The sequence below is a fragment of the Zalophus californianus genome, chromosome 5 (assembly GCF_009762305.2).
Source record: "Zalophus californianus isolate mZalCal1 chromosome 5, mZalCal1.pri.v2, whole genome shotgun sequence".
Taxonomy (NCBI): Eukaryota; Metazoa; Chordata; class Mammalia; order Carnivora; family Otariidae; genus Zalophus; species Zalophus californianus.
Window position 1 is genome coordinate 140030267 of NC_045599.1, and position 119691 is coordinate 140149957.

General features: G+C 37.0%; 1 long non-coding RNA gene across 1 annotated transcript; it reads right to left on the reverse strand.

Annotated features, from left to right (window-relative positions):
* Positions 1-21020: 21020 nt before the first annotated feature.
* On the reverse strand, positions 21021-95207 carry LOC113929432. The gene is made up of 3 exons (XR_003522195.2): positions 94987-95207; positions 41425-41579; positions 21021-23028 (listed from the first exon to the last, which is right to left on the reverse strand). It is a non-coding gene; the product is annotated as an uncharacterized LOC113929432 (long non-coding RNA).
* Positions 95208-119691: the final 24484 nt, after the last annotated feature.

A 119691-nucleotide genomic window follows, 5' to 3' on the forward strand; every position in this document is an offset into this window, starting at 1 on the left:
CCCCACACTGACCCTTCCCATCTAATTTTCAGGGATCTATTTCTATGGCGTACCTCCTAGGCCTACATCTTTATATCTGGTCTCCACTTTGAGGCTTTTTTTCAGTTTCTGAAGAGATTATATGTGTTTCCTCATATTCAAAATTAGCATCATACTCTTAATCCCACTACACCATCTCCTAGAGGAATCAGCATCCTTCTTTTATGTGCAAGCACTTATTCTTCCTCTTTTTGGAGACATTCCTCCAACTTGTAAATATGGTGCTGGTCTCTCAGACCTAAAGCAAAGCAAAAACAGAAGCAAAAGGACTCATAAACTCTTGGATCTGAGTTGGCCTTTAGCTACTCTCCTTTCTCCTCCCCTCTTCATTTGAAATCTTCAAGGAAAAGTCTCTGGTTTCTCACTTCTCAATTCCTTTCCAGACGGAAAACAAGGTTGGCTCCTCAAAACTACTCTTGCTAAGACAACCAAGGACTTTCTAATTGCCACATCATACACTATGTTTCAATCCTCTGTGCTGTGTTTGACTTTATTCTATATGATTGTCCAACTTACTCTATGACACTCTCCATGTCTCCCTGATTCATCCTTCTCAGGCCTCCTCAGGTCCTACTTCAACATTATTCACCAGGTAAGCATTGCCCTTGCCCCATGAGTCTGTTCTCAGCCCATTTTTCTTCTCTTCCATGTCACTCTTCATCTTAAGGAAAACTTCCACCCAAGACCCTTACTTCTTATTTCCCACACACTGATTACTATGTACTATATGTACATGCTGATTACTATGTACTATGTACTATGTACTATTTATGTCAGTGTTATCCAGAGAAACAAAATCAACAGATCAACAGGATTGTGTGTATGTATGTATGTATATATAGATATAGATATAGATATATATAGAGAGAGGAAGATTGGTTTTAAGGGATTGCTTCACACAACTGTGGATGTGAGGTTCAAAATCTGCAGGGTTAGGACTGCAGCCTGGGGACCCAGGAAGAGCTACGTCCAAGTCTAAGGGTGATCTGCTGGGAGAATTCCCTCTTGTTCCAGGAAGGTAAGTTTTTGTTCTATTCAGGCCTTTACTGACTAATGAGGCCCACCTACACAATGGAGAATAAATTGCTTTACTCAAAGTCCTCCAATTTAAATATTAATCTCATCCCAAATGTACTTTTACAGAAATATCCAGAATAATATTTGACCAAATATCTTGGCCCAGCCAAGATGACACATAAAATTAACCATCACACTATGGAATCTGAATCTTGCACCTGTACCTTACTAATGAGTTCCAGAAATATATAATAATGAACATATTCATGGGAATGTAACCCAAGTATCTCAAACTCAAGGTATCTGAAATTGACCTCTCTAACCCTGGCCAACCTGCTTCTTGTCCTGCATTTCTTGTCTCTGCCAATGGTACTACGAGTTACCTAATTGCCCAAGGCAGAAAAACTCATGTCTTTCTGTCTGTCCCTTATAATTGATTGCAAGATCCTCTCAAATATCTCTTGACTCCATCACTCTTCTTGCCTCTTACCACACTGCCCTAATTTCGCTTTATAAAAAAAAGGTTTGGCTGAGCACCATAGAAGCTTTGTACTCAGGTGAGCCAAGAATGTTAAACCAAATACTCCCTAAGAACACAGCTAATGGACTGCAACTGCCATAAGCCTCTCAAGCCTCAGGCTTCTAAAGCACATAAGATAGTTAGAACCTTATACTCCCTCCCCTCACTGTGCCCATTTCCACCACACCAACCACAGATGCCAGCAGGAGCAACAAAAGGAACATCTGAAGGACCATGGCTAGAAGAAAAACCATCAACCACCAAGCTGTGGGTGACTCTGTGTGTCCCAAGGATCTGTGGAAATCCAAAAAACTGGCAGAACTCAGATTGTTTAAGTTTCTTGTCTTTGTTTAACAGTTAATGTCCAAAGTACTAGCACCCGTGTATGTAAACACACACACACACACACACACACACACACACACACACACACACACACACATCCTCTGAGGCTGCACTTCTCATATTTGCCTCATCATAAAAATCCCTCACACCACTTATTACAAATTTAAATGCCTAGTCTGAGGTTTAGATCTGAGGGGAAGGCGAAGTTTGTGTTTTTGCCAGGGTGCAGTTGAGTTGTACCATTAGGAGACTCTATTGTACCAATCTCATCCCCATCACTCACTGTGCTCTCTTGACCTAAATCAGATTCACCTCTGTGCTCTCATTCTCTCTTCAGCACTTTCTCCTCACCTACTAAACATTGTGTTCACTAAAGTTTCTCTTGAGAGATAATAAAATCCCCATTAAATTATCAACCTCTTTCCTGAATGGCAACCCCATGTTTTGACTGAACTGAAACCTGGCTTTCTGCTGAGGACTCTTCTTCCCTTGATATGTTCTCAAGTAAAGTTGCTCATTTCCTCATACCTCATGTACCTTTGGGCTGAAAGGTTGGATCTATACATCTTTCTTATTCTTCTTTCAAATATTTGCATCTCTTGCCTCTTATAAAAACCCCTTTCTATACTTGCAGATGTGAAAAAGAGAGAAAAGGAAGATATAGCACCACCTTAGGAAAAGATTGATCTACTACTGATCTACTGAATTCCTGTTTCGAGTCCGGATAAACTTGTGTTACTCCATAACTAACACCAATCACTCCTGTGAAACCTGGGTGTTTTCCACTTATCACTGCCCATCATCTATGCAAATGACTGCAGGTCGTATGGGGCAGACCACGGATATTCTTGTCATGTTATAGGGCCCTTCTCTAAGGAAACCCAATTGTTTTCTTTCTTCAAACATTCTGTGTCTCTGAACACACTGAGGCCTTATCTGATATCAGGAAAGGGGATATATAATCTAGGTCATGTTTGCTCAAACCAGTCTCTATTCATGAGCTTTGCAATTCTTGTATTAAAACAACTGAACAAAGAGAGTTATGAGTTGACCATCATCATCACTCCTGGATAACTTACCATCAGTTAGCCAATCAATGTATTCCAGAGCTCAGCAGATGCTACAAATCTCAGAGATCTGATTATAATGCAGCCCTACTTTCTGTTGTGAAAATCACATCCACTTCGCTTTTGACAGAGAATATGCAGCTACTCATCTCTGCCACACTGTGAATGCTCCATCTCCTTGGACCACAGGGTGCCTGTATCAAATTCTCCACTTCAGCTGTCTCCAAGAATATTGACCACAACCACCTCCACCAGGCCACAACAGAAGTGACCCAGTCTCATGGGCTTTAACTAACTTCATGTAAGTATAAGCAAACAGTGTGTTACCTCATGCCAACATCACCACATGTGACTCACACCCTGCCCCAGGAATTTCAGTTGCGGAATGTGAAACCAAGCACACAGTCTTGGGGACTTCAAATGCAAAATGAAGGACTGCAAAGGAGACAACGGCCAATGGATAAATTATTCTTCCCTCAGCCTCCTTGATGGACTGTCCTGAGAAGGTGGTTCATAAGACACTCCCACAAGATCCAGTTGTGAGCTTCACCTGATAACCCAACAGTGGCCAGTTTGTTTTCATACCCTGATATTTGTTCTCCCTCTTTCTCAGCCTCACCTCTGCTTTCCTGATTTTGCATCCCCTAATAGCAGCTTTTGTCATGGGCTCTTCTCTCTGTGAGAAATCAAGCTAATAGCCCATTTCATTTGCAAAGTATTCTATCAGCATTTCTAGCTGAGAGAAAACAATGAGTAAAGCACTATTCCAAATAGACCATGTGCTTTCCTCAATGCTATATTTCTCAAATCCTTGATGAAGTATGTCTCCTCTGGATTTTTCTCAGGAGATATGAATGAAATGCCATACATGGTAGGGATTTAATCTAGACTTTCAACATTTTTTTCCCTGTATTTTCCAAGGTCTTTCTGAACTTTCAATGTCTTTAGAATGGGTCAGAGTTGGTTTTCATTGTAAATGACTGTCACTCAACACTTAAGACACTAAATGACATGTCATTCTTTACTTAACCTGTACTTTCAAGGGCTGCCAAATTGTCTTTGAGTTGAAATCCAAGCACTTTAGCCTAAAGATAGGAACCTCCTCATGTGGCACCTGTGCATCTCTCTAGCCTTATCTCCTGCTACTTCCAACCCTATACTTTACAAATTATTTTCAGTTTTCCACACACGTCACCCACACATCTCTTTCTGTAATTTTGTTCATGCTGTTCCCTATTCTGGGAACTCTGGCCCTAAACTTATCCTTCTCATAAACTTTTCATTCATAAAGATTAAACAAATCTTCACTTTCCTCCAAAACACATTTTCTGACTTTTTCCCCTCAATCCATGTGACCCTAAGAGATTATGTTACATGAAATGATATTATTATGGTAACATTTTGTTTACCATTTTGTTTCTTTTCTTGATGTATTTAAAAATAGATCAACTTCTTTGAGAGCAGAGACCAAATTTTATTTACATAATAAAGTTGCTTGTACAGAAAGTGTCAAATAAATGTTTGTTAAATTATTGTTAAAATATCCAATAGGGAAAGTTCAGTGGAATTCCACTAAATAAAAGCACAACTGACCAGAGGAGAGAATTCAAGGAAAAATGTTTAAGTTTAGCTACAGAAAAAAGACACAGGAGTGGGGCAGAAGGTAGACAATAGAGATCTCGAAGAAACACAGAGACTGAAGAAGATGCCGGACACCCAACTTCAAATTGTGGGCACCTTTCTAGCAAACTTTGTCTATCTCAACATTTTTCTATGATAAATGCCTTAATTTCATTGTAAACACTGACTCCCAAAGTGATTCCATTTCAGTTGACCCTCAGTGTTTGTATGAAACAATCTTTATTTATTACTCAATGGCTCTAATTTCCACTGTGATTATAACTAGGTTATTGTCAAATATCTCTGTCTCTAACAATTTTGGACACTCAAACTTTAAAACTCTGTATAGAAGCATTTACCACAAAGGTGTTAGAAATAAGGAATACCTGAAAGATTAAAACACATTATTATTATTATTATTATCATTATTATACTAGTATTAGATATCATCATCATTGTTGCCATGTGTTGGGTGCCTACCATGTAGGAAAAGTCCAGTATCAAATACTTTATGTTTAATTCTCAGAAATAATTTTTTTCCACTTTAAGTCTAAGAAAAAAGAAAATATCCCAGAGAAATTAAAGAATTTCATTTGATTTCAGGTCTATTTGAGGCCAAACATGTTATTAAGAGAACAGTGGACATAATATAATAGAACAAATTTTAATATCAGTGGTTAGCTTCAGGATTATAAAACTTCTAAAATAAGAATAAGAATTCAACTTTCAAACGTCAGTCCCAAGAGACAGGATTTCTGAAGAACACATGAACTGTATTTCTTCTTGCCATTTACTGCTGGCATCCTACTTCTGTTTCATTTGCTTTATGTGTTGTATTTCATTTCAAATTGCTTCCACTGTTACTAAAAATGAATTTAGAGCATAAAGAAAAAAAAATACTGACAAGTTGTTTCCAGTTTCTTAGATGAGATTTCCAGGGCTTCTGTCATTTTTAAAACAGAAATCTTTTCTTTTTCTACCCCTAGACAATTGCATAACTAATGATTAAAGTGGTTGTGGCTTTTCTGGTGTGTCAGGAAATTGCCCCTCATGAACTTCTACTCCTCTCACCCCCCCTGGTCTCTCAAAATCTTCTTAATGGAATCCAGCAGATAAAAATAGTCGAGTGATAGTTTTTCTCAATGCTTAAAAAATTAGATTTATAAATGGAAAATTTGGTTTTTGTAAAGAGCTGAGGGTTTTGTTATTGCTGTTGAACAAGGACCAAGATTTAATACCACATCCATTGAAAACGTAAACCCCCTTCTGTAGACTGAGATGGCCCCAACCACAGTGGCAGAAAAAGACATCAAGCGTCCCCAAAGGGAACTTCAGTGTGAAGGAGGGCAGGTCGGGGCTGGTGATGCAAGTCTCTGTGCTGGGGCTGGGGCTGGGAAAATGAACAGGTGTGGCTGGAAGCCCAGGCTGGACAGGCCATCCTGGCTAAGAAAGCATGCTTTAGGGAAAATGTCTGAACATGTGAGTATTAACCAATGAGACTGACCTGAGAAGTCCAAGCAAGAGGCCCTTCACCACCCAGGCAAGCAGGGTCTGTACCAGCTTCTGCATGCTGCCCCCACACAGGTCCACATGGGAACAGCTTGTAGGAGAGATGGGTAACGGAAGCAGTACAAGGTAAAAAAGCAAGCACCTGGTCTCCCTTGTGCATGGAAGGAATTCTCTAGTTTGTCTTTAAATACAATGGGGAAGCTGGAATCGTATTGAATTAGTCTCTGTGGAGCTTCAACAACTCAGGCAGTGGGGAAATTTCTCTAGAAAGATGCCAGATTTTCTCCTAATTTGGAAAATGAGGCCTCTACCAGTTTTAATTTTGGAATCAGAGGTATGTTCATATAAGCACTCTCTACGCTGGTAATGTGTATGCAAATGGCATATATATTTTTGATAATCAAGTAAGTTGAATACAATGTCTCTGGCATTTTATGTAAGCAATTTGAACCTATCATGCTCCTAGATTGCTTTATTTTTTCTTAAAGATTTATCTGTTTTAGAGAGAGATGGGTGGGGGGGAGAGGGAGAGGCAGAGAATCTCAGGCAGACTCCCCACTGTGTGCAGAGCCCCATGTGGGGCGTGATCCCAGGACCCTGATATCATGGCCTGAACCGAAATCAAGAGTCAGACGCTTAACCGACTGAACCACCCAGGCGACCCTTCTGGGATGCTTTAGAATTGGTAGAACCTCCCTAACCATTAAACTCAAGATTGCAGTGTCGAGAATGAGCAAAATCAAGCACCAGTGCCCTTTCAGAATGCTGCTTTAGCACTGCTCATTTTTGTCTGATTGAATTACTGGTTACAAAACCACAATTTTCATGCCACTGAGAAGCTCTTATTTCAAACTGACCACATGACAATGACTTAAACAAAATAGTCTTTCCCTGCATTAACTATGATGAAATGCTCACATCAATACCATCATATTATTGTAAGCTGAATGATTCTGATGCATACCATATTCCAGATTCATAATGCAACTGTTTTTAAGAACATGGGTTCATGATCTTGCATTTTGTTAACTGTAATATTCTTTTATAATGCCTAACTCTGGTTTTCATTTAGGAATGTGTAATAGTGTAACTGTATTTCAAAGGTAATAATTATAATTAGGGCTTTACATTTAAATTTTCTATCTAGACTTTATTGAGGATTGTATGGCCTCCTTAATTATACTTAATATTTATGTACCACATCCCATATTTTCAACCACTGTTCTCATTAATGAACTTGTTCAATCTCTTCATTGGTTAATAAGAGGGAAAATGCTCTCCTTTACAAAAGAAAATGTTCGGAGATGACAAAACATAAAAGTTCTCCAGAGTCATAGATCTGAACCCATATCTTTAATGCTTTGGGAAGCTATTGCTGAGCTGGAAGGACTAATCTTTATAATTATTCTGGCTTGATATTCAGCCTTATATAGAACTCCAAAAATTCAGAGACCGATCATCATCATGATGATGAGTCTCCAGTCCACCATCCACAAAGTCTTTCTAGAATTTATACTTTGGCAGAGGCACTTCCCAACCCTGTTGCTACTAGAAAAAGAGCACCGGGTGTGTTGTCATGTGTAATCCCTCCTCCTGATAGAATCAGAATACTGTATCAGTTATTGATTGCTTACTAGAATAGCAAACACTTGTTCGATGGAGTCAAAAATCTACTTATGCAGGTGCCTGGGTGGCTCAGTTGGTTAAGCACCAGCCTTCAGCTCAAGTATGATCCAGGAGTCCTGGGATTGAGTCCCACATTGGGCTCCCTGTTCAGCGGGGAGTCTGCTTCTCCCTCTGCCGCTCTCCCCTGCTCGTGCGTGCACTCTCTCTCTCTCTCAAAAATAAATAAATAAAATCTTCCCAAAAAATCTACTTGTGTGCCCAAACAACATGTTTCTAACATTGAGGAAGATTGAGACCCTTTGCTCAACTTCCCAGACAAATTTGAATCAAGGAACAGATCCTAAGTTTTTGTTCCTCTATAAAGTATTAATTCAAAAAAAATAAAACAAAATGAAGTATTAATTCTGAATGTCCATATAGATCCCTATCAGTAAACAAAGTTAGGCATCCATAAAAATTCTTAAGAATCTCTAAGGCAAAAGCACCAATGTGAGCAGTTCTCCTGCCAGCTCTTTTTACCAATCACAAACACTTTTCTAAACTCCACCAACTGCTATGTGAAGGCTATCAGCTATATATATGAAGTTCCAACTTCCGTCCTATAATGTTGATCTGATACAAGGCATGAGGCATGGCTGCTAATGATCCGAAGACTTCTGCCTAGAGGGGGAAATAATCACAGAAGCCTTAACAGTGGACTGACTTAACCTGAAGTCGATTTCAGGTGCTACAAGAGCTAGGAAAGTATGACTTTGTACCTGATAATCATATTTTTAATGGACCATACTTTTGTAATTTAGTATTTGTTGATTTGACATGAATAATATTCTTCCCCTCATTCCTCCTTTAGGGTACATAGATACATAGGTACAAAGTCATCATATTAGCATTTTCCAAAGCTGTGAGCATACTTCTAAATTTATCTCTATTTCTGTAAAATCAAATGTCTCACTAACACTTCCCCAACATGAAAAAGTAATCAGAGTTAAGTGTTTCAATCAAGAAAAAAAATGCTTTAATTCCTTAATTGCAAAACACCTTTACCTCAAATGCCATGCTAAACAGTTATTTCTAGTTAGTAAAGCATATGAGAATCGCTGTCTTGGAGGATAATTGGGGAAATAATACAATTTTGTTTTGTAATTCACAAATACAAAGAAAAATGTAAAAGACAAAACAGGAGGAAAGTTTCTACAAAGGAGCCATAGGTGAGAAAAAGAGTATTGGGAGATGGTTCTCCAAGGATCTGCCATTTCTGCACATCTTTTGAGCAAAATGCACCAACAACTTTATTCAAGGATATTTGCAAAGCTGTTCCAGAGCAGCGGACAGATTTGCTTAAATTCCAGGATTCTAATGCTGGAGACATTCCTGGGTGAGGATGGTAATGTCTCTGAAGGTAGAGACAGGCAGATTTGTTAGGGATCTCCTTTCTTTGAAGATCGGGGCTTTCTTGAGCTCAGTGTTCTTCAGGTATAACAAGAATGCACTGTATATGCAGCGTTCAGCTGGGCCCACCCCATATCACCATTCTTGGGACTCAAGGACAATGGAAGTGACACAAACATTAAGTCCATGTTATTCTCGGTGTTGTGAATAACAAACTGTCTGAATCCATTTGGGCTAACTGTCTCCTTACATAGTCATATGGCAGGCTAGCTGCTTCAGCAGTGACTGTTACTGAGGAACTGCTTGACTGCTAAACAGGTAACCATAGAAAAGTAACTTTGGTCTTAGAATTACCTTCTTTGTTTTGCTAAAAAGAGGAACAGGGGCGCCTGGGTGGCTCAGTCGGTTGGGCAGCTGCCTTCAGCTGAGGTCATGATCCCAGGACCTGGGATCAAACCCCACATTGGGCTCCCTGCTAAGCAGGGAGAGGGCTTCTCCCTCTGCCCCCCCCATTTGTGCGTGTGCACATGTGCGCGCTCTCTCTCTCTCTCTCTCAAATAAATAAATAAAAATCTGAGAAAATATAAAATAATAAAATAAAATAAAAAGGAAGAAGGCAGAAAATGTGATAAAAAGCCTGATGATATAAGTTCTGGAATGAAGTTTCCATAGGAAAGTGATCTGTTAGCACAGGTTTAAAAAACACCCCATCTTTGCTAAGGTTAAATAAAGGCCATCCAACGTGTGTGTGTGTGTGTGTGTGTGTGTGTGTGTGTGTGTGCATGTTTTCATCTCAAGCATCCAAGTTATTCCGTGAATGGGTTCTTGACTGGATGAAATGGTAATTGGGAGCCAACAAAGAGGAAATGTCCCATATGTAAATATAAGGGAAAATAAACTTTTACTGTGAACACCATCAAAAACAAACACATACACATTTGTATACTCTAGGGAAGAAAGATTCTGAAACCTCTTTTGATCAAAAAACATAATTAAAATTTGTAGAATGCCTCTTATTAATATCTTACAGTATATAAAATAGTATTAAAATTCACTTAAATTTGTTACCCATATATTATTTTATTTCAATGAAAATCAAAATATTTCTTGTGCCTTTATAGAATTAGTCATTTGATTGACCTTCCAGCCTATTTTTTCTAGCACAGTTTAAGATCCTTAATTGGACTTCTCCTATAAGATAGAACCATGACTTCCGTATTGGGAAGGAATTATTATATTTCATACTAGAGGAAAGATTGCCAGGTAGAATTCACCATTGAAACTTGGTTTCACTGGAGTTTCATTTGCATGTGTGTGTGTGTGTGTGTGTGTGTGTGTGTTCAAATCTGCATAATCTAAAGTGTTCAATATATCATACTAAATTATTGTTTGGTAAATTAAAATATTGGAGGGTTACAAATGACGTACAAATAATACTTCTTTGAGCCTGTTTATCCTGATTTTTCAATTCAAATATTCCTTCCCTGTTTTGGAGTTTGGGGACAATGTAAAAATGTCCTATGTTGATTAACTTTCAAATGTCAGTTGTTATTTAGATATCTTTAAAGACAAAAACAATAATATCCTATAGAAAAGGCTTACATAAATCACAAGCCTTTGTTCTTCTAGTCAGATTTTCAAGAAAAATTTAAATAATTTCTTCAGTTAATTAGGAACAAAATTTGATTTAATAAAAATGAAGTGTTTATTTTAATTTAAATTCATACTAATGAAAGAAAGCAAGTAAAAAAGTTGTAATCTATGCTATACAAAAGAGTTGCTGACATTTCTGCTAATTAATTTCTACTTGAACCTGAATTCTAAATCATTATCTCCAGCTCACGAATGGATCATGCTTCAAAAATGCCTTGAAGCTAATTGAACTTCAGAGCACATTTTCCAATGGAAATCATAATTTATACTCTGGTTTCTAGACTGGTGCACAAATCTTATTTCCCCTTATTTATAGATGTCACTGCAGGAATGGTGATGTCAATCATTTTGTCTTCTAAATGCACTCGATTTCTCTGAAGAATACCTTCTAAATGAGTCATGCATTCCCTGGAGTTGGAAGCAAGTGCCCAGCAATCAGCAATCTTTTTTTTTTCTTTTTTCAAGATTTTATTTATTTGACAGAGAGAGACACAGCAAGAGAGGGAACACAAGCAGGGGGAGTGGGAGAGGGAGAAGCAGGCTTCCCGCGGAGCAGGGAGCCCGATGCGGGACTCGATCCCAGAACCCTGGGATCATGACCTGAGCCGAAGGCAGACGCCCAATGACTGAGCCACCCAGGCACCCCCAGCAATCTTTAAAGTAGTAACACAGGTGAGATCTCTATGAGAGTGAGAGAGAGACAAATAGCAAAAGACGAGACGGTAAAGCAGCCCAGGTTGCAGAGGTGAGGGTGATCATCTACACTCAACTGCTTTGCCACCCTGTAAATAGCGAGGACACTTGCCCCTAGCCCAGCTTCCAGCCTTCTTCCCTCACACCACCAGGCACATCCTTCTCGCTTCTTTTTGCTTCAGAATCCAAAGCTCTAATATGAAATAAAATCTGTGCTGAGGTTCCAATTATTAGCTGTGAGACCAGTTGGGAAGTATTTTGAAACCAGCAAGTCACTGGTCTACATTATTTTATGTTTTTTCATTCACTCATGTTTACGATTGTCTGATAAATATGTACTGAACATATACTATCCATGGCAGACACTGCAAGCTTTATTCCTTAGCCAAGCATTTTAAGTCATGTCTATGTCCCAGTTTGTGTCCAAGTCCATCCAATTTGTTGCTGTCAAAGATGTCTTATCAGGCTAAGGTCTTTACCTGCAGTAGAGGCCAGTTAACTGCTCCCCAACTTTTCTTAGCCATCTGCATGGTCACATAAAAAAGGAGCAAAAGAGTGGAAATACAACATATCCAGAATATTCCATCAACACTTCATAAGCAATTCAAAATTCGTTACCTTCATTCCACCTGTAATGGTAAGAACACTGCTTAAAAAGAAAGGAAAGAAAGAAAGAGGAAAGAAAGAAAAAGAAATCCACTAGACTGCTATCAACAACTTACTACTGGTGTGGAAGTTTTGATTTCTGTAAAATCCAACTATGTCTACAAGGAACAAAACTGGTAATGATAAGTCAATTTCGGATTATTTGGTATAGTTCTTTGGCAGAAAAAGAAAAAAAGCAGCACCAGCAAGGGGAAATATTACAATAGGCACTGAAATTGTTCATGACCAACTAAAATTCCAAATGGACGAATTGAAATGAAAGGTCATTTGTCAAAAAGATTGCTTGAGATAGAGGCATATCTGATAGAAGCTGTACCAAAAAGGTTATTTTCTAACTAAATAAATTTGACTGAAGACTTTTAAGAGCCAAAGCTTTCAAACTAATGAAATACTAGTGTTTGCTTTCTGAATAATGGCCCTCCTCTTCCCCTTTATATATTTCCTTTGTCCATTTCAATATTCACTTCCCATTTCTCTTTTATTTTTTTTTTCATTTTTATCTAATCAAATCTACTCTTGAGAGTAAGGGCAAACCAGCTTCCCCAGATCAATTACTCACACTGAGCAAAGCACTCAAAAACGAAACAGAATGGACTGAGCAAGTATTGGACAAAGAAAGTGGATTCTGTGAATTAGAATCAAACATACAAAATGGATATATGTATTTTTGTGCTCTTAAAATATCACTATTTGTATTTCTTATTGATTCTAAAAGAGTCAAACTTGCCTACTATTTTTATTGAGGGAATACAGATTTCATTTTGAGTTCAGATGATTGTACACTATCAATTCAGTCATCAGGAGATGACATTTTTTTATACATCTTAATGCTAATCATGTGATTTATAGACATTTTTTCAGTGTGATCTACTATTCTAAGCTTTCATCTAAAAAGGAAAGCTTATCAAAAATTCCTCTCTATATTTCTCCTTTAATGTAAACTTAATAGTACATTTTGATAACTGTATGCATGACATGAAAATGTGATCGCTAACAATATTTCTTGTTTAGTATCTATAAGGAACATTTTTTATATAAAAGAATTCAGTTTTACATTCTTCTCAATGGAGGAAAAAAATAATCATTTCAGGATATTAGTAAGTTCTGGAACATTGACAAATTGCTGGCATAAAATTGAGGGATAAATATTTGAAGGAAATAAATGAAAGAAATTTACCCTATTACAAATCAAATTCTAGCATGCGGATATAAAAATTCCCAATGTTCATCTATTATTGGAGAGAGTTATGTTTTATTTATACTTTGCAAAGTTGAATAACTTCAAATGATTGAAACCTTAGAATATACTAATGTTCATCTAGTGGCACGATTGTTCTATTCCTGCTGTTCTTAATTCTAGCACATTTTTCTCCGGTTTTATATGAATAATTCGCTGCTGCTGATTTATCTAAATTCTGATGTATTTTTTTTATTATTGTAGACAAACAGTGTCAGTAATAAGCTCTGTAGCTAAACAAAATTCCCCTGCCCAAGTAGCTAACACGCGTGCTTGGTGGCAACTCATCCTTACAGTATCAATTCTGTAACCGACCAAGGTTGGCTGACTGGGTTCTCACTTAAAAAGAGGGAAAAGGACTCCCCAGTAATCTAGCCCAGGTCCAGAAAGTTAGGTTCTTTCATGCATCCCGCATACATGAAAGTTTGAAGTGATGAAGATTCAGGACAATTTCTGGGAGCCCTCCCTAAGAGAAGAACTGACCTACAGCAGAGGCAAAGGACAGATCCCAAAGCATTTCTTTAGGTTAAGTCTGCTCACCAGAGGGCACCAGGGCAATCTGACTCAGCCCCAAGTATTATCATAACTGTGACTACCTGCTGTTTTAATTCTCACATAAAGCTGCTTTCTTAGGTGCAAATCATTCCCAGCAGGGCTTCATTTGGAACACTGCTCCCTTTCTTCACTGCTCCTGATCTCCCTGCATAAACCAACCCACTGGATGCCTCTCTCTGTCTGATACCATGACAATTTTATTTCAGGGCCTCCGTTCATGTCCTTGACTCTCAACTTTGGTTAAGTCTACTCAAATCCATTCCAAAAGTGGTTTCAAACTCTACATCCTGGAGACAGATGTTTGGAGACTATTGATCCCTTCCTCCCAATAAATGATAGGCACTTAGACAAAATGACCCAACTTGCTGTGGCCTTAGGAAAAGCCCAAATAGAAGCCAGTTAGAAGGTTCTAAATGCAAACAATATCTTTCTTCCTACCTATGACCTGCCAAACAAAGCCCCTGACTGACAACATTCCAGAAAGTTTACTCCAAATTACTTTCTAGCTTTGTTCCTGAATTGAAGAAGGAAAAAAATTAGTAGGCAAAGAAAAAAAATGCTTTTGTGGTGCTCCGTTCTATCTTACAAATCCATTACCAACACCTAACAAGAGTCCCCAAGGAACACCAAAGACACTTTGTCACACTTTGAAAATCATTAATTTGTCATAATTGGGCACAGTGGTTTTTATGGCCTCTTCTAAATGATATTGTATAATTAATAGTTTCAGTATAAAAACTATAGAAAAGTTCAATTTTATTTAGCAACACTCAGGCCTTTCCATGAAACCCATGGCTGGTTCTGATTTTTCAACTTAAACAGGTCAAGGTTAATTGGAAGGTAATTCAGAGAACAACCTGATTTTTTGTTTGCATGCTGTCTTTGTTTGCATGCCGTCTTTCTTTTGATGGCCAATGCCACTAATTCTCATCTCGTTATCTCATCAATAATTCTCATCTATTATTCTCCAGCCCTACAATGACAGGGATAGCGGCCTTGGGAAGGAAGACATTTCACTTTATGTGCCACTTTTCTCTGGGACTTTCGCATCTTAAACCGATGCTTAAAATTTGTTAAATGTTTCCTTAATAAATGTGCATCTTTCTAGTGTCAACCTTTTAAAATTTAAGGATAGCATTTCTTTTTGTTTTTTAACATTTCTGACACAATGTTTTATTTTTGTCATGCTGGCTTTTAATATATGTAAGAGAAAATACCTAGTAATACTAAAGAGTGTGGAAGTTTTACTTTTTAGAGACTTCCCGTTTTGAAGCATCTCCTACTAAATACTTAATCTAACATGTATAAATAAAGAAAAGTGAACTTCATGGTTAATTTCATGTGTACTGAAGATATGCATAATTATGTAAGTTTTTATGAGGTTCAAGAAAAACTTTGAGTTTTTAAATTTCTTTTAATTTATTCTTTGAGAATTGGAAATTATTTTAATTTCCAAAACCTGAAATCCCTAAAAGATTGTTTTGTAAACTCAAAAATTTTAGATAAACTTGGCACAATTAGCTTCCAAAGCATCATGATTTGATTCAACGACTTTATGAGAATTGCTCTGTGTGTGTGTGTGTGTACTTACTAGAACTACTTTCTCACTTTTTTCTAAATGCATAAAACTGAATTTACATGCATTCCCCTATATTTGAAATCTTATATTAATGAAATATTAAAGTATGATATTATAGAAGTTACTTAAATATATTTTTCCCTAGTGAGGTCATGATTGCATACATATGATGGATGATGGGTGAAAATTCGCACTTAATTAACACAAAAATATGATGAAGGCATGTGTGAACTATATTCATAAATAAAATATTCTGTTTCAAAATATGATAATATAGATATATTTAAAAAATATTTTGTAATCAAATTTATTTTATCTATCTAATGTTAGTGACACCAAACACTAAAATGACATATGTTCCTCTGGAAGGAACTTTGATTTGGCTTACTCCTTATGCTAATCCATATGCTCTAATTTATAGAAATTATTCTCTGGCCAAAACTGTATTGTAGTATGATTTAAATATCATGTTTATATAAGATTAGAAATAGCTAACAAAGAGCATCTTTAAAATAGACTCAACACAATCACCTAAAATAAAAACTAGAAAAAAATGGGACAGACTTTCACTTGTAAAATGACAATGTGAACTAATAATGCAGAGTAGGTGAATGAGAGACTTGAAATATTGTTTTATGTGAAGGCATTACGTATAAAAATAGAAAATAATGGGTTATCATATAACTAGGTTTTTTTTTATTAGCGCATGGTTTTATTCCATATTTATCCCTTAGCTCTATTTTTTTTTAATTCCCAGACTTACTGTCAAAATCAGATCTCCTTAAATTAAGCATTAAAATACAGCATGTCACCCAGATACCACACAGTTCCCCATATGGCGCTGTCATCACATTCCACACACTACTCTCTCAGGCTTTTGCACATATTCTGTTGCTATGGCTAAAAAAATGAGTAAATTTAGCCTATGTGAAAACAAAGGACCCCTATCATCACAGATACATGCATCCCACGCAACTAGGAGTCTTCCTTCCTTTACCCATCTCAAGGACAAATTTGCAAAAGAAATCCTGCATCCCCTTGAATTTGCAAACAGAAAATCTGACAGATAAATTGCATGTAAATTTCTCTTCATCATTATAGGAGTAAATTTTTTGAGAAGAGGATTTTTATTCAATTAATCATTTTTTGTTGAGCATCTATGATATGCCATGCCCTATGGTTGACACAAGGAATACAACTGTAAATAAAATAGACACAGCCCCTGCTCTCAGAAAACTTTGTTCATATGTGCAGAAGATATTAATTAAAGAAAAAAATTATTAAAATTAAATTAGTTTGCTTGCTGCCATAAAAAGTAGTTACCACAAGTTGGGTGACTTAAAGGACAGAAAAGTATGGTCTCATAGTTTTAGAGGCCAGAAGTCTGAGGTCAAGGTATCAGCAGGATTGGTTCCTGCCTTTGGCTGTGAGGGAAAATCTGTTCCATGTTTCTCCAAGATTCTTGAGGTTTTCTGGAAAGCTTATTCCCAGGCTTGTAGACACATTATCTTGATCTCTGCCCTCATGTTCTCATGGTGATCCGTGTGTGCACACGGATGTGCAAAGTTCCCCATTTTATGAGGGCACTAGTCATTTGGTTTAGGGACTCATTGTCTCCAGTGTGATCTCATCTTAACTAATTACATCTTCAATGACCCTATTTCCAAGTATGACTGAGGTACTGAGGTACTGAGGGTCACATTCTGAGATACTGAGGGTGAGGACTTCAACATATGAATTCAACCAGAATCAAATGTTATACATGCTTATAAAAAGGAAGGACCCTTATTTCTTGAGAGTATAAACTAAGGTGTGAGGGCTGAAAATTGGCTAAGGATAGTTTGTCTAGAAGAGTGAAAAATTAAGAAAATAGAAAAAAAGGAATTGAAGATGGATGTAGAAAAAAAAGAAGGTCATTATAGACACTCCCTAGTTTCCAGGTGATTTTGTTCAATCGCACACAATACCATAGGAAGACAACTCAGTGAAACATTGAATGGGCTATCCTACTCAGCAACTAAAGGATTACTGGTGACTTTTACAACTGGAATTGGGATGAATACCCATGAATGTTTATGGTATGGACAACATTTACAAATAGGAAAACTAGTAAAAACCTACAAGTAGGAAACATAGTTACGAATTTTATCCAGAGTGTATAGAGAAAATAAAAGCCAAAGTACATGAGGAAACATTCAATGATAAGAAGAAAATGAGTAGAACTTCAATATGTCCAATTAAATTTCACAACAAGCGTTAAGAAAGACAAACAGAGAAAACCAGGTGAATTTTTACAAGATAAATATCAGCTAAATGATTGTATGATGAATATTCTACTTTAAGTAGATATGGGAAGAGGAAGATGGAGTAATCTTGCAAAGATATGATAAAATGAAATTTGGGGCAAGGGCAGTGAGTGAAAACAGAGAAGAGATCATTTTTAGAAAGATAACCATATAGCAACAATTTCTGATAAAGTCTAAAGTGTATTCACCTTAGATTTTGGCATATACAGATTTTATAAGGCAGTTTGAGTTAACTGGGAAAATCTGGTAAATGTTTAACAATTGGCTCTCTGAAAAAAAGTGTGCACACACACATAGAGAGAGATATAAATATGTAAATATGCAAACCTAAGTCTATTATAAATTTAACCGATATGGAGGATATATAACACATAATTTGCAAATAATAAAATTATATATTACTTTTTACTGCAAAATTCTTATAGCCAATTGATTCTCACAAAACACTTTAATTTTTGCAAATTTTTGTATATACAATCCAGGTTTACAATTCTAACTTGAATATTGGTTGATATAAATGATGGCTGGTTTATTTATAAGTAAGATGGGATTAAAATAATATAGCCATATGTTGGAATTCCACTAATTATCAGGGACCTGAGTGACTTCTCTGATTGACTGGATAATAGTGTTTTGATACCATAAGAATATTTTCTCCATATTTTTGCTATTTACAATGTAACAGCCACAGACACAAGGCACTTTTAAGTTTATTTAACATCATTAACATTTTCTCCACCACTTTCTTCAGTCTAGAGACCAAAAAACAAATTAGAGTTTCTGGACTGGTAAACTCACTGAGATGTTGGGAAGGTGCTGTGCCCAGAGAGGGCCTGGAAGCTCCTCACATCTGCTCCCTGCCATAGCTTGCCATATACATCTCTTCCATTTGGCTGTTCCTGAGTTGTATCCTTTATAATAAACCAGCAATGGGAAAGAAAAAGAAAGAAAGAAGGAAGGAAAGAAGGAAAGAAAGAAAGAAAGAAAGAAAGAAAGAAAGAAAGAAAGAAAGAAAGAAAGAAAGAAAGAAAGAAAGAAAGAAAGAAAGAAAGAAAGAAAGGAAGGAAGGAAGGAAGGAAGGAAGGAAGGAAGGAAGGAAGAAAGAAAGAAAGAAAGAAAGAAAGAGAAAGAAAAGAAAGAAGAAAAAGAAAGAAAAAGAAAGAAAGAGAGAGAAAGAAAGAAAGAAAGAAAGAAAGAAAGAAAGAAAGAGAAAGAAAGAAAGAAAGAAAGAAAGAAAGAAAGAAAGAAAGAAAGAAAGAAAGAAAGAAAGGAAAATAAATAATCAGGCTATGATCTGTAGTGTTTGCCAATATCATAATGTAAATACTTCCACTGTAGTTGATTTCAAGCTACCAACTCGACATCACTGAATGCAAAGTTGAGACGAGACGAACAGGAGCACTGCATTATATAGTATTTCCACCATATAAATACCACAGACATCACCTCAAGGATATAGAATAATAAAATAATTAGAAAGCCACAAATGCTGAATATTTATTACTTTTGTTTTTAAATTATATAAGCATGAAGTCTTATCATTTAATTTTTAGTAACTGCCATGTTTAACAACAGGCTCAAAAATTCCTGAAAACCTAATAATAAGTATGTATCAGCAGCTGGTGAGAACAAGCTCCAGCACAGAAAGAATTCACCCTGCAAGTAGAGAGTGTTAAGTTATCTAAATTTGGTTCAAGAATAAGAAGGAAAAAGAAGATTCTGGCAAAAGTTAATGTCTGCCACTCCAATTAGCCCCAGGATACAAACTCTGGATATTTCAGAATGAAGTGACTACAATTAAAGGGTAAAAACTGAGAGTTGTTGCTTTAAAAATAAGAATGGGCTTTGGTTATTGGAGGTTTGATCTGAAAATAGGGTCAGGAGGGAGAAATGTGGAAAGGTTTCAGTATTTCTCCAAGAAAAGTACCCAGATAGTATGGGTGAAAAGATGTAACAGAACTGTCAGTAAAACCTTTAAGAAAAGCTATGAGATACCCATCACTCAAAAACTAATAGTTTATCAGAGTTTTTAGAAAAACTGGTTCCAAGTGGCACCTAAATCTGACATCCAAAAAAAAAGAACACTACTCCTGTTTGTGTTACCAGTGACCTTGAAATTGCCAAATATACTTGACAATTTTAATCTTTAACTGAGTTGCCCTTTCATCAGTATTTGACATCGATGTCTCTTCCCTTCCTGCCACATCCTACTCTCTGTCTTCAATGGTATAATTTTTTATTTGTTTGTTTTTGTTCTACTTCTAGTTGCCTGGCACTTTCCCTATGCTCCCTCATTGATGTATTTTAATGTCAGTGTTCCCCAAAGATCCTCCATTAGCTTTCTTCCCTTCTCAATTCACATGGTCCAGTGGCTTTCAACTGGGGAAAGTTATTTTACTCCCAAGGTACATTGGCAATATCTGGAGATATTTTTGTTGTCACCACCTGGGGTATGCTACTGATTTCTAGTTGGGAGATGCCAGGGATATTCCTAATCATCCTACAAGGCATAAGACAATCCCCCACAACAGAGAGTTGTCCAGGCTGAAAGATCCCCTTCCACCTCTCCATCGATAACTTTCAAATCTGTGTCCACAAGCCATTCTTCCCCCGCTGCCTTCCCATTGTATGGCTAACATCCACTCATCCATCACAGCAATACTGAAATATCACCTGTTTTCTGATAGAATGGCAATATTTTTAACATAATAATATCCCATCTGGCTAAGAGTATGAATAAAGAAGCATTCTTAATATGCTATTGGTAGATTTAAGATTCCAACAACTATTTAAAGAACAATTTGACATTTAAAATGTTAATATCCTTAAAAATGAAATTTAAAAAATTAGATGTTAACATCCTTACTTTTGGAAATTTTAGACATTCCTTTTATACATAGGGTTTGTATAAATGTACAAGGATATATTTGAAAAAGATATCCTTTGCAGCATTATTTGTCAAGGCAAAGTCAACAGAATGACATTAAACTATGTAAATTAACATTTTGGGATTACTTGAGTAATTTTTAAACTGAGGTAAATTTGAGTGTATTGACCTGAAAATCTACCCTATGCTGTTGGAGGTAAGGGGAGCAGTATATTAATATGATCCTACTATCAATAAAAGAAAAAAGTCTTTTTTCACTTTAAAAAAATAACCTTTTTATTTTGGAACAATTTTATGTTTACAGAAGTTACAAAGGTAATACAAAGAGTTTCTGGATACCTCCACCCAGTTTTCCCCATAATTAATATCTTACATTTCCACCCTACATTTCTCAAAACGAAAAATACCAACTTTACTACATTACTGCAAAGTAAGGTTCAAACTTCAGATAGATTTAATCTGTTTTTCCATTAATATTCTTTTTCTGCTCCAAGATCCAATCCAGGGAATCACATTACATTTAGTTCTTTCATTTTTTACTTTACGGGCTTCTATGTTATTTGCTTTTTTTTTTTTTTTTTCAAACAGCACATACAACTTCCAGGGTGTTAATAAAGGTTCGAGTGTTACCTCATCTGAAATTCACCCTGTCTGAGTTCGATGGCCCTCTCCAGTTCCCAAGGAATCTTGAGTAGTCCTCCAAGATCACACACATTATATCCTGTTGTACTCATTAATTTTCTTTTCTGTTTGCAAAAGTGGTTCTAATTAGGCAACTCTGAAATAAGAGAGTTCTTAGAATTATTAGCCTATTTTGTTTCTTCACATCATGATACCCCTGGAGCCAGTATGCAAGCACATTAATAAAAAAACACAATAAACTAAATAAATAATAAATACTGAACATTGCAATAACAGAACCAAGGGAAAAAAATTACATAAAATATTTATGCATACATCTTTATACATGGTAATGAAATTACTGAGTGCTGAGAGGAAAGGTAAAAATTTCACCAGCAGAGGCTCACAACCAAACAAAATCTCTATTCAGGATTAATTAGGTCATTAAATGATTTCATGAATGCATTTCAATGTCATAGAAGGTACCCATGAAACCTGGTTACAGGATGTGATAACTAGAGATAGCATCGCAAAACAAACAATTCCTATCATTTTTCAGTGAATGGCAAACATTAACGCTGTGCGTTGAGAGGTCTTAGTCAAGAATCCTAATTGATTAGGGACTTTAGAACATCTTTCCAGAACAGTATGCGTCTGACCATTGAACTTCTCTGCACTCATCCATGACTGAGGAAAGGAAGGCTCACAGAGGAGCAAACTTGCTCAGGACTCCATGGCTAGTCAGTGGTGGAACAGCATCTAACTGAAACTGGTCTATGCCCTCTCCCCCTTCTTACTATTGAGGAAACCCAGACTCAGTTTAATTTCACTACATGAGAGATCATGGAATAAATAAAATCAATATGAGGGAAGCTTCTAAAGCAAAAGGCTTATATAGATATGGGTTTTGTTTGTGCTTAGCACAGAGAGGAACAGCTAAATGTTCAAATATTTATTTTATTTATTTTTATAGGTTTTATAATTGTTTCAAAAGACACAGAAGCCCAACCTGTTTCTAAATTGTAGTGACATCTAACTGGTTAGGTGCTTCCTGTTGGCGGATTTGAAGTGGGTCTGCTGAACTAAGCTGGAACTCTGTTCTCCAGGATTCCTTTCTCCGTACAATCCCGCGGGCGTGTAAACCGAGCTGTATTTTGCATGAGATTTGAGAGGCTGAAGAAAAGCACCATCGTGTTCCTGCACTCCGAGATCCCGGCGGCTTGCAAGGCTGCTGAGGCTCACCCAGCTCACCTAGTTCATGCCAGGCACCTTCCGGCCGCCGCCCCCCCGCCGCTCCTTCCAGATCTACCGAGTCAGCACCTCCCCTGCTTGGCCAGGTTGCTGAGGACCCTGAGGACAACACAAACTTCTCCTGCAGGCTGCGCATCATTGAAGTGGGAGGTTTGGAAGCAGCGGAGGGTCAATGCAGATTCCAACCCATTCTCGGGGTTCCAGTTCTGCCGGTTCCAGGTGCTTTGTTCATGAGTTCCCCGATTTGCGTCCATTTTTTTCTTCTACGCCGCCTGCCTGTGGACTTCAACCACCAACTTCAGATAGAGAAACATCAGCCTCCCAAAGCTTGTGTAGACCCCACACTTGTGTAAGGGCAAATCCGGGTAATAATGTCCTTCCTATAATGTATCCTTTGGGTCCTTTTTGCCTGATCAAATCCTGCATGATCCATAAAAAGTTGAGGCATCTACAAAAAGGAGAAAAACAGATTTAAAAAAAAAAAAATTCTACCTGGCAAGATTGGATTCTGCCTGGCTCACGAATAGCTGAAGGAAAAGCCTATAAAAACAAACAAAACAATCTTGATATTCCTAATTGAAAAGAAAACTTGACCAAATCTCGTCCACAGTAATAGCAAGAGCCAGTGATGATATATTAGTTTCGAAGATTCTAAAACAACTAAAAGCAATCTTAAATCACCCGAAGAGTGAAGCACATTTAAACACCTACAAAAAGGAAGAATGTCAGCCCTGGTATTCAGGGGTCAATTTAATTTTTAAGCGTTTTACACTGGGTTTTCCTGTTATCTGATTTAAGATAAGAATATGAATATAATTTTTAAATTACTCTTCCTTAATTATAACACAATTTTAATTTTTTAGAGTACGCTTAAAGTCCTTTTAAATGCAGCTTAAGAGGAAAACATATCGAGCTATTCCTTGTGTAGATATCAGAGGAACTAGACAAGTTGTATGCCCATTTCTCAGTTTTCTACCTGTTTCTCAGAATGACCAACCAGAAAAGATCTCTCTGGGTTGGGTGACCTGTTTACAGTGGGGCTTGAGTCTGTCAATACATTTTAACAAATGTGTCTACTGAAAACAAAAATTGCCATTGAAAACCAGTTGTCCAGTGTTTGTTGTTTCTAAACTTGAGAAACATAACAAATCCACTAACTATAAAACAAATTCCCTTCAAGTATATTAATTCCACTGATGGAGTCTGGTTATTTGGAAGCTTTCTGTGATATGTCAAATAGGGAGTGACCTTTAGTCACACGTTGGCACTTAAAAATTACATCTCAGAGAGCCGCTTTCTTTGATATGTCAAGATGATAAGTTATCTTTAACATATCAAAAGCACTGCTGGTTACCATACAAAGATAAATAATTGATATAGTTTATATTTGCCTCTCCATTTAAAAAGAGGGCTGATATGGGGCACCTGGGTGGCTCCGTTGTTAAGTGTCTGCCTTCGTTCGGCTCAGGTCATGATCCCAGGGTCCCGGGATCGAGCCCCACATCGGGCTCCCTGCTCTGCAAGAAGCTTGCTTCTCCCTCTACCACTCCCCTTGCTTGTGTTCCCTCTCTCGCTGTGTCTCTCTGTCATATAAATAAATAAAATCTTTAAAAAAGAGAGAGAATTGATAATAATATTATGGGCAAGGTGTTTACTGAACAAAAGCCATGTCTACTTCTATTAAGTATCATACACGTTTGACCTTCTATCTACTGGCAAGAGCTATACACCCGGGAGTGGACCCCACCTTAAGAAAGCTTTCTGAACCTTTACAAAAGCACTCTCTTTTTTTTACCTGCCTTGTTCTTCTCTAAACTAGTTTTTCCTGACCATTTAGAAAAGCAAGAAATAGAAAAATAAGTGAGTTAAGTGTTTAATTATAAAGAAAATGACTAAGGAGACTTTAGTATAAGCCCCTTAAACCTCCTTTTCCCTGGCAAAATGAAATGTTAAGTGCCTTGTTTATAACAAATGTGTCAAGAATTGTGAAGGGCCTGAGAACTCACTCTTTTTGCATGATTACAAGTTAGCCTGCCACAGATTCATAGAGCTGACAGGAGACATGAGACTCCTGGCACAGAAACAAAGGACTTGATTACTCATAGTGCAGCAGGAAACATGAGTCCCATGGTCATGCTAGTTCTTCTTGCTCTCCAAATCCCAGGGGGTGACACAGAAGAACCTAAGTGGATACTGTACATGCCGTGGGTTTGCATCATAGCTGATGGACCTCATGCTTAGGAAACTCCAGTCTTTGAAATAATGGGCTCCTGATCTTTGCTCAGGAGATGAAATTATCTCTATCATACAGGATTGTTTGCTATGCAAATATATTTGAAAATACAGTTCAGAAAAAAAGACTGTCAGTGCTTCTTTTCATATGCTGTACAGAAATATGAAAAACCCATGAGAAATTACCTCCCAACAAAGATTATACTGTATTTAGTTCAACATCTTCATAATAATGAGGACTAGGCATCTGCCTAATCTTAACCTCAAAAAACCTAAAATGATAAAGGGAAGAAGTATTCTCTCTAGCAAGACTGAATTAAATCAAAGTCAATTTACTGAGTTTCCAATTACACATGACATTTTATCAGGACTATGTCAAGCAAATTACCTGTTTAAAAAAATGGCTTGTTCCTTAACTACTTTACCTTATATCCATCAAAAGTAATGTTCTAAGAACGTGTTTATTCACGTTGCTATGAGACTAAAATTCTGTCTTTAAAACCAAGGCCACTAGACAGATTTAAAGTCAGAACAAAGAAATAAAGATAGATAGGTGATGGATGGATGGATAGATAGATAGTTTTTTGGTTTTTGCTTTCAAATCACACATTAATACAAAGCATTCATTGAGAATTGATTGATGTCTTGTCATTGTGCTATATTCTTGGGGTGGAAGAGAGAGGAGAGATACTGAGTTGGGAGATATGATTGCTATCAGCAAAGATTCACTTTCCCTATGTCAGCAGACAAAATTGTATTTACTCCTTAGGCTGTGCTCACAGATACAAATCGCAGTGTCTGAACACACCCATAAGAGAAGGATAAAAATGAATTTAACTAAAGATAGTTTGGATAGTTTTGTTTAAATTATGCAAAATTAAACAATTTGACTTTTCAGTGAGATATTTATGGATTATGGGAGTTCAGTCCTGCCTGTGGTTTTCATATTGGTTCTAATTTTTTCAAATACTAGGTTTCTGGACTTTTTTGTATCATCCAGTTTATCTATAGTTAAAATAATGGTTAAAAATCCATTAATTGTGGACTTCTTATAGATTAGAGTTGTAATCCATTTGGAAATCTCGTGGAATCCAATATTGACATTGCTTTGGATTAAGTAGCAGCAGCAAAACTGAGAGCCAGACAGCCTCTGAGGGTGCCAGAATTCAAGGTCACAGTGGGGGAAGCCTTCCACCTAAATGTGGCACATCTAAGTCAAAATGAATGCGAATACTGTAAGGAGAAAGAGTCGCACTCGTTTGCATATCAATGGATGAACAAGACAAAGGAAAAGAAGGTGGAATTTTTCTCTCCACTCAATGGAAAGTCATTTGTCCTGGATCTCCCCTCTGAGCAAAGAGAACAGCCCATCAATGAATGGATTCAGAGGCATCTCATTCTATTTTACTTCTAATGGTATGTCCTTATTTGGCAGTTCAATCAGTTTTTTAGCCCCTCAAGTTAACATCTAAATATTTTCTGTAAATAGGACAGTTACTCAGAATTTGGCTGTCACAAACAGTTCTCTGTATTTGATCATTTCACTGATGACTCTCCCAAAAGTCTATGTGTGAATTAAGAAAGCAATTATACCCTGTACCTACTAAGCTGACAAGAAAGGAAGACTATGAAATTTTATCTCATAACTGATTATAAAGTTGAGTAAAAAACTGAAATTTTAGGGGCGCCTGGGTGGCTCAGTCCATTAAGCGTCTGCCCTTGGCTCAGGTCATGATCCCAGGGCCCTGGGATCGAGCCCCACAACGGGCTCCCTGCTCAGCCTGGAGCCTGCTTTGCCCTCCACCCCTCCCCCTGCTCATTCTTTCTCTTTCTCTCTCTCTCTCTCAAATAAATAAATAAAATCTTTTTAAAGAAATACTTAAATTTTAAAGCTTCTTACATTTCTTTATAGTTGAAATATTCTTTCTTTAAGAAATATATAAGTTATAAACGATTTCCCATGAACAAAACTCACATTATGCGTGTGTGTGGGGGGTCTAAAAGTAATGACCTAAAGTCATTGAATGCAAAGTCAGGACCTAAATTAAAATTTAACAATAATTTTTATTTCTACTGGGTTCCTAAAAGGTAAAAGATCACCCTACCTCAAAGTCTCATACACATATATATACCCATTCCTAAGTAAAAAGTACATGAAAACCAAATAATATACTGGAAAGAATTTGACCATTAGAAAAGGAGAAAATATTTGGTTGTGAAATCTTCTAGCAAGCTTGTTATATTTCAATCACTTCAACAATACTTTTGTGGAGCTTCATGCTGCTAAGGAAAAAAAAAATGCCTCTAGCTCAGAATATGCAAGGTTCCTTGAGCTGGCAGGGTCTAGGCATCCTAGTGATTGACAGCTGGGAGAATCTTCATGATTGGCAGGAGACAGTGATGCCCTCCAGGGGGAATGTTTACATGTTGACACTAAAAATCATGCCAACCTCTCTCTCCTACTTCTTTTTCCAAAATCTTTTATTAGTAAACTTCTCCTGCTGTTCTACCCAAGCCATTAAATACATTAAACACTCCTTGCTTTCCCAGAAAGGAGAAAATCATATTTTAGGTAAAATATAGGTCTCAACATCAGAACTGCAAAACCTGAGCCACAGTGACATGTCAGAAGGCCAGGTCAAATTCCTCAGGTAAAGACAGTTGAAAAGATTTTCTTTTATTCCTTATTTCTGAAAAGGGACAAAATATTCTATATCTCACCCAATAATTGGGATTTCCCAATAAAGGATGGATCTTGGATAAGGTTGGTGATCAAGAGAAGAAAGAGCTAAAATATTCTTCTAACCCCAATTCTTTTTCCAAATAAAAGTACAAAGTTTCAATATGAGACATATTCACCTTCTCCATTCTTTGTTTTCTAAAATAAAAATATTGTGAAAATATTTATGATCAACACTAGACTCCAGCTATGCTGGCCTCTTTTCCTTCTTCAAACATTATATTGAAGTTATTCTTTTGTACAGTAGCTGCATTTTTTTGTCAGGAATGCTCTTAACCCAAATCTTTACATGGCAAACAGTCATTTAATATATTCTAAACTCATGAATAAATGAATAAAATAAGGAATAAACATGCATTTAGCAAAGAGAATTAGAGGTTTCTCAGGTATACTGTTTTGTGGAAAATTAAACCTATCTTCCCCTTTCTCCCAGACAAGGAATGGTTATGTGTCTTGGATATTTAATTGAATTAATTTCTAGGTTTCCCTCAGTCTTTTCAACATAGCTCAAGAGAATGGCCATTTGCAAGTTAAATCTATTCTCATTCTAAATAGACCTGAAGGGGCAAAATAGGTAAGGGATGGAGGAAAAGGGTGCACTCAGTAAGCTAACACTGCTTGCAAAATAGAGCGAAGGAGCATCTCCAACCTAAAAGTAGTTAAGAACGTCTTTTTTGCTCAATGCCAGGAGTTAGTTTATATAATCTCTGTCAGTTGACATTTGACCTTGGGCAATAGAGATGGAGGGAAAAGAGATTCCACAATCTGAAGAACAAAGCCTCTGCAATGTATACTGGTGAATAAAGGCAAAGGGCATTAGACAGCCCCTCCCCTCTGCACCACCTACAACACTTTGCAGGTAAATGCTACCGCGAATCACCCTGCTGATGTCGCCAAGTCATTACTCTTTTTTTTTTTTAAGATTTTATTTATTTATTTAACAGAGAGAGACACAGTGAGAGCGGGAACACAAGCAGGGGGAGTGGAAGAGGGAGAAGCAGGCTTCCCACAGAGCAGGGAGCTGGATCCCTGGCCCCGGGGATCATGACCTGAGCCGAACACAGATGCTAATGACTGAGCCACCCAGGCGCCCCTACCAAGTCATTACTCTTGAATAAATAAATACTCTTGACTTTGGGAAATGTGAAGCAGGAAGTTGGATCCTGGGGTTGAATCTATGGGTAGTGGGTAAAAGCCTTACTCTGGTAATAAAGCTTTGGTAATAAAGATTAGAAAAAGGGGAAAATCAGGGCACCTGGGTGGCTCAGTGGGTTAAGCATCTGCCTTCGGCTCAGGTTATGATCCCAGGGTCCTGGGATCAAGCCCCATGTCGTGTTGGGCTCCCTGCTCAGTGGGGAGCCTGCTTCTCCCTCTCCCTCTGCCGCTCTCCTGCGCTCTCTCTCTTATTTATAAAATAAATAAATTAATAAAATTAAATAAAATTTTTAAAAAGGGGGAAATCTTTCTCAAAGAGAGACACAGAAACAAGATCAGTGTGGGCATTTCAGAACCCTCTGAACATAAAAAATGACTTTCTGTGATGAGGTCGCCGAAGGCAAGCTGAGGACAAAGCACAAGCTGACACCCTGCAACCCCACCCCCCTCCCCCCAGGTGGGATATGTGTGACATTCCTCAAGCACTCCTGGCTCCCCTAAAATGAAGGGAAAGAATAAAACGAATGGTTAACTAATAGAGATCACAATCCAGCAGGACATGAGTCTCCCTCTAAATATCTCAATGATTTCAAAGAAAAAAAGCATTCTTATCAATAACCCGACTTCCAGAAGGAAACTCCCAACTATCTTAATGTTAGTACTTTGCTAGAGGGAAAAACAACCTTAACTTGACAATGGCAAGGCCTCCAATATCTTGTAGGTCCTCTTTAGCATACAAAAGTTCTTTTAAAAACCTCCCTTTTCCCTTACCTCCCCCAACTCCCAAGTATGTAATTAGTCACCCCTCACAACCCCAGGGCTTCTCTTTTGGCCCCCGGGTCCCGTCCCCATGCTTTAACAAAACCACCTTTTTTGCACCAAAGACATCTCAAGAATTCTTTCTTGGTCCTCGGATCTGGACCTCATGTATATTCCAAAACTACATCGTTCTGAACACTAGTAATCAAATATTTGGTGTGCAGCTTAAAATGTTTCCCTCTTGGTTTAAATTTTTCTTCTGGTACCATTTGGTAAAGTCCGGTATTTTCAAGAGCTTTCTGGATTGGGAATAAAAGTACCAGGAAATGAAGGGGTGGCTATACAGACACCAAATGCAGGAAATGGCCAGATTAGAGAATTCTTTGTGCTTTGTTTGGGGGTAAGCAGCAGTGCAGTGAGTGATCCTCTATGGTAAGTCAGGGAACAAAGAAAGGCAGATGGTGCTTGGGAATAGCCACATGCCAAATATAAAGGCAGCTATGATTCTTTGCCTAATGCAATAGAGAGAGGCAATCCTTGATTTGAGAGATGAGAACACACATGTGCTACCAAATCACACACTTCACAGTTGAGGTTTCTATTGGGCATTATATCAAAGACTCACCACTCTGATATAATAGATGAGCTAATGCTGTCAGACTAAAGTCTTCTATGTTGTAAATGTCCTAAATGCCAAATGTATACTAAAACTTGCTGCTTTAAATCATTTTTAGAAAAAAATTTAAGTTCATTAATTTCATATCATGTGAAGCTAATAAAATCTCTTGGTTTTCACACAATAGCAGCACTAAGTGAAGATTTAAAAATAATAAACAAAGTGACTAACCGATAAGGTCATCAGACCTATTAACGAAAACCCACATTTATGAAACAGATTTATAAGGTAAATATATTTTCCATGACTCAATAGTATATTAATTAAAAGGCCAAGATCATCAGAATATGAGCAAATTCTCCAAAACCCACTTTTGCCAAGGAGAAATGTTTCTGAAAATAGCAAAATCCCAGCCTTGCCAAAGACTGTTCATTTGGTGCCCGGAACATTCTGAGATCATTTCTCCACTTCCAGGCACTCCTGCCGTCAGGTGATTCTGCATATTGCCATTTGCCTGAACTTTTTAAAACAGCACATCTTTCCTGTCATTCTTCTGCCCAATGAAATCTTGTGGTCCTTCGGTGCTTATTCAACTTGGTCCAATTCCTCCTCCTGGTATTTATGCTCTACCATATTTTTCTATGAAATCTATTGCTGCACAACAAATAGTCCCAAAACTATGTGACTTCACACAATACTCATTTTATTATCTCTCCTGGTTTCTGGAGGTCAGGAACTCAGGAGGTGGTTCTGGCATGGAATGCCCTGTGAGGTTACAGTCAGAGGGAGGCTGGGACTGGAATGCTGGGAAGGAAGCTCCTGGAGCAAATGAGGCATCACTTTGTTTCATGCAGTGGCAGAGCTTCTCCATGTGGTCCTTCTACAGGTGCTACTTTGAGCTTCCTCACAGCCTGGTAGCCAGAAGGCAGTCAGATTGCTGGCATGGCAGTCAAAACCTGGTGTGATTCCTCCAAAGAAGTAGGAGGAAGGTGCATAGCCTTTTATAACCTGGGCTTGAAAGTAACACTGCATCACATTCACTGTATGCTTTTAGTCAACGAGTCACTGAGGCTGGCCCACAAACAAAGGAGGTGGTCTAGACCTCGCCACTTATGTGAGGCATCTCAGTGTCACATTTTATCTCTATTAGAGTGTGTGGAACCAGAGCCATCTTGGAAAATGCCGTATGCTACACATGCTCTGATTTCAACTTAATTATTCAGCCTAATGATGTTTTCATTTGGTTTCTATCTATGTCCCCATTTCTCCCTACTCCACAAATTTACTCTGATATTTTGGGTTATTGTTCGTAAAACACGCACTCTCTCATGGTGAGTGAAGTATGCATCCCTGCTTCTTTGATAATTGTGTTCGGCCGTGTGACTACAGCCAATGGAAAATTAGCATATATGATGCAAGCAGAGACTTTAAGTGTGATTGTGTGGGTCTTAAACTACAGTTGTCTGTCCTAAGAAGAGCTTTTCCTGGCACTGGATGCTTCTTTAGCCAGGCTCCCAGGATGAACAAGAATGGAGCTGATCTAAACCAATCTGCAACTTGGAGCCAATCTCCACCGATAGCAATTTCAATCCGAATGACCCAGCAAATGAGGTTTTGGTAGTTTGCATGTGGCATTATTTTGGCAGTAGTGACTAATAAGTTTCTGTTGGTTCAATTAAGTTAGTTTCTTTATACATCTTCTAACTTTCCATGTATAGTCTGATCTTTGTTCATAGAACTGCTGTGTCTATCTTGGAATGTTATTCCCCACCCTCTTTTATCCAACTGAGATCAGCAGCAAAAGCTACTCACCCACAGCTGACTACAGATGAATGAATGGGTCCAGCCTTCCTTTAACTTAGGAGCAACAATATATGATTTTTGTTTGTTTGAAACCACTGTGTTTTGGAGTAGTTTGTTACCCAGCAACAACTAACTGATACATGTGTCTTTATTAATACTGCTCAAATATATTAAAACACCAGTTCATATTAACTTCTGTGGGACATATATTTGAATTCATAAAAACAAAATGCAGAGACATTTAAGTAAAAATATATCATGTTTGCATAGATTGCAATAAAACCACGCTGGATAAAAGGATATTAAGCCTTGAACACTCTTTAAAAGCTACCTGGTATTCCAGTGAGAAAATTGATGATTGTGTTTTTTGCCCATAATTCAACTGATTACATACTGAGCACTTTGGACTAAAGGCCAGATCACACCCTCAAGATACTTAACAGGGAAACCTGAGTGTAGGAAACATCTTTAGCATCACTTTGTCGTTCCCTCTCCCTTACACACCCTTCTCTCCAGCAATACCCATTTACCTGTATGTTCTTTTTTTTTTTTAAAGATTTTATTTATTTATTTGACAGAGAGAGACACAGCGAGAGAGGGAACACAAGCAGGGGGAGCAGGAGAGGGAGAAGTGGGTCTCCCGCAGAGCAGGGAGCCCGACGCGGGGCTCGATCCCAGGACCCTGGGATCATGACCTGAGCCGAAGGCAGACGCTTAACAACTGAGCCACCCAGGCGCCCCTACCTGTATGTTCTTGAAAAGAAATCATGCTATTTGAAACTTCAGCACATTTCTCCATGTTTTTCCTTTGCCCCAAACTTGTTTCTGCTTTTTCCTGCCTATAGAATGCTTAGCTAACCTTAACATCTCAGCTCATATATCACCTTCTCCAGAAAGCATTTTCTGACTCAGATTTGCTTTGTAATTCTGACTTTTGGTATCCCCAATCCACCCTGTATATATTTCTATCACAATGTGACTTTAGATGCAAGAGTAGCATGTCCTAATCACTGACTGAGAGACAAATCACATCCTGTAGACAGGCGCTGCAATTTGTGGAATAATTCTGTATGCCCCTAGGGAGTATTGGATATGAACACGGCAACCTAATGAGTCTGTGAGATCAAAGGCAAAGGTGTGGGTGAGAGATGAACAGAGTGTAACTGGTTCAGTTCCTTCAATAATGGAACCCCAAAGATATCATTTGGTGTGTCTGATTCACCGCACACCATCAGTTGTGGATACTGAAGGTCCACATGCCATCATGGTAGCTGACCATCCTGGAAATTGTCAGCTGCCCTTGAATTTTCAAAGATACAAATAATCAGGTTGTGAGCCTACCTCTAAAAGCAGTTGTTCTATAGTCTTTCAGGTCATCATTTTGGGAAATGAGTCATAACTGGGGTAAAAATGCTTCCTGATTTGACCAAGAAAGTCCTGATTTATTAATTTTAACCTAGCAAAATTATCTATCCCTTTTCACTTCCAAAAGCACCCCAGTTTAGACCCTAAATTGTATTGTCACCATGGTCATACCTTAGATGCAAAATAGATCTTTCCATGTAACTAACACCAGCAGTTATTTTAAATTCAACATGAGCCAACACTTCATATAATAAAAGACAGCAATGTTTTTTATGCTTTCACTTTTTTATTACTGTTTTATTTAATTTAACTTATATATAATAATATAAACCAATTTTAAGTGAACAGTATGCTGAATTTTGGCAAATGTATTCACACATGTATACACCATTCTAATTAAGATACAGAACAAAAAGTATTCTATTTTTTTTCACTTTCTTTTTTTATTGGGAAACAGACACAGGGCACACCACAAGATAAGAAGCAGCATGGTGCCCTCTGGTAAGCCCCAATTTCTTCATGTACGTTTTTGGTCTGTTCTCTGATTCCTCCAGGAAAGAACAGTTTTGATTTCTACCATCATTAATTGATCTGTGCTCCAAGTTTCTATAAGTGGAAATATATGGCATGTGTTGTTTTTCATTTGTTTGCTTCCTTTGCTTACAGTAATTCTTTGACATTCATAAATGGTGTGGTGTGTATCCATAGTTCACTCCTTTTTATTACTGAGTGGTACTCTAGGTATGCATAAAATATCATTTGTTAATCCATTCATCTGAAGATGAGGTGTCCAGTTTGGGCTACTATAGGTGAAAGCTGATATGTATATTAAAGTACATGACTTAAAAAAATTAAATAAAAAATAAAAAAATAGGGGCGCCTAGGTGGCTCAGTCGTTAAGCATCTGCCTTCGGCTCAGGTCATGATCAGCCCCACATCGGGCTCCTGCTCAGTGAAGAGCATGCTTCTCCCTCTCTCACTCCCCCTGTTTGTGTTCCCTCTACTTCTGTCTCTCTCAGTCTGTCAAATAAATAAATTAAAAAAAAAAATAAAAAATAAAAAATAAAGCACATGTCTTTTTGTAGCCAAAAAATTTTATTGGATAAAATTTTCTTGGATAAGTACCCAGTAATGAAATTGCTATGTCATAGAGTAGGAAAATAAAAACATTTATTAAAACACTATCAAACTCCATTAACTGATACCATTCTTTACTTCTAGCATCAATGAGAGTCCCAATTGCTCCACATCTTCATTAATACTTGGTATTTACAGTCTATTTAATTTTAGCCATGATGGCAAGTGAAAGTAGTGACAATAATCTTTGAATATTAATCATAACCAAAAATGTTTTTCAAAAATACTTTCCACAAATACAATCTACCATGAACACTGAAAATAGAGATATTTTCATGAAGCCAACTAAACACAAAATAAAGGTAATTGATTTTAGATCTTCTAATTCATCTTTATTTAAATACTTTTGAATATATCTTAAAAAGGATTATATACCAACGTTTTGAGAAAAAAAAGGAGAGCTTGGCAAAACACATATATTTTGACTATAGTTTTCTTTTATAAAAGTGACTGTCATACTCTGACTTTAGAAATTATTTTCAGTTATGCTGCCTAGTGCCTCAATAATCATTTCAAAGGAGGTTTGGGGGATTCTTCTTTATGGCAAGCTATAAAATATGGTAATAATCTTAAAATCCTAAAGTTTGATGTATTTTCTTACCAGGTCAGGAAAATTATGTCCTTCTTAGTTCAGTTAGCTCACTTTAGAGTAACATGATTCATAAAACTGTGTTCAGAGAAAAATAAGGAATGTGAAAATTTGAGGCCCAAATTCATGATGTTAATTTTATTAAATGGTTATGTGATCCCAAAAGATCATATAAAACCTTACTTAAAAATGAATATTGGTAGTTAAAGCAGCTGAGGAGCAGTCTCACCTTGAATGCATTTATTTTAATTTTTAAACATCTTGTTATAGTCTTAAGGAATTCTGTTAATAAAGAATATTTTTAAAAGCTTAATACAGTGTTAGAATAAGGAAGAATAATCTAAATTCAAGATAGAATTTGATGTTTATACCCACCCACAAAGTCAAGGAAGCAAATGACAAAAAGGTAATTTACCTGTAATCAGTTCAATATCTCAGTCTGCTCAGTGGAGCAACACAAATTATAAAATAAAAATCTATTATAGCAATGGCTGATTATTATCCAAAGATGAATCTCTACAGTGTAACTTTGAGGAAAGACATGCAATGACTAGAATCAATCCTCAATCACCATATTAGCAGAAATTCATTATTCTATCAGCCTAGGAGCTTTGGATAAAATGCATTTGATAAATCTTAATGAAAGATAACCTCTTTACTAAGAAAGCAATTATAAACACAATTTTATATCAAATAAAAAGATAAACAACATTTACTTATTAAAGCTACTTTACAGCAATTGCTTTTCCAATTTGTTAAATTACTATTAACACAACAGTAACTTTGTTTTACTATCTGAGATACTCTTGACAAATCTCTTACCTACTAGAAAAAAATGTAAATACATAAATATATGCAAAATTCTTATTTTAACATTACCAAAGCAGAAATTAGAATACATTAAACTATGGGTAGCCACACAAGAGCACATAGGGTGATTGGCCATACTTCACTAGGCTCTCTATATAAATGAAATTCCTGAAAGTTCAGATATAGCAAGAAACTAAAAGCATCCAAGATTAAGAAAAAAGAAAAAATAGCCATAAGAAAGTCTTAAAGTACTTTGATAACAAAAGACATAAAATTAATAAAGCAAGGTACATATGCTTTTATTCCCATGGAGTGTCAACTAAACTCAAAATATGCTTCTGCTATTACAGCCATCCATGGAAAAATCTAGCACTCTATGAGATTCCCACTCACCCCATGTCCTTGCCTGGACCCAATTGAACCATGAGCTCTGTTTTAGAAGGCTTTTGGTGTGGGTTCCCTTGATATTTATGTATTTTACCTTTTTCCCTATAACCTGGCAATCTCAAACTTTCCATCAAGCCAATGCCATACTTAATTAGTTTTGTTTGACTCTAATATGTATTGAAGTAGTTATTTATTCATTAGGTAATTAATGTCTAATTAGCTATACTAGTTTTTTATTAGGAGCATTTTTTACTAGGTTAGTTACAAAGTTGCATAAGGTTCTAGTCATCAACATTTGACTGTTTTGGCATAGGCCCCTTTAATTTTAATCCAACAATTCTGCAGAGCAAGAGGGTTTGGGGGGTTCTTTTAAGGAATATACATATCATGTGGTAGCAGATATGCTTACAAGGCACACATACATAATCATAATAGGTGTTTCTAGCATTCCCAATGTAAGATAGAAAAGGAACCTATATCTAAATGTTCCTGTCCTTACTCCAGCCCTGCTAAGTGTTTGCACACACACACACACACACGCACACACACACACACACACACACACCACTAGTTCTATTCACTCTGCCAACGAGCATGATGATGACATAAAACCCCTGAATGCCATAAGGCATATTAAAATAATTTAGTCATAAATTTAGCACCATAGTAGGTACTTAACGTAAGTATGGGAGGACATATTCACAGGCCCCTGGGTGTTCGCTTTCTCGGGACAGATACATATAATATGCACACAACAGTTCTGTGTAATTGTATCAAGCAGCGGGAATTTTTGTCAAGACAGGATAGGAAATATCACAAGAGTTCAGAAAAAGGAAGATTGTTGTACAATGTCAAACAAAATGCAGTACAATCTAGAGTGACTAGAGAAACTGGAGACAACAGAAACATACCCATCTTCCTGAGCATCAATTTTGCCTAATGGTAATTTAAAACTTTAATCATATCATTGTGAAACATCGTTATGTGTGCAAGTCAGTTTTCAAATATGCACAGATGACATAGAAGAGCTTTCTACCGTGGGACACTTCAGACTTACTCCACCATTCTTTCCATATCCTTATTTTTTTTTTTAATTAGAAAAATTGTCAAACTGAGAATTAAGAAAGTATTATTCTAAATATCCATCTGTGCATCATCCATATTGAATATTTTGCTATATCTGCTTTAAATCACTTTAGAGAACCAGGGGCGCCTGGGTGTCTCAGTCGTTAAGTGTCTGCCTTCAGTTCAGGTCAAGATCCCGGGGTCCTGGGATGGAGCCTCACATCAGGCTCCTTGTTCGGCGGGAGGCCTGCTTCTCCCTCTCCCACTCCCCCTGCTTGTGTTCCCTCTCTCGCTGTGTCTCTCTCTGTCAGATAAATAAATAAAATCTTTAAAAAAAATAGAGAACCATTAAGGAGTCAACGCCTCATTTGTACCCCACTGTGATATCAAACCCATCCGTCTCTCTGCAGAAAGCACTCATCTTCCAAAGATAGCATACATACTTTCTGTCTGAATGTTCATGCTTTTAACATAGACAGATATCCTGAAACAATGTATAGTATTTGCTCTCAGTATTTTCCCAGTTCTCATACAAGAGATCATTTTATATTACATTGTGCAGCTAGCTTTTTTCCCCCACTCACTGTGTATTTTTAAGAATTATTCAGGGTAGGGGGGCCTGCGTGGCTCAGATGGTTAGGCGTCTGCCTTCGGCTCAGGTTGCGATCCCAGCAACCTGGGATCAAGTCCCACGTCAGTCTCCCTGCTAGGCAGGGAGCCTGCTTCTCCCTCTGCCTCTCTCTCTCTCTCTCTCTGACTCTCAAGAATAAATAAACAACACATTTTTTAAAAAAAGAATTATTCAGGGTGATATCTTTAGATCACTCATTTCAATAGCTATGAAACATTCTATGAATACGCCAAAATAATTTTCTCTTTATTGCCTTTGATAGACATTTTTCTCTATTGCAAGGAATGCTTCTAAGAACTTTTCTTGACGCGTCTCCTTTTGCACATGGGCAAAAGTATCTCCAGTTGATTGTTAGAAGTGGAAATGCCCAGTCATAGGCTATACACGGCTTCAATGGACTTTACCAAATTGTAATGCGTGGTGTTGACAGCAGAAGGGACAGCCATTTGTGCCATTCACCAAATACATCTGTCGTCTGCTTTATAGGCATTTCTGACCCACTTAGGTTTAGGGGGGACCATGTGCCTGGTTCTGGCCAATGAGAAGTGAACAGAAGAGTGGTTGTTTTTGCTTTTTTTAAGGGTATGAAGTTATTTTGCATTGTATTTCACTTTGATTTTCTTTGATTGCCTATAAAGAGGTTATGCATTTCTTAATTTGTTTATTGACCATTAGGGTTATTAAGCACGAGAATTTCAGCTTCAATAAATTCATATCATTGCCAATTTTTCTATTGCATTAGTTAGTTATATTTTCTCAATTATTTGTCTCAATTAATGTCATTTGTCATTTATTTTACATTCTGGGTACATACCAATTAACAAGCCATAAATTTCCACTGTTTTCTTTTTTATTATTATTATTATGTTATGTTAATCACCATACATTGCATTAGTTTTTGATGTAGGGTTCCATGATTCATTGTTTGGGTATAACACCCAATGCTCCATTCAATACGTGCCCTCTTTAATACCCATCACCAGGCTAACCCATGCCCCCACCCCCTCCCCTCTAGAACCCTCAGTTTGTTTCTCAGAGTCCATTGTTTCTCATGGTTCAACTCCCCCTCCGATTTCCCCCCTTCATTCTTCCCCTCCTGCTATCTTCTTCTTTTTTTTTTAACATATAATGTATTACTTCCACTGTTTTCTCCTAGTCTGCATCTTATCTTTCTCTGTTACATAGCATATCTTCCATCATGCAGAATATTTTTAAATTTAATGTATTTAAACATGTAAACTTATCCTTTTATGATTTATAACTATTTGCATATTTAAAAAAGATTTTCTTACCTCATAAATGTAGCCTTATAATTTTGCTTTTATTCTTATTTTGAGTGCTTCAGTAAAGGGAAAAATTATAATTTGGGATATGCAATAGCATACTTCTTTCAAAATTAATTAAACCCACAGTCAGAGACATATATAAAATTTGTTTTATATTTATATTTATTTCTTTTTTAAGTTTATTATTTATTTTTAATAATCTCTACACCCAATGTGTGAACTCATAACCCAGAGTTCAAGAGTCACGTGCTCTTCCAACTGGGCTGGCCAGGCACCCTGGGTAGATTTATTTCTGAAAAATTATCCAACACTAGTAAATCACAATGTATTTTAAATATCTGATGATACTCTATCATTTATGCAGTGCTAAAGTATTTTTAATAGTGTGGAACCAACTTTCAATTGCCTCTAAAAGAAAGGATCTTAATTTCAGGTTTCCTAAAGTCAAAAGAAATAGTTCAGAACAGAATAGAGTGAACAAAATAATACTTTATTGACCTTCGTGACACTGTCCAGCTAGAAGCACGTGCAATCAAGGTTATTTTGTGCAATGCTAAAATTAATACTTAAGTTATTTAAAGTATCCACAAAATGGGACTTCTGTGAACATTAAGGCCAACTGACTAATTCAGACAAGCCCTTCAAACAGTATTTTTAAAAAGTATGATTTTTTTTTAAATCTTCCTAAAAGTAGTAACCATTAAGTAAATAGTTACCAGGCCAAATAGAAGAAGAAGAAAAGAATAAAAAAAGACAAGGCCAAACCTCAAACTTTTCTTTTTTTGCCCCGAGGAATTTCTTTACTTTCTTTCTTTTTTTTTTTTTTTATGAGAGAAAAACCCCGAGATATAAATGAACTCTGGTGATCATGTAAGACCAAGGTGAAGACAACAAAATTCAGAGTTCACCTAGGATTTGAAATGTTTGGGTTGGAATTTTAATTAATCTCCTTCCTTGATACACAGATTCAAAAGATTAGGTTTCAGGGTAAGTGCAAATTGGGATTGAACTAGCTCTCTCCTAAAGTTGAAATACAGCTTTAATTCATCTGGATGGTCAGGAATTCTCAAGGATTGAACTTGGGTTGAAGTGGGTTGCGGAGGGAAGGAGATGCACCTTCATAGACAACTATACATTGCCTACGGCAGGCTCTGGCAAACCACAGCCCTCTCGCCAAATCCAGCCTACCATCTACTTCTCTTCATAAAGTTTTTTCCAAACACGGCCACACCCACTTGTGTATACATATCTGTGGCTACTTTAGCTCTATGATGATTGACGTGAGTTCTCACAACACAGACAGTATTGCCCACAAAGTTTCAAATATTCACTATCTAGCTCTTCACAGAAGGTTTGCCCACGTCTGGTCTAGCGAACACCCTTCTGGGTTATCTTATTTGGATTCTTTGGGAGTTATCATGCCATACTCTGAGTTGCAGATAATTGATATAAATACACAGTAATCCTCATCTGTAGATATGCCAAGTACAGGCTCAAGCAATTTCTCTCCACCGCTGGGGTGGCAGCTAGTTTTATCTCCAGTTGCAATATTCCTGATCTATAAATATGTCCTTTGGATTTCCCTCTGAGCTAATTTAACATCTTCCCACCTTCCTAATTGATGAGTTAAACAAAATCCCTAACACATGTTCATTGTTATATGTGCATAAAAGTCACAGTTTTAATTTTTTTGAAAATTATTCTTTGACAGTGCTCTCAGATTGAATTTTCAATATTTAAGGTTGAGCTACATAACTGTGCAGTCACGTCTGTCTTAGGGAACACACAATAACTTATTGATGAAAGAGGTAGAAATACTTGGTTTCTTTAGACCACTTTGCCATGTTGGTGGCAATTTACATGCAGTTTCATATTGGACGTTAGCCTTCAGCAGGACAAAATGCATCAGATCCACTTAGATCCGATAGGTTGAGATACATGAAACACAGGGTTCCACACAGGGATAGTTTTGCTGTTTGCAGAACGCCACAGATTTGTGTCCTAAAATTAGGGGAATTCTGTTAAATGTATTTCATATGAGTTCCATCGAAAAGAAAAGTTGGTGTGTTTACAATCGTATATACTGCATTGTTCAAGTCCATTTTTGCAGGAAACTGATTCAGTGAGAACTAAGTCTTACATTTAAGTTTTATGCATCTGATAATTAAACACATTTTTCAATGATTTGTTCTGGCTCTGTGTATTTTGTCTCAGTCTGGGCTGCCGTAACAAAATACCATAGACGGGGTGGTTTAAGCAAGACATTTACCTCTCACAGTTCTGGAGGCTGAGAAATCCAAGATCAAGGTGCCAGCCAGGTTGGGTTCTTGGTAGGGGCCCTCTTCCCGGCTTGCCCATACCTGTTGTCCTGCTATGTCTTCAGGCAGTGGCCAGAGAAAAAGAAAGCTCTGGTCTCTCTTCCTCCTGTTATAAAGGCAATAATAGTATCATGAGGGTCCCTCATGAGTCTTCTAAATTTAATTATCACCCAAAGGCTCCATATCCACATACCATCACCTGGGGGACTAAAGCTTCATTTTATGAATTTGGGGAATTTCAGTCCATGACACATTTCAAAATGTGTTTCTCCTGTGCAACCCAGATGTTTCCAGTGCTGTATTCTAAAGGAAATGATATGCTGATAGAGGTGACAGCAACAGAACTGTATATGAATGTGACTATAACCCACTCAGACGGATCCCACTGAACACAGACCAAAGGCATCCCCATCTCTACCTCCCCTTAGGTGAATCCCAAAAGGAGATCCCATCCCAAATCCCCAAAGGAACCATCCAACAAGAGGGGAAGTGTGACTGAGAGGAAAGCAGAATGGAAGAAACAGCGGGCTTACTTAAGCAAATGGCAATTAAAACATGTTACTTTTTTAAGGTCCCGCCAGGGCCCCTCACAAGGTATGCCATAAAATGTCTCCCTCTACACTCTGAAGGCATTCATTTTGTGTCTTTGCTAGCTTAAGGCTTCTACACTGTGGAAACACATTTAAATAATGACCAGTGGTTGGAGAAAGATGATGTTTCAAATGTCGTTACATTTTTTTTAAGATTTTTATTTATTTGACAAAGATAGAGACAGCAAGAGAGGGAACACAAGCAGGAGGAGTGAGAGAGGGAGACAAGCAGGGGGAGTGGGAGAGGGAGATGAGCAGGGGGAGTGGGAGAGGGAGAAGCAGGCTTCCCGCGGAGCAGGGAGCCCCATGCAGGGCTGGATCCCAGGACCCCGGGATCATGATCTGAGCCAAAGGCAGACGCTTAATGACCAAGCCACCCAGGTGCCCCATCAAATGTCATTACATTTTAATGTGATTACAGGGTGAAGGAGCACAGGAAATGACCAAGCCCGAGATTTATTTGGTCTTGCCGTACTTGATTCCAAAATGTAAAACAATGTTTTCAGGGGAAAATCTTCATCTTGCAGCAGCAGAAAGTTTAGCCCCAAATAAAATACTCCGTCTGTTTCCTAAGAGGAGGAAAAAAAACCTAACCTCAGTCAAGAATAGAGCCTGTTATGGATAATACATGGCAAATCAAATTTTAAAGCCTTTTATGCGGTTGAAGCACATAGTGGTTTCAACTACCCAATTTCAGGTTTAATCAAAGGGCTCTAAAGAATAAAAATTGACCTGATTCCTATACATAGGCTTAAATGTTCTTGTGAATCCTTCCAGGTACACGGTTTCCATAAGACTGTGTTGGTGGCACCCTTTTGCAGATCTGGGAAACCATTGCTGCATCATGTAGCCTCTGTGCCTGGGAATGGGTATATAATAAATATTTCACGAGTCTTTTCTCATCACCAAAGCCACATCATTAAAAGTGGTTTTGTTTGTTTGTTTGGTAGGTTTTTCGTTTTGTTTCGTTTTGTTTTTTTTTTTACTGCAAAGAGCATCTAACTATTTGACATCTTGAATTGCTCAATTTTCTCATGATTTACACGGGCAGATGTCCCACTGTTCTGGTGCTCATCCACTAAATTTAGATAACTTCTCCACATAAAAGGATTTTGTGTCTGCTTTTTAAATATGTAGGAATTAATGCTTCAAATGAAGATGTTGTGCTTAGTAGGAAAACTGCAAACTCTGCTAACTCTCTGAGACTATTTTCAATCAACACGTATTTATTAAATTAGAAAGAGCACTCTGGCCAGTGTGAGTATTGATCTCTAAAATAAGTCCTGAGCAACCTATCTTTAAAATATATGTGCTTTCAAGTATATCATTATACATCAGAAATATTAATAAACTTAATCCTACAAAATAAGCTTCATCATGCAAAAACCTTCCAGGTAATCATATTTAACATACACATTACTTTAACTTTCCCCCCCCCAAGCCCCAACAAATAACAGTAAAAATATAATTTTAAAGCCTTAGAATATAATTTTATATATTTTATAAAAGGAGATTATAAAAGGTACAAAATTCAAGTTATAAAAGAAAACAATAGACAATAAAATAAACAAATCACAGGGATGAAAAGTACAGCATAAAGAATATGGTAATTAATACTGGGATAATGTTGTATGGTGACAGGTGGTAACTACATTTATTGTGTTGAGCATTGTGTAAAGAACTGTAGAATCCCACTATGTTGTACAATTGAAACTAATATAGCATTGTATGTCAACTATACTTCAATTGAAGAATCAAATACATATTATATATTCATATTTCTATTTTTTCTAAGTTATCTGATTTGTTAGTATATAATTATTTATAGTAACCTGACACTATGTGTTTCTGTGGTTATCTGTTGTATTGTTTTCCATTTCCCATTTTGTTTTTTGAGCCTCTCTGTTTTTTTTTGTTTTTTGTTTTTTGTTTTTTGTTTTTAGTTATTGTCATTAAAGCATTGCTGATTTATTTTTTTGGAAAAACTGATCATTACTTTCAATGTTATGTTATTATTTATTCTACTCTCTATTTTATTTATTTCTGATTTTTCTTTGTTATTTCCTTCCTCTACTAAGTTTCAGCAAAGTTTTTTTTTTCTAGTTCCTTGTGGTATAATGTTAAATTGTTTATTTGAAATATTTTCTTTTTTTGAACTTTTTTTTCTTAAAACAAACATTTGGTACCACCTCAATCATGACTCCTTTTCAACCTCTGAGGAGGGTAAATGCATAAATTTCACTTTAACATCTTCTTTTGCTGCATCCCATAGGTTTTGGAATATTGTGTTTTCTTTTTCTTTGGGTTTGAGACATATTTTGATTTGCATTTGATTTCTTATTCGGCCCATTGATTAATATTTGCATTTAAGTATTTAATATTTACATTGTAAAAAAGAATAAAATATATATTATATATTAACATATTAATTATATTTAATATATATGTATGTAATATATTCATAATTATATAATTAATTAATTATGTTATTAATATTCTATATAATTTTAAAAGCCACAAAGACAATTGGAGAGAAAACTACAGCAATAAAATGTTGAAAGTTGAAAAGTACAAGGACTAGGGTAACATGACTTAGCAACCTAAGAGAAATTAAATTTGAGCTTGCAGTGTAAGAAGTCAATAAAAAAAAAATCTTGATTTATACTGTAAAGTTCCAAAATGACTAAGAAATTTGAGGCACAAGGAACTTACAGAAAAAGAAAAAACAGGGACTAACACTCTAAGGGTGATTTAAAAATATTTTTTAAGGAACAGCTAGATTCAAATAACGCAGAAAATCGGGGGGGAAGGGAGGGAAAACGGAATGCGAAGAAATCAGAGAGGGAGAAAAACCATGAGAGACTCCTGACTCTGGGAAACAAACTGAGGGTTGCAGAAGGGAAAGTGGGTGGGGGGATGGGGTAACTGGGTGATGGGAATTAAGGAGGGCATGTGATGTGATAAGCATTGGTTGTTATATGCAACAGATGAATCATTGAACACAACATCAGAAACTAATGATGTACTATATGTTGGTTAATTGAATTAAAAAACCAATAAGAAATTATAATGGAAAAAGGAACAGCTAGATTCTTAAGTGTTCTTTTTTTCTATTCTGGCAAAAAGTTGATCAATAGCAAATAGAAAACTAAAAAGATAAAAATAATGCCTGATGAGGCATTAAAAATGTGGATGAAATTTGTGAACCTTGTAAATCTACATGTTATGTATAAAACTGATAAAAACAAAAGTTTTAAATGTAAAATATAAAAATAGCTGTAGTGAGACTCTCATCCAAGGTCAAGAATAGGTACTAAGACCTCACTGCTGCAAGGCCTTGGGTGCATTTCACCCTCCTCAGAGGTTGAAATGGAGTCATGGTTGAGGTGGCACCAGATTCCATAGACGTGCTCGGGTCAATCAAGAGACTAAGTACACACCCAGGTGAGATTGTGTCTTCACTAACTGGGCTCAAGAGTAATACCAAGTGTATTGCCTTCAACTTCCATCAGCACAGGTCAAGAGAGGGACCCATGAACCACCCCTTCTTATTCCTGACCACCATCAGCTTCACCACTATTACCTGCCTTGAATCTGCTTGGATGCATCTCAGTAACTGGACATTTATCTTTGTGATAGTTGTTCCAAGTTCACAGACTTCCAGGCCTACATTTCCTTCCTGGACTCTAAGGTTCCACACAATGTTCCACACATCACTTGTGCATAGGACTTCTCCCATCTTTCCCCAACTCCTAAAGCCCCTCCACTATGCCCTCTGGAATTGGTGGTCCATTGTCAACAGAACATCTTGTATCCTTAATCTATTCTCTAGACATTCTCTTTGCTTTATGCAAATCCTTGATCTTTGTTCTAAATACACTGCTTCCTCTGTTGTCCTCTTAAGTGGGGACTATTTTCTTTCTCCTAAGGCTCATTGGCAGTCTCAGATCATTCTCTGTTCCTCCTCCATAGGAATCTGTCAGCTTTGATGCTGACATCTGATCTTACCATCCACTGTCCCCATTGTTACTGCTTTCTACTGACTACCCATTGCTCTTCTTCATTCCCCAATGCTATTAGCTTCTGAATCCTTGTTATTCTTTCCAATCAGAAATCTGTAAACAGAAATATACATTGTCCTTCCAAAAGTTTCCCTTTATTTCTTGAGTTTTTCTCCTCTGATGATGCAATGATTTTATCTGGCAGCTACCTCAACAACTCAATTATTTTTAAGATTTTATTTATTTACCGATTTGAAGGGGGGGAGGAGAAGAGAGAGAATCTCAAGCAGACTCCACACTGAGCTCAAACACCGATGCGGGCTTGATCTCATAACCCCAAGACCATGACCTGAGTGGAAACGAGGAGTTGGGTGTTCAACCAACTGAGCCACCCAGGTGCTCCTCAACAACTCACTTTGAGGATCTTAGTCTAGATTTTGTCAGTAGGAAAAGCTACGGTCCCTCCCTAGTCTCCATGTTAAGCATCCCAATTCACTCACCACAACTTTTCCTATCTTCATTCCCTCCTCCCACCATACCACCAGCACCCATTTTTGGCTCTCACAGAACCTCCAATTCTTTGAGTATCTATCACTCATCTGCTGTCCCTCATTCTGTTAATATCTTCATTCCCCCACCTAGCCATCTTAAACTCCCTGGTTAATCATCATAATCAGGCCACCGTCACTACCTTCTATTTCCTTTTCCTTTTCTCACTGTGATTTCTCACTTGGCAAAACCATGCATCTTGGTAGACACAACTTTACACACATTTCCTGCCAGAACCCATGTAGCTGTGTGCCTGAAAACAAAAACAAAGACAAAAAATAAAAAACACAAGTACATTAACTAGTTTCCTTTTAAACCCATGAGCACAAAACTCAGTGAGTCCTGAATGCTATAATCACACTGTACACCTCTCATCACTTCATTCTCCCACTCTCCTAGAATAACAGATATTTTTCTCCTCTCTCTTTAAGCCCATGTCATCCCCCTCAATCTCAATTTCAGCTGATAATTTTATTAGTCAGCTCAGGCTGCCATAACAACAGTCCATAGACTGAATGGCTTAAACAGCAGAAATTTCTTTCCCACAGTTTTGGAGGCTGGGCAGTGTAAGATCAAGGTGGCAGTGAGGTAGATTTCATTGTGAGTTGTCTTAGCTTGTAGGAAGACACCATCTCACTGTGTGCTCTCGAGACCTCTTCTTGGCCTGTGTGAGGAGAGAGGCCATGATCCTACCATATCAGGACCAGCCCTTATGACCTTATTTAACTTTAATGGTCTCCTAAATGCCTTATCTCCAAATACCATCACACTGGGGGTTAGGGCTTCAACATATGAATTTTAAGGGACATAAACTTTGAGTCGATAAATACAACTTTGATTCCAACTTTAATAAGGAAACAAACATTCACAAACTTTCATCATCTCTTCTACCCACTGACCAGCATCTTTAGCTCTCACTCTCCCTTCTAGTCTGTTACCACAGAAAAACTATCCATATTCTGATCTAATGCCAGTTTCTAAACTTGTGCACTGAACCCCATATTTTCTTATATATTCAAGGATATGGTATCAGATCAGCAATTCTGTGTTCTCAATCCTATCTAATCAAATATTTTCCCTCTGTACGGGTTCATCCCCATCAGCGTACGAACATCTTGCATGTTTTCTCATTTCAATAAAAATTTATCTTGACCACACACCCCAGCATTTACATTTCTTTTCTCTTTTGCAGCAAACTTTTCCGTAATGACCTACATTTACTGTCTCCAATCCCTCTCTTTCTTTTCTCCTGTACCTCCAATCAGGTTTTCACCCACATCATTTCACTGAAATTGTTCTCATAAAGGTTGCCAAGATCCTCCATAAGTCTAAATCCAATAGTCAGTTAGTCCTCATTTTGTTTGTTTGTATCTCATTAGACTATTAGCACCATTTGGCCCAGATGATCATTTCTTTTTCCTGAATATACTTCCTTTAATTGGCTTCTAGGATACCAAAATATTTCAGTTTTCATCCTACATCACTGGTGGCTTGTACAGGGCATCTTTTGTTTATCTACCCTTCCCTGGTGACTCTATGTTGAGTTTCTCCATGTATCTGTCTTTTACCCTTTTAATTTCTACTTGAAGCATATAATCTCATGGATTAAAATACCATTCATAACTCTCCCCAATCTATAGCTCCAGTCTGGATCTCCAAACATCTCTCCTGAACTGAAACATATATTTGGCTGTTGACTTGGCATCTTCACTTGTATGTCTTATAGGTAGCTCATATTGAACATATGCTAAATTGTACTCTAGCTACTCCTGATCCTACTTAATGGCAATTCCTCCTCCATTTCCTCAAGCCAAAACTGTTTGGTGCCATCTTGATTCCCCTTCACTTACATCTCACATTCAGTCTAAAAGGAAATTCTGTTGACTTATCTTGAAAACATATCCAGAATTCCCAGCACATCCACTGCTTCCAGTCTGCCCTTTGCCATCATTCTTTCTTAACTGGATCATTGCCATAGGTTTCTAACAAGTCTCCCTGCTGTTACCTTGTCAACCATTCGCATTCTATTTTCAATCTCTTCAGAAGCCACAGGGATTCCTATACAACCTAAGTCAGGTCGTGTCATTGCTCTGGTCAAAACCCAGCAATGGTTCCCAATGTCCTAGGACACAAAAACATGGCACTTACAATCACATACAAGGGTGTGTTAGCTCTCTGACCTCATCTCTCCCCTGATATCTTGCTGGCCACTCATAAGCATTATTGTCCATCAAAGATAACTGGCATACCTTATCTGTACCTACTGCCTGGGCCGCTCTTCCCTAATATTTGCTTACCTGACTCCTTCATTTCCTTTATACCCTTCTTCAATATCACCAGCTAAGAAGACCCTGCCTGACCATCTTATATAATTTCCCATCCTGTAAACTCCCTCTCTATAGCACTCACACTCTTTTATCCTGCTCTGTGTTTTCTTTATCTGTTAACATTTATCTATTCTTAAGATACCAAGTAATAAATTTATATGTGCCTATTGTACCTTCTACTTACTTGATAGCCTTGTCATTTAGTGTACCCTCCTTCTCCTGGTGTGTATGTTGTAAAAGCAGAAATTTATGTCTTGTTCAACAATATCTCCAAACGACTAGAGCAGTGCCTGGCACATAGTAGACACTCAAAAAAAAAAAATTTCTGAAATTAATTCATAAATTAATATTGCAATGTTGTAAGATAATTGAAGAAACCTAACTGGGGATTTCAGCAGATTAGAGGTTTGGGAGTATGTGAGTTGAATGTAGAAGAGACAGGATAAAAGAGTGCCCCATTTACAGAGAAACTATGAAATAAAAGGGGTTCAGCAAGGCAGATAGAAACATGGATAAAATCTACAACCCCAAAGCCTCACATTTTGTTCAAATATCTGGTTGCCATGCAGCCCAGACCAACTGAGCCACCAAGCCAAAATAATTAAGCTTGGAAACTGATTCTAAAGTTCTCCTAAAATGGTATGATCGATTCCCTAGTGGTTAATCAGTTTTAACTTTTAAGTTTTTAAAATTAAGCATTAAATGACAAGTTTAGTCAAATCCGTAATAGTTATAATGTTGTATTAGATGATAATCCTCACAAATTTTATGTTTTAAGCTTAAGTAATTTTTTAAAAGAATTTTGCCTTTTGCAGTAGCAGATTAGTTTTTAATTTCAATTTAAAACATCTAAATGAGTAATAGTTTTACACCGATATTTTAACTTGAAATCCCACTAGGTTAACAAAAAAAAAATAAGATCTTAAAAAAATACTAAAAAACTTAGACTCATCTAAGGCTTAAGATTTCCAAGAATTATTTTCATACATGGGAATTTTATTTTTATTTTGGGTGAGGAAATTGAGGGCCTTAAAATAAGAATCAAATATATTACAATTACAAATTATTTTTATAAATTAAAATATGTTGAATTATTTTGTAAAATTGCTTTTAATGTGGTCATTAAAATGTATCAGGTTTATCAGGAGGAAAATGAGATATGTAGTTGAACGTAAAAGCTTAATGATGAATCAGAGCTTTAGGGCTTCTCATTGATATTTAATAAACAGGTCATTAATTTTAAAAGTTAAGTGGCTCTGAACTAATCTTTTCTGTTCACAAAAACACCCACCCTTTATGAAACATTTCACACTAACATAAATGAGTTAAGCAAAAAGTTGTTGGAGTGATGTTATTTTTAAAAAGTAAGGCAGAGGAAGAATGAACATGAGGAATTGATGTTGGGGGAAGAAAGTGAGCTTTCTCGGTAAAGAACTAGGACCAACATTACTTGTCCCACATGTACTCAGCCCAGCAATATCAACTGCAATGGACAAGTGCCCTGTAGACTTTTAGCAGCCCCTCTCACATACCTGCCACATCTCTCCACTTTGCTGCCCAAGAATTTTTTGCAAAGACGTAGGAGCTCACCATGAAACTCAAAAAATGTACAGACTATAATATGGCTGGGGGCTAATATCAAGTAGTTTGAGGTTGTGAATTAATAAGTGCCCCACCAAGCTTCTGTTTATTCCTAACATAAGGTCTCAGAGGCTCTAGCATGCATGGTGGTAACCGGTGTAACAGGGCAATCTATACCAGCATTTCCTTCTATAATATCTTACTTTCTCCTGCCTCCTAGCATCATATCCCAAGTAAACAATTTTTACCTAAGTCCTTTCTCAAGCTGAACTTGTAAGGAAAGGCAAAGATACAACATCAACATACTCTCCAAAAGACTTCTACTTCCAACCAAGCTGAAGTGACAGTGACTGGATCTACACACCTACCTAACACAACCAAAAACTAAACAAGAAACAAGGCATTTCTTGAACATCAGATAATGAAAGACAGTGATCGCTAACAGATAAGAAATAAACAAAGTGAGTTATACAATCCCCCTAGTTTACTGCCTGAAGATACTGTCCAGACCAGAACACACACGGAGAGACAACTCAAATGGAGCCTTGGTGATGTCCCTGCATTGAGAAGATGGAGCTGGGATTTCAGTGTGTGTGTGTGTGTGTGTGTGTGTGTGTGTTTTGAGGGAGGCATGGCAGGTGGAGTTTGCAGGGATGAATATCATAAAGAAGACAGCTGCACAAAGAGGGAATCAGAGGTGTCTACAGAGCATCCCTCTCAAATATTCAGTTGAGTACTGATCAGCACTCTTGGAAAACTACCCAAGAAGCAGAAAAGAAGTACTCATAAAAATAAAAATAAATGATCCTCAGGGATCAAGAAAGGCTGGGAATAGCTCCTGTTCCCCATCACCATGATGGAAAATCTCATACTTCATGAGACATTGGATGGATCAGACATTAGTGAGGAAAATTAGCAACAGTCTAACTGCTGCTCTGGTCTATTCAGCCTAACAAAGCTTAAAAACAAAACCTGAAATGATTGACTATTTCCAGATAACTGAAAGACTTCCTGGAGCAAAGCTTGGGACTATTGATGGGACTACAAAGCATATCTGGTGCTCAAGAAGGAAAAGCAAAATGACATCCAATCATAAGTGGCCATATATACAAGGTCAGGAAAATAAGAGCCAAAATGAGGAAGAAAATTAATCAATTGAAATGGACAGAAAAATGACACAGTTGATAGAGTTAGTAGACAAAAGCATTAAAAGAGTTCTTATAATTGTGTTCAATATGTTTTGGAAAATGCAGGAAAGATTGAGCATGTTAAGTAGAGACATGGAAAATATAAAAAAAGACCCAGATAGAATTTCTAAAGTAAAAACCACAGAGTCTGAAATATATGTATACACACACACACACACACACACACACACACACACACACACACACACACACAGTGGAGCTTAAATGGATTAGACACTGCCTAAGAAAAGATTAGTGCACTTCAAGATACAGCAATAGATAACTACCCAAAATGAAACAAAAAGACTGAAAGCAAAGATAAACAGACACTAGTAAGCTCTGGCCTAAAAGATGTGTAACTGAAGTCCTCAAAAGAGAAGAGAAGAGAAAGGCATACAGATACAAATTAGCACAGAAAAGGATATCAATGTCAATAGACATGAAGGAAATGCAAAGTCAAGCTGCAGTAAGATCCTGCTACACACCTATTCGAATGGCTAAGATTAAAATGACTGGCTCTTGGGATGCGCGGGTGGCTCAGTCTCTTAAGCATCTGCCTTCAGCTCAGGTCATGATCCCAGAGTCTGGGATCAAGCCTGCTTCTCCCTCTCCCTCTCCCTGCCACTCTCCCTGCTTGTGCTTGCTCTCTCTCTCTCTCGCTCTCTGACAAATAATAAATAAAATCTTTAAAAAAAATTTTTTTTATTTTAAAATAATAAATAAATAAATAAAATGACTGGCTCTTTTCCAAGTGCTGGCAAAGATATGGAGCAACTGAAACTCTCAGACACTGCTGTTGACCTGGCCAAACCACTTTTAGGTATTTACCTAGGAGGAATGAAGGTATAGATGTCCATACAAAGACATACATAAATGTTTATAAGAGTTTATAAGAGTTTTATTTGTCATCACCAAAAATTGAAACAACCCAAATGAATGATCATCCTCAGGTGAGTGTATTTCCACACTGTGGTGTAATCCATACAATCGAATCCTATTCAGAAGTAAAAATGAATGAATTATTGACACATGAAACATGGATCAATCACAAAATAGTGTGTTGAGTGAAAGAACCACCCCCAACCACCACCACACATTAAAAAAAAAGGCACATAATTTGGGTGCCTCAGTGGCTCAGTTGTTTAAGTGTTGGACTCTTGGTTTTGTCTCAGGTCATGATCTCAAGGTTGTGGCATTGAGCCCCGCATCAGGCTCTGGGCTCAGTGTGGAGTCTGCTTGAGATTCTGGCTCTCCTTCTCCCTTTGCCTCTCCCCTGCTCTCTCTAAAATAAATAAATAAACCTTTTTTTAAAGAAAGGTACATAATACATGATTCCATACATATATGAAATCTAGAAAATTCAAGCCAATATATAGCAGCATAAAAATATCAGTGATTGTCTGGAAATGAAGGGTTGAGGAACAGGGAGAGGTGGGAAAAAGTATCATGGGTCATGAAGGCACCTTTGTATGACAGATGTCTTCAATATTTTAATGGTGGTAACGATTTAACATGGGTAAACATATGTCAAAACTTTTTGAAATTGTACACTGTAATAAAATATGAATACTTTATTATATGTTAATTACACTTCAAAAGGCTATTTAATTGATAAGGAATTAATATATAGAATATGGAAAGAACTTCTACAACTCAATAATACAAACAACCTGATTTTAAAATGAGTAAAGGACTTGAATAGACATAAAGACATAAAAAGATGTTCAGCATCACTAATCATTAGGCAAATGCAAGTCAAAACTACAAGATACCACTTCACACCTACTATTAAAAAAAAACAGAATAATAAATGTTAGCAAGGATATGGAGAAATTGGAACACATGCATTGCAGGTGGGAATGTAAAATGTTGCAACATGGCAGTTCCTTAAAACATGAAACAAAATTTCCATAAGATCCAGCAATTACACTTCTGGGTACATACTCAAAACAATTGAAAACAGGGATGTGAAGAGACATTATTACATGCACGTTTGTGGCAACATTATTTGCACTCGCTAAAATGTGGAAGCAACCCAAGTGTCCGCTGATGACTGAATGAACAAACTAAATGTGGTGCATACATATAATGAGGTATTAGTCAGCCTTAAAGAGGAATGAAATGCTGCCATGCTACAGCATGGATGAGCCTTGAAAATATTCAGCTAAATGAAATAAGCCAGTTAAGAAAGAAAAAAATAAGCCAGTTAAGAAAAAAAAAAAAAAAGCTTGAGTCCACTTCTATGAGTAGTTAAATTCACAAAGACAGAAAGTAGAATGGTGGTTGCCAGAGGCTAGAGGGAGCAGGGAATGGAGCATTATGGCGACAGAATTTCAGTTTTGCGAGATGAAAAGAGTTCTGGAGGTGGAATTGGTTATGGTTGTACAAGGACAGGAATGCACTTAATGTCCTGAACTGTTCAGTTAAAAATGGTTGCAATGGTAAATTTGATGTTATGTATATTTTACCACACTTTTTTTAAAAAAGCTGTTTAAAAATAAGGAAGGAAAATACAGTTAGGGCCATTGTTGAATGGTTATCCATGTCACTGATATTGTTAAGAATGGGAGAATGTAGGGACGCCTGGGTGGTTCAGTCAGTTAAGCGTCTGCCTTTGGCTCAGGTCATGATCCTAGGGTCCTGGGATCGAGCCCCACGTTGGGCTCTCTGCTCAGCAGGAGCCTATTTCTCTCTCTTCCTGATGCTCCCCCTACTTGTACTCTCTCTTTCACTGTCAAATAAGTAAATAAAATCTTAAAAAAAAAAGAATGGGAGAACGTAAAGGGTGGTCTACATAGGCACTGAATGAGGGATGTAAGCCAAAGTTCAGAAGATGACTGCATTAGACAGGGGTAAGGAATTCTGTACTGTGCTTTCTCATAATTGCATGTGTTTCTAGAAGCAAAGTCATGGCCACCCACAGCCCAGGAGCAGGGCTGGGGGGAAATGTAAAACAAACACCTCCATCTTTTTCTCTAATCCCAACAAATCCTAAGATTCCGTTGGTCCTCCACTGTAGGAAATGCTGACATAAATGGGAAGCAAGAGCAAGATTTATCATAGGTCTATTAGTATCTGGGTTCCCACACTCTATCCAGCTGCATAATGCACATCAAAATAATTTCCTAATCAACCTCAATCATTTTTGTCTCTCTACTCTTGAGAGTTTTCCACATCCTTCGTCTGGGGCTTCTAGGAAGATAGATTAGTCAAAAATTAAAATTCTGGGTATGCAATCAGTCTTAATTCATCTGTGCTTTTCTGGCAGACTTCTATTTTATTCTGTAAGTTTCTTTGTACTAAAAATTTTGAAACTAATCAATTTTGTATCTATCAAAATTGTCTATTTTTCAAAGTCACCATGTTTATTTCTACCTTCTATGAAAATTGTATTCCTCCTTAAGGCATCTTTCTTTGAACAATCTCACATCCAATAGAACTCAGTCTATGTGTCCCACTTGCTGCATCTCAGCTTTCCTCAGAGCCAGAACCCCTCAAAATTCTCCAGATTTGTCCCCTAAGATCATGGAATATTCTTTTTTCACTATATCATTTATGTCACCTTGGAAATTACCAATTCAATGTCTGAAGTGTCCTATGGTAATTTTCTTGATGTCTCTTCCTATAGCTGCCCAGCTATATGATTGTTTAGAGACTAGAATGAGATTCCCCAACTGTCATTTTGACTTCCTTACCTGCAGCTTTTGGAAGGGGGTTTTCAATAATTATGATGATAACCAACCAATAACATTCACTGAGTACTTATCATCTGCCAGGCCCTGTTCCAAACACTTGGTCCATATTAATTCCATCAGTGTACTCAACAACCCCCTGTAGAAATAGACACAACTTTTAGCCTTATTTTCTAGGAGAGAATACCAAGAAACAGAGAAGTTAAGCTAAAAGGGATTCAAAACCAGGAGTCTGGATCCAGAGCACACATCCCAGACTACTACGTGGCTTGATTCTCATAATCCCTTTGAAACCATAGTCCTAATAACCAGTATAAGTCATATGCCCTCTCCCGCCTTACCCCAGATCTCCTTCCTTAAACCCCTCTTTTAAATCAAGATAAAGGATACATTCTTTTTTTGTTCCTAGCGGTCTCCAAGGAATATCTTTTGTTCCTTTATGTCTTGGTAATCCTGCAGTTGCTCTCTGACATTTTTAAAGGATTTTTTTTTAATTTGTGTTTATTTGAAACATTTTGTAATCTTTCTTTCAATAGATATCCTTTCACTATGGCTCAGACAATGTAATTCCTGAAGGAAAAAAACTCTGGTTATAACATGTCTTTAGGGATTTGGGAGAAGAGGCACTCTGAATTGTAATTATTTCTTTCAGAATTTTTCTCTCTCTCTGTCTAGGTGGTGACCTCAACATCTCCAAGTTCTTTATGCTTTAACATAATAAATAAAATGACTCAGGTCCAATCATAAGTGTTGATCGGGGCTTAAGTTTCTCCTAATTATCTATAGCTCCGAATTTTTAGCCCTGCCTCTCCTGATTTTCCCAGCTCGTTTTGATCTTCCCTCCAGTAACTGTACCTTCTCTCCACCCTGTGATGACCCAAAGTCATACAGTCTCTTTTAATCTTGGTTTCCGGCAACCACCACTCTCACAGGAAGTTTTAAGGAAATAAGCTTTCATTGAAGAGTCAAGAAATAACACCAGAGTTTATATAGAAACCTAGCAGAACCCGAAAACATAAAATTGAATCTTACTTAATCTCTTTAACAACCTCTCAACCATTCCCACTGCAGGGGATTTTTCACTTCCAGAACCTCTACACCTCTAGACCCCTCACTCATTCCCTTTCTCAATAACTGCCAAAGTAAGCTCAAATTTTGCTTCAGTGTGTTAGGCAAGGCAACACATTTTTATCAAACTTTTTGCAAAATTAACCATGATAATTCTCTGTTTAAACTAAAAATTAATGATTATATGTGTGTGTTGAGAGGGGGATTTTTGCTCAGATAAGGTTGAAAATTGCTTAAAATTACAAAGATTCCTCCCCTGCAAATGTCGTCTAGCCTTCAATGTGTCAGTGTGAGTTGTGTTGGGTAGGGAGATCTTGTAGCAACAACACCACTCAGCACACAATTGGGATACTCTCTTCTGAAGTTTCTTTACCTAGAAGCTTCTGCCAGGTGGTCACTGTGTTTAGATCTTTAGAATTTCTAGGACAATGCCTGATACATGGTGGGTCCTCAATAAATCTTGGGTAAATCTAAAAAAATATATAATGAATGAATAAATAAAAGACTGAGGAAAGAATCTGAGTTTCCTGTAATGCACTCCTGTTTTGGATTTATTGATTCCCTTTGAGAATTATGATTTTTATGTATGAGAATTAAGATTATTGTCTGGTAAGATACCTGGGCCATCTCTCTCTACTTTGAAAAAGAGAGAAACTCTAAAGAAAGTTATTGCACCAGTGAAAGCATCATGCTTCCAACTGACATTCTGTGATCTCCACTTAATGTAAATCTAAGTTGAAATAGAGGATATTTAGTTATGGGAGGGAAAAAAATGTAAGATATTTGAGTATGGAAAGGAAAGAAACAAATTCCTCAAACTGAGACATGGAAAACAAAACAAACCATCTGCCTACACACTCTGTCTCTCACATCCTCTGTTGGATTGGGAGCGGGGACAGTTAGTGTAAATACACGACTCTCAAGCCCAAAAGGAGATCCCTTCTGGTAATGAAGTTAATTGGTAACATCTACTCACCATTGCCAGGATACTTAACTGAGGTATTTGTCACAGAACTATGAGGTCCTTTCCAGACCTGCTTGTTTTCTCCTCATGGGAGAAATGTATAGATACGTTACCAATTATTATTGTTACTACATTCAGCTAACATGAGGGCTTACCCCTGTTTGCATTAACGTTTGTTAACAATACAGATAGATCTCAGGCCCTTACAAGCTCTTCTACATCAGAGAGGAAAAAAAGAATCAAAGTTTTGGCATTATCTTCTCTATTCTAAACCACAATAAACACTCACTAGGACATTCATCTTTTCTGCCAACTGTATATGCTAAAATATTAATTTTCTAACAGAAAAGGGACTATGGCATATCTTGAGCACATGATGTCTATTTAAGTATCTGTTGTAGTGATGTACTACATGTGATCAAATTGTATTCAAGCCTGAAAGAAATGCACACAACTTCAATTCCTGTTGCTTCCATTTGATGGTGTACCAGTAGAAGCCAGGCGAGAATGATAACTAGACCCTAGTGCTGATGACTCCTAAATCTCAGCAGATTTCATTCAGTGCATACCACATATATTATATCACATTGTAAAAACAGCTATAAAAGAAATGCAAATTCTAATAGATGTTTAGACAAGATTGAGGAAATGCAAAGTACTAACAGATTCCTAAGAAATCAATTTTCCATAAAGCTTCAATTTTTCTATGAACGTATTCCAAAAGATTGATGAGGAATAGAGGTCATGCAAGCATGGATGTTCTTCACATCTTACAGGGGTTGAGAGCCCCATAAACCTGCTTTATTGCTAATTACCGCTGAATCCTGTAGGAAATGAAGCTACGGATTCCTTTCAGAAGTTGAAAAAACTAAATGTGCATAAAAAAGGTGAATTGATCACATTTCTCTTGATAGTCACAATAATCCAGGTGGACAATACATAGATGTAATGTTCAATAGATTTGGTTGATTAGATGATTGATAGATGATGATAGATAGATAATGATAGTTGATAGATAAATGATAGATAAATAGATAGATAATAGATGATAGATGATCGATAGATAGATGATAGATAGATAGATAGATAGATAGATAGATAGATAGATAGATAGATGATAGATAGATAGATAGATGATAGATAGATAGAGAGAGAGAGAGAGAGAGAGAGATGATAGAAAAATCTCAATGAGAAAATCCCTAAAAAGTGGAAGGTGGATGTTGATCAACCTATAGAATAAGATACAGTAGTCAAGTAGATTCTTAGAAATTTAATTCATAAAAGCAGTTAATCATTTTTCAAGACTTATTTAGAGTGTACAATCTTGCAATTGTGATACTGTACCCCTGACTAAATCCATGTTAAATTTCTTAGCATCCATATTTAACTCCACAGAAAGACCTCTATGGGCATCCAGACCAACATGTATTGATATCATTAAAGGTTAAGCAGTTTCTCCCAAACATATTTTCTTTTTTAAATTAAAGTCATTAAGAATTAGTTTGGGAAAATAATTTGGGGAATTCTTATCTTCTATTCAGGTATACATTATAATTATTAAACTAAACAAAATGCTTTAGCTGCCTATTTTTTGGAGACTATTTTGTTTGGAACCATGATACAAAGTGAGCCATATTTCCCAAAGCATTAAAAAGCAAATGGAAGAAGTAATCATGATGTGTTAGGCAACTTGATGAAGTCTACATTTTAAGATTTATTGGGTCATAGTCAATATGAATTGGAAAAGTTAGAGCCTGAGGGTAGGAAAAGCAATTGAAAGCCACATGCACTGGTCCAAGATGAATCGAATAAAAGCCTCAGCTAGGATAGTGAGAAGAAAGAAAAAATAAACGACTAAATTTAATTCAAAGCTTGAAAAGGCAGTGCTAATTAGGCAGATAACTTATTAGTAATATGTGAAGAGCAAAGGCTAACATGCATCTGATTTTTCTAGTCTAAGATATTGATAGATTCTGTTTTTAATAAGAATAGAAAAAACTTCTGTAATAACTCATTAGCACCTCCATGAGAGCCAGGAATTGAGAGTTGGGCTCTATCACCTCCTGGGAAAAATTGGGTTTTTTTGTAGTGAAAAATTGGTAAAGGGGATTTACAAACAGACTCAATTTTTTTCTTTCAAAATAGTTGTGCAAAAGTTAAACTCTGAAAAAAATTGTACTCAGATTTTTCCAGGTATAATTTACATTTAATAAAGTTCACCTTTTTCCAAATGTGCAGTTCAAAGAGATTTGAAGCACCTAAGTTGTCATATAGTCTCTGACAAAAACAGATCATTTCTCTTTCTCCAAAAAGTTCCTTTTCGTCGCTTTTTAATTAATCCCTTCCCCCATCTTGGCCCCTGGTAACTGATAATATGATTCTCTCCTTACAGTTTTGGTCTTTTCCAAAATGTCATATAAATGGAATAATAAAGCATGTAGCTTTTGTGCCTTTTTCCTTTAGCATGGTGCTTTTGACCTGCTTCCTGTTGCTGCATGCACCATAATTTATCCATTCACCAGTTGAAAAAAAAACTGCTATAAACATTCAAGTATAGGACTTTTTACACACAGATGTTTTCATTTCTTTTGAGTAAACACCTAGGAATGAAATTGCTAGATCATATGGTAAAGATATGGTTGCCTTTTCAGAAACTGCAAAATTGTTTTCTAAAGTGATTGAAATATTTCATAAACCTAACTCTAAAACTATAAAACCTCTAAAAAAGAATGTGGGATAAAGTCTATATGACTTTAAGTTAAGGAAAGATTTCTTTTAGATAGGAGAGGAGAGGCACTAACCTTTTAGAAAACATGTAAATTGGAGTCAGTCAAAATAAAATTTCCACTCTTTGAAAGACATTGTTAAGAAAATGAAAAGACCAGCCGCAGACTGGGAGAATATTTGCAAAGCACATATCTGATAAGAGATGTGTATCCAAATTATATAAAAAAATCTCACAACTCAAGAATAAGAAGACAACCTAATAAAACTTAGGCAAAAGATTTGAATAAACACTCATCAGAGAAAAGATACAGATGGCAAATAAGCACATGAAAAGATGTTCAACATCATTAATCATTAGGGAAATGCAAATTAAAACCATAATTAAGTACTTCCATACACCTTTTAGAATGCCTAAAATTTTTTAAAAAGTGAAGATGGAGATAAAAAGCAACTGGGACATTCATAAGGCTTCTTGACCTCTTTATATTTTGTTTCTGATGGCAGATTGATACTCATGAGAGAAGAGTTTTCACCTGAGAGATAGAATATTTTCCTCTACAATATTGCTCAGGGATTTTTTAGAAACAAGCAGACAAAATTCTCCCATTTTTAGGAAACTTGTTTTGCGTAAGACACTTCTCTGAAGACCCATTGATTATAATCAGTCTATGTTGGAAATCAAGGTTCTCCTAACTACTGTCTATATTAGATATGTTCAGTTTGAAAGAGGGACAGACAGAGACAGAAAGAGAAAGAAGAAGGGAGAAAGAAGGAAGGAGTAAGGTACAGACAGAGGGAGAGAGAAGAAACAGATCTTAATCTAACCTTTAGCAGAAAGAGATTTTAATAGCCTGGAGCTACATGTGTCCATTGGGATTTTAAATCTATGGTCCAGAACTACCCCAATACTACAGGGAAATTTTTAAATTTTAAAACTACTTCAGTGTTACAGATTGTCTTATGTGAGAATGATACCATTTGAGATTTCTCTTTTTTCTTTTTAGTTATTTTTTTATACAATAGATCTTTGGGTTACACATTACATTTTAATTGTCTCTACTCGGTGCATTGGCCAATAACTGCATGCTCAAAAAGACAAAACTAAGGCCCCTTTATTATATGGAATATCAAACCCTAAAAGTACCAAAGTAAGAGTTCTGATTTTTTTTAATCATTTCTATATACCTAACCCACGTCAAAATGGGCATTTCTGCCTGAATGGAATTTGGCAAGAGTTGTTTGGGCAGTTATGTAACCCTCCATTTGCTTTGCCTACATATGTCCCCACTGATACCTACTGCCGGGCTAAGCAGAATTTAGATCAGGAATTTGCAGAGTCAGTACTAAAAAACAGCAAGTGAGCAGCAGGTTCAGTTTCTGGTAAACACCCAGGTCACAGGGGTGGGTGGGGGCAGCCAGGGGTCAAGGAAATTCAGAGCCAAGTGGGGCAGATGCCAAATCCCATGGTCAAGAACTGGAGCCAAGGAGTCATCAGGAGCCCAGGAAGTATCCACAATGACATAAGATATGCAACAGTTTCTAGAAAGATCAAATTCTGCAGGATGCTCCAGGAAACTTGTATAGATTACCCTGCCTGAGCTGACACCTCTAACATCATAAAGATACTATCTTGAGTATAAAACCCTAAGCTTACTGTATATTTTTCTAATATTGTTTATGGATGATTATAATGTTTATTATCTCTATCAAGAGCACAGTGGTACAGCTAGTTTTATAGCTTCATCTCTTCTTGCTTCAACCCAATTCTTGTAAACTCTTCAGATTCACGTCATATTTCCTTTTGCATGTCTCTTCTGGCCGTGTGGCCATGTGACAAGAGTAGATACTTGATGAAATATTTGTTGACTAAACTTTTGTCACTCCTAGCTAGAAAGGTAATCCTAGGTAGAAGAAACACAGCAATATTCGAAAGATAGAGTTTGGATTCTAGCGTTTTTCACTAAACATCTTGGGAATTGCCTACATTTTAGGAGCCTCAGTTGTCATATCGGCAAAATACTAGCTAAATAATACTTGACCGGCCTGAACATAGAAAATGAGACCCAAACATTAGCTGATAGTCACAGAAACAGACTTCTGGAATAGTAGAAGAGATCTACATTAGTGTTTGGAAGAATTGGATTCTAGGTCTTGAATCTTCCCCTGTGGAGCTGTGTCACTGTAGAAGATATAGCATGCGTTTCTATAGAATTCCACTGCCAGAGACTGGGGGGAAAAATAAAAGCCTTCAGAAAAAACAGTACCATTAATCCCACCCCCATTTTAGTGAGATGCCTAACAAACTGTTCTCCATTACTGTGGACCCGTCGATCTTGGACCTACTTTACCTCAGTTCTATAACTTATGTGAAAATTGGCAAAGTGCATGGCTGAGATATGAGAGTTTATAATGGCTCAGAAAGAAGTCACTGGAAGAAGGAGCACATATAGAAAAATCAAATTAATTGGTAAAAGAACCCAACTTCACAGTTCAGTTTCATGATGACATGTTGATCTCAATACATTTCTTCTCTCCTAAATGCTATTTCAACCACCAACAAAAAAGCATATGCCAAAATGTGAGGAGAATAACATAAGGACATTATACGGGGACATGTACCATGATTAGATGGAAAGTGAAGAATTTCTTTCTTTCTTTTTTTTTTTTAAAGATTTATTTATTTATTATTTGACAGAGAGAGACACAGCGAGAGAGGGAACACAAGCAGGGGGAGTGGGAGAGGGAGAAATAGGCTTCCTGCCGAGCAGGGAGCCTGATGTCGGGCTCGATCCCAGGACCCGGGGATCATGACCTGAGCCGAAGGCAGACGCTTAACGACTGAGCCACCCAGGCACCCTTGAAAATGAAGAATTTCTTCATGATACCAAGTGGATATCACCCATTACTAAACTCAAGGAAAACAAAGTTACCCTAAAGATGAAGTGTAATATAATTTTAGTAAAATAGCCCAAAACTCAGGGTTGAAAGAAGAGGTGACAGGGCGGTCATGTGGAAGAGTGCAGAGTAACTTCAAGAATTGCCCCATTCCTAGACACACCTGACTGTAGCATTTACACCATGTCTGGACATGGCTTGGCCTGACCACTAAGAACAGTGGGAATTTCACCAAAGCAGACTTCGATTATTGGTGTTTGAAGAGAAAGAAAAGATAAATCGTTCTCCAGCTAACTTCCAGACAAACACACATGCGGGATAAGATGACTCAACACAGCAATAAAAATCCCAGAAGCTTTCATTTCCACAGTAAATCCTTCCTTATACTCTTACTCCTGGAAACTAAAATTCAGGCCAGAAACAAACACCCCTGATATCCTATCATCAGAAGATGGAAGTTTGTTTGGTTTAGAAAATAGACACCAAGAGAAAACTGAAGAATTTTGACCACTCTACCATAGCCAGGAAAAGAAAAACAACTTCTGAAAGCATTAAGTCTGGTTTCCCCATAGTAATAATAATAATAATTAATAATAATAAATTTTAAATAAAACCAAGACAGACAAAAAAATCAATGTGTTGGTCGGTATGAATAATTTAAAAAATTATTCCTTTTTTAAAAATGCATGATAGGTATTGTGAAATAAGTTGAATCAATTGACCCTCTTAAAATAGTTGTGAGTGCTTGGTCCTTCCCAAATTCAACTGGGTATAATATATTTTTATATTTATCAACCTGATGCCTGAAAAATATCTCCTTGTTCTTATCTGCATTTATTTGATTACTGCTTAAGGGTCAGCATCTTATTATTTGTTTATTGGCCAATCTGTGAATTATTTTTGCCTGTCTTTTCATGTTTATTAGAAAGTCTATGCATTGTTTCTTCCAGTTCTTTTCCATTTTTAAAACAAGACTATTAATATATTTTTGTATTAATTTGTAATCATTTTTAATATTTTGTATTGTAACTTACTGTCTGTAAACTGCATTGCAAAAATTTCTTCCTCTGCATTTCAATTTTCCTTATGGTGTTTTTCAGGTTGCTTTATGGGGGTATTTGCTGTTAGAGATTGAAATTATTAGGTTCTCAAATGTATCAATTTTTTCTCTTAATGGTTTCTGTGTTTCATGTCATTATTAAAAAGGGCTTTTTATTCTATTTTTTTTAAGATTTTATTTATTTATTCATGAGAGAGAGAGAGAGAGAGGCAGAGGGAGAAGCAGGCTCCCAAGGTGCCAGGAGTCCGATGCGGGACCCGATCCCAGGACTCTGGGATCATGACCTGAACTGAAGGCAGACGCTTAACCATCTGAGCCACCCAGGCACCCAAGGCCTTTTTATTCTAAAGTTATAAAAATATTCGTTTGTTTTTTACATTTAAATCTTAAAAATATCCAGAGCATAGCATTGTGTAATACATTACAAAAAATAGTTACTCTTATTACTGTACACGATGTATTAGCTCATCCACTTTTTCACTCATGGATTTAAAGTAAAATCTCTATCGTATCCTGGAATTTCATAAATCTGTGCTCCTGTCTCTGAGTTCTTGTCTGTTGATTTCTATATATTTTGGTGTGCCACCATCATATGATTTTATTATTGTGTCTTCATCGTATGGCCATTTACACAGTTCTTTATATGATATCTTAAGCACCGTGTGAAGACCTGAGAATATAGCATGAAGCAAGACAGATAAGGCCCTTGCTTGGAACTTAGTGAAGAAGAGCGATCATAACAAGCAAAGATGAAATGTAATTACAAATTGTGCTAAGTTCTAGAAAGAAAATAAGATGGAGTGTCTCCAGGCTGATTGAGACAGGATGCTTTTGGAAGAAGTCAGCTGATTAACAACCTAAATTCCAACGGCAGTCTTAATTCCCCTTTGTCATATAATCAAACATATTCACAGGTTCCAGGGAGGAGGACATGAACATATTTGGAGGCTCATTATTCTGCCTCCAATAGGAGCTCATGTCACAGGTTCTGTGAGTGCATAGTACCAGGATGAAAGTACAGGGAAGGGATGGGAAAATACAGTCTTGTTTACCTGGGTTAAGCATTTGGATTTAAACAAGAACCGGCCATGAGAGTGTTTCAAGGGGGACATGCCATGGTTCGATATGAGTTTTCAAATGACTTCTTAAAATCAGTGTTCTTTTGCTTATGCCTATCACTTATTATTGGAGGTGAACTTTAGAACAAAAGATAAAAATATTTCCAGAAAATATAGCAGCAATTTTGATTGAACGTTTATAGAATATATATAAATATTTGGCAAATTCAATCTTTATAACATTAAGTCTTTACACTTTACAGAATCTATCCTTTTGTTTATTCAACCTGCTTTTGTATTTTATCTTATTTTTTTTAACCTTTTAACTGAGTATTTCATGTTAGGTCTAACCTTACATATTATATAGAATTTAAAAATATTTTTAATATGATATAATTGATCATTATTTAAGTGCTATTGATTTTTGCACATATATTTTTTTAAATCTGGCAACCTTGGGGCCCCTGGGTGGCTCAATTAAGCAACCGACTCTTGATTTTAGCTCAGGTCATGATCTCAGGGTTGTGAGATTGAGTGCAGAGTCTGCTTGAGATTGTCTCCCTCTCCCTTTTCCCCTCCCCCTGCTCACATGCATGTTCGTACTCTCTCTCTCAGATAAATAAATAAAATAAACTCTTAAAAAAAAAGTCTAGCAACCTTGTAAAACCTTATTATTCAAATATTTTCCACTTAATATTTTTTGGTTTTCCAGGTAGTTTTCATATAACATCTCTTCTTTCATTTCAATATTTATATATCTAACCTATTTTTTAACAAACTGCATTGACAAGGGCTTACAGAACATTAATTAATAATAGAAATGATTAGTGTGAGGTATTGATTAACAATGAATGCTTAATTTCATTAAATGCTTTATTTTAGCATTTTCTACTAATGAGTAATGCAATGAGTTACATCACTATATTTCTCAATATTGAACCATTCTTACATTCTTCAATAAATGAACAACTTTTTTCTTGATACAGTATTTTTCTACTTCTGCTGGAATTTATGAGCTAATAATTTTAGGATATTAATAAATCATCTATATGTATGTGATATTGATCTGTCTTAGTTTTTATGCCATCTTCGTTTATTATATATTAGAGTTATAGCAACTTTATAAAAAATACTTGAAGAGTCTTATGTTTTTCTATGCTATGGAATAAGAACAAAAAACTGCACCTTCTGCTAAAACCTACTTGTAAAGTCTTATGGGTCTGATGCCTTTGTTTTTGATCTATTTGGGCTTCCTAAAACTTTTGTTAGGTAAGGTCGGTCATTTGTATTTTCCAACAAAATATTTGTATTTACAAATTTGCTGATATATTGTAACAATTTATTCCCATACATCATTTTACCCTCTTTGTCACTATGGTTATTTTCCCTCCCCTCATTCCTTTTTCTTGGAATGTTTGCAAGAAAATTTCAATTTTATTAGAATTTTTTTAAAGCTTGCTTTTATCTATTTGTTCAAAATATTAATTTACATATTGTTTATTGTTGCTGTCATCCAACTCTTCTTGGGAGGAGATTGGCTACAGAGCACATGTGGTTAGATAGATTTTTTAATAGAATGAGAGACTCATTCTCTATTGGAGAAGAAAGAAAAAAAGTCTGCATCCACCATGTATTTCATGGCTAAGATTGAATGTTTTAAAATGTCAGCAGTTACATTTAAAAAATTCCTTTGGTTCTTTTTGATTCATTTGTCATAGTATCTTGCTCTTGATTTATGGATGCAATATGGTTTCAATTTCCACCGAGAATACTAGCATTCTTTCTACTTTCCTGTAAATTAACCTTGTTTCATTACAGAAAGGCAATTTTTGTCTTTGTTTGAGCTTCTTTTCAGGATATTGAGTGTCCTTCAATGTCACATTACCTGACAATAGTGTCAATTCTTGGAATTGATGGTGTGAACCCATGTTTTGTAGCTGACATAGACTTCCCCAATAGAGTACTGAGCTTAGTCCTTGTTGCTGTGTCAAGAGGTAAATATGCTTACCTTCTCTTTACTACAAAATCAGTTTGCATTTGTATAGGCATATTTTTTAGTCATACCAACACTTTGATGTTTTTGTCTGTGTTGTTTTTATTTAAAATTTTATTGTTGTTGTTGTTATTATTATTGTTGTTGTTGTTATTATTATCATTATTATTATTACTATGGGGAAACCAGACTTAATGCTTTCAGAAGTTGTTTTTCTTTTCCTGGCTATGGTAGAGTGGTCAAAATTCTTCAGTTTTCTCTTGGTGTCTATTTTCTAAACCAAACAAACTTCCATCTTCTGATGATAGGATATCAGGGGTGTTTGTTTCTGGCCTGAATTTTAGTTTCCAGGAGTAAGAGTATAAGGAAGGATTTACTGTAGGGCGCCTGGGTGGCTCAGTCGTTAAGTGTCTGCCTTCGGCTCAGGTCATGATCCCAGGGTCCTGGGATCGAGTCCCACATCGGGCTCCCTGCTCAGCGGGAAGCCTGCTTCTCCCTCTTCCACTCCACCTGCTTGTGTTCCTGCTCTCGCTGTCTCTCTCTGTCAAATAAATAAAATCTTTAAAAAAAAAAAAAAAAAAAGGAAGGATTTACTGTGGAAATGAAAGCTTCTGGGATTTTTATTGCTGTGTTGAGTCATCTTATCCCGCATGTGTGTTTGTCTGGAAGTTAGCTGGAGAACGATTTATCTTTTCTTTCTCTTCAAACACCAATAATCGAAGTCTGCTTTGGTGAAATTCCCACTGTTCTTAGTGGTCAGGCCAAGCCATGTCCAGACATGGTGTAAATGCTACAGTCAGGTGTGTCTAGGAATGGGGCAATTCTTGAAGTTACTCTGCACTCTTCCACATGACCGCCCTGTCACCTCTTCTTTCAACCCTGAGTTTTGGGCTATTTTACTAAAATTATATTACACTTCATCTTTAGGGTAACTTTGCTTTCCTTGAGTTTAGTAATGGGTGATATCCACTTGGTATCATGAAGAAATTCTTCACTTTCCATCTAATGATAGTACATGTCCCCGTATAATGTCCTTATGTTATTCTCCTCACATTTTGGCATATGCTTTTTTGTTGGTGGTTAAAAAACATTTAGGAGAGAAGAAATGTATTGAGATCAACATGTCATCATGAAACTGAACTGTGAAGTTGGGTTCTTTTACCAATTAATTTGATTTTTCTATATGTGCTCCTTCTTCCAGCGACTTCTTTCTGAGCCATTATAAACTCTCATATCTCAGCCATGCACTTTGCCAATTTTCACATAAGTTATAGAACTGAGGTAAAGTAAGTCCAAGATCGATGGGTCCACAGTAATGGAGAACAGTTTGTTAGGCATCTCACTAAAATGGGGGTGGGATTAATGGTACTGTTTTTTCTGAAGGCTTTTATTTTTCCCCCCAGTCTCTGGCAGTGGAATTCTATAGAAACGCATGCTATATCTTCTACAGTGACACAGCTCCACAGGGGAAGATTCAAGACCTAGAATCCAATTCTTCCAAACACTAATGTAGATCTCTTCTACTATTCCAGAAGTCTGTTTCTGTGACTATCAGCTAATGTTTGGGTCTAATTTTCTATGTTCAGGCCGGTCAAGTATTATTTAGCTAGTATTTTGCCGATATGACAACTGAGGCTCCTAAAATGTAGGCAATTCCCAAGATGTTTAGTGAAAAACGCTAGAATCCAAACTCTATCTTTCGAATATTGCTGTGTTTCTTCTACCTAGGATTACCTTTCTAGCTAGGAGTGACAAAAGTTTAGTCAACAAATATTTCATCAAGTATCTATTCTTGTCACATGGCCACACGGCCAGAAGAGACACGCAAAAGGAAATATGACGTGAATCTGAAGAGTTTACAAGAATTGGGTTGAAGCAAGAAGAGATGAAGCTATAAAACTAGTACCACTGTGCTCTTGATAGAGATAATAATCATTATAATCGTCCAAAACAATAACGTAAAGATAAACGGTAAGCTTAGGGTTTTATAGTCAAGATAGTATATGATGTTAGAGGAGTTGGCTCAGGCAGGGTAATGTACACAGCTCTCCTCTGGGTATAGCTTATAGGGTTAGTTTGTGAAGATTCTTAAAGAATGTGTAATATTTAGCTGAAAGACCATGTTAGAGAGGGCATTCTTTTTTTTATTAACATATAATGTATTATTTTTTTCAGGGGTACTGGTCTGTGATTCATCAATCTTACACAATTCACAGTGCTCACCATAGTACTTAGCCTTCCCAATGTCTATCACCCAGCCACCCCATCCCTCCCACCCCCCACTCCACTCCAGCAACCCTCAGCTTGTTTCCTGAGATTAAGAGTCTCTTATGGTTTGTCTCCCTCTCTGGTTTTGTCTCGTTTCATTTTTCCCTCCCTTCCCCTACGATCCTCTGTCTTGTTTCTCAAATACCTCATATCAGTGAGATCATATGATACTTGTCTTTCTCTGATTGACTTATTTCACTTAGCATACTACCCTCTAAGTTCCATCCACGTCATTGCAAATGGCAAGCTTTCATTTTTTGGTGGCTACATAATATTTCATTGTGCATATACACCACATCTTATTTATCCAATCATCTGTTGATGAACATCTAGGCTCTTTCATAGTTTGGCTATTGTGGGCATTGCTGCTATAAGCATTAGGGTGCAGGTGCCCCTTTGGATCACTATATTTGTGACTTTGGGATAAATACCCAGTAGTGCAATTGTTGGGTCATAGGATAGCTCTATTTTCAACTTTTTGAGGAACCTCCATACTGTTTTCCAGACTGGCTGCACCAGCTTGCATTCCCACCAACAGTGTAGGAGAGTTCCCCTTTCTCCACATTCTCGCCAACATAGAGAGGGTATTCCTGGCTAAGAGAATATGTGGGGGAAAGCCCCCAAAGAAATCTGTTTGTAAAATATGTAACAGATTGTGGAAGCAAAAACTCAGAGAGCCAGAAATGAGTAATGAAGAGACAAAAGTGGACAAGGCTGGTTTGCACCGTTGATATTGGGCTCTGCCTCTTGAAAGTGACCGGGGGGCATTAGAATTCCAAGTAAAAGAATGACATGGTTGCATTAACCGTTGTCGAACATTCTTTCTAACTCAAATTCTATCATTTTATAACCCTATATAATTGTGCATTTCTTAACAATAGAGAGGTCAAATTTGGCAATTGGTTGAAGTTCTATAGATCCTATAGTAGTGTGTTAATAACAGTGTATTTAATAAAAATGTTAATCATTTGATAATGTTAAGATTAATTCCATTTTATTTGGGGGCAATATAGTTTAGGACAAATGTTCATCTGACAGCATTCACAAAGCATCCAATATAATGAAGTATTTAGAAAACTATGTCTGGGGAAGAAAAGTACTTTCTGTCTTCAAATTTTAAATAGCTGTCATATGAAAGAAAAACAGATATAAGCAATATAGCTTTGAAGCTTATAGATTTAAGATATACTTATAATCTTGGCAACTTATAAGAAGCACAATTCCAGTTTAGTATACAAAAACAGAATGTGGCAAAATTTACATTTTCCAAGAGGGAACAAATAACCTTACGACATACAACCTTAGGCAGAGGTTACAAACAGTCTCTTCTTCCATACCTGGAGCTGCCTTCTAGACAGGGCATAAAGGAATAACCTGTCTTCTACCATAAAAACAAAACAAAGCAACCTTGTCCTCTTGCCATAGAAAAATGGAGAACACATATGAAAAAGTCAAGTTGAGACATATATATTTATTTTTGCCTATATATGAAAACTTCTTAGAAGAATGGAAATACTAGATTTTTCCAAGCATGGACTCTTCCATGGTAGTTTTAGAATAAATGCAATAAATGTGTTGCTGTCAAATTAATTCTCTCTTAAAAATATTTTGTTTGGAAAACTATTCATGTGAAGAGACATAAAACCACAAATGCTTTGTATTACCAAGAAAGGGGCGGGGGGAAGCAAGAAAACTACAACCAACGTATTGTGTGATTAACAATGGAGGACACGATACTGGTGAGCATTAAATAAGTTGGCACTACAAGCCTCCAAAAGACGTTAACAATGATAAATGAGCGACATCAAAAGGTTTTAGAAATTCTACCTAAGTGAGCCTTTGGAATCTTATATTTCTTTACTATGCTTCCTGAGGTTTTCTTTGCACTTAGAATTTTCACTCACTTCTCAGTTAATTTTTTGGTCATGATTCTCTAATGAACCACCTTTTAAGAACCTCATTTCAAAAACAGTGTAGCAAGAGAAAAAAGTACAATTAAATTTATTACACACAGTCAGTTAAAAGTATCGTAAACCACTTTACATGGCTAATAGTACCAAGCTAAACTCTGTTAATGCTGGTTAAAAATATTCACAAAATATTCCCATCCCCTTTATATTTCTAGAATAGCATCAAACATGGATTTTATGCTCTAAGGAGAGAAAGGATTAATAAATATTGAGCACATGGGTTCGAGATATGTCATATATTTTGATATGGTTTATCTATAAATCGAGAAAATGTGTTCAGGCATGCTTTACCTATATTTATGTAATCGATTTGAAAAGTTCTTGTAATATCCTCATGGAAAAGATGGAGAAATGTGCTATGAATGATAATATAATTGGGCAAACATGTAATTGAATTAATGACTCTGTCCAAAGGTAATGATTAATTTAATGTAAAGAGAGATTCCTTACGGCTTCTTCTCAGTCATGGTTGTGCATTTTGAATGATAGCTTTGATTTAAACATTGTTGTCATGCTTATGGAATTCCAACGTGGTGGGAGGTACAAAGAATAGCTAATATGATGGATGGCAAGATGACCTGAATTTATCAAATAAAATGAACTTGGAACAGATATAAATACCTATGCCTAGATTGTTAATTGTCTGTATAGGACAGGGGTACAGGAATTTTATATTAAAAAGTGAATGTGCAAGAGTCTTAGTGAATTCCAACTCCCAAAGGGCTTGAATTGGATAGCTAAAGTACCCTTGAATTTTATTTAACTGAATCCAAAGTCTTCATTTGATTTTCTACAAGCTCATTATGCATCAATAGAGTGATATGGCTGCCCAAAATGTTTATGTCATCCTGAAATGCATTTATAAAAATATTGCGCTCAGAATAATGCAGCTCTAGTCTGCATTGTTCAGACAGTCCTGGGAGGTTTGTTCCACAGGGTGTCTCTCTTAGAGGAACGTTGAGAAACTGTAATGCATCTAGAAGACAAAGATCTGCAAAGCACTACATATGTATTAAAGAGACTGATGAACTGAGATTATTGATCCTGAAAAGGAAAACACTTGACATGTTAACTTAAATCCCCCAAGAAGCAGATGTCAAGATGGAATTGGATATACAAGACATTTATTGGAAACTCTCTCTATGAAGGATAAAGAGGGAGAGACCAGGAGTAGGTAGGAATAGTCTTAAGACCATGACTCAGCACTGACATCTGGGAAGGATGGAAGAAAGGAAGGAATGTATAGCAAGAGCTGCAAAACAGGGTACCGTTCTAAAAAAAAGTCTTGGCCAGACCTACGGAGAGTCCCCAAACCAAACTTGGCTCTTAACAAATCCTCTATAGGACTGGAATGGCTTCAATCTTGTATGGCAGCTGTGTTCTCACTGGGCAGGAGCAGCCTGGGGGAAGGATGCCTTCTCATCCGTGCTCCAGTGAATGCCAAGGTGCCGCCATTAGAGAGTGTCAACTCGGTCAGCTCTTCCAGCAGGTCTTTCAAAGGCACACTTCCATGGCCACTAACTTGGGGAGGCATAATAGTTATTTTTGGTTTTATCAACAAGCTGAAATATGGACAAAGATCTAGATTTCTTCTACATGACTTCAAGGCACAGAAGAGGAACAAAGAGGGGTGCTTGGGTGGCTCAGTGGGTTAAGTGTCTGCCTTTTCTCAGGTCATGATCCCAGGGTCTGCCCAGCATCGGGCTCCTTGCTCAGTGGGGAGACTGCTTCTCCCTTTCCCTCTGCCGGCTGGTCCCCCAGCTTGTGCTCTCTCTCTATCTCTCTCTGTCAAATATATAAGATCTTTAAAAAAAAGAGGAACAAAGAGATAAATATGACAGACTTCATCAAAATATATACATTACATAGGACACCTGGGTGGCTCAGTAAGTTAAGCATCTGCTTTCAGCTCATGTTATGATCCCAGGGTCCTGGGATTGAGTCCCACATGAGGCTGCTTGCTCAGTAGGGAGCCTGTTTCTCCCTCTGCCTGCCATGCCCCCGCCTTGTGCTCGCTCTCTGACAAATAAATAAATAAAATCTTTAAAATATATATATGTTACATATATAATATATATATATATATATAATTTCTACTAATAAGAGCTCAAAAATGGAATGAGCAGTTTCATGAGATAATAAATAGTAGAGTCAGAAGTTAGACCAGAAAATGTGTTAAACCCCTTCTCAGTCTTGAAGTCTAGTAATTAGGAATAAAGGCAGTAAGGATAGGAGAAACTCAAACAATTAAGGAATATGGTTTGCTCAAATGAACCTGGCCTCAGAAGCATTGATTTTTTTTTTCTTTTATAATAATGGCACATCTTGCATTTCGATAGAAAACAGTAAGAAATATACTAAAAATCCACTGCCTCTTATTAGTGTGAACCGATTTTCCCCCTGCGTGGGATTAGAATCAGAGAAGTGTAAACTGGACTTAAATCATAACCGTTCTGATCCCCAATGTTCTGAAAAACAATAATGTTTGTCTTCCTTTTAATTATTTCCTTTGAAACAATCTTCTTTACTTTCCTTGTCGATACAGCTTTTGTCCCTGCAGTGGAGTTCTGTAGATTTCAGTCACGTGATAGTTTCTGCTTCCTTTGCGGGATAAAAAATTAAAAAGCTTTTGCACTGTATATTTTCTCAGGCCAATCACAGAGTTAAGTAAGCTACAGTAGAGTCCTGAACTTGAGAATTGAAATCTGGCAACCAGCCCAGAGTTTGTTTCCAAAAAGAAGCAGCTATCCTAGGCCTGCACAAAGGAGGTGGTTGCCCTAGCAACAGTTCCTGATAAAAGAAAATATGGCGGCAGGTACACATACAGATTGCTCCAGGAAGAGGAAAATGGCTCAGCCTCAGGTGCACAAACGAGTCAGGAGTCCTTGAGAAATCTTGTGTCTTAAAGCTGAATCCCCTCATTTCCAAGAGCAGGCATTATCCTTGTGATCTTTATCTAGGTCATGATCAATGTGTTTCATAATTCGTCATTTTGTGGTGATTACTGACAAAGAATGTGCCTCCCAACCTAAACACAACCACCATAAATGAGTGCCAAGATACATCAGCTAACTCAAAAGGCCACTTTCAAAAAAGACTTGCTCAAAATAAGCATTGATTTTTTTTTATCCAGTCTCTGATTATGTCCCAGTTTCTTTTTTTTTTTTTTTTACTATTGTACAGAACTATGACTTTCATATGAAGACTTCGACCTGCTCAGGGCCTTTGTTATTTCATTTTACATAATTATTTGTAATGTATGCTGTCGTATTTTTTATAAAAAACTACACATTTCTCAGCATCCTGCTCTTTTAACTGAATATTTCCTAATATGTTATTTTGCGGAAATAACCTTAGAGATCTTTGTAAGAGGCTTTAAAACACCTGTGGTCAGTAACACTGTTTCCTTGATTTTAAAGGATAGATGCATTTTTCCTGAAAAGCTTGCAAAGATTGCTTACTAGAGTATCAGTTTCCCTAAAGGTATGCTTCTGATTAATCCGTTGATAGCTTTCCCCATAATTTATGAGTATAGTGTTGAGTATTCACTCATGGTAATCAGAATCTCAGTAAAAAGGGCATAAGCCACTGCTTAGTGAACCACTTTGTAATACATGTGCTTTCACTCACTACTCCCCCCACCAAATAGCCAGTTTTATTTTCAAAAATTATATGACATAAGGAAAAAGACCCAGATTCTTTTAGGACATCCAGGTCCTAATTCTCATGTTTCTATTAGCTTATGAAACGGCAATAGCAGGGCCCTTCATCTCTTGAGATTTTAGAGACCACTTGATGCTTTTCATGTAAATGATGGTTCTTCTTGGCTGTGTTGTTCCATGAACATAGGCTTACATTGTACTGGGAGCACAAAGGTTCTGTTTGGATCTATCCATTAAATTTTGATTAAAGCTTCTTTATCAAGTTTTCTTTACAAGTTTTTTTTTCTGCACAAACACTCCTGCGTTTCCTCAGCAAATTAAATACTACCAGCTTTAAAACCCTAGGTAAACAGTTCATTCCGTACAGTGAATGAAGAACTCCCAGTAGACACTACTCAGGGGCATTTTAATGCTTTTGGATCTGGCTGTTACTTGGATTGGAGTATGAAATCCCCAGGACAAATCTAAAAACACACAGGAAGAATGTATCGATTGCTTATAAAAATGTGGAATAGCAAAGGGTAGGCTAGGGCAAAAATAGAAATAACTAGTTATTCGTGACTCTGGGGCATACTGGGGTGATTTCAGAGTTTTTCATGATTAACTTGAAGAGTTCTCTAATTTAATGTTTCTAAAATCTGAACAGAAACATTTTAAAGGAAAAAATATTAACCTACATACCCACTTTGACTATACTTGTAAATGTGTATAAATATAAAACTAGGTATAAACATCTTATGTTCAGAAGACTTAGTCAGTTACAGAAACAAATTTATAAATTCAGTATGAACCAAACTATAAAACCAAAAAAATTAAAATTAATGTTGCTAATGTGGTGAATCATCTTGTTGTGCTGAAATTTAACATTTGAAATTCGAATAATGTAGTACTACCACATCTTGGTTTCAGAAGCACTTGGCAAGCTTATGCTACCATGGCCATCTGCTAATTCAATTCACCTACCACTTTTCTCTCCTCAACTCATGTGAAACTATTATTTGTGTAGTGCTTCATGACATCACTTGGCCTTCACTTCTGGGAAAACATGGTGAACTTTCACGGTCTAGTCTTTTTTTTTTTTTTTTTTTTGCTTGCTGATGACTATCAAAGATGTACGATTGGTGCCAATGTGATCTAAACATCAACAAGACATGAGGGGCAGTTCTAGAGCCATCATCCATGTGATCCAACCTGTGATCATATGATCCAACATTAGTTTTTTCCTCTGTAATCATAAAATTAAAAACAGAAAATCAAGAAATCACAGTTGAATATTCACAAAACCCCAGCTGGATAAACAGAAGCCTAGTGGATAATTATGTCCAAAATAAGTTATGCTTTTCTTGGTTTCCAAGGTAAGTATTCTCTTAACCCAAACTTTTTATGTACTTGCACTGTTGATTGAATAAGCAAGCAGCCGTCCCCCTCTTCTCTCCTCTTCTGGCCTCCCCATGAAGATCTGAGAAGAGTCAAATTCTCATTTTTACAGACCCTTAGGTAGGAGTCTGATTTTATGTTGGTCAATGAAATGGAAATGGAGGACTGCTTTGAATTTGTTAGGAATGTGTTTTGCTTCCCTGATAAAAGTGGTTGGTATGAAATGATAAATTGTACTCCCTCTTCTTCTCTGTTTCTGTCTTGATAAGGACATTTTTTGTTTATTTGTTTGTTTGTTTGTTTTTTAATTACTAGAGATACTTCAGACATCTCATAACCATCAGGGGCTAAGACATTAGGCCTGGCAGAAAAAAAAGAATAAAAAGATCCTGTGTCCTTGGTGCTTTTTAGATTTTTTTTCTAGATTTCTTGTTAGATAAATATATGTCAATATGGTTTAAGCCCCTGTTAATCAGGAGTTCTATTTCTCACAACCAGAAGCATTTCTGATACAGAGATCCTATAATATCTCCCAAATCCCCCAATTTTTCATTAGGTGAAAATAATCACGGGGTATGGTGTTGGAAACTTGATGAAACACACCCTATTTATTATTCCATAGGGTATTTCACACTGTATTTTATGTTTTATGTTCCCCAAATTTTACATTATATTTGTTAGTTGTCTTGGTTCCAGTATTAACTACCTGTGTTAGGGTGTAATGTTGATACTAACTTGCAATAGGAAAAATGGATCTTTTTGGCAGAAGTTATTGAAATGGTTTGTAATGCTTAGTCTTGACCCTGAATACATTTCCACCCCCAGCCCCAGTACTTTCTATTCTATCTTGACCCTGTAATCACACAATTGCCTTCTCTCATGTCTTAGGTGTGACATACTCCTTTCTTCTTGGATTTTGCATATGCTGTTCCTCTACCTGGCATGCTCCTTCCAATCCAGCCCTCCTACCCCTCTATCAATTCCAATTTAGCCTTCAGATCTAAACTAAAGCTTTACTTCCTCAAGAAAGCTTCATGAATCCCCCAGCCTAAACCAAGTCCTTTGGTATAACTCAAAAAAAGCTATGTTCTTTTCCTCTTAAGCACTTGTACCAATCTGAAAGGACATATTTTTATTACCTGTCAGACTCTCCCACCAGACTCTTTGCTTGAAACCTATCTGCGTTTTGCTCATTAATGCATCTCTACACTCAGCACAGTGTTGGGTACCTGCTAGGTACGTAATAAGTATTTGTTAAATGAATGCATAATTTAATGAATGAATAAATAAATGAATGGAAAACAACAAGAATAATTTAATGATATTTCAAAAGCAGTAGATACTGAGAACAGATTGCTTGTATTGGTTGCAAGAAATCTTGATTTCACTGTGTTTATTAGCCCTACTAAGCTTCAGATTCATTATATGGATACATGCATTTTTGTTCATTTGGCAATCCAGTGTCAGTGCTTTGGAAATTCAGCAAGGCACATAAGTGAAATTATGATTCTGTATCTTAATGTACAGAAAATTAGGTTCTATGTGAAGCATACTAACTTGTCTATTACTTACAGATTAAATTTCTTTTTTTCTCCCTGTCTTTTGCTAAAACTAATCATGTTTACTTTAGATGCATCAGTGTCACCCGTGGAGCTGGTTTTAGAGGTCTTATGCATTATAAAATAAAAACTAAATATCCTACCTAGATAATTTAAATGCCATAAGAAGTTTTCTTTCTTCTTTTTTCTTTTTTTTAAATAGGCTCCACACCCAGCATGGAACCCAATGCAGGACTTGAACTCATGATCCTGATATCCAGACCTGAGCTGAAATCAAGAGTCCAACACTTAACCAAATGAGGCACCCAGGCGCCCCAGAAAGTCTTATTTCTATTGAGTCTGAATCCCCTGAAAAGAATGAGGCTTTTAAGATTTACAGTTACCAATGCAAAGAATTCTCACTATAAGTTCTTTTGTAAATTTCTTCAATGTGACTTTTTCTTCCATTATATCAGTTTGCAGTCTTAAATGAAAGTCAAATATATCTCTGTTTAAATTTTCCCACTTACAGATATCTCTGAGACCCTTTACCTAATTCTTGGAATGAAATGAACATTGTAATTACTTGGTCTAATCTCTTTTTAATGCAGAAATCAGGAAGGATAAGAGGTAAACTAAAAATTGAAGAACAAAAAAGTTAAGATGTAAAGCTGAAAGAGTAAGTCTTGCAAACTATATACTTTTAAAATTATTAGTTTATATTCTGTTCAATATTAAGCTACATATTTTGGAAAATAGTCCAAATAGATGTGAAGAAAATATTCAGCATGATCATTGATACAGAGAAACAGAGAGCACTGTTATATTATTTTTTATATATTTACTTATATACTTACTTACCACTTACTTGTTTATTTATATGCCTCCACATAAATTTGGCATTGGCTTAGTTTTTGTGATATGAAATAAGACCGTATTTAGGGACCACATACTGAAAGCTAATAAATCTCCTCTTCATTTCATAATTTTAAACTTTATTCTATTTGTCCTGATTTTAAAGAGCATCCAGCTATCCAGGTATTTTTGTTGTAAAAACAATCTATCATTTCATCGTTGGTCAGATATCTCCATATTAGTAAAATTAATTCATGTCAATATAGCACTAAATTATCAAATTGTATAAAAACTAACTCTTACCACCAAGGAAATGGAATTGACCCATCAAAATAAACAACCACTACCTCAGATTAAGTCAACAGTACATATTGATGTGATAAAAAGTCGAACTGTTAGGACATGTTATCCCATGAGATGGTGTAGGGGTGGAGGGGTGAGAAGGATGATTCCTGTGAACATGGGTGTTATGAGCTTTATTATGGAAAAAAATAGTAGATTTCGAGAGAGCTGGGTTTAATATGAAGAGCATGGGGATTATAAGCTGGATAATGGGGGACGAGAAGTCACATTAAATCCAACTTAGTTGCCGACCAACCATTCCATTTGCATTTTACTGATACTAAAGGTTTCTTACTGTTCTCAAAGGGCATCTGTGGTGGGATAAAAACATGGCATATTAAGAAATTAAAACAAAGCCCCTGTGTCTGGAGGGGAAAGTCAGGGCAAGGAAAAGGTATTAGATTAGGAGAACAAGAACAGCAGACTTCAGATACTTCAGGGCTATATGGGCCCTGATGTCGCTCTCTTAATACTAACAGTAATAGGATATCATTGAAAGGATTTAAAAAAGGTGAGTGACCCAATCAAAATGTATTTATAAGAGATTATCTGTGGAGTTACCATGCTGTTCAACAATTGTGCTTTTGGGCATTTAATCCCAGAGAAATGGAAATTAAGTTTCACACAAAAACCTGTACATGACCATTCATTGAAGATGTATTTGAAATAGCCAAAAACGGAAGACAGCACAAATGGACCTCAAGGGGTGAACAGTTAAACAAACTATGGTCCATCCATACCATGAAATGCCATGGAATACTATTCAACAATGACAAGAAATGAACTACTGATACATGTAGTAACTTGGGTGAATCTCAAGGAAATAATGCTAAGTGGAAAGGCAATCTCAAAAGGCTACATATTGTATGATTCAATTTATATAACTTTATTAAAATGACAGAATTATGGAAATGAAAACAGATTTGTGGCTACTGGGGGTTGGGGGCAGGAGAGGAGTAAGTAAGGAAAAGAAGTGGGTGGCTAGATCTTGGTTCTGGTATTGTACTGTAAGTTTGCAAGTTTTGTAAATTACCATTCATGGAAATTAGATAAATGGTATATGGGATCACTCTGCATTATATTTTACAACTACATGTGAATCTACAGTTATCTCAAAAAATAACTTTTAAAAGGATCCTCTGGTCATAGTGATTGCAATGGGCAACAATGGGTGCTAGAAGATGAGCGGGGTGGGGGTGGGGCTTTTTCATTCACTCAGTATTCTCTGCATCTCATGATAGTGAAAAAGATTCCCCCCAAATACCAGGATTTAGTGTGTACCAATCTTACTGACTTGTGACCTTTGATTTTCTGCTTCTGTGTACCTCTCTTGGCTCCCTGATGAGATTGGAAACTTCCAAAGACCAGATAAAAGTGTGTAATTCCTATGGCAGCCAACACCAGGCCTTAGATGTCAGTTTTGTATTTTTAAATGACTTACGGTATGCACATGCACATACTAGGAGACCACAGCCCTTCATAACAATATGGCTTGGCTGTAATTAGCTGCTACAAATAAAGTTATCTGTATTTTTTCTTATATCCTTTGTTATATAATAAAATGGTAAACATAAGTAAAAATAAATAAATAGATTAACTAACTAATTAATTGATTGATTGATTAAAATTCCAGAAGGGATGAAGACTCTTGTTCTTATTGTTAGGTCTGAATAATGTTCAGTGGGCCACTGACAGAAGTATTTATCTAGATCATAGTTCGTTGACTCTAAAGTTAAAAGGGTGTCTTGGAAAAGCCCCATCATCTCTCTCCCTCATTTTTATAGAGTAGAAATGTCATATGACCTGACCCACAGGTCAAAGGTGGCCGAGAAGCAAACAGTGACTGGATAACACAAGAGGTGATTTATTTGGAAGAGCATCGGGTTAGAGAAACTCCTCTCAGTGAGGGATTAAAGTTGTTTGTAGCTGACTGAAAGCAGATCACTGAGTTGGCATCTCCTGAACAAGACTGTATATATTTATTAGCAGATCAGTGATAGGTTTCACAGTGTCTGAGGACCTTCGTACAAAACCCTGATAAAACCAGAGAAACCAAAGAAGCCTTTGCATTCCCCACATACTTGAGTGATGGTCATTCCACCTCTTAAAAACCCACTTGGAGAGAAAACATATAGCAACAATAAAGTTTCTACTTCATAAAGAGCAATTTTCTTATTTTAGCATAAAGGAGGTTTGAGGGATGCAATGTCACAAATGCTGTAGGTGACTAAGAATGTGACAGAATTATTATAGAGATACTAAAAGATGATATCAGAATATAGTGAGGGGTATTGCACATAGCCCAGTGGTTTTCATCAGGCTGCATATTAGAATTACTTAAGGGTTTTAAAAATATCAGTGTCCAGATACAAACCCCAAAACTGAATCAGAATATTTGGGTGGACCGTAAACTTTGTTATTTATCATGTTGTTGCTATTATTATTATTATTATTATTATTATTATTATTATTATTTGAAGCATCTCAGGGGTTTCTAATGTGCAGACAGGTCTGGGAACCACTCACATAAACCAAAGACAAGATTATACATTCAAAATGCTCCGTTTTGTCCAGAAATGGTCTATGCATCTTACTCTCTCTCATTTTATGAAATAATAGGCTTTCTATAGGTCAAATTTCATGACTTGTTATCTTCAGTCCTTGCCTAGAATTCCAGAATCAAGATGAAAAAAAGTAGGTATCAATCCATAATTGCTATTTGATGCAAGACAAGGAAATTATTACAGATATAAATATTCCAACAAAGGTTGTATTATTAAAAGCATGAAAAGAAAAATAAACTCAGCCCTCGATTTTTTTTCTGCTTATAGTCCTGGACACCAAAGTGAATGAATCCCTTCAGTAGACTTGGTTCAAAGGTGATGACATAGTGATAAGCCTAGAGCTCATGTTGACCCTCTTCTTTTGAAAATGGTTCTAAACTCAGATTATTTAAGGTGGTACTAAGTGTGTTTTCCAAGTCATGTAAATTACATAAATTATTACAATGCTTTTTATGACATTCCTAGACAATATTACAGCGAGGAGTCTATTTGCCTCCCAACGGGAGAAGAGACCAAACTTTTGAAACAAAGGAATGCATCAGCATCATGGAATGATGAGGCCATGACCAAAGAACCAGAACACTCCCAAGATAAAAGGAAAAATGACACCTCTTCATCCCTGGATACCAGACACATTCTGAGTAGCACCAACTTTCTGGGATGTAAAATGGACTTATGCCCCAAAGAATCATGGCCAGGGGTTGTCATTTGGGAAAGCTTTGGGGTCTAAGAAATGGAAGTAGCCTGAATATACTTGATGGCAATAAAATGAGAAAGAGCATAGAAATGTGTTATATCTTTGATAAGTCGGCATTTGTCCTTAGAAACATGACTCATAGTTAAAAGTTAATTCATTCAGTATCTCTTGAATGCTGAATAAGTCCTCTGGGAGTGTGGGAAATATGAAGACCATTTACAAAGATTTTGTGACCTTAAATAGTTCACATTCTAGTGAAGAAATGAGAGTACTGCTTAACTAACTGTTATCTGTCTGATTAAATGCTGGATCTAGAGAGGGTGCCAGGTGTCGATAGCAGTGGAATGAGAAGGTAGAAACCATGAAAAATTCAAGAGTCTTGGAAGTGGCCCACCCATTCCTTATATCATTTGCTCTTGAGGAATGCCAGTCAATGTGACACAGTTTAATTTCATGGCAGAGAAGTCTCTATACCAGAAGCTAAAGATGGAACTGAAACTTTGCCTGTATTGTATGGGTTCTTTCAACAAAATGCTAGTCAGTGTGATTCAAAAAGAATAAAGTCCCATGTGTTAGTTAATCTTTGGAGGCTAGAAGTGAAACCACGGAATCTGGTCACACGCCCTGCCCACGAAGTCAACCTTTGAACTGATCTGTACTATTATCACCATCATTTCAGAAAGATCTTCTGCTTTAGTTGTCCAGGTTGTGAAATCGTTTTTTCTATTCTGTTCTGGCAAAACATGCATGATTTACCTATTGAAGATAAAAAGGCAGTACAAAGGCAAATGTTATTGGCACATTTGAAAGAGAAGAAGTAGATTTTCCGGGAAAAGTAGGCAAGAATAGAAGAGGTAATAGAATTTTAGAAACTTCATATCCTCTAGCATACGCTGGCGAAAGGTTATAGCCATGGAGGTATCACTTCGAGAAGGTCCAGCCAGTAGCTGTCAGCAAGTGACTACTATAAAAACCTAAACAGTAAGACCTAAACATCTTTTTAACTAATAAGAAAATTTCCTTTAGAAATAATGGGGTTGTGAAATCTTTATTATTGTAACACCAGCTTCATGAGCAGTCACACAAGAGCCCTAGATATGGATCAAGACCTAGAGACGATGAATAGTTAAGATTCTGATAACTTATCAAACTAGCACTTTTTTAAAGATTGTATTAAATCCACTGTTGGCAACAGTACCAAAATAATAATAATAACCTCTTAAGCTATCAGTGGAAGTTTGGCAAGATCCATCAAAATGTTAATGGTCATACCTTTGACCAGAAATTCCATTTCTGAAAATGCATCTTGAGAAAGTAATCGGCAAATGGCTAAAGATATCTGTAGAGCTGTGCCCATCTCGGTTTTATATATTATGTTAAAAATTGGAAATACCCCAGGGTTCATCAGGAGGAAATTAGGTATGTAAATTAAAAGAGAGGACCGAAGATATAAATATTCCAGGTAACCACTGAAAAGCATGTTGGTAATTTGGGACTCTTGTGTACATGAAAAGATGTAAATAACACTCTTTATGATCAAGTCATGCCAACAAAGAATAGTATGCATAGTAAAATTTCATTTTAATTTTAACTATATATATAATACACACACACACACACACACACACACACACACACACACACACACAGAGAGAGAGAGAGAGAGAAAGGTCTCCAGAGAGTATAAAATTAAATATTTAAGAATATACAACAAAGCATTAGCAACAATTATCACTGGGCAAGGCACTGCACCTTGGGATACTTTATATCCTTCTGGACACGTTTGTAGATTTACTTCTTTTATTTCATATTTCTGTATTTTCTGAAAATTTTCAATAAGAAGATAGTGTTTTATCACTAAAAAAACAAAACCATGACTCAATTTTGTTTTTTTAACTCTTATGTTAACAGACTTGAGTAGTCTGTGGTTATCAGAGGTCAGGAACAAGAAAAAGGTCAGCAATCCCAAGTGCCATGTCAGTTAAGAATGAGCAGTCAGAGAGTGGGGTGAATTAGGCCTTACTCTACGTGATCTCTCTGTAACTTTTGGTATTGTTAATCATACTCTTCTTTCCAGAAGTCCTTTCCTCCTTAACTTTCAATTCATCACTCTCTCCTGCATAGTTAAAAGTTAACTCCAGTGTCCGTGAATTTCTTCTTAGACTCTTCACTGGTTCCTTTTTTGTTTTCATCCTGTGAAAATAAGAATTTCCTAGAGTTTTCTCCTTAACCTTCTTGTGTTTTTTTTTTTTTTTTTTGCACCATTCCTGAATAATCTACATCATACTCAGTTTCATGCATTCCTCACTAGCTTCGTCTACTGACTTGAGGACCCAGATCCAGATCTTTTCCCCAAGCTCCTATCCCACATACACATCTGTTCTTGGACATTTCCAATTATGTGGCCCACAGACTCCTAAACCTAAGTAAATACATTACCCATCTGCCCCCCCACACACACACTTCAGCCACACATTATCCTTCTGTATTTTCTTATTGAATAATACTGTCATCAACTCTCCAAATACCAGACTCTTCACAGTCAACGTCAACTTTTTCTCCCTTACTACTCCACAAAGTCCTATAAAATCTGCCTCTTAAACATCTCACGTATTTCTTCCCTGCTTTCCATTTCCACTGCCACTATGTTGGTGTAGACTTTCTTTGTATTTATTTATGCTTAGAACGCTTAAATGGCCTCCAACCCTTACACCAAGATAAGCTCACTCCTGATATACATATCTACTCATGTCATTCCCCATTTAAATTCTTCATGGGATAATTATTGACTTCAAATTTGTCATGACCTTTTCTTACCTTTTCAGTCTCAACTGCCCGTATATCTGCACATATACTATCCTTAAAGTCCCCTAAAAGTACTGTTCTTCCAATGCTTCCATACATTTTTTCATGTCATCTACTTTCAAGACTGAACTTGTCAAGGATCCACTCTAGAGCCACTAGAAAGCTAACCACAAGTGCTCTCCACAGACATGATTCTGTATTAAGAGAGTTATTGTTTCAGAAGCCTGAGATGACATAATCAAGTAGACAGCCAGAAATATTTTCAAGAAAGATCAAGATTAGTGGAATTTAAGGGAGCTCATTGCAAAGCAATATTGCCCATAAGGAAAAAAATAGGAAGGAAAGAACAAAATAGAAGAGGTTAGTTTGTTGACAGGATGGTTCAAAGAAAGAAGAAATAAGATTTAGAAAAAAGACGTTGGCTAGTAGTTGAGACTTGAGAAAACAAATTGACAGTTAGCGCTGGCAAGGCACTTTTATTTGGAAACTGGGTCCTTTCAAAGAAAATGAGGAAAAGACAAGTGTAATTGCAGAACACAAGCTGGGGGTGGGGGGCTGGGACCCTTGGAATCATCCCACAGTGGGATGATTCCAGTCTCTCTGGCCATGGTTGATTGAGTTAAGTGCGGAAGGCATATGACCCAAGCTGGACCCAAATGCTCTCCCTTAGGAATTTATAAAGTGGAAGAGGGACAAGTGGAGACAAGCAGCCATGTGGACAGAGTTACATCATGGCAGTAGCCTGTTGAGTTGCTGCTTTTGATCTCCCTATATCAACCACGGTTTCCTTCCTTTTGAAGGTTTGGTTTGGACTATCCAGGGTATGTTGCTAAATTTCCTTTGTGAGCAGCATACACCCAAAATTCTCCAAATTATTTGGGAACAAAATAATTTTGAGAATCATCTGTTCCATATGATTTCTTATGCTTAAAATTTAGATTTAAAGTAACAACAAAATAAACCTGGACCCCAGGAATATGTTGATCTCCAGTATTAGTGGGAGATGCCCACTGAGTTTCATGACTATAAGCTAGCTGCTCTCCTCATTGACGTCGTGGCCTCTAGTTGGCACCATGCAACTTGATTTACGTGTTACAAAAACACTCAACAGAGATGGGCAGATACCAGTGAAGAGTGGCATTTGATTAAGAACAAGGTGTGTGTTAGGTGAAGCTACAGTGCATGCACTCCCCCTTGAGAGTATCCCTTAGGAAGAAATGTTTCCTACACACCCCACCACTTGAAGTCAATGGATCTTTCTAGCAGTAAGTAGTAATTGAAGTGCAATGTTGGAATAATTGTGCCAGGATTATCCTAGTGAGAGAAGTAACCATACAATCATAACAATTAAAATCATTCCAAAAGAGCCATGTTCAAATTGACTTACATAGCACAGGCAGAAAGGCAAACCAGAATTGAGAAAAACCAAGGATATAACCCCAAAGATACACTCTGTGACACATCCAAACATTGGGGTGAAAACAGGAAAGGAAATGATGGCGGTCAGCATAGGAGACACCGAGGGTGAATCAGGATGAATAGCAAGAAGGTGCTGGAAGAATCTCTGTGTTTAGAAACACTCTAATATGTCCCTCAACCCACAAGTTTATTACCCTATGACAACATCCACCCTACTGACTGTCTTGTAGATGTCCGCCACAACACAAAGCTTAATTCATGAAGGAAAGAAACTGCAGGTTCCTCTCTGGGTCCTCAGCACTTAAGAGAATATCTGCCACAGGGGAGAACATAAGGGGTTGCTGAAAGCCTCTTGAATGAACTGGGACATTAGCATAGGGTTTGGAGCACACACACATAAAAAAATTAATCTAATCTAGATGACGTTGCAAGAGAATAGCAGAAACAATATATTTAAATAAAGGTACTTCTGAAAATGCAAATAGATGTTCTTTTTTCAGATCGTAAATAATTTTCTTATTCTTCAGAGAAACTTCCAAACATTAAATTGATGCTAGAAATAGGAGGGAAAGAAGCAAATCCATCTTGCTTGTAGCAAATTAGAGTATGCATTTTCTTCTTTTGCCAGCTCCCCCTATTCTAGAAAAGTAATAACTTTGTGTTCTCCTTGCTTATTTATGACCATTTAGTGAAGTGTTTGTTAAACTTTAGCCACAGCAGGGATCAGTCACAATATGCTTAACAAAAATACCTCTGCCTTCACGCCAAGTAAAATATTTACACTGCTTTATTGGACACTGAGAACTATACCTTTTAAAAACATCCTACTCATCGTGTTGTCCCACCTTAAGATGTCCCTGTATCTACTAAAGAGCTGTTTTTTTTTTGAAAACATCAACTCCAGCTTTGAAATCTCAGAATGCAGAATCAAAATCTATAGGAAATAAAAAATTGGAATAAGTCTAATTGCATTAAGGTTTGTCCATGATCAAAATATGAGCCTAATTTCTCCCAGAGATCCTAGCGGTCCTCATGGGCAAGAACAACAAATAAGATAGTAGCAAGGTAAGCATGTAAAGGGAAATTTTAATCAGTTTCTCTAGTATTTATAGAAAGATAATAAAAAGAAGTGTCAAAGCAATTGCTATGTATGATGAAGGCTTCCCTCCTAATAAATATGTACAAAAGCTCTAGCACTGTAATAAAGGAGCAAACATTTATTGTGTAAAACCCAAAATAAAAGAACAAGAAGCCCTCCAAGAGGCTTCATTTAAGTGTTTTAATATTCCATTTGTTTTTATTCCCCAAGATTTCAGTGTTCAGAAAAGACATGTCCTGTTAGTATTACTGCAGAACTTTAGGGACACTAGAGCATCATGGAAAAGCATGGCTTTAGAAAGAGCTAGCATCAAAGTGAGTGCCCACTCAGCCACCTTCGGCAAATTATGTAATCCACTCGAGTCTCAGTTCCACTCAATTGCAAGACAGGATCAATGACATCTGCCTCACTGAGTTGACCGAAGGAATGAAGCAAATGGGATCAAATGTAGCATTCCTGCTACAAGGTGGGTGCGGGAGTAATTTATCTGTTTGGGGAGGCCTATGCTTATTTTGTTTCTTAATGCATGAAGATTTAGAATACAAAGGGGCAACGCACAGAGTTGGAGAAGAAAGATAAATATGGTTTACAAAATAGAAGAAAACAAATAGGCTGAGGTCCACATGTGACTTGTGGGTGAAAAGCTGTGTTCATTTCCTGGTATTACCGTGGTTTGGGGTCAGCTGTACCCTCTCCCCGGTTCCGCAGCCCTTTGGCATTCAGAAAATGATCACTGACTTCCCCGAATTTATGGCTTGATGAATCTGATAAAACCTTCACGAAATTGTTGCTCTTTCATGTCTCGGCAGCTCGGCAAAGTGAGAAAACCCTGACAGAAATAATAGCTGGAATAATTTGGGGGAAACGGCCTTTCTTTCACTGCCTTTTGGACTAAATTCAGAGTTTGTTTTTACATATATTACCTTAGATGAACTCCACTTGAGATTGTAAATATTTTCATGTTTTTTTTAATTTAGTTATCCTTAGCATCCCTGCTTTTAGCTGTTTTTTATGGGCCTTTACATTTGGACCTAAGTTTTTCAAACATCTGGAAAATGTGCCGCTTGAATAAATAATATACTAAGAGTATCTGTTAAATTCCACTAATCCCATCATCTTAACCAGATATTTATAAAAGAAACTGAAGAAAGAAAGAAAGAAAGGCAAGAAAAAAAAAAAGCATTTTCTCGTGTTCCTGCTCAGAGGAGCACTAATGGGTTATGAACCCTTTCAGAGTCATAGAGCAGAGAGAAAAACGGTTGCCTCGGTAACAGGGCAGACCAATCAGCTGCATACACTCTCCCCAGAGCATCTAATTTATTCAGCAAATGCAAGCTAGAACAGGTGGCTAACCTAAATGATGCCAAAAAGCTTTAGCTCTCAAACATCCCCACCCTCCAAATTTTCTTATACACAAAGTTTCATTCTTGTCCCTCATAAAGGCAGACTTAACGAGGTACATTTCAGCATGAAACATAACACATTAGTAATCAAAAGAGCTCTCTGCATTTGTCACTTTTGAATTTTCTGACAAAAAGAAAGATAATGTGATTTTAAGAAATGATTGCTACTGACAGTTTAATTCTACCAGTTACTTTGAAAGTGGAGGTCATTCTAATTCTTACCATAGAACTCCATTATTTGTAGTTTAATAAATCAAATTTTATTGTGAGTTCTAATAGCAAGAGGTTTATCCCTAAATTTCACAATTCTTGCTTTAGATAATAAACAGTCACAGAAGTTCCCATCCCTTAAGCCTCTGAAAGCACAGAGGTATTTATAAATAATTGGTTGCAAAATGGGAGAGAAAATAATACCAACCTAGTTAGACCTCTATTTATTAGAGGGTTAAGCAATCCCATTAGCTATCCCTAACATTAGAAAGGAAAAATCTGGAAAACTAACATTAAGGCTTAAACATTTTTCTACTCTATAAGGACTTTTTATGATCCAGGCCCATTTTCCTTTTTGAACCTCATGTCCACACTGGCAAACACATCCTGATCTTTGATCAACAGAACGCCGATGACATCTGCCTTTCCCATCTCTGTCCTTGGCTTTTGCTGTTGTCTCTGCTTAGAATGTCCTTCCGGTCCTGAGCTCCCTGCTCAATGCTTATCCATTCTTCCAGGCTAAAATAAAGCATTTTCTCTCCCCAAAAGCTTTTCCTCCTGTTCCCAGGAGGAATTACAAGGATCCCTCTCCGTTCCTTCTGCAAGAGCTTCCATTGTTTCTATGTCTACCTTCTTCACCAGATTGAGTCCCGCAGACCTTCAATGAAGGGACTGTGTGATATTCAGTTCTCACTTTCAGAGAAGCACCTGGCTTCCTAGTGTGAAATCATAAATAGTTGGTAAAAGAACAAGCAAACGGATGAATAAGTGAAACTGTGCATTACTGACACAAAACCTGCCCAAACCTAATATGACAAAACATTTTCAGAAATTAAAATGAAAATTTCACCAATTTAGACAAAGTATAGCCACGTGTGCCTGTATGAGTAAAGACTCCGTGTTTCTTTAATGAATTGAATCTTTTCTTCAAATGAAGTGTCACATACAGTTCCTAGCTCCTCTCTTTCAACTTCAATGTCAATCCCTCATGTAGGCTGTTGATCCTGCTCATTCCCCCTCTTACAACATCTCTCTGCAAACCCCAGCTTCCAAGAGCGCAGCTTAGAAATACTGGGCTAGACTTACTACACGTTCCATTTTGCCTTCCTACCTCCCAGTACGTAGTAATCACATAAGCAAGTGTTTGATGCAAATGACATTTAAAATAGGAGACAACATTAACGAGGAAGTTCAGGTCTTGGCGTTTCTCTATTGATCTGCTTTTGAAGTTTTCCGATTGTCTCCAAAGGTGACCCTTGCTGCCAGAGGATGTTTCCTTGGCAACAGGGGTGACTGCTTCCAGCATGGGAGAAAAGGCATCTCTGTTTGTTTGATACTCGACTACCACCCAGAGATGCTATGTGGCTTCAAAGAAAGGGAGAACCCCTCATTTTTAAGTATCAGATCGGCTTTCCAGTTCAAGGGCTGCGTATTACTCCAGGAAACAAGAGGTGGTGATAATTATCTGGCAATAGTTTCTTCATTTCATGAAAAAGAAAGACACAATCTCTATATTGATGCATTTTCATTCTCCTTCCCTAATTATCCCACATGCCTGCCTGTACACACACACACACACACACACACACACACACACACACACACACACACACATACACACAGAAATACAAGCACATCTTTCTTTTCTACTTGCATTCATTTATTCTTTCTTTCATTTTCTATATTTAAAGCTTTTTGCTTGCTATCAGCTCCCTGCTTTCTGTGTGGTCTCTGTTTTACCTTTTCTCTATTTCCAGTAGCAGACTCTCTGCACGTCTTGGTTTCCAATATCTACCAAATTACAAATCAGAGTTAAACATTAACTTATAATAGCCACAAAGAAAAAAAGCCTGGTGAGAGCAATTGAAATTTGATCAACTCTCATAACCTCTTATTATTATAAGATGAAATGGAAAAATAAAATAGACCTTGAGATTAATGTCGTTTATGATCAATTCTCCTTTAATTCACATTGCTCATATATTCTTTTAAATGGTATGGTAACATTTTATTTGTTATACTTCATGCCTTCCCAAAGCAATTTGAAAACATTTTTCTTGCAATCAATGAAACTTTTTAATATCTATTTCATACAATTGCATAGTCGTGTCACAAAAAGTCTAGAAAACTAGTGTGTCAGACATACCTTCATATTAGCGGAATTATTTTGTCTGGATTTTGTCCTCACAAAAAGGGGGGAAATTGATGAGGTTGTATAGAGTTGTGCTGGGAATAATTCTTCCTAAAAGATGCTTCCAAATATCTTTTATGCTAATTTCAGTAGGTAAATAACTACATAAATTAGATTTACAGAGAGTGCTTAATGGCATATCAAATGTTCATACTCAGAGACCAATTTTTCAATGTAAAATGTATAGAATCCTAAGGATGAACAGTAAAAGTACAACTTCTTTCATGTCCAAAGTATCTAAGAAATACAAATTTGAAAATATCATTCAACAGGTAGTGTTATAAATCCATAGATCCAAAATACATTTTATTCTAATGAAGCTAGTAATTTAGGCATCCAATGAACCTTAGAAATAATGCAATCCCTTATTTTACATATGATAAAATGAACACCAAGAAACAGTAAAAAAAAAAAAAAATGCCTATGCAAACTGGTCTCAGACCTTGGATGAATATCAGAAAGTCTTTTGATTCCTATTTGTTTACTACATAAAATGTTCCTATAAAATTCTTGAAGATGAGAATTGCATTTTGCCTTTACTGTTAAGTGTTCTATTTTATAACACAATGCTCAACTTTAACAAACTCTAATAAATTATTTATGCATGTGGTATCAGTTAGGAATGCTTCCACTAAAAATAACAGAAAACACAATTTAGAATGACTTAATAGATATTGGTTTATTTTTCTGACATGACAAGGAGTCTTGAGGAAAGCCGGTGGCATTGTTTTAGCCATGGTTGTTTTAGCATGGCTGGACTAGCATACCTGAAATTCTCTTGTTATTTCCTCAAATCTGCCTCCTCCTGGTGACAAAATAACAGCACATACTCTCAGCATCCCATTCTGCCTTCAAGAAAGGGAAAAGGAGCCATGCCAAATATGTCTTCTCTTTATATCAGGTAAATGAAATCCTTCATCAACCTCGTTGCAAGTTGGTGCTCATGTCTCAATGCCCAGAACTAAACAATATGGCCACTTTCATGGTGAGGGAGCCTGGAAATGTAAGAACTTCATTTTTCCAACTCTTATAACAGAGGTAACAATGGAGAAATGTATTTTAATTATCTGAGTGTCAGCTAAAAAAGATTAGATGCTTATTTTTAGATAGATAGATAGATAGATAGATAAATAGATAGATAGATAGATAGATAGATAGGTAATAGAGTAGATACGGGTGGACATGAGATAGAAATCAGGAAAGAAACAAAGATAGACACCAAGAAAGATATCAAGCTGGGGAAATGTATTCCACTACAATCTTAAAACAGAAAAATGAGGTATCTAAAATGAGAAAGAGAGGGATATAAATGTTTTCCAAATGCCTTCCATGGTGGTATCCCAGAAGCATGCTCAGCGAACAGTGTCACAAGTAACCAAGCAGGCCAATGAGAGGATATGGCAATTTCAGTGGCCATTAAGAACCTGTATGTTTTGCCAGTTCAGGGTTCAAGAGAGAACACCAGGAAACTATTGCTAAGAAACTTGATCACTCGGGAGCATCAGGAAGCTAAAATCACTACACTGTGTGAATAATGTAAAATGACTTTTACACAGTCTTCTTAACACAGAATTTAGAAGAACAATATTGCAACAAACAATTTGTTGCTTGATTTTTAAAGTCACTTCCAAATATTCTGAAGGTGCATACTAAGATTCATAGAAGTTCTTTTTTTTCCTTTGGGTCATCTTAATCCAATAAGAGAACCAAGTAGACCAGATGAATTGTTCCAGTATCAAGTCAATAAGTTCAATTGCTGGGTCACCCTTGCCTCTTTAGTTTTCTGAAAACAAGTGTGAAAGTTTATGCTAACTCTTAATCTTTGGTCCCTGCTAGAATGTAAGCTCCATGGTAAGGGCTCTGTTTTGTTTGCTGCTTTTTCCCAAGTGTTTACAACAGTGCCTGGCACAATGTTGTGATTCAATAAATAGTTGTTGCCTTGGTAGGTAAAAATTAATTCTTTGTATATCATTTACCTACTAGGTACTACTAGGTACTACTTTGAAGTGAAATTCAATAGATTTTACAAAATTCTCTTCCAACGTGAGTTGTACAGCAATATAGTTAAATAATAGATCTTTCTTCAAAAAGTAGCTCCTTGATCAAAAGGATTAGGCTATAAATGTCTTGAGAGTGAGAACCACATGCTTATCTTTTTGTTGCCAAGCCCAGTGCCTGGCACATAATAAATGTTTATAAAATGAATTGCTGACCAGATTTTATAATGAGTGATTACTAAAGTGGTAGCAATCAATATTTTGGTTCAAATCTTAAAATAAAACTAAATTGACATGTTTCTGATGAGCACTCAACCTCTGAACTTCATTCTTAAGAATATCATTCAGGCTAAAAGGTGTTGATCTTTCCAACCAGAAGGCTAATGGAAATTGGAGAGGAAATTCATAAGACCAAAGTCAGTTAAACATGCGCCTGGGTGGCTCAGTCGTTAAGCGTCTGCCTTCGGCTCAGGTCATGATCCCAGGGTCCTGGGATCGAGCCCCGCATCGGGGTCCCTGCTCGGCGGGGAGACTGCTTCTCCCTCTCCCTCTCCCCCTGCTTGTGTTCCCTCTCTCGCTGTGTCTCTCTCTGTCAAATAAATAAATAAAATCTTTAAAAAAAAAAAAACATACATTCACACCTGCATGCACTAGTCCACATATCACATAGCTTGTTTTCTCCTATCATTCTGGGCTTGAAAAAAATAAATTGTTCTCAAAGAGAAAAAAAAAAGTCCAACTAAGAACGCTTGTGGGTGTGTCTGTAAGAACATAGAACGAAGTCACTATATGGAGAACAGGATTCTATAAAATCATGTTTGTTAATTTCTATGTATGCAATTGTAAACACAATTTGTAACAAGTATAAATGAAGATAATACATTTCTTTATGGCTAGAAGATAAAAAGCATTGCTTTGTTGAAATTAACTCTTTTTATGGTTGTTCTTGTTAGTACTCAAACCAGCCTTAAAGCGGACTCCCATTAACAAACACCATGGTAAACACCATTCTAGACACAACAGAAAATGTACGAGTTCTCAACAAATGAGACGTTGCATTTATTGAAACACTTTTAAAACAGGCTCTACTCTTTCCATTGTGATAGTTTTTCTGCCACAAGCAAGCCTAGCTAAGTGAGCATGATCACACATTAATACCCTGTGGGTGTGCATGTACACATTTCTTAAAAGCACTGTAATTTCTCCAACTCTTTATTGATTTCAGTAAAGCCATGAGAAGTTCAGAATCCTTCTCACACAACTGCAAGCACAAAGATATTTTTAGTTTAAGCATTTTATTCTGTGAAATGAAAAGGAACACCACCAATTTAAAAAAAAAAGATCCAAAGCAAAACATACTCCAAAAAAAAGACAGAGATAAATCCATCGGAAAACAGAAAACTGAAGCGTTAATTGAACGTTACCTTTTTCTCATAGTGAGGAAGATGCATCATGGTCATTTCTATCTTTTCTCACTGTGCTGATTTAAAACCCCCAGCTGAGAAGGCAGCTGTGCAGAGCAAGGATCTGGTGAGCTCAGCAGGAGCCCTGTATCCTAATGCTACTCCCAGAAATTCATGCTTGCTTTCAGTTGCTGTGTTGTCATTCGTAATGCCAGAAATGGGAAATGCTGTCCTCCTTTCTACAGCAGTGCTACAAAGATCGCAGTGATAGTGTCTAAAGACTTCAGAAGCCTGGATCACCTGTTTTTATGGTTGTTTATTTTCAACGTAGCCTCTAAAGGGAAGGCATTGGCTACTTTTCAAGGTATTTAAAATTCTGGAGACTTTCATTAATCATAATGTTAATGAAATAGATGGCAAAGCAGACATAAAAGTTGCAGCAAATGGAGCGGGAACAGGAAGGTTGCTTGTTGCCCCCTCCCAAGCCAAAAAAAAAAAAAAAAATGACTTCACTGTTATATAGCGTTTTTTTCCTAGATTGCAACAATGAAATCCTTCTCTTCAAACCACAAAAAAAATGCTACATTGTGTGCCTCTGGCAAAGGTAGCGATTACAAAATTAACTTCCGCCTAAAATCAAGAGACATTTCTTAAAGCCCTTAAAAATGGAATTAATTTATTTCTGTTTCCATTTATTTCTGTTTCCAGATAGTGGCATTAAAAATATTTTATGAAGTACTCTGGAAATGACTTGACAAATAATTACAGGGAAAGTACTGGGCAACATAATGGCTGCAGTTGTTACTGCAGGACGTGATTGATGTTGTCATAAGTGAATAAACCACATCCTTTGCAGAGCTAGGAATTCTGGTGAGGGTTAGCCTTCAAAATCAGAGGATATATCAATTGTTTATGTTTCTGAAGGTATAAAAGTTAAATATGTATTTTATAGAACATGTTCTGAAGGCATAAATGTTAAATATATCCGTAAGAATATATATGCTTCAGGTATAAAATTACATTTACATGTATAAAATATGCATCTGTTTTGGTATGTACAGTCAAGGACACTAGGTCTCAATATTTAAAATAATAGGTACTATAAGTGCATCAATACTTAAAATAATTATTAAAATATTTAAAATAAAATCTGAACTGCTTTGTATACTGTACTGGGTACATTTGCTCTTTCCCTGAAGTTACAATTAGATACAAAAGTCAGCACAAAATAACCAATAAAGGGGACTAGAGTCTGAGTCATTTTAGGAGTTTTTTTCTACTTATATTCAGTTTGAAGTCCATTTTGGGAAGGACAAAGAGCTGAAATACTAACATTTAAAAGGTCTTATTTACCTATGGATTATGTCATTCAGTAAGTATTTATGAAAATACACTTGATGTCTAGAATTTCACCATGCTGCCTTAAACCGAGATTGCATAAAACAAAAATACAAATACATACATCACTGAAGCATGTCCTCCTTTTCAGGAAGTGTCTTTTGTTTTTCAAATGGTGTTCCAATGAAAAATACTTGGGAAAACGGAGAACTAATACATTCTTTATTGCTGCAAACCAAATGACCACAAATTTAGCAGCTTAAAGCAAAACACAGTTGTCTTATTTTGGGAACTGAAATACACTAATTTTATAAAGAAGCATGCAACTCAAATATGTTGCCTTGGCATCTTGTTGAATGTTTATATACCTTTTTTTGGTATTCATTCATTCATCCATCCGTTTACAGTACCTATTGTTGTGGTTTCTGCCAATAGTTGAAATTTTTGCCCTGAAGAAATTATTTAAGTATTTTGCTTACTAATACATTGTTTCTAAAAATATTTAGTTTTAGTCTCAACACATATATGAAAGTCTGCCCAAAGATGCTCTTCTGTATGGGAAAGTGAACATGACGTATTATGGGAATTAAGTAGATAATATTTTAGGGATGCATGTTTCAACATTTTTCAAAATAATTTTGGGTAGATTGAAGAGTTCAATTCGATAGTAGAATCAGATTTGGAAGGATGAAAAGATGTATGGAATAGGAAGCACATGGTCAAAAGTTCAAAGAAAGAATATTGACCAATTGAATGATATATAATTTTTGATATGCTAAAAATTATTTTTACACTAGCCTATAAAAATCATTTTCAGCTGATTACTTGAAGAGATAATATAGATTCAATAAGAAATATAAGGTCTCAATGGACTAATTGACAAAGCCTGTGAACAGATAATTTGAAAAAAAGTAATTGCAACCCATAAAGACACATGTAAAATAAATCCAGTCTCACAAATAATTATAGAAAGTCAAGTTAAAAATTATATCCCATTTTTGCCTATTAAAGAAGTCACGTTTAAAGTGTGCAACTCATGAGGCACCTGGGTGGCTCAGTGGTTTAAGCATCTGCCTTCAGCCCCTGTCATAATTTCAGGGTCCTGGGATTGAGCTCCATGTCAGGCTCCCTGCTCACTGGGGAGACTGCTTCTCCCTCTCCCTCTGCCCCCCCTTGTGCTCTCTCTCTCTGTCTTAAATAAAATCTTTAAAAAATAAATAAAGTGTGCAACTCATAATAATGAGGGAGGTACAGTATCATAGATTATTGTTGATCATTCAAACTGGTATATGGCAATTTGTCAGGAAAATAGTGGTAATAGAGAGAGATCATAAGAAAAATACTACAAATTGATACTAATAGATATCTCTGGGAGCCTATTCAAAAAAAAGAAAAATTGCTATATATATAATGGTGTTCAGCATATCACATCATAGAATTGAAAAAGTGGAAAAACTAAGTGTCCAACAATAAGTAAATGTTTTCAAAAAGTGAAAATGAGCCCTGGCAGCAGGCAGTTAGAATTAGACTATCATAGGGATGCCTGGGCGGCTCAGCTGAATAAGCGACCGACTCTTGGTTGCAGCTCAGGTCATGATCTCAGGGTCGTGAGATTGAGCCTCAATTCCAGCTCCACCCTCAGTGGAAGAATCTGCTTGAGATACTTTCCCTCTGCCCCTTCGTCCCCCGCCAACGCTTGCACTCTAAATAAATAAAACTTAAATAAAAAAGAAGAAGAACTAGGCTATCATAAATAGAATGTGTAAAACAATACTCATCAGGGAGGTGTGGCAGTAACCAAGTCTAACAAGACAGAGGCAAGGACACTCAGCAACCACATAAAACAACTAAACAACCCCCTCTTTGTACTAACCCAAGTGACTACTACTTATTTACCTATGACATCCAATACTGTTTTAATCTTCTTACCTCCCAGAAAAAATTGCCAGTTTAGGAGTGCCTGGGGGGCTCAGTCAGTTAAGCATCTGCCTTCAGCTCAGGTCATGATCTTAGGGTCCTGAGATCAAGCCCTGTGTCAGGCTCCCTGCTCATCAAGGAGTCTGCTTCTCCCTCTGCTCCCCCCCCCACTCATGCTCTCTCTCGAGCACACACTTTGTCTCACAAAGAAATAAATAAATAAAATCTTTTAAAAAATAATAATAATTACCAAGATAGCCAATCGCTGAATTGCCCCTGAATTCTGACAGTATCCAATTCAGAAATGGCCTCCTCTTCTTTAAGCCCTGCTTAGAAACACCCAACATAAGCCCACATCCTTTAGTAGAACTTTGCCAAAATCCTCCTATTGAGACCTCTACAGTTCCTCTGGAGAGAACTCTCCCTTGCTTGGGCAGCCTAAGGTTATCCTTATTTTATTTCACTGAGACGTGTTATGATCTTTGGCTGGTGGATTCCGGTAAGTTAAACTGTGACAGCCTGTTATATTGAGAATAATGGGCCATTCTAATGATGGAACACGACATGGTAAAGCATGATTATAACTACATGAAAAATGGGTGAAGAAAATATATCAGGTAAAGTACTGAGTTAGTTTATCAGTACTTTTCCTCCCAATAATTTCTTGCTTATTTTCTTTATTTCCTTTCTTAAAGTTGAGTAAACTAAATTTCTAATAAAAATTATTTTGTTAAAAATATGTAAAATATGAATGCCTTAATCCATTTGGGTTACTGTGACAAAAATACCATTGCTTATAAACAACAGAAATTTATTTCTCACAGTTTTAGGGGGTGGGAAATCCAAGATCAAAGGACTGGCAGATTTGGTGTCTGATGAGATCCCACTTCTTGGTTCAGAGACAGCTGATTTTTCACTGTGTCCTCATGTGATTGAAAGGAACAAGAGAGCTCTGTGGGGTGCCTTTTATAAGGGCACTAATACATTCATGAGGGTGCTGCCAAAGGCCTCCCTCCAAATGCCATCATATTGGGGATTAGGTTTCAAAATGTGAATTTTTAAGGGACACAAACATCCATCCAGTCTCTACCAGGGAATAAAACAAAATCCCCTCAGTTAAATAGGAGAGTTTATATATTCATCTTATATACTTGCTTTTTTCTCCTTTATGTATTCAGCAAGAAATAAATGTGCACATAATCATTAATTGATATGTATTATTAATTAATTTGATGGTCCTAAGTTGATAATGATTGATTGGTTCATGTACATTATTAGTTGATTAATTGATACATATAATGAGTTAATTTATATGCATTGGTAATTATTTGATATACCCAACAAGGTAATAATTCCTTCCCTCACATGTTCATTAATTTATTTTGTGTGTTCATTCAATTATTATTTCATCAAGTATATATCGAACTTCTTTACTTGTCCAGACCCAGGGCTAGGTGTTGGTGAGGCAGAGTTGAACATGACTAAACTGCCTACTAGACAGGAGCTCACTCTGTACTAGAGAGGCAGAGAGGGCAAATATATTATCAAACAGAGGATACATGCTCTATTCTTACACAGATGATGCTATGGGAGCAATGTCAAGGGGACACTTACTTTTTTGTGTAGTAGAAGGTGGGATTGCTCAGGGATGACTTCAAGGAAGAGGTGCTGCTTACCATGAGTCTTTGATAACAAGAATGCGTTTGTCAGGCAAAGGAGAGAAGGAACAGTATTCCAGGCTGTGTAGGAGTCTATAATTAAGAGCTACAATGAGGGGCGCCTGGGTGGCTCAGTTATTAAGCGTCTGCTTTCAGCTCAGGTCATGATCCCAGGGTCCTGGGATCGAGCCCCGCATCGGGCTCCCTGCTCAGCGGGAAGCCTGCTTCTCCCTCTCCCACCCCCCACTGCTTGTGTTTCCTCTCTCGCTGTCTCTCTCTGTCAAATAAATAAAATCTTAAAAAAAAAAGAGCTACAATGAGAAAAACAATTAGTGTTTCAAGAGATTAGAAAAGGGGATTCACAGGGGTGTAAACAGTGGGAGCTATAAAAGCAATACTTGACCTACATCTTAGCAAATGAAAAAGGTATAGAGGTGGACAAAGAAGATTCAACTGCAGTCACCACATAAGCCATTGCCCTAGTCTGTGATGTGGTGGGTGATATAAATTGGGAAAGGATAGTTTGCTTGTGTCCACAGAGAGTCATCAGATAAATCAGGAAGCAAACTTTCAGTTTTGAGGCGATCACTCCAAGGACCATTCTATTAATTACAAATTAAATCAGATCTCCCATGTGACAGAACTTCATTCTTGTAGTAGTAAAGGGTTACTCGTTATAGTATCTTTCTTGAGCTAAAGGAGGTTCACACACAAAGAGCAGAAAAGCTTAGATGAGAACTTTCTGATCTAATCCAGTTGTGCCATGAAGACACCATCTATCTAACAGGATTGCCTTCACACCACTACAAAGAGATTTCTGATACACTGCTGCATTTTTGTGTTCTCTGAACTCAGAGTTGGGCCAAAAATGATAAAAGTAGGAGGAAATACTTCTTTGAAATTAACTAGCTTTAAAAAAAAAAAAGGAAAAAGAAGATCAGTCAGATTTTGATAGAGAAAACTTATGCCAAGTTTCAAAGGCATAGAAATGCAAAATACAGAGAAGGATATTTTTCAAACTTCAAATTGGGTCTGGAAATGTTGCAGGGATGGTTACATATGGAGGCAAACAGAACACATGCCAAAAAAGGCAAAATGAGTGTGAGAAGGTGTGAAGATTGATCTGTGCATGTGAGGGAACATTAGCAAGAGAAAATATCTGTATAGGAAATGGGCCACATTTGTATAGAAAATTCTCCTCAATACAGGGAGAAGTTTTGAACATTACTTGAGTGAGGAACCAGACAGATTACAGCCTGACGATTTTAACTTCAACTTTATGTGATTTTTATTTCCCCCTCTGGTTTAAACAACACTCTTTTACTTCTTTATTTTTCTCCAGATTTTGTATTTAAATTCTAGTTAGTTAACATATAGTGTAATATTGTTTTCAGGAGTAGAATTCAGTGATTCATCACCTACATATAACACCCAGTGCTCAACATAAATGCCCTCCTTAATACCCATCCCCCATCTAGCCCCTCCCCCACCCACCTCCCTCCATCAACACTCAGTCTATACTTCTTTATCTTGAACCACTTTTCCTCTTTTCCATTTCATTAACATCATGTGAAACAAACCTGTTCCTCTTGTAGAGTTAAAATACAGACACATCTAGGAGTAATCAGAAGACAGAACCAAACATTTATTTTGTCCCATTTCATTTTAAGGACACATCTTTTTTTTTTTTTTCTTTAATGATTAAGAGTCAGCACCAATTTGGGGGAAAATCACATCAAAATGCAATAGAATGATTCATGTGTTAAGGAATTTTCTTTGAAATATAGTATATATAGAAAAGTATTATTATTCTGAAAAAGCAGAAGGCATAACATTCTTTGTGTCTAGTTTCAAAATTCTTATTTACAGAGATAACTCTGTTAACATGTATTGATGCAGGACAAAAGTATTTTCAAAACATATCATCCCTCTTATTTAAAAGCAGAAGTTCAGGACATGTGGGTGGCACAGTTGGTTAAGAGTCTGGCTCTTGATTTCAGTTCAGGTCATGATCTCAGGGTCGTGAGATTGAGTCCCATGTCAGGCTCCACACCCAGTGGATTCTCTCTCCTTCTCCCTCTGCCCCTCCCCACTTGCTTTCTCTCTCTCTCTCTCTCTCTCTCTTAAAAAAAAAAAAAAAGCAGAACCTCATCTGGCAACTTGGTTTTTTGTTTTGTTTTGTTTTGTTTTCTGGTGACTTGGTTCTAATATTACACAAAATATATACTACAGGACTATAAAATGCTGCATAACAAATTACCCCCAAATTTAGTGTTTTAAAACAGCAAACATTTATGATCTCAGTTTCTGTCAGTCAGACACCCTGGTGCAGTTTGGCTGGATCCCTGGGCTCATGGTCCCTCACAAGGCTGTAATCATGTCAAGACTCGACTAACAGAAGATATGCTTCCTTGGCAATAACTGATGTGGCTTCTATTTCTACAGTGTTTCCTCTTCCACAATCTCATATAACTAGAATCATAAAGTACATAGCATTCTAATACTGGCTTCTTTCTCTTACTTTAGTCATTGAAGACTCACCTATGTCTTCACATGGCTTGATAGTGCATTCTTTTTATTGGTGAATAATATTCCACTGTAAGGATATACCACCATTTGTTTCTCCATTCACCATTTGAAAGACATACTGATTACTTCCAGGTTTGGGCAATTATGAATAGAACTCCTATGAACATTCAGGTGGACAGGCTCTTGGGTGGGCATAAGTTCTCAGGTCAATTGGGTCAATGCCTAGAAGTGTAAAATGAAGGGTTATAAAGTAAGTTGAGGTTTGGCTTTATATCAACTTTTGAATCAATGATGTGTATGTACACTAAGTTACACAAATTTTCAGCATGATATGCTTTATGCATTTTTCTCACTGCCCCCTCCAAAAAAAATGCTTTCTAGTAAACCATAAGAAGGTTGGGAGAGAACAAGTTCCACGGTTACTATAAGGTAGCATTTCTTAGATTGAATTCTACTGGGGAGGGGGCCAGTGGAGGAGAAAGATTTAAGTGGAGACAGAAAATGTCAGTTAAGTTGTAGAAATGAAAAGAGTATTTGAGGAAGTAGCTATCAGGAATGGCAGGATGTGTTTCATATCTGAATTTGGGTTTTAAAATGCAGACTGGAAAGGAATAACAGAGTCTATAAAAAAAAAAAAATCAGTCCTGGGAAAAGAAAGACATATGAGAAAAGACAGACACAAAGTAAGTAACTAGGGAGATAAAGAGCAGAATGAGGAAACCATGAAGGTACAAGCTGGAGGTCCATCATGATGGCTGGGGAAGTGAGCTCTGGAATCATTAGAAGGATAAGGATTTTGGTGTGATGTACCTTCTTGATAGCAAGCCTAATAGCAATCTCAATTTCTTTGATTGACAAGAGACTTCAATGAATATTTTTAAAAGCTGTTCCTCCCTGTGCATTCACCCCTTTTTATGCCAATGTCTTTTATAGGAATGTTTAACAAGTGTTCACTGAATTTCCTCACACTCCACCCACATCCACTTCTCGTATATATGGGGACAGATTATAAAAGTCATAAATGTAATAAAAAATGAAAAGGATCCAAAAAGTTGTTCTATAATCCAATCTTTATGCAGAAATGTGATGTTTAAAATGTAATTTATTGTGGCTTCTGAAATGTCCCTACTAGGAGCATGTGAATGAATGGTGAATGAATATGCGGGCACTTAAATAATCAAATGATCATATTAGGAAAGAGGGCACAGAAGTGCTTCATCAACAGATGTGGTAACATTGCTATAACCATCTCACACAGGAAAAATCATGCTTTCCTAAATCTCGTTTTCTGCATTTCTACAAGGGAAGCTCTTGGCTTGTCCCTTTTGATCTCTGAAATGATGTGGAACTATTTGTTTCTTAAAGTGTTCTGAGAGTCCGGATCCCAAACTAAGATGCTCATAATGGATGCATGACTAAGCATGTTTTTTGTTTGTTTGTTTATTTCTAAAGTACATATTTCCCTTATAAACTTCTAGAATATTCTCATGAGGCTTGTTTTCTCTTTCGAGCTAGCCTCACTTAAACACGATCCTAAGTCTCAATAGTCACCAGCATTTCTTCAGAACTCTGCAATACAATGAACCAAAATTATCAACTGCAAAATATATGCATAATTGAAGTAGTTCGTAATTCTAGCATTGAAAAAATATACTGAGCCACTTAACTTCATTTATAATCTTCTAATTAAATAGCAATAACCTTTTTAAGTACAAGTTAGTTTATTCTTTTTTAACTATTTCTCCCCCTCCACCATTTCTACTCTAGGATTATCTACATACAAAATGTGGAGGGAAAATTTAAATTTGAGTCCTTTTGTAATGGCTGTCTTATGATATAGCCCTGACATACTTGTATTAATCTGTCATCATTTCTTGATTTCTACTCTAATTAGCTTCATATTCAAAAGGCAAAAGTTACCACTGGTAGGAGAGACATAAAGACATCTATATTTTAAATAACCAAAATGCAGAAGAAGCTGAGTCTAAGGTAGTTCTCCATCTCACTGAACAGTGAAAATCAGTGGGACATTAAGCAGACACCATTCAGTGCATTAGCAATGTAGGATTCTTCTTTCATTAGGTAGAGGCACTAGATCATTTAAGACAGAACCACAGACTTGCAAGGACTCTCAGTAAAAACTCATCAATATTTTCAAAACACATCACATTCTTCTTGAGCTCCTTTGAGATACATTAACAACCTTATTAGGTTCTTTGTTCTGAATTATCTCCCTGTCTTACTCCTTGACCTACTAATGTCTCAAAATGCATTAAGGCAACAATTAGTTCCTTCTCTTTATGCTGATCGGGCATTTGGCACTCTCAAAAGCATAATACAGCTCATTTTTCTTCTCCTGCTTCGTGTGATAAGGCTTTTATTTTAAATAAGTGAATATAAATTACAGCATGATGCCCAACAACTTCAGTGAAAAGACTCTGGGAGTGGAGATGGAATTAAAGGAGCAGGGAGAGGAAAATATTAAATGGGGAGAATAGCGATGATTCAAAATAATGCCATTTTAAACCTCTTAAACAGAACGATTTTTAACCATCTTATTTTACATCTGAGAAATTAATTTGAAGTCTTACATTTGAAGTGTATAGTTTGCTTTATTTTCACTATTTTTGTTTCCCCTTTGGCTGCTTTTCCAGTAAATAAGCTTTCTATTTCCTGTCACCAGCCACAGATTCTTCTCTTCGATGTTTTGTGTTCTCAATAAGATAAGCCATCACTTCTCTATGTATTTTAATGATCGAAATAGAGTGCCAAAATTCTACATGTGCACAAACATACATACACACATATATAATCAGTATTACATAGCTTATGTGTAAATGTGATTATATATATATATAATTAGTCATGAAAACAGACATTCATGGAGACTCCAAAATTATTCTAAATTATTGCCAAGTTGTTCCTTAGTCATGTGATAATTTTCCTGGACCCTCAAAAACCCCTCTATACCTTCAAACTAGTCCTACATATTAGCAGCTTGTATTACTTCCAGTCAGAAATGCAGTTACTGGGGTACCTGGGTGGATCAATTAGTTAAACAACTAACTCTTGAGTTCAGCTCAGGTCATGAATCTCGGGGCTGTGAGATAGAGCCTCCCATCAGGCTCTACGCTGAGCGTGGAGTCTGCTTGATTCTCTCTCTCACTCTCCTTTGCCCCTCCCTGTATGTTCTGTCTCTCTTAAAAAAAAAAAATGCAGTTACTAATGACACAAATTTTCTTGAAGGATTTGTGCTCGTACCAAGCAGAAGGTGAATGTTAAAAATGAGACATTTATTGACTCAGCTGAACCCAAAAACCTATAGCAAAAAGTAGCCACCAAGTATTGCCCTTTAAAAGTGAGCTGTTGGATCATCCATGGATCACTTGACAAGATGGGGCCTGACAGAGTTCTGCCACCACCATGGATCCTATAGGGGAGACTGAGGACATCAGTTTGGATGGGGTTGCCAGTGAAGAGTGAAGTATGAGGGCAGCCAACACCAGGGAGCTTCAAGGGACCACCAAGGAGCTTGACCCATGTTTCTGGAAGTTCGCCAATGTGGTTTAATGAGGTGGTGACCTTCGAAATATTTAGCAACTGTCATTCACTGGTGCTGACAGATATTGGAGCAGAATCCTAGAGCCCTGTGGTGCCAGAAAATACCTTTTGGTTACCAGATGGTGGCAAATTGAGCAGAATCACAGAAGAAGGGGAATGGGGCAGGGGCTCTTGACTTGATTAGAGAATTCATGGTAACCTGTGTACCAAACTTAGAGAAATATTTTCACATATGAACTATCCTCAGGCTCTGCCACTGACAAAGGATCAGCTTTGATGAATACCTGATTTATCTGGGCATAATAGAAGTTCAAGAGAATCTGATGCTATTGACCTGAGCTGAGAGCAAAGAGAGAGACAGAGACAGAGTTAGACAAAGAGAGAGAGACTGATGAATCTAGAATGAGAAACACTTTCACACTGGAGCCAGGCAGAAGGAAGCATTAATTTTCAGTCTTTGAATTTGATTATTACTCTGGTCTAGACGTTTTAATGACTGAAGTGAGACCGTTCTCTGGAGTTTTTTTGAGCTCTTTATAAAGAAGTGTAATTGAATAAAACTCAGAGGCACATCTGAGAGTCATCTAGGGGCAAGGAGAGGACTATCCCACAGTTGGAATAAAAAGGTTAGTGGCAGGAAAAATGAAGCTTATTTTCTATTTGCATCTCAACATCTACTCTGTAAAAAGATTACAATAGCAAGGTATCTAGTCTGAACTTCAACTACCATTTGGACAGGGCTGGGCTTGTCTGACCAACTGGTAGGAGGAGTCAGGGCCATTAGTTTGACATGATGCTTTGTTGTGTTATATTTGTTCGGTTTGGGTTTTGTTTGGGGTCAGCACCAGAGAAAAAAAGAGTATAGAAAACCAGAACTGCTCCACAATCAGTTGCATGAGCTCCTGACTGAGGCTTTAGGATAAAACTTCAGGCAGAAGCAAGAGAAGCTCTTTTCACCAAAGTCCACCTGAGAAGCAGGGTATCTGCTTTGGAGCATGAGAGGTGGTTGTCCTTCCTTGATATATACACTGTAATATGCTCTGGTAGAATGAAGATTCTAACACCACATCAGAACTCTAGACCTCATACTTTGGGGAGTATAGGAGATGAATTTATGTCCTAGACTCAGGCCAGCCCTGTCAGGCCTTGGCAGCAAAAGTCACTGTGAGGTGTTGCCCAGGTGACTCTGAAGGAGCCAAGGTGACAGAACAAAGAGAAGGTGAACACACAGGATTGGCTACATCAACAGTTACTACACCTGTGGGCCCAGGGACCCCTCTACACTCTTATTTTATGATACACTACCAAAAATCACATTCATTAATATCACCACTATCTCAGTCAGCTCAGGCTGCTGTAACAAAATATCACAGGCTGAGTGGCTTAAACCACAGACATTTACTTCTCATAGTTATGGAGGCTGGGAAGTCCAAGATCAAAGTGCCAATTAATTTGGTTCCAGATGAGAATGCTCTTGCTGGCTTGCCAACAGCATCCTTCTCACTGTGTCCTCACAAAAATGACAGAGAGAGAGAGGGAAAGAGAGGGGGAGAGAGACAGGACTACAGCCCTTCAAATAATAGCCTCGGTGTCTCTGTCTTTGTCACTCTCTTCGCTATTGGCTTAGGTCAAAAGCATCAGACTCAAGTGACCTTCTATTTTGCCTAGATAATTCAGGTACTAATCAAGGCTGATCTCTCATCAGAGGCAGAGCCTCATGGTTCACACGTGAAAATACTTCTCTAACAATATAGGCTACCCTGAGTTCTCCAGTCAGGTCAGCAACCTCTTCTCCATCCCTCATCATCTGTGATTCTCCTCACTTTTTCACCATCCAGAGCACAGTCTGATCTCTCTTTCTCTTCTTCCAAAGGCTCTAACCCCATCATAGAAGCCCCATCCCCATACCTCATCCAAGCTTCATCTAAACCAAATCACCTCACAAAAGCCCCACCTCTAAGTACCATCACACTGGGAGGGTTAGGTCTTCAACATATGACTCTTAGGGTCCACAAACATTCATCCATAACAATCATCAGTCTTATCAGATTAGTCTTTACATATTGTAAAGCTGTTAAACAGGGGTGAAAACTGGTTTTTTGAAATACTTTCCTTCATTTGAAATCTCCAATTTTATCTCAGCTACAAATATTGTCTTTTGTTTACCTTGAAGTGGCAGGCTCACCTAATTCTTTTTTCTGAAAAATGTCTGCCCAATATCCAAGTCTGAAAATCAGAGTTTTTCCATTGGCTGTTCTTTAAGGTAGAATGAGTATTCCATGAAAAAGCAACCAGTTCAGCTTATTACTCAAACAATTGCGTAAGTGTTTTCCCTTCGGAAACCATCACACATGATCACCAGCATATTAAAAAGACATATACTCAAGAGTAGATTTAATAAACTTAATAATTTTCCAGCTTTGTCCAAGACATTCCCAAGTGAAACTAACTTTTTTTTTTTTTTTTTTTTTTTTTTAGAGAGAGAGCATCCTGGTGTCTTGAGGTGAGTTGGCATAAGCGAAGTCACACAAAGCCAGCATTGAAACCCAGGCGCCCTGGCTGCTGATACAAGACAGAATCTTTCATACCACATTACAGTCATGATTAATTGCTCCACTCCTTGTTCCATGAGCCTTAGTTAAAGCTACATAAACATACTCTTACATCCTTACAATTTTTCAACACCCAACAAACAAAGAGAAAGAGAAAGCGTGTCAGATAAGATGATTATGCTGATTTAAACCACAGGATAAGATGCTTGTCCTGTGAGCCCTTTTGATAAATGCATTCAGGTAGGGAACTCAGTATGCTTCAGAAGAGAATTTGCTATGACAGCCACAGTCTTTCTCACCAGCTTGGTGACATTGTCTTCCTAGAGCTTACTGGCCACCAAGTTACAGGGAATGCACTGAAAGGCATAACTGGATTTTTGAAGAAGATATAAAAGAAGAAAGTTGGTTGCTTTGTTTTATTAGAAAGCATCCTCCTGCACCTGGAAGGGATCGTGTTTATCAAGCAGAGTTGTGTCATTTATGAGCGGCAGAATCGAGGTCCTCCCTAGGGCAGCCATTAAAACAAAAATACGTCCCTCACCTCTCTTGTTTATGAAGGAAAACCAGAAGAAATCTGGAGCAATTTAGTAGCAAGAATAGAAAACACTGTAGGGGTGTGGAGGCGGGGTGTGGGCAGAGTGGCGATAGATTTTGAACCCAGGAGGTGCTTGATATTAAGGCATTAACACTTAGCTTACAAAATGCAAAAACCAGCCCACTTTGCCTAATGGTCATGCAACTTGGGTTGTCAGCACCACTTGGGCTGAAAATATTCTCTGTTGGTTGGATATGAAAGATGTGAGTAATGGGAAATTTTCAAGGCAAAAACAATGAATGTTATGTGTAAGGAATGCATAAAATGCCAAGGGTACAAAGAAGTTGTAGTGTTAACAGTTCTTATTGAGAGAGAATGTTCAGTCTATAGGATGAAACAAAAGCCAACCCTGAAAATTTTATATACATATGTATGTATTTGTTATATCATAGTGAACAATCTACAATAACCCAAAGCTTCAGAGATAACATAAAAAGATGGATATCCATTATTTAAAGGGTCTTTTAAACTTACTGTATAAATGTTACTTCTTACTCCAATTTCTCTCACCTGTCTGATTATTAAATATTTAGAAAAGCTATATAGTATATTTTATTAGACTTATAAGTACTGAAGTGTTTCCATGCTAATAGATTTGCCCTATAATTTTGAAGCTATTAATGATGTCTGCTACATATTTACTTGTGAGAATTTATTAAAAGATTGTGCAGAATGATTTTTGATGTAACTATTCACTTTGGCTTAATAAAATCATTTTCACTTACTAAAAAATGGACAGTATAGAGATACAGCATGGGTCAGCAAAATTATTTGCTTACACATAATTGAAGAAATTTTCAGTACCCCTGTGATTCTGTTTGAAAGATTTTGTAGAGATGTTTCTTAAAACAGTATTTGTTGTGTTCTAAATGTGGAAGAAGAGATCAATAAAGGGTCTACAGTCCTTCAATAAGCTCAATGTCTTGTGTCAGTGTCAATGTCTGTGTTTTTCGGAATGTACCATTTTGCCTAACACAAAACTAGCAACTATTATACATGACTTCTATGTGTCATAAGTAAATTTGCACAGTGACATATACATGGTAGAGTATAGTTAGGCACAGCTCTTTGTGTGAAAAAGGTATAGCTATGGAATTCTGTGATTTGGGCAAAAAAAAATAGAACGATTTTCTTATGAATGTCTTTTATTTCAGAGAAATGTTCTAATAAACTTTATGCTTTGTTTTCTCCTATGCATACAAATTAACTACAGAAATACTTATATATCAAGTATACTAATGTCAGACTCTTGACAATGCTTTATCAAAGACAGTAAAAAACTTTAAGTTGATCCGCAAATGAAGAGATGATACACAAGCACTAAGTAGGGTCCGATTTAAACAATGGCAAACAAAATGGAACTGGCCTTTCTATTCATATTTCATTTCAGTGTGTATGAGAAATTGATGAAAATAATTGATATTCAGTGCAAACGTGGAAGAGAACAAAAGTGATGATGACTTTATCAACATGCTCTTTATACAATCTTTATTTTATTCCAACAGTCTGGTTCTCGGGATTCGCAAAATAGTTTTTTATTGACACCCATGAAGGGGAAAGAGTTTTACTTTCTTCTAGTACATTTAGAAATAATGCTTACTCAGCTACACTCAAGGAAAAACCTATCCATCAAATTAAGAGGAAAAAAGAGGATCAGCCACTCACCTGCTAATTGCAGAATTAAGGTAATTTATATAATACAACAATAAATTCCTCCAACTGTCACTCCTGCTTCTATTCCGCTGCATCCTGCCTTCCAAGTACAAGAGTCTGCTTCCCTTAATATTCTACATGCTCGTGAACTGCAGTGTTTATCCCTCATAGCCTAGAACTTTGCAAATAAGTTTGCATTCAACACACCATAATTTTCCCATATGACAAGCTTTAAAGACAAACTCCTATAATCATTCCAACAAGTACTTTCTTAGAACCTGCCCCATGCTTGGCATTGTTGGAGACACCAATTCTGATATTTCTGGCCAGGAACTTTCCACTTTTCTGGCAAGGACAGTCCCAGGGAGACCTGAAATTAGTGACATGGTGGGAATTAGCTGGCATTATTAAAACCAATACAGATGCATCACGCTCATGGTCATTTGCTAAAATGGTAACTAATTAAAAGGAGAAACGATGTTTGCTTTTTTTTCTTAACTTTTTGCTAGATAAGCAAGCCCACGTTAGTCACTTAAAAACCATTTATCCATCTGATAAAAGTTATACCTTTGATCAACCCATCACTAAAGAAGCAGCAGAAACATCCCCACTTTCTTTATATCACTGGAGGTAGTATATTTCAAAACGGCAATTAAAGTGTTTCTGATCACTATTATCTAAAATCCAAAATGGACAGCATCACTCTAACCTACTAAAATATTTCTCCTGATCGTAAAGCCTTTCATTTTAATAGAAAATATACCTCATTAAATATTTCTGTGGTCCAAAACAGCATGTTTCTGGAAGATAAAATCCTTCTGCCCCCTTCTCTGACTTTGGCTTCTCTATCCCTATGCAAAGAGGAAACAAAATACACAGTGTCCAGGTTCTCTTCTACTTTTCGGATTCTGTGACTTCTTTCATGTGAAATGCATCCCTATTTATTAAAATGTCTAAAAATACACATTTTAGGCATAGCTTTAATCAATACATCATATAAAACTCTTAGTAAGACAATACATATTAAAGAATAAAAAGATCCATTTTAGTCTCTAATTTTAAGGGATAAACATTTTGATCTAAAAAAAATGAAGCAAAATAAGATAAATTCATATCTATCTCAGGTAGGAGTAATCTACATAAGCAAGAAGATGATTGACTTTAAGAATGTATACTTTGGGTTAAAACGTTAGTATTTTCTCAAACCTGTACTTAATTTTCCTAGAGAAAGATCCTGAGATAAATGTTGGAATGTTATCCCTACATAATGGAAACATAGCTTCTGCCAATATTGGGGCCAAGACTTTGGTATTCTCTTTACACACACACACACACGTACACACACACACACACACACACACACACACATCATTACTATTACTGAGTGAATGCTTGTGTTTTCCAAAAATTCGTATGTTGAACACTATCCCCAGATGTGATGCTATTAGGAGGAGTGACCTTCAGGGATTGATTAGGATTCAGTAAGTTCATGATATTGGAAACCCCATGAATGGGATTCGTGCCCTTATAAGAGTCTCAAGAGAGGGTTTTTTTTTCCACTGCTCTGCTCTCTGTCATGTGAAAATACAATGGAAAATCATCTATCTGCAACTTTGAAGAGGGCCCTCACTGGAACCTGATCATGTTGGTGACCTGATCATGGACTCTCAGTCTCCAGAACTGTAAGAAGTAAATTTCTGTTTATAAGCCACCCAGGCTATGGTATTGTTGTTATAGCACCTCAAGCTAAGACAGTTACCTTAAGGGATATTCATGCATGCTTACATGGCTTTGCCCAAAAATATTTAGTGAGCACCTACTATGATGAATCTTATGCAGGCTATTTGTTCAATAGTAGTCATACTGGGGTTCTGCTTACTGTTAATAGTCAGTGAACCAGAATGCTATGGACTTGACCAACTCATGATGCCAACCTCTCAACAAGAACCTTTAACTCTTTTCTGCCTCAGGATTGACACCACACTACTCTTAAATGATTTTTTTTTTCCAAAAATGACACATATCACTGTGCTCACATTTTGTTGCCAAAAGAAGACACTTGGCCACGTCTGACTTTAAAGGTCAGGGGCGTGTGATTCTCTAGGGGGTCAGGAAGCAAGGGGAACTAGGAATATTGGTGAGCAAGAATAATGTTGGTCGTGAAACTCAAATTTAGCTACCCCTCCAAAAGATACTTTGACATTTGATGATGTTCCACCTATAACTTTATAATATGCAAAAAGGGCATGTCGTGTACTCCTGTATATTTCCCAAAGGGTTAGACATTCATTGGAAACTCAAAATTACCAGAAAGAATTAATTAATTAACTAATTACTGAACAAACAAGCAATGAACATTTCATTGTCATCTGGGCATGCAATTGCTACAGGTAGATGAGGTTTTCTCTAACAAAGAATGACAGGAGCAACATGAGGTCAAGTGGTGCTGATCAAGGTTGGCTGCATGCCGAGGCTGAGTAAAAGAAGCATCTGGAGTGAGTTGAAGGGTGAAATCCTGTCTATCCAAAAGAAACTCTACCATTGCCGTGTCAGGATACCTTTCCCCTTCCTGTGGCACCTAAAATACCCATTTCTAACCAGCAGATTTGTGCCTCTTTCTCCAAATTTTAAAAGCTAAGGACATTGCCTTGAAAAAGACAGAGTGAACGTTACTTATCATAAATGACTGTTGAACTGAATTTTTGAATATTGATCAAGTTACTAAAAAGAAACAAAAATGCAAGGTTTGGCTCTATTAATAGACACTGAGTATCAGAATGCAGAAGGGAACAGACCCACTTCTCAATGCTAACCAAGCCTTATCTGGAATAGCATGCTTGGGGAACTCTGCATTTAAGAAAGTTGCCAAAATATTGAAGCTTATTGAAAGATGAAAAGCAGGGAATCTATATTGTAAAAAATATAAAGGAAGCCTTGAAGTCTTGAGCATCTTTTATGCCCCAAATGCCTGGAACCATCTTCTTCCAAGTCATATGGTCTGTCTTAGTCAGTCTGGGCTGCTATAAAAAATTAGGTTCGACTAGTTGGCTTAAATGACAGATATTTGTTTTTTACAGTTCTGGAGACTGAGCAGTGCAAGGTACTGATTAATTAGGATCCTGGTGAAAGATTTGCAGACTGCCACCCTTTCCCTGTGTGTTCACATGTCTGAGAGGGTGTTAGTCTCTTTCTTTTCCATAAGGGCACCGATCCCATCATGGTGAATCCACTCTCATGACCTCATCTAAGCCTAATTGCCTTCCGAAGGCCTTGCCTCCTAACACCATCCCATTAGGGGGAGGGTTTCAACATATAAATTCTCAGGAGACACAAACATTCCATCCATAACATGGCCTTATACCTCCTTTCTGGGGCAAAACAGCAGCTCCCTCACTCAACCAGCATTTATCCATTAGCACTGCTTCGGTGGGAGCGAACCCAGAGCAGCTGAGGACAGAACAACCCATCACAGGCATGTGCTCAGGTTATGAATTAAGAATCTAACCTGCCAGTTTGTTCCAAGCTGAAACTTAGCACAGATTTCAACAAAAACAGGATTATCAGAGTTCAATCTTAATATATATGCTTCAATAGCGCTAAGATGATGCGCCAGCACTCACTCCTTGTTTCTGACATGACTTTCATTTTAAGAATTCTGAAAAGCAGATATTACAGGAACATTGAAATCATAAAAGAGAAAATTATGTCTGAGTATGTTATTGTCCTGTATATTAAGGCCAGATTGTAGTGTCCCCTTCTCGTGTAAGATCCTAGCTTTCCTCTAAGCACCGAATTGACAGTGAATGGAGGAAATGCCATGTCAGATTTGCAGAATCACTCTCTTTACAAATAAAAAGAAGTGCTTACATCTAAAGTGGCCAGAAACAGAGGAACATGCAAATAAATGTTAATACATCAATTTAATGGAACATTATTCCACGTTTAAAGTAGTTATGAAGACCATGAATCAATATTCTATCATGTTAAGATTAATGGCATACTATGTAAAATGAAGGCACATGTAGCAAAATGATGTTTGCATATGAAAAATTATTAGAAGGGAATATAGATTAAAACAATTACATTAAAACAGTTGATATTTTAATTAAATTAGATTAAATATGTTAGTCACATTCTACTACCAAACCTCTGCTGAGTCTCCTCCATTCATTTAAAAGTCGTTGTGCTAGGTTTGAGAAATACTGAGATACAATCACTTTTCTCAGAGCACTGAAAGGTCTTTGTAAGTAAAGAAAAAAAGTGAATAAAAGCAGGCATTTACAGTTCAGTTTGGTAATAATAATAGAAACAGAGTTTCCCCCCCGCCACCCCAAGGAGCTAACGGAATCCAGAAGAGACACCTAACCTAATCTGGGGCGAGATGGGTAGCAAAGATAGGGTGAAGATTTCACAGAAGTCAGGATGCCTGACTGACAATTGCAGGTGTTCAGCACACTTGGAGCTCAAAGGGGGAGAGGGCAGAAGAGGTGGTAAGTGTGAGGAGAAGCCGACAGGGCACCTGACCACAAAGAGCTCCCAGAGCTTGTCGTTCTTCTAGAGACATAGGGCCTCACGCAAGGCAGAAATAAATTCTACAACAGGCATTCTGATGTACTATGGGAAGTGGTTTTTGATTCTTGCAGTAGTTCAAGAGGAACTACATAAGAGCCTGAATGAAGCCAGTGGCAGTGAGGATGGAGACAAAGAGCCCAAGGCAGTAACATGGTGCATAAGTGGAGCTTGAGAAGAGACCAAACTTTGGGGCAGGGGAAAGAAATAAATCCACAATGATCCCTATGTGGATGGACACTTCAGTCAACTTGATGCCTCAAGGTGGGAAGTACAGGAAGATGCAGGATAGAGTGGAGGTGAGTTCTGTTAGGGTTTGTTATAGGTCAGTGACCATGACAGAGGTTGGGTAGATGATCTAGAGGGCAGGAAAAGATCAAGACTAGGAATGAAAATGTGAGGGTCATTAGCATATGGGACATATATTTGAAGACATAAGAAGATAAGGTCTCTCAAGGACATTTGGTTGTGCTGAGAAGGATTGGGAAATCCTGGAGGAACTCTAGAATTTAAAGTCAGGGTGGAGGGAGGGAGAAAAGTCCAGAGGAGACTGGGAAGGAACAACCAGAGAAGTAGAAGGAGAAGCTGGAGAGGGAGCTTTATCTATTTATCAATTAAAGATAAAGCCTCAAAATTTAGGGGTGAAGAACAGAGTCAAGTGAAACAGAGAAGATATTGTAAATTGTCTGTTGGCCTCGTAACAAAGAAAACATGGACGCAGCCACAGGAAACTTACCAGAGTGATGTGACAGAAGCCAGTGCTCAGGGGCTCCCAGGATAAATAAGGGGACAGGAGGAAATGAGCAGTAGGAAAGGAGACAGCAATAAACTTTCTCATAAACTTGGATGTGAAACCAAAAGAGACAAAGTGGGCAGGTGGAGGAGCAATGAGAATGGATGAAGAAATAGGGAAAGAGTGGAGTAATCAGATTTGCTTGCCAGTGAAAAGGAAAATTGCTTAACTTATCTTACAACCATTCCATTTTCCCCATCCACAGTGACACAGTCTTACATCAGCGTTCTTTGTTTGGGGCCAGGATGATGATAATGAGTCCCCATTCCCCTCTTGTCCATTAAATAGGCTGTAGAGGGAGGTCTGTTTGGGTTTCCTTCTCTAGTTACGTTTTTTAAAGATGAGATACTGTTGAGAAGGCGAAGGGTCAAGAGAAAAAAAAGAAAAAGTCCAAGAACTGTGAAGAATGGAAAGACTAAACATTCTAGAAAAGGGGAAAACAGAGAGTGGGAAAAGTGGGAATCTGTACCAGAGGCAAACAATGAACTTCAGAGGAGGGACATTTCTATCTCTGAGCAAAAGAAAAGTGGATAAGGAAGGGTACAGACAGATAAGTTTACTGGCAGGGGGGAAGAACAAAGTTGAAAAAATTGTCTTTTCCTTTTTTTTTTGTATTTAATCCTTTTGTCAAGCAGCATTCAATCATTATCACAACTGATGATATATTGTGCCCTTTGCTTATTTATGGCATGGCCCTGCAATCAAAAAGTTTAGTCTGGTGGTTGTAGGAAAACCCCAACAAAGCACTAGACAGCATGTAATCATTGTCAGCAAGGCAACCAAGAGCTCCAGAACAGCATTTCTAGCTAGATTGATCAAGGATACCCTTAAAAAGGAATCTTTAAATCATTTGTGAAAATTATTTTTTTTATTTTAATGGGGAAAATAGTATTATCTAATTTGCAAGAAACAATCCAGTCTATGATTCTCAAAGATCACATTTAATGATTATCTGGACCCAGGGTGAGTCAGGCGAGCTGAAGGGAACAGGAACGGGAAAAAGACAAACTGGTGATAGGACAGCACAGGGATAAGGAGGGGATAGAGTTCCAGGCAATGCCTCCCAGGACCCACCCACTCTGTCACTTGTGACCACCGTCTGGTGACACAGAGGCCTGTTCTAGGTACATTCATGCAGCCAGCGTCCTCCTCACCTGCCTGTTTCTCACCTAGCCTTCCCTATTCTCACAGTGTCTATAACCTATTTCCCTCCATCAGGCAAAACTGGTAATTAGAAGAAAATTTACCCACTGGTAGAAACCTCCATCCCACCATTTACGCATGCTCAACACCCAGTTTAGTTCAGGACAAAATTATGGAATGTTTCATATTCAGTCCTCCTGTCTTCCTTATTCTTTGCTATTTTCCTACTCAAAATCTCTGACACTCTTCTTGAAGTGTCTGGATGTCATGTCATTGACCAAATTCTCTGCTCACATGTTATCCACGCTCCCATGCAAGGAACTGGTAATACCCTTAGGGTATTGGAGAATGTCTGATCTACAGTTTGTTTTTCAAGGATCAAAGCCTTGATAAAAAGATATTCCATATAAAGATTTCATCCATTAGGAGGGGGGGGAGTAGTTTGTCTGTATTAGGGAAGGAAGTGGCCACCATCATAACAATGGAAAAAGCTTGAATTGAAGAGAAAAAAAAAAATTTTTTTAAATAAATAAATAAAGAGGGATTCCTGTTTAGGTAATGTTTTGATTTGCTGTCAAGGATTAAAAGAAAGAGGACGTAAAGTGCCCTGCACGGTGCTGGAACACAGCCGACCTTTCTGAACTGTTTTCTTTCCCCTTCTTTGCCAAAGCATTTCCAGTGACCATAGCCACAACTATATGTGGATCCCCTGCAAAAGGAATACACAAACCTACCAGTTCTACAATATCATAAGCAAAAAGAGAGAAGTCCCTAGTTAATGTCTGGACTGGGGGCATTTTTTTAAAATTGGGACAAGTGATAATTAGCAACAAACAAAAATTCAGCATGAAACCAAAACATTCAAAAAAATATCACCTCCCTGAAAAAAGAGTTTTAAAAAGATAAAGCAATGGAAGAAAGAAAAAAACAGCTGAAAATTCTCAGGCAAGAAAATGAAATTTACTAGATGTAAAAATCACATAAGGAGCAACAAAAAGAGATTAGACAGTAGAGAAAATATGCAGTCAGGGACGTGGAAGTCAGGCTTGACAAAATGAGCAGCCATGACCAAACTTCGAGTCATCTACTGAATTATATTCTAGATAATGTTTCAGTTTAAAATTTATTTTTTGGCCGCTATCTGGCTCTCCTTAGGAGGTGTGATAATTTTTGTTCAGGTTATTAATAGTCTTCTTCAGAGTCTCTGTTTTCTTAAGGGCTTCATCTGTTGGTTCCTTCCCTCTCTGGCTGTGGGCCCCCTTAAGTCAGACGTCCACCAGCAAGGGGCCTTTACCTGCAGTCCTGGAGAGAGTGATGGGAATGTAACACTCTTTTCCTCTGAAGGGCAGCAAAATTCTAGGACTTTCCTATCAAGGTACAGAAAGAAGCCTTCCTTTTTATCTACAGCCTTGAGAATGTAGAGGACTCTGCTTGTGACTTTAATTTCTTCTCAAGGCCCCAAGAGTAGGAAGGGGGTAGGAGAAAGATGCATATGGGCCAAAGTTGACCTTCCTCCTGAAGAATCAAGAATCTGACACATGCATGGTCTTTCCCCCAAGAGTCTCCTATATCAGCACACAAACTCTCACCCAGCTCAAAGGAAAGAAGCCTCACTCCCCTTCAGAGGAAGCAACAGGTCAGAACTTCTTGGCTCAGGGAAGTAGACCGGTTTAAAAGAATTTTAAAATAATTAAGAGTGAACAATCCAGAATCCACCTTAAGAGATTATCTAAAGGTGATAAAGAGAAGCGGATAATAAGTGTACGAGCCAAATCTGAGTTGCAGAGAAGGACGTAAGAGATAGTGAAATTGTGTCAATTTTCTCATCTTCATAGAGAAGGCAATAGTTATTTTCAAAATTTAAAAAAAAAAAATCCAAACTAGGATTTCATTATATTCTAAAAACTAATTGAAATAATTCTAAATTATAAAAAAAAAAAAATCAAAATTGAATGACCAAAAACTGACAAGATAATTAATTCTAAAGAAAAAGCAACCCTGGAATTTAAGATAGAAAATAATAGAAGAAAATATCTCATTTACAACAGCAACACAAAGAAAGCATAAGATACCTAAAAAAGAATAAACCTAATAAGGCCTATGTAATAGGTCTTTCTGTGAAGAAAATATAAAAACTCTCCTGAGATACATAACAGAAGACACCAATACATGAAAATAAATATTACGTTCTCTAGAGGAAGAGTAAATATTTTAAATGACCCAATTATCCCAAAATTTATTATCTATTTAAAATTCTCAATACAATGTTATAAAACAAGGTTTAAAAAAATCAACAACCTAATTCTAAAGCTTATATTAGAAAGCAATGTGTAGGAATACCCATAAAATTTGGTATTTCCATGAAAAGTGGTAATAAAGATAAACCTGCCAGGTAGTAAAATAACAATCAAAACATTT